The sequence below is a fragment of the Paroedura picta genome, chromosome 11 (assembly GCF_049243985.1).
Source record: "Paroedura picta isolate Pp20150507F chromosome 11, Ppicta_v3.0, whole genome shotgun sequence".
NCBI lineage: Eukaryota > Metazoa > Chordata > Lepidosauria > Squamata > Gekkonidae > Paroedura > Paroedura picta.
Window position 1 is genome coordinate 12,672,367 of NC_135379.1, and position 133,068 is coordinate 12,805,434.

At 41.9% G+C, this 133,068-nt stretch overlaps 1 protein-coding gene and 1 long non-coding RNA gene across 5 annotated transcripts; one reads left to right on the forward strand and one right to left on the reverse strand.

The window, feature by feature from the left end:
* Positions 1-2,120: 2,120 nt before the first annotated feature.
* ZEB1 (zinc finger E-box binding homeobox 1) lies at positions 2,121-83,479 on the reverse strand. 4 transcript variants are annotated; one of them, XM_077303398.1, is made up of 9 exons: positions 83,460-83,479; positions 27,171-27,371; positions 23,457-23,519; positions 21,098-21,259; positions 19,000-19,202; positions 13,636-13,741; positions 9,863-11,673; positions 7,071-7,251; positions 2,121-4,689 (listed from the first exon to the last, which is right to left on the reverse strand). In XM_077303398.1, the coding sequence occupies exons 5-9, from the start codon at positions 19,027-19,029 to the stop codon at positions 4,136-4,138; spliced, it is 2,682 nt and encodes an 893-aa protein (XP_077159513.1). In that variant the 5' UTR covers positions 19,030-19,202; positions 21,098-21,259; positions 23,457-23,519; positions 27,171-27,371; positions 83,460-83,479; the 3' UTR covers positions 2,121-4,135. The 4 variants fall into 4 exon arrangements, with proteins under 4 accessions (XP_077159513.1, XP_077159509.1, XP_077159512.1 ...); XM_077303394.1 differs by lacking the exon at positions 83,460-83,479 and adding an exon at positions 83,260-83,383; XM_077303397.1 differs by lacking the exon at positions 83,460-83,479 and adding an exon at positions 83,110-83,133.
* Positions 83,480-83,734: 255 nt separating this feature from the next.
* LOC143820491 (uncharacterized) lies at positions 83,735-88,206 on the forward strand. Its single transcript, XR_013225369.1, has 2 exons — positions 83,735-85,864; positions 86,835-88,206. It is a non-coding gene; the product is annotated as an uncharacterized LOC143820491 (long non-coding RNA).
* The last annotated feature ends 44,862 nt before the right edge of the window (positions 88,207-133,068 follow it).

The following is a 133,068-nucleotide window of genomic DNA, read 5'->3' on the forward strand; positions in this document are numbered from 1 at the left end:
TGAGTCGGACCGTGAGCTTCATTTTGTAACTGGAAAACCACGCTACAAGGTCTGTGGGGAAACACTTTATCATTATGGAAGGGAAAATTTACCTCAGAGTGGGAGAAGTGCGTAGAGGATCACCACACCAACAGCACAATCCTAAATGGAGTTGCACCCTTCTTAGTCCATTGAAATGAATGGGCTTAGAACGGGGTAGCTTTGCTTAGGATGCCACTGCCAGTCAGAGTAAAAAATACTGACCTTAACAGACATTAGGCCTGATTTAGTATAAGGAAGCTTCATGTCTTCATGTATGTATTACACCACCTTAAGCTCTTTGTGGGCATAGTGGGATTAAAATGTAATATTGTCATTTGCATTCTTATATTCACTTCCCATTTCTAAAGCCATTTCTTCATATAAAACTGGCAAAATATCATTAAATTATTGGGCCATAATTTTATAAATAAAAACTCAATGGAAGAGACTCTAAAATGCTCTGGGAACATGAGAAATATAATGAAGTTTTTAAAGGTACCAATTTACTTTTGAACGAAGGAAGTTAAGCTATTTATGTTGTGATTAAAGTGTTTAAAGCCAGTTTACCCCCGTTCTCTGCTTAAATACTCATTCCCAGCTTATCTCTAAAGAAAAAGTGTTTACTTTTTACTTCAATTAAGTATATTAGTTAAGCAGCCACTTATTCATAGCGCAAGGGGCGCATGTATAACGTGTAATCATCAAAAGCAATTCTCTTCTATAAGAACAGCATGCTTTGTATGTTTAATGGCAGGCAAAATGGCATGAAATGAGGCAGAGGACAAGGAATGTCACGTTCATGTCAAAATGCTTTCAGTGGTCAGAAAGGTAGAGCTGAACCACACGGAAATACAGGCGCAGTGTATGATCATTTTTAGAAAATGTTCTACCTTGTATTTTTGTATAGAAGGGACGTAAATTCCCTTTCCAAAATTCAACAGTCTTTGTAACATGATGCTGAAACAGGTAAACTAACAGAGCTGCTGCGTTTATACGGCTATCTCAGCAAGATCTTATCGCGTCATTCCCGTCAATCCAAAACCCCACCAGAAGCAGATGTGTGGTCGCTACTTTAGCTGCTGACCTTGTAAACACCCACTAAACCACTAAAATAATCAATATGTCTGCATGCAACATATGCTTGTTTTAACAGACTTGCCTCCCCCCCCTCCCCTAAAAAAACCTTGAACTGGGCCAGTCTGAGGCTTCACACAGATGCGATGGTTTCGATAGACTTGGAAACAGCCCTCGAGGTCTATCACTAATTGTGGAACATGCTTTTTTTGCCCTGCCATGGCTTCCAGTCAAATCCGTTTTGCAGGATTCCCTAGCGTTCAAGTTATTTCACGGATATCTGAAGCAAGAAGCACAATCAGTACCGTTGCTGTGGATGAATCTAGATTTGGCACGTATATGTTCAAAGCATTTATTTAATGGACTCCATGAGGCAGGAACTGAGAAAGCCCGAGAAGCCAAAACTGAACTAGGTGGACCACTAAGTGTTCTGGCTAAATATAAGGTAGCTTCTGGCCTTCACACACATGAATAATACCTCCGGTGAGCAATGCATTTCCCCTGACCATAGTGGGATGCGATTGTAGAACTGTTGTGAAATTTTGCCATGATATGAAAAGATAACAGTAGAGATACATTTCAGAAGAAAATCGAGTGACGGTTGCTGGAGCAAAATCTGCTATGGAACAAGTAGAAGACCCTGGTTGAGGAAAGTGCCATCAAGTTGCAGCTGACTTGTGGAATCCTATTGGGTTTTCTAGACAAAAGATGAACGTGTGTGGTTTTTCTATTGCCTGCATATGCACAGCAACCCTGGACTTCCTCTGTGGACTTGCGTTCAAGTAATAACCAGGGCCTTAGCGTCTGAGATTTGACAAGACCAGGCGAACTGGGACTCTCCAGGTCAGAAGTAGAATTGTGGCCCCCTCCCCACATACATTTCTACAGTTATCAAACTACCAGTGAAGAAATCTGGGCTAGGAAAACCTCTCCTGTTGCTAGACAGAAACAAGTGCCTGTACATAGCTCCAATTTTCCCCCATAGAAATCGTTTCCTTACGTTGTAACTCAATAATGACAGTAAATCAGGCTTGTTGACGCTTTTTATTGTGAGATGGGGGGTCTGGTAGAAAACTAGAAAATGACCAGGATGTAACAAGGAACTTAAAAAAAAAAAAGAAGTTTCAGATTTGTAACTCACATACATGAATACAGGAACAAATTGGCACAGAAATGTTAAACGTTGTTCCCAACACTGTTTAGAACATTATTCTAGCTTGGCTTACTAAGGAAATGAGTGTTTTATGGTTAGACTAATCTCTTAATAAAACTGCAGAGCATCATGCTATTAGTCAGACAGTGAATTTCAAAATTTAAGAGCTTTATATTAAAAACTGGGAAAAGGTAAAATGAACTGATTGCAATTGTAAAATTGATACATTCCCATTTTAATTCTTCTCTTCTACAGTCCAAGGCAAGTATAAATGTTAACGTAACACTGTTAAATCAAATCTCAATACAAGAGAACCAATTGCATCTCTACTTTAAATCTTATCAACTTTCCAAATTTTCATACTAAAATATATTATTGTATTAATACAAACTACAGTATTATACACTACACTGTGTAATAAATAAAGAAATATAAAAATAAGACACATAAATATAAAAGTTTTCTAAAACTAAAAAGGTACATATGTCAGTAAGAAGGGAATAATACTGCCGGGTTTGAAAACATACAGTACAAAATGCTGCACAGAGCTATGAACTAAAAGAAATAAAAATAATACTGATAGGTTAAAATCAGCTAACATTGTCAATAAATGGGGTCCAGAATAACTAACATTTGGAAACATTTATGAGCCCAGTAACATATCATGTATGTGTCTGAAAATGACTGAAATCAATAAAATTAGATAAGAAATTTCCCTCCCTAATTTACTGTAGAGAAATCTCCCCACGTAATTAAAAAAATACTGAAGAATTACATTATGAAATGTACCAGTGCTTTTTCACTTATTTGATGGCTGAGTGTCCCCCCCCACCCCATGATTTAGTTTACAGAGGTTTAATACAAATCAACAAATGCTAGTTATTGTAGGCCACATATTGGAGAAAGGCTGGTCAGAGCCTTTAAAATACTGAGAAATGGCACTTACAGCACACAAGGTCTTGCATAAGGCCAAAGGAGATACAAAGCTTCATGTCATATTCCTTCATATTGTTTTTTTTTAAAACTACATATTCCAGACACAATTACAAACACTGATTTTGACAACTTAGCTGTCCTTACCAGTATTAACATTGTTAGTCCCTGCAATCAGAACTCCACCACAATCTTTTCAAACTACGTTTTTTTTTTTCAACCACATGAGTAAGAAACTTCAGTTCTTCTATCAGCTGCTTCCTTAAGGCTAACAATACACTTTAAATGAGAACATGTTCTACTAACAACATCTAAATGTCATAAACTGCTACCTTCTCTAAGCTGAATTTACAAAGGTAGTCAAGCACTGTTTGGAACTGCATCATACCTTTCTGCTTAAAGGAATTCTGTAGTGCAGAAGTTCTCACATTTTAAAAAATATAATAAAAATACTGAAGCGGAATTAGCAGAATTGTTTTCACTGCTAACTTTTTTTTTTAAGGAACATAAATCTCTCCCAATAGTACAGCTGAACAACAACAACAAAAAAAGAAACCAAACAAAGAACAAATTAACCAACAAAAAGAATGAAAAATTAATACTGATAAAAACGAACTGATGTCCAACATATATCAAATAAAACATGTTTCCTACAACATGTTAAATCTTTGCTTTCAGAGTCACCATATCTCTTCTAACCTGTTTCATGTCAAACTTGTTCCTAAACTTTGAAAACTGTGTGAAAAATTACTATGTTTGAGGTTCAGGCACACCTGGATATATATATTTTTATATTTTGCTTTTTCTTTTTTTCATTTTTGTTACACAGTAGTGAACAGGAATCACAGTGCCCAGGCTACTGTGCTTCCATGAAAAGCATGTAGAGTATAGAACAACCTTCATTACCAGCTGAGATTTCTTTCTTTTGTTATACAAAACTCCGTTATCAGTTTGTTAAGCTTTATATGCATCTTCATCCGACACCCGCTCTGTTTTCGGTATAACTTCCTGTTTCACGCAGCTTTCTTCACTTACAGCTTCTTCACCCTTCCTGCTACTTTCAGTTTTTCCTTCCTCTCCCCCTTCCTCCTCCTCCTCCTCCTCCTCTTGTAATTCACCACATTCTTTTTCTTCTGATGGCTCCTCCGTCTCTTTGTCTTCCTCTTCCTCATCCTCTTTTTCACTGTCTTCCTCCTCTTCCCTTGTCAAGCTCTCTCTCTCATCTGAGTCGAGCGGGGAGGGAGAGGCCCCGGCCCCTGTGGGGTCACTGCTGAGGTGCTCTTGTGCCATCTCTTCCTGTTCTGTGCCATCTCGCTCTTCAGCTTCCCTTTTGCAATACGAGTAGCGGTGATTCATGTGCTGGGAGTAAGACCCCGAATGTGAAAAACGCTTGCCACATTTGTCACATTGATAGGGCTTTTCTCCAGAGTGCAGTCGCATGTGTTCGATCAAATGATGTTTGTGTTTAAACGCCTTTTTGCAGATGCCACACTCGTGCGGTCTTTTACCTGAAAAAGAAAATACAACTTCAAAATGTTAGCAGCTACAGGAACCTGAGGTTTGGCTGGGATGACTTTGACCTGCGGCACACAACATTTGTGCTTCCCCAACTCCAACAGCAGCTCCAAAATGCCCCCCTGAACCGTTTCTCCCAAGAACAGAATTTCAAGAGGCTTCTGGGACTGTGGCAGGAGGAGGTGAGAGATGTTCACCATGGATGACTATCATTCCTTCTGTGGAAATGCTACATTAGATCCAAGCTCATGGTGAGTAATGCTTGGGATCAGAGGACGCAGATTGTTGTTTTATATGGCTTCAACAATTACGTGTTAGTTTTAAATTGTTGTATGCTGCCCTGAGACAGCTGGGCTAAGTGGGGTGGTTTGATAAAGTCATCATCAGCAACAACAACAACAATAGTGTTTCCACTAGCTGGACTGGAATCTATTCACTGAATTTACATGCAGAGGTCCTGGGGGTTCACGAAAGAAATCCTGCTGCACAACCCTGTCATTTCTTAACTTGTGCCGCTGCTTTGTTTTGTTTTTAACCAGAAGGGCAAATTATTACCCCAAAGAAATGAAAACAGCCTGGAAAACATTTTGCCTGAACAGGTTACCATTTATAGGAAGGAGTGGTTCCTTCCTGCTGTTGCTTCTCACAACAGAGTGTAGGGTACGGACAACAGAATGTGAGCAGCATTTAGCAGAGGGAGAACCTGCAGTGGCCTCCTGCAGGTTTAGACTTTGTACAAGGTTTCTGTTGGGAGGTCCGTACTAATACTGACTAGTATGTTGACTCATATGTTGTAGAGGGGGAGCATGCTTCTGTGGCTAATGGCACTCTGGATATCCCTCTGGGCATATGACAGATTAGGTTGGGACACTGTTTTTTGAGGGTTGGGGTTTTGTTTTGTTTCTTGGCAGTGTTCTGGATTGTGCGGAAGGGCCTATGCATGCATGTTTTTACGAACATATGGCTCAAGGACCCTGATCTGGATGGCCCAGGTTAGCTTGATCTTGTCAGATCTTGGAAGCTAAGCAGGGATGGCCCTGACTAGTATTTGAATGGGAGACCAACAAGGAAGTCCAGGCTTGCTAAACAGAGGTAGGCAATGGCAAGCCACCTCTGAACATCTTATGCCTTGAAAACTCTATGGCAGGGGTAGTCAAACTGCGGCTCTCCAGATGTCCATGGACTACAATTCCCAGGAGCTCCTGGGAATTGTAGTCCATGGACATATGGAGGGCTGCAGCTTGACTACCCTTGCTCTATGGGGTTGCCATAAATTAGCTGTGACTTGATGGCACTTTACATACATACACAGAAATCATGGCAGACATTGGACTCAAAGCCATAGATTGGACTGAGGTGAGATGCAGCTCCCCACTATGCATGGCTATCAAGTTACAGCTAACCCCTTAGGGTTTTCAGACCAAGAGACTAACAGAGGTGGTTTGCCATTGCCTGCCTCTGTGTAGTGAACCTGGTATTACCTAGTGATCACCCATCCAAATACTAACTAGGGTCAACTCTGCTTAGCCTTTGAGATCTGACAAGGCTAGGCAACCCAGGTCAAAGCAAGGACAATAGCGTACAATGTTTTAGAGAAGGGAAATCAAAGGTATTAACTGGGCAAGGAGCCTAATTCTGAAAACATGAAGCTGTTGCCCAATTCATAAAAAGAACTAATGGCAGTAAGTTATTGCTAGTTCCCTTCAGTGAAAAACCTAGAAACTGTTGGGTTAAGAGATGACTCAGGTGCACCTGCTATTGTTTGAATCCTAAAAGAACCATCACCTGTTGAAATTAACTCTGGTATAGTTAACTGATGCTGGGAAATCAATCATAAACACCATGGCCAAATTAGTTATGATGGTGGCAGACATGTTTGATTTTTATGTACCTGTCCTATTTAAGGACAAAGCAAGGATAGCGTAGGATCTAATTTTTATAACAGAAGGCAATAGGAGCTGAATTTGCGTCTCTGTCTTACTCCATTATGCTGGTTATGGTATTTCCCCCTCTTGCCTGGCTCCTTGCTTATACCCTTTCATGAATGAAGAAGATACATGAACAACTAGTATGGCTGTTCTTCTCTCCTCTAGCTTGGCCCATAACATTTGTCATAATTAAAATCAATGAACTGGATGTTAGATTGCTGATCAATGTCCACATCATCTAGATGTGTAAGTCATGCTCATGTGCTACATGACTGGTATCCACTTCTGCATAACTGTGAACATTTACTGAGCTGGCTAGTAGTCCCTTTCGATGTGAATGTGGGAGGCACATCCTCAACTGGGGCCAACAGTTGTAACAAATGTGAGTATGAACAGGTCTAGGCCAAAGCAATACCCTTCAGTCATTTACCTTATTGCTCACATACCTGTGTGTTCATATTTATGTCTTAAGAGTGAGCTACTCTTCTGGAATATTTTATCACACAAATCACAAGCATACATTCCATTTTCTGTCTTTCTCATCTTCTTCTTCGGTGGTGTGGAATCAGAATCATTCTGATCTTCCACATTTGATACCCCTTCTGAGCTAGTGTCTTGTCTTTCGTCCTAAGAAATTAAGGAACAAAATTCTTAGAACTGTTAAAATGCAACATATGCAACAGGGGGACACTTGAGACAGGCCATGTTATAGTTACTGTACTTGATTAATGCACCCACCATTTGTGCAGTGACATCTCTTTCTTTATGAACCTGCCATTCTAACTTGGCTAATAACTGGAAAATCAGAACAGTAGTAGATACATGGGGCCTATAAATAAGTCTCAAGAATGGAAAGGAAAAGACATTCTAAAGGAAGAACCAGACCAAACATTTCATAGGGACACCAATTATAGACTGAAAAGCTTTATAAAGACACTTGGGCCATGTATTTATCAAAATTGTTTTAAAGGCTTTTAGCAGGATATGGTTCATTATTTCACTACTTTGGTAAATGAAAATACCCGAAAACAACAACTCATTTTCCAAAACTCTGCAGTACTAGAATGGTTGTGTTGTTTAAAAATGGCTTTTCTCCTCTTTCCTATATCTACATATGTTTCTAATGTATTTATTGTTGATAATAATAATAATATCATCAGCCATTGATAATTTGTTCTAGTAAAACCAGATTACATTTCGATTCAGATCAGCAATACAATAAAATGACACAGAGAATAAGAATACATTAGAATGGGTGGGAGGCAATATACGTTATCTTCATATAAAGTATTCAACCTTCAATAGATAATGAAATAAAATATAGGCTCATATACTTTGAGGCAACATTGTCACGAGAGGCGGGGTATAAATTCAAGAATAAATAAATAAATAAATAAATAAATAAAGATAGATAGATAGATAGATAGATAGATAGATAGATAGATAGATAGATAGATAGATAGATAGATAGATAGTAAAATCTGGCCCCCAGACAGGGTTCAAAAGATGGCTGGTCGAATGGAGTTATCCAAGCTAGAAAAATTCAACCTGTGGTTTTCATAGGCATAGAACAGTTAAGAAACCGCCATGAAATGCTGAGTCTGAGGAACTGTTTATACGATGAAACCACTGAGGATGAAAGCCACTTTGAAAACGGGGTATAGAAAAAAAAGATGTGTTTATCCGGAACACATTTTGGCTTATGTTTGCATGTTACAGGTATGCAGATAATATCTATTGAATATTAATTATTGAAGTTATTCATTTCGTTCAATAAATGTGAACAATTACGAACAAAAATAGATTACACCTTTTTGATAGCCAACCGGTCAATTTTTTCTACTCCAGACAGGGTTGGCAGAGGATCCACATATGAAAAAAAGCCTCGTGATAGAATATCTAGCCACAGGCTGCAGCGTAACAGACCCCAACATGGGAAGGCCACTCTTTTACTGCCAAGTAGTCTCCTAGGTAGACACACTGCAGCTGGAATTGACAGTTCTCCCCTTGATGTTCTTACTTGAGTTGCCTGAACACTCTAAGATGGCAGCTGTCTCCTCGTGAGGTTTTGGCCATGCCATAGAGATTAGCCTTTGCTGGCAGCTGTGTTGGTGAAGCCCCTGCTGGAAGGGCCTCTTACCAAGGTGCCTGAGAACAGGTGTTATTTAATTACTAGGCCACATCCCATGATATCACGTATGCATTTTTTTCAATGGCGCTCTTTTCCTCAAGTTTCCCACCCACTTGCTCTTTGTTGAAGTCATCATGTCAGGCATAGTAGCGTGACATCACTGAAGCCCATACACAAGATCTCACAGGTCAGCCAAGTGGATCAAATGGTTCTACAGCCAAATGAGAGGAAAGGCAGTAGAGGGCAAAGGAGGAGGAAGAAAATGACACCAGAAGAAACAGTACTAGTCAGGGGGGTGAACTGGCACTAAACCAACTTTTAGTCAATGTGAACGTCTGGTAGAACAGTCTTCTCTTTGGCATTGTGTTCAGGTAGAATGTATTATTTAAAAGCAGAGTTTTGAAAGCAAAGACTAAAGAAGAAAAGAGCTGTTTTTTTATACCCCACTTTTTACTGCCTGAAGGCAGCTTACAATCACCTTTCTCTCTCCACAACAGACACTCTGTGAAGTAGGTGTGGGTGAGAGAGCTCTAAGAGAACCGTGACTAGCCCAAAGTCACCTAGCTGGCTGCATGTGCAGGAGTGGGGATTCAAGCCCAGTTCTCCAGATGAGAGGCTGCCGTTCTTAGTGCTACACCATGCTTACTTGGCCATAATCTCACACCATAATCATGGAGACTGCGAAGAAATCTCAAACATGCCTAACATTTTCTTTAGACCATTTAAGGAAGGAATCCAAAATGTAAACAAAAAACACCCCCCACCCCATTATGAAAGCTCTGAAAATCCAGGCAATGCAAGGGAATCCCATTGAAGGTTAGCAAGTGAAATAACAATCTCAGCGTCTTGCTATATTCTATGTATAGTCAAGAGACTAAATCATAAAGTATATGTCTAAATGGTTGGTAGCAGATTGAGTGAAATGCCCACCCCTTTTATTATACTCAATGTTAAGTAGGTCGCAATAATCATCCAAGCAGTGCCATTCAAAAATAATCTAACATTAGCAACACCATGTTTCCCCCACTTTGACAGGTAGAGTCTTTAGTTTGAAATCTGCCACATCATCTTATGTTTTTGCATAGAAATACATATAACCTTAGATACCTGACTTCCATTGGGCTGCACCTGCTGTTTTGGTGTTTCTTGAACGGTAGAGTTGACGGTGGTGGAATAAGTATAAGCTACCTGTGGTATAAGAATGGTCTGCTTATTGGCAGCGAGAGCTCTTAAGCACGGAACACTGTTCTGGTCGGCAATAGCAACAATGGTAGGTAACTGGGCAGTAACTGTAGGTATAGCGATATTTATGGGATTGGCACTTGGTGGGATTACATTTACAACTGGTTCAGAGTCTGTAATACTGCTGTCCTTTTGCGGTTCTTTTTTTGCACAAGTTAAGTTCAAAGGTTCTTCTTGGACAGAATAAACACTGTTCTGGTAAACACTAGTTATAGTAGATCGTTCCAAGGACTCTCCGTGTTGCTTTGGTAGTGAAAGGTCAAGAGGTTCTATTTGTGGCTCTTCCTGGACACCCTCATTAGGGTACGCAAGACCCTGTGAATTTCTAGATGAAGAGAGGTTAAGAGGCGATGGGGATGGCGTGTTATTCCGCGAATCGTTCCGAGTAGATCCGGCGGATACAGTCTGTGGTTTTTCTGGTTTGGGAGGGAGTTGAGAGTCTGATGGGATGTCCTGCTGCTCTTTTGCATTTGTAAGTCCCGTAGGGGCTTCATTATCAACAGAATTTTTTAATTTGTCAGGCTCAGGGGAAGATGGTCCTGAGGATGGGACAGAAATTTGGCCAGCTTGCATTTTTTCAAACCACTTTTTGACGACGTCCAATGGCAAGTTTACTGAATCAGCAATTTTGGAGAGCTCTCCTGAGCTTGGTTGTGCATTTAATGCATAATAGGCTTTTAGGAGGGATAAAAGATTCTTTAAAGGAGGTTGACCGGGTGATAGGTTGGCCTCCCCTGCTTCTGATGAACCAGAGGATTCGGACTTTTCAGCTTCTGTGCCACTGAGCTGAGGTGGCTGAGAGACATTTTTCACATCATAGTGCTTTGATTCTTGAAGTGCATTAAGATCTCCCGGGCAGTCATCACGAAGAAGGCAAGTGCTATCATTGGTCTCTCCTTCAAAGCTTTTTTCTTTCTCAGACTTCACTCTGAGATCTTCGGGTAACTTTTCAGATTTGCAGCTGTTTGCTGGGGCAGAATTCTCTTTTTTCAGGTTCTGTGGAACCACCTGAAGTTGGCTAGGCTGCTCCAGACTGTAGTTGATGATAATTTTGGTTGTCCCGTCTTGATCAACCAAAGGAAGACTGATAGCTGAAATGAGGGAATGTCCAGCTTGTTGAATGGATGCAGTATTGATTGTTTCTTGTTCTTTGGATGTAAGACTGGTGTGACTGTTCTCCAATACTTGCCTTATAACATTGCCATCCACCGCAACTTTGAGTACATTTTGAATGTCACTTAAATTGATACTTATTGGAGACACCAGACCGACGGTTGGCAAAACAACAGCTTGCACCACACCCTGAGGAGAACTGGTTGCCTGTAATTGGCTACCAGCAGTAAAAACCCCATTTTGCAAAGGGGCTGAACAATTGATTCCTGAAGCAACCACTATGGGCTTAAACTCATAATCCACAGGTTCAGTTTTAATTTGGTTTACAGGAAGTTGTTCTTGTAAGGGCTTGTTTTCTATTTTCTGCCGTACTTGTGGTCTTGCTGGGCTACCTGGTGACGCAGAAAGGGACGGGGAAGAGCACTGAGATGTCTTGATCCCTGATCGTGCTCGGCCATTCACAGGCACCAAACCAATGCATTTTTTGCTGCTTATATGGGAGCTGTAGGAACCAGAATGGGAAAAACGTTTCTTGCAGTTTGGGCACTCATATGGCTTCTCTCCTATGGGGGAAGAAAAGATAGAGCATTATAATATAGACAATGAAATAAAGGCATGTTATTTACAGCCACGATCCTCAAGCTTTTCAAATGTGAAAGCCTTATGGTCAAGGCCAAAAATAACATCCACCATGGAAGCTGGCCTCACTGCTAGGGCAGGAGGGAGAAGAGATGGAAGATCAGCTCTTGCCAAACCCCTCCCATCTGGGATTTAGTTGGGGGTATGAACTGTAATTTTAAAGTTTTAACCTTTGCATATGTTTTAATGCTGATCATTGCAAGGGCGGGATATAAATATTTTGTTGTTGTTATTGTTATAATAGCATCAAATGGGCCTCCCCCAGGCAACCCCCCCCCCCAGGAATGCCCTCTGACAGGCACATTGGAAAACTGCTGGGATGTTGGGATTTGAATGTGCCGAGATTTTAATACTCTGTCTTGTTTATTGGCTTAAGGTTTTAATACTTAAGTTTTATTATTATGTATTGTCCAGCACCCTGAGCTGTATGGGAGGTATATAAATAAAAATAAATAAATGAATAATAAAATACATGTAGACCATTATCCAGGCCTGGTTCCAGGTTTTGGGGTTCCCCTCCCGCCATGAATGCCTCCTTCATGTTTGTGTTCTTCCACTGTCTACTTACAAACCGTCCCACTGCTTTATGGTCACAGCTGCCTGCAGCCCTTTTTGCAATGCCACTGGCCACTGCTTGCAGCAGGGAGCATAGTGGATTGCTAGCAAGTGGGTGTGCAGGGGACATCGGCAACAGTGGGTCCTTCCAAAGTTTCTGGGCTCAGGCAGCTGCTTCACCTCAGTGCATGCTGACACTGCCTCTGCCATTGTACTACTCTTGCATGCAATTTTGCAATAAAAGTCTTGGAATGAAGCATTACAATGAATACAGACCAGTGAAAGTGAGTGACCTAACCTCCACAGGGACACAAGCAGTTCACTGCACACTCTCTTTAAGCATATTGCAAGGGGACATTTACTGGGTTGTGTCTAATGTTCACCACAAAATCAGGATTCCTTGCAAGTGCCCAAAACAGGTATTTGCGTTCTGGAATTGTTGGGGTTATCGAATCAGTGTTTGTGTTTAGAGTTCTTCCTTGGGAAAGGGTTTTTAAAAAAAATCAATTTCAAAACAAGGATACCAGTATGAACGGCGAAGTACAACAGGCATTTTTAAATTATAATAAAACAAAATCAGAAATGTTCAGAAGTAACATTGTATCTTTGGCTAAAGAAACAATGCATTGCTACCCCACCCTAAACTCTGATATAGATCAGGAATATAGATATAGATCAGGAATGTTTTATGTATTGTTGTTTGTTCTTATGTAAACCGCCCTGAGCCCCCGGGGAGGGCGGTATATAAATATAATAAATAAGAGTAAGAATAAGGAATAGATCAGGGGGGTCTGTGGGCATTCCAGAAGGAGTCCACAGCCTTTCCCCTCCTTCGTTAATGGAGTCAGCCACAAACTAGGGAACTGGCTGCTTCCATTGCTCCCCCCCCCCTCCTGAGCATGACTAATCTTGTGGTTTCTGTGCTGGGGAAAGGGTAGAGCCTGCATGCCTACTCCCCCCTTAAAATGCCTCCTGTCTCTCCCCCCCTCATGCTCTTTGAGTTTGTCTATTAAAGCAGGTCGTGATGTCATTTCCAGGGTCGTCAAGGAAGCGTTGTCAGCTGGCATTACTTCCAGTGCTCCTCAAAGCCTGAAAGATTATTTCAGGGGCTCCTCCATGGTCAAAAGATTGAAAAAGGCTGGTCTAGACGGCATGATAACTTCTTGGCTCGCACATTCAAACTATCTATATGGCATTCCTTTGCTCTTCAGTCAAAACATAAGATACAATTTATACTACAGGACTATTAGTAGGTGCAGTTTTTACACTACAAAAGGTAGAGAAAGAGTAGACAATATTCTGCTCTGGCATGAAAGATATGGAATATTTACCACTGTGAATTCGTAGATGTTCCTTTAAATGATGCTTATATTTGAAAGCTTTCCCACATTCAGTGCACTTAAATTTTCGGTTACCACTTGATTGAGTCACATGTCTCTGTAAGAGAAAACACGACCATCATTCAGAAAAGAGAAAACAAGTATCATGGAACTTGAGTACGTGTGGAATAATACATGAATCTCTTATTTGCAGCAGAAAACTGAGAAATTCAAAGTTTTATAGAGTTAAAAGAATCAACAGATGATTGAAGAAATTGTTTGTGAAAAATAAGCTAGTAAGAAAAAACAGATGAACAGACAAGTTAGGAGTAACAAAAATCATTTTGCCCTTTATCAAAATTTTGGGTAGAGGTAGTGTTGCCATTTTAGATGCCTAAGAAAGTCAGGCAAAGCATTCCTTTATTTTCTTTGTAAAAGACATCCAAAGAATCTGGGATATGAGACAAAGAAACATTAAAGCCTATTTAAATTTTAATCATTTGACTTGATTTTTTTCCTGTTTACATGCTTCCAGCTCTTACTGTTGGCCTTGAATTCCTTTATGTAACGACATCGCAGGACTGCTCTAGGGAAGATGGTCCAGTAACAAACACACTCAGTCGTAAATCAATCTCCAAATAAATATACAATTGTATGTTAAGAAGTTAGTAGAGCTTGCAAATAACTAATAATCATCATTAATGGTTACACAGAAGCCACAATTCATACTAACAAATGGCATCTCATTTTTAAATGTCTGCAATAGGATTTTGCCCCTAGGATGTATGTTGATTTCTGGGAAAGATTAACTTAAAAGCACAGGTGGGGGGCTGGATCAAAAGATGCTTTCACCAACAGCAGACTCTTCCCCTAGTGGAAAAGACATGTTCAACTCAACATATTTAGAAGAGATGTTTTAAGCAAGAAAAAAGTCATGTTTTTACCTTCCCAAGGAATTATTTTTCTCTAACACTTTATTAAACACAGACTTAATTGGATTTAACAAAGTTCATGGTTACATAAGAGTTTAGATTCCAGAAATCCTTGCTCATCTTGAGCAATGCTTTTTTACTTTGGTGCTCGCTGAAATGTTTTGATACAAGTCAATGAATTTAGTTCAAAACTCTCTGGAGCTCTAGCAAACACCAGTGAAGGTTGTGAGCCCCCAGTCCCATACATGGTGGCCCGTGGGTGACCTGAGTTCTGCCTATCTGACAAAAATTGCTCGACGCATGTCTTTCTTTTCATTTTGTGCCCCTATAACAGGATACTCATATGTATAAGCCTACTCCCCTGAAAATATGGCAGTCATGGAATACTATACAAACAAGCCCTGCCCAATTCTAATCGAACACTGGGTTTCAGAATCAATCCAAGGGCATCCAAAGCTCGGGGCAATATCACCAACAACTAGACTACTGTGACAAGTACTATATGCAATTGCCTTTGAAGATGAGTTGGAAATGATGTCTGACAAATTGAGATCCATGAAAACAGAGATTTGTCTGTGATGGGAAAGAGCACAACTTTGCAAGCTTTCCCTTTGTTCCTCATTCCTCCTTTCTTGTATGGAGCACAACTAAAAGCTTTTGGCTTTGGGAAACTGAAGCAAGCTTCAATTTACTATAAAGTACAGCCCACTGTTCTCATTGACCGTTTACGCACTGGAGGTTTCATGCCAGGCTGTAGGCTGGAATTTTAGTTGTGGCAGGTTGCCCCGCCTCTTCCTGCACCACATGGGGGGTCATTTGGCCTGGTGCACCTCATCCGCCCCCTATTTGTGCTCCTGCACAGGAGCTGGGGCAGTGAAGTTCCCAGTGCGTAAACGGTCATGGAGATGCAAGGCAGATCACATCATGCAAAACAATGTAATCAAATAGTGTAAGGCACCCAATGAACAACAGAATAGGAATGAGTTTACAAAACTTAGAAAAGCAATGCATAAAGAAAATAGTATCAGGCATGACAATTCAGAAAAAATGTATCCACAGAAGTAGAACACAGTGCAGGAAGACCAGGATAAAACATACAGTAAACCCTAAGAGTTTACTCTTAGTTTACATACACTAAACCCTAAGGTGAGCTCTACCAATGGTCCATCTAGTCCAGCTTCCGGTCTCACAAGATAGCCAACAAGTTCTTCTGGAGGTCCATCAACGGGGCGTTCCATTTTAAAATTATGTAATCCATCTTGCGTCTGACTAAGGAAGGTGTACTATAAATGGAATAAATAAATCTTGGTTGTTTTCCCTACAGGAGACCAATGCAGCCGCCCCTTTGGAATTATTTCCTGCACCCAATATACTCCAGGTTTTATAGTACCAAGTTATAAATCTACTGCCTATGTTGTGAGGAGATAGTATGCTGGATTTGGATCGAGGGTACCTAGATTCAACAGAGGCATGCAGTTTTTGGGTGCAATCCAAACAACAATGACACAATCCACTTATATGCGTATCCCACTGATTTCCATTGGAATGCACCCACCAAATAAACTTGGCAGCTTTTTTATCATCTAGCCACAGTTCCCAGGATGCAAGGTGTGAAAAGTAGAGATTATACTTCATGTGGTGAAGACTGGTGAGTTCAAAATTAAAAAGTTGACTCTACACTTTAAAGAGTTATATAAAGAATTAAAAAGCAACAAAAAGCCTGACACAAAATTTAAGATTTGTAGTTCCAAAGCACTGTTATTCTTGCACATTTCCCACTGCAGCCCTAAACGAGTACCCCTGAGAACTGAAATATTGAAATGCAGCATAATTATTAGCTGTATGGTGATGTCTAACCAATCCACAAGATCTGTCCCATGCTGTGTACAGCTTGCACATTGGCTGCATGCCAGAGTATTTCTGAGGTGTGGTATCTGCTCAGACAACCTGAAATCAGTTCACCAGTGATGATAGTGGAGACATACATGTATCTCCTGCTGCTCTTTAACTCATGTGTCTCTTTTCTCATTGAAATAATACCACAAAATCCCCCTTTTCTCTCCCATTGTTTGGAATCAGGACAGGAACAACTTCCTCTATAATGACCATAATCAATGTTTACAATTCAACAATTTTTTGCATGGATATACTGCCCAGAAATGAGGAACAGAATGTGAACTTAAGATCTTGCGTTTATTTATGGCATTGGACTCTGGCCAAACCACAGCCATACAACCAATACGAAATGACTCTGTGTAACCACAAATTGCTAATAAAGGTTATTGTAACAGTATAAAACTGTCTCACTGTCACAGCATAGGGAAAGTTTAGCTTTCATCTTCTTGGTGTCTGTTTGATTTTTAGTTACTCAGTTAGCAATGTTGTTCTGCTTTTACACAAAGGATTTTCCCTATTTCAGCCACCCAACTTGTGTGGTTTTTCTTCTTTATGTTTCCACCCAACGTCATCTTGCACCCATGCCCCAACTGTGGGCAGGGTTTCGTTTTGTTTTTCGTGAAACGAATGCTGTTTTATAAAACAAGGCCAGCAAAATCCCCCAAACTTCCCTGCCATGTTGCGGTTGTTGCCATTTTTTTTAACATGTCCAGAAGCGAGGGGCCAACTTTCAGTTTCAATGAAAAGGAATGCCTCCTTTATTTTTGCCTCCTCCACACTGCTGTATGCACTTATTTGTTTGTTTTTTGAGCATTAAGTAACATCGCAGTGCTGTGGTCCTCAGACATATTTCCATGTTTTGGGAAGGGATGGATATCACAGAAGTTTGTAAGCAATACCACACTGGGACCAATTTTGGAGAGGGGCAGTTTAGAAATTCACAAAGAAACAAACAAACAAACACTCGTCTTACTGAGACAGGAGGATTGGGTGGGTCGAGGATGCCTGGCTTACTGCTATTAACATAACCAAAGAAAACACCCACATTTGCTGCTGTGCTTGGACTAACTAACTAGAAATGCAAAGAGATTCCTTGACAGCCAGAGAGGAGGAAATCTGCTTGCCTAGAAAGGGAGTGGGGTTTGGACCCAGCCTAGAATACAAAGAGATTCTTTGACACAGAAGGAGAAGGGAATTTGCTTACCAAGTGCTGAAATGTATTTATTTATTGTATGGCATGTGTGTTATGTAGCCAGGAGATCCTAAGATTGTCTGGCAGCCAGGCAGGAGATGTTTAGAGGTGGTTTGCCATTGCCTGTCCCTGAGTCATGACCCTTGTGTTCCTTGGAGGTCGCCCATCCAAGTGCTAGCCATGGCCGACTCTTCTTAGCTTTTGAGATCTGATGAGATTGGATTTGCCTGGACTACCCAGGTTGGAAAACTGAAATGCTGCTGTAACCTAGTGATGAACTAATTCAGTGGGGATTTACTGGCCCCACTGCCTTGCCCAATGAGTGAGGAACTCACTTATTAATTCATTAGAACATGAGAGGAGATAATTCAACTGCCTTTCCCAGGGCAGTAATGTTACACAAATGAAGGGAGGAATTTGTTCATTAAAGGAGGTAAGCAGGGAGAGTAAGGCAGAAAATTTCAAATACTGCCATATTCCTTAGCTGTGCTCATCAAACCCTGAGGTCTGAAATAAACAACCCAACTTTGAGCTATTCTCAAGCAACAGAATGCATGCATTCCAAAATATAGAGAAGAAAAGTTGGGCAGAGAATTATAACAGTGAGCTAGGATTGCCAACTCTGGGTTTGGAAATACCTGGAGATTTTGGGAGTGGAGCCTGAGTGGGGCAGGGTTTGAGGAAGGGGGTGGGGTCTTCAATGGCACAGAGCCCACCTTCCAAAGTGACCATTTTCTCCATGTGAACTGATCTCTGTTGCCTGGTGAAGAGTTGTAATCCCAGGTGATCTCCTGTCACTACCTGGAGGTTGAGACCCCTACTTTGGCCTGACCTGGGGCAGGAGGGGAGGATCCAATGTGTATCTGGTATGAAAGGGAAAACAAGGCAAATAATTGTGGGAGAGCTGATAACTCTGCTGCATATGGAATTGCAGTTAAGCATACAGATTTCCGAACATTGTACCACCTGCATGAACACGACTTATTCCCTTTTCATATGGAAGCAGCCTTGCTCATCCCACGGCATGCCATAGAAAAGTAACATGTTGAAATATTTTGCATCCTTGCTCAAAAGATTGCACCACTGTTTTATTTCATAATTTATTAATTAAAATATGTCCCATCTTTTGGTTTAATAAAATCTCCTAAGCAGTCAGCATCGATAACAAGTTGACAAAACTATTAATAAACATCTTGGTACAAAGCGCAAGAAGCTTCAATAACAGCAATTATTACAACAGCATAACTTAGTCAATGAAACTTAACAAATTTGAGTATAAATTAGGTTTAAAACGGAAACCCAACACAACAACTAGTAACTCTTGAATGGTCCAACAGAGATTCATGATACACTTACTTGATCTCTTCCTGATTTATGTGATGTCATATGGCGTTCAAGTTGTGTTCTGTATGCAAATGTGTAACTGCATAAGGAGCAACTAAAGTTATCTTCATTTTTTTCATGGCGATATTTAATGTGTTCTTTCAGAGAGGTAAAGCGTTTGTATCCTCTATCACAATAAGGACATGTAAGCAGCTGGGAAAATGCATCCGGCGTGCCTGAATAAGAATGAGAAAAGATTTTCTTCTTTATCTGATTTTTAAAGCACATGGTATAAACATCAATATAGCAAGGATGTAAGTTGATTCGTTAAAGGTAAAGGTAAATGTATCCCCTGTGCAAGCACCAAGTCATGTCTGACCCTTGGGGTGACGCCCTCTAGCATTTTCATGGCAGACTCAATACGGGGTGGTTTGCCAGTGCCTTCCCGTCATTACCGTTTACCCCCCAGCAAGCTGGGTACTCATTTTACCGACCTCAGAAGGATGGAAGGCTGAGTCAACCTTGAGTCGGCTGCTGGGATTGAACTCCCAGCCTCATGGGCAGAGCTTTCAGACTGCATGTCTGTTGCCTTACCACTCTGCGCCACAAGAGGCTCTTAAGTTGACTCTCTAGCGTGTATTAAATTTGGGTATGGGTCCCGGAGTTCTGAATTTCGTAGGATATTCATATTACTGGGTGATTTCATCCAGTAAGGGGTACTGCTTTACCTGGCCTACATTTAGAGGCCCAGATCTCGTCTGTTGAATGTTGTGCTTTTGATCAGGTTTAGGTGATACAGGAGCTATGACCAATCCTCAAAAGTATAATATGGCTATAGTGATCCATGTTCTGACGGCATCCAGTTTAGATTACTGTAATGTACTTTATGTGGAGCTGCTTTTGGAAACTTCAGCTCTTTCAAAATGCTGCAGACAGGCTATTGTCTGGGACAGGATACAGGGAATCATATTGCTCCAGTGGTCTGCACTGACTTCCCATTTATTTTTGCACACAATTCAAAGTGCTAGTTCTTACCTCAAAAGCTTTCAATGGCTGGCGGCCAAGGTACACAAAGGACCCCCTCCTCCCATACTGTCCAGCCTTCTAGCTAAGATCCATCTCACAAACCTTGCTCTCTGTAGCCTCCACCTTTAGAGGTAAGGTGGGTAGCAACCAGGGAGAGGGCTTTTTCAGTAATGGCAATCTTGCTTGTGGAATGCCCATACCTTTGAGACTTACTTGGTGCATAAATGCACTCGTTTAGGCACCAGATTACTCAGATATTTAATTAAGGGGTTGACCTGCTTATACTATTCTAGTCTGGAAACTTATTTTAAGCTGCCTCTGATCTGTTTTCTCCCCAATACTCAATTTTAATCAATACCGTTAATGATTTGTTTTAATCATTCGTTTTGTAAGCCCCCTTGGGCAGGATCCTTAAGAGGCAGCATAAACATTTTCTAAATAAGTAACATACATTGAAAGGGAAAGATTTTCCACCCTCCCCTACTCTGTAATACTGCAGTTACTGAGAATAAATTAGAGAAAAATCAGTATCTCAGTGAAGTTGACAGTCAAGATTCCCACCACAGTAAACCAGAGCTTAGATAACTAGCCAGACTGTTAAGCCATCATATTATTTTTTCAGTTAAACCAATAAAGCTTAAGGCAAAGCTATGGTATAGAATGTCTGGACGTATGTAAAGGCACATTTAAACATAAACATATCCTTGAACTAGACTGGGAAAGGTCTGGAAAGGTTGAAGACCACAGTTCTAAAACATATGGCTACTCACGCCAACCACAGTTGCTCTGGTAAGGATGGGATGGAATTCAGTCTAGGGTCAACTGCTCTTGAAGATTTATTTATATTGTAATCGTACTTAAGAGACAGATGAAACAATTTTTTTGAGATGAATCACTATACATTACACAAAGGTTTACAATATAAAGAGCAGAAGACAAATTGGTGTGAAATAAACAGAACATTCTAACACAAAGATCTTACACTAGAAAGCCAAGATCACAACATGTTCAAATTTAATAATTTTTAAAGCAATAGGAAACAATTTGTGACATTTGTTTTCAATTAACGGTGCCACAAATGAAGGAAAACGGAAGCAACAGTTACCATTTTCATCTTGACCGCTGGCCTCTGGTGTGCCTTGCCTCTGGTCCTCCTCAGGTGCTTCGGGGTAGATAACTGCTGTATCTTCTTGCTGCAGAAATTCTTCAACATTTGGGTCATGATTTTGTTCATTTTCTGCATCAGAATCACATTCATCTTCTTTTACTAGAAGTAAAACACAATTTGTAAAATGTTACGTTTTTTAACAACAAATTTTAGGTTTGCAGATGCATGCTGAAGATGTCTGCATCCCATGTGTCTTGGATGTCTTTGTGAAAGCCACAAACCTGACATGAACTTGGCTTTAATTTTTAAGGGAAACAATGCCATGATTCTAGCCTTCGTGGCTACAGAGGAGGTTGAAATCATGAGGCAAAAAATGAAGAACGCTCTTTGCAGAGATCCTCACCAGCTCTACAAGGCTACCTAACTGGATCACAAACAGACACACATCATTCCCTGACTATGTATTATTATTTAATTCTCCTGTTATGTTATCTTCACCAAAGTACTATAGCCAAAATAAATTATGTAAAACACTAAAATGTATATAATGGCTGCATGTGAAGTTTCTCCGACCCAAAACAATTCCCTGCCCAGACTATACAGGGTTTGCCAGCATTCTACTGCTGATACAGTCACCCTGAGCAATTTGAATTAAGCATAGGCACCAGACAAACATTTGGTATTTTCCAAATAAAGATTTCAGAGCAGGCATAATTATCGGTATTCTGGATTATCCAGGCCTATAGTACTAGTTCAGGAACTGGATTTTTTTCCAGGTTTCCAAAATTATTTGGGTTAGGGTTAACAACTAATGATCTGCAAATAAACCGTGCTGTCTTTCCTCCTGTTTTCCCAAATATAAATGCAGGCAAAATATATGCAAGAAAAATTTCTGTGTATTTCTAATTTGACAGTTTATATAACATTACTTGTCCAATCAAAACAACTCTGAAGGTGTATATTACTTTTCACTTGTATTCCCTTTCTCCCACCATCCATTTAAATCAGTACTGAGCTCAAAAAGAACATTTCCTTAACAAAAACCAATAACCTGCCAGCCACTGGCTTCTGCAGTTTGAAGGCTTGTAAAATCACAGGCTCTCTGGACACGCAGCAGCATATGCCAGAATCCAACAGAATGATTCACAGTTGGTTAAGTCCATATGGGGATTTCCGACCAATCGTCCCTTTTGCAGCTCCTTACACCCTCCCCTTCCCTGTAACAAACCTCTGCCTCCCCTAAGACTCTTTCCTCCAAGTTTCAGATAATCAATGTACACTGCTTTAGGTCACCATCGGAGAAACAGGCAAGGAAGGAAGGAAGGGAGGGAGTGAGGGAGGGAAGGAGGGAGGGAGGGAGGGAGGAAGGAAGGAAGGAAGGAAGGAAGGAAGGAAGGAAGGAAGGAAGGAAGGAAGGAAGGAAGGAAGGAAGGAAGGAAGGAAGGAAGGAAAATCTGCTTAGCAATGATGGCCATATCAGCAATAGATCATAATTCAAAGTGACACAATGGAATTATCTGTTACATTTTAAATCACAATTTGTACAAGAACCACCACACCTTTCTGCATTCTCAGGTGAGGTTTACAACATGTATCTGCTTCATTGGACATTAAGTGGATTGCAGAGTCTGGGAGTGATCCTAGGGAGGCCCAGGTGACCAAGGTTACCCACGAGGCATTTTACTATCTTTGCTAGGCTTGACAGTTAGCACCTTACCAGTCAGCATCTGATTTTGCCCCTGTGATCCATTGCAGCAGAGACCTCCAGACTAGGCTACTGTAACTTGCTCTGTGCAGGACTGCCCTTGAGATTGATCTGGAAATTTTAACTGGTCCAGAATGCAGCAGTGCAGGTCTTTATGGGGCCCAAATGGAAAAGACACATTCAACCTGTGCTCTCCCAGCTGTACTGGTATCCGATTGAATACTGGATCAAGACCAAGGTATTGATTTTGACCTTTAAAGTATTACATTAGTCTGGCTAACTTGGTCAACTTCAGCTGTGTCCCATCATAATGCCCTGCTTGGCTCTATTCAATAGGCCAGAAATAAATTGTTCATTCACTGTCTGTGCTCCGTGAACCAAAAAGCAGCTTAGTGCTTGCAGAGGCAATGCAGTCTGGGAAATGGAGTGCTTTGGATGGTTTATTAGCATCGCCTCAAAATTGCTCTAAAGGGAGCTCTCTTGAATAGTAGCATTTGTATAACCAAGTCCCAAATGTAGCGCAGATACCAAAGGAAATCAAAAGTGGGAAAGACTTAATGATATCTTACTTCGGTAATGCAGAGTTTTCTAAACCTCGCAAAAACGCCAAGTATCATGAAAAACAAACCGAGGCATTTGATGACAAGTTACCTGCACATCCAGGTTCATCTGCTTGAGCTTCAGGCCCCAGGATTTCTTTTACTTCTTTACTCGCTAAATGATATGACAGAAGAGAGAGAGGATTAATGTTTTACATAAGCCAGAATCGCTCTAATTTACTCAAAGCAACATCTTTATCCTCTTGATGGCTGAGGAAACTGTTCCCCTCAGACAACAGAGAAAACTCTGCAAAGATCATGATTATTAAAGCAAACTGAATTTCCCAGAAAAGGGGGGGGGAATGTTGCAAATGGGGACTTTGTAACATGTGAACTGGCCCTCAGTTATGCCAAAGAGAGTTCCTATAAGATTTAGTTAGTCAGAAATGACTACATAATATTGGCGCTGAGCTAAAACAGACACGTGGAACCAGCAGTAAGACCCCTCCCCCTCGGTCACAGCCATTTCTGCTTGCAAAAGCATGCAGGGTGGGAGAGAGGCAATGGCATGCTGCATGTGGCCTCAGCATCCCTCATCCTCATTCTGAAGGTGAGTTCTGGTTACGCACTGAACACGAGAGAGGATAAGGCAGATGTCCCAAACCTTTTTAAACTTGCGGGACACTGGTTGGTGAGTGCAGCTACAAAATGCTGCACACTACTGTGGTGGCATGCCAAAGCAACATAAAAAAAAATAATAACTGCACAGCCAATCAAGGCAACAGTGGCCAATCAGAAGGCTTTCTGAACAAAACCCACCCGGACCTCCCCACTTCCCACTTAGTGGGTCTCAAAAAGGTGCTAGTGAGCACCAGGGCCTGCCATGGATACCGTGGCAGGGTTTCCTCCAATCCGCCTCATGTGTAACATTTTGTCTAATCAAACCCCAAGTCTTTACACAACAGGCATTGCTGAGAGGGTACTCCAATTGCCAAGTGTACACACTGTGGGTGAGATTTCTCTATGGTGGAACCACTGGTAGTCTGGAAGGTACCCTTAAGTAGCAGCTTTCTGAAAAGCCCATAAAATGGGCCTTTTTTGTGGGGCTGTATTAATACGTAAGTTTCTTTAATGTTTAAAATGTCTGTCTCTGTTAGGGACTGCTGATCACAGTTGCCTGCACTGATATGGCTAGAGATACATTTTTACACAAGCAAAACTTTTAGTAACATTTTTGCAGTTATTACCACCTACAAATAAACTTGTTGATATTAAAAGGTGATGGGTGAGACCATAAACGGTGATGGGTGGGACCATACGAGTGATCCATGTGAGCTCTTGTGGACTGGACATCACCAATGGCTACGGCAAAGGCAGGCTGCTTCCACAGCCAGAGAATCCACCTGGTGTGAATATTTTAAAATGATTCACAGCCAAGTTTTGAAAACTATTAGCGAATTTTATTTAATTAATTAATTAATTAATATTTATATTTATATACCGCTCTCCCCTGAAGGCTCACGGTAGTTTACAGGGAACAGGAAACAGGTACAGATAATATAAGGAAACACATGTGACAACAGCAATAACAATACAGCAATAATAACTTCAACATGATAACAGCAGTAATAATAAGATAGAACTGCAAAGGAGCCTCAGCTCAACTCTTACTGGGACCCAGTGCGTTAGGCAGATTAGTGGCGGTCATAATAGGAGGCGGGGGGGGGGCCCGAGGGCCAATTGGAAGCGATGGTCCAGGTCAACCTCAGCCAAATGCCTGGTGGAGGAGCTCCCTTTTGCAGGCCCTGTGGAACTGTTTGGGTTCCATCATTTAAGGAAGACTATGGAGAAACCCTCAGGATTTCAGCTGATGCTATCTGAAAGTTTTCCCTTTAAAAAATTCACAGAATGCTACTGAAAACAGTCCTGACTTCAAAAAATATGTCTGGTAACTAAATTCTACCCATGTACAAATGTAAAGATTGCACTGGAAGCTGTGAAATGATCCTCTACCTCATTTAAAGAATTCTGTCTTCTTTGTTGGAAGATGATGTGATCATCCTATTCACAATTTTATTAACATCATTATTTTTGAGTGTTTAAATATGCCTAATTCACATGCAATCAAATCTGGAGCAGTCCAGATAAATCAGGTGACCATTCCTTGGTGAGAGATTTAAATTACTTTATTACTTAGAAAACAAATATGTATCCCCCCTCCAAATAACTGCTCATGTTACCTGATGCTGCCTAATACTGAATCAAACCATTAATCTAGCAAGGTCAGTATTGTCTACTTTGACCAGCAGCAGCTCTCTGGGGCTCCGGGGGTGATCTTTCACAACTACTACTTGATCATTTCAACTGGAGATGCCAGAAACTGAATTTCAGCCATTCTGTGTGTAAAACAGATGTTCTGTTGTTGAGCCATATCCTCTCTATTCTCTTGCAGGCACTTAAAAAAAACAGCTTTAAAAGAAAAAAAAATCAGCCACAAGAGTAAAAATGCTATCCTTTAATCCAGCTGATATATTATTAAGACTTGGTGAAGTTGTCACACAGCTGTACAACAACAGGCTGTGGATTTTCTCTGGTCCCAGCTAATCCGGGAAATGTCAACTGCAAGGTGCTGCATTATTTTTTTTTTTAGTCTCTTAAGAATAAATGTTAAAAAAACAAACCAACCACAAAGTATTTTATACAACCCAGACCACACGCCACCCCCTCCCCTCCACAGGGTGAGAAAGGACACGAGAAAGCAGAGGACGCAAGGCAAAGTTGCGTGGTCCGGGCAGTACTTCACAAAAATATCAGAATTCTGGGGAGGCATTGCTTTTTATGAATGCGAGAGCTGGCTGTTAGATCATGCTGCAAGTCTCCCAGTTTAGCCAATAAGGGTGACAGATTAGTTTAAACGGGCAACATATGTCCTGGCTGTCTCTTTGTGTTATCATCACCAGAAACATTTGGCTTCGTAATGAAGGGTTGTGAATGCTTCCCCTTGTTACAGTGAGAGCATGAACATAATTTAAAACTGCTCATCTCCTTTGCTATAACAGGTGAGAGCATTAAGGTGAGGAGACCTAAGGAATTTATGGGATTCAGCATTGGATTTAATACTGCTGAAGCAAGCAGCCCGAGAACAGCTGAATTGTCTCTGTAGACACGCTATAAAAGAGAGCTAAAGAGTCTTACGGAAAAGTTAACTTCCTCGGTAAAATTTCATACTTGGTCCTTTTAAGAGCTGGAGCATAGTTAGTCTTCATTACTCTTTTTAGTGCCAACCAGAATCTCATCGTGTATGAAATAAAACAGCTCTTGATATTTAGGTAAACCCCAATTTCAGCGACACTGGACACAAGTACACGGCAGATTTGTATGAGTTCAGATTCTCTAGACATGGAAAACAGGCAGGTTTTAAAAAGCCTTGTTATGATTTTTTCAACAGGTTTCTTTTTAGGAAATGCCCTTCCATCACTGAATTACATCTGCCAGATAAAGACAGACTGCGTAAATGGAGCAGAAAACAGTGAGCGGGCATTGTGGAGGGATACCATCATAACCAATGCCATGGTGCTGGTATATGGTATGGTTACCATTGGTACAAACAACCCTTTTGTTAGTGGAACACCATCAGTGCCAAGGAGACCAGGTGGCATTAAGGACATGGCAGGGGACAAGCAGGGATTGGTCAGAATCCAAATATGGCAGCTCATTGGCCTAAGCTACCCCCTTCATCTTTAAATGCAGCATGCAAAGAGTAGTTTTAGCGCAACCCAACGTTTTAACCTGTTCTTAGGCGGATACACTGTTTTGTGACACGTACTTTCATCTTCCCAGCAACTGTTTGCACTTCCTTCTCTTTCGCTGCTTTCTGGTAATACTGTATGGTCTTTTGGCAAGTCGTCATCTGGCACGCTGTCACCGCAATCCGCTGCATCTGTTACACTCTCCTCTTCTACGATGTGCAATTTGTCTTCATCATCTGAGTCTGAATTGGTTTCTACAATGTTGTTGTAATTGGTGACTGTACAGAAACAAAAAGAAAAGGTCACTGTAAGGATGCCGTTCAGCCGCTGTCTATTTCCAACACTAGGAGAGGCGCTGAAACCTTGCCCAGTGACCTCAAAGTCAACTCCTTAATGACAGGCATGCGCATCAGGAGGCAGTAGTTATCGGCTGCGTGAGGCAGCCACTTTGCCTGGGTTCAGAGGCACCTCCTTTATTGTTATTTCAGGTATTACCAGCCTCATGCTGCATTTCGTGGTATGATCCAGGAACAACTGCTAGTCTTTGCCTTCTGATTATTCTGGAAGTATTATTCAGGGTACCTGTTCAAAGAGGTGGTCACTTCTCTTTTTAGCACTATTCAGAACTGCAGACTAGGAAATGACCCACAGTCAGTGATCCAGCCTGTCCCTTCAAGCAGCAAACGGAGATGCCATTTGCACGTTTAAGAGGGGGAAAGTTGCATTCTCTCCCACCCATCCGTACTGAATAAACAAATGGGACCAAATGCTTGCTAGGAAAAATTCCAACCTCATAAGCAGCAGCAGATGCTCAAGCATTCTTATCTATTTTTGAGACAGCATTCACATTTCATAGGATAAGGACACAAACTCACAAAACTTGTGGAAAATTAAGGCATGCTGGTGGTGCAAACACAGCTTGGGACTAAAGGCTGCCTCTAGTGGAGCCTAGGGATGGCCCTGAACTGGAAAATTCTGGCTTGGTTCGGGGTCTTTCCGGACCAAACCCCTAAACTGAAAGCTCCAAACTGAACCCCTAAACTAAAAGCCCTGAAATGAACAGGCTGGCTCAGGCTGGTCTGTTTTGCTTCCCACTGCCCCGCTCAGAACCGGGCCAAATCCATTATGAATTTTGGCTTGTGAGTAGTTTGTGCCCATCCCTAGCTGAGATTTGCTAACCAAGGTTTCTTTTATTCTGCGGTTCTCGGTATGCTTATTATGCTGGTCCATCACTGTAATAAATAATTGCTTGCTTGCTTGACTGGGAGTATTAAGCAGTCAATGAAATATCACATTTCACAGCATCTCCTACCATATTCTAGTTCTAGATATGTAATAAACATGTAGAATTCACATGCAGAATTAACAGGCGGATTCTAAGATCTATAGCTGGGAATGTGGCAGGATGGCAGCAGGTGTTAGTAACATGGAAGAAATGTCTCTGTGTGGTACAGAAGCATTCCGCAGCATGGCTTCCAAGAAGAGCTTTGGAAATTGCCATCTTTTCTTCCATCCCTATGCCAACAGCACATCTGCATTGACAGAAAGGGCTACAGTGAGATCAAAAGACTATGTTTTTTTTGAGGACAAATGGTATAGAACTAGAGCCAGCTTGGTGCGTGGACGTCGAACCTGGTGAGCTGGGTTTGATTCCACACTCCCCCACATGCAGCCAGCTTGGTGGCTTACCACAGCACTGATAAAGCTGCTCTGACAGAGCAGTAATATCAGGGCTCTCTCAGCCTCATCTCCCTCATAGGGTGGGTGTCTGTTGTGGGGAGAGGAAAGGGAAGGCAATTGCAAGCCGCTTTGAAACCCCTTCAGGTAGAGAAAAGCAGCATATAAGAACCCACTCGTCTTCTAGAGGCCTCTTCATATCTCATCGAATGGGGCTTAACTGTTAAAGCCTATCCTAAAGTCTTCAAACAATCAAGTTGCTGTCGCATACTAATAAAGTACCTTTTAAATTATTTGTGGCACATTTCTTTAGTGTCTTCCCCCCAGTCCATAAAGCATAAATAATAAGTTTGACATTCACTCTATTACTCCAGTTTGATTTATTATGAAAATGATAGGCTTATATTATAATGGCCCAACTGGTATAATGCCAGTTCTGATCCATCAAGCAAATACAGCTGTGACTCTATCGCACACTCACCTTTCTAAACATTTATCAAGGGTTTGTTGAAACAGCTAGACAGTAAAACTGCAGGGAGTCTGGATGGGTAGCTGTTTGTCAAGCCGGAGGCTACCCTACCCCAAAAATTTTTACGGGTTTTCTCTCTTGTCTCTCTTTGAAATATAACAGCAGTACTTTTGATTTGTAGGAAATTAACTTCTCCTTCAATACATGATATCACAGCAGTCTATGAAGTCACTCTGGACAGTTATTTAAAATTCTATTAATCACTATTGCGTCAATATAACTCCAACACAAAAAAGACTAATACAAATGATCCAACATTACACAATAAAACAGCACAAAAACAATAAAAGTAAACGAACTGAAGGAGATCACATGGCATGAGACTGAAATTCCACCATAGAGAGCAGCAGAGGAGAACATAACATAACATAAAAGCAACATCAAAAAAGCAGAATACTAACAAGGGATCAATAAATGAAAACCCTAAAAATGAGGCTGAAAATGGACAGAACTTAAACCCCCTCCTCTAAAGGTTTCTGCCCAATGCAGAAAAAAAAGGAGTAGAGCCACAATGCGAGGACATCCCTCATGGCTAGGAGAGGGAGGGCAAAGGAAATGCTGACGACTGGCTGCAGCCACAACCTCCCCCGTCAGGATTTGAGTTGGGGGCATAAATTATAATGTCTAAATTTTAACTTTTGTATTTTTTTTGTTGTTACCCTCCCTGAGCGTTGGAAGGTTGGGGTACAAATAAAATTATTGTTGCTGTTGTTGTTATTCCATAGAAGAAGTGTCACCACTGAAAAGTCTCTGTTCATGGCTAGCACACAGAAGGTGCAAGCACACCAAGCAGGTCCCGAAAAGCATACCTCAACTCAATGGGCAAGATGATACAAGAGAAGAGGATTATTCAGGCCTTGTCAATTAAGAACTGACATTCTGAATTATTCCCAAGGGGGGGGGGGAACAAAAACTGGCAGCCAGTATAGCCTTCAGAACTAATGTAATGTGTTATGTATAATCTGAATGAGTCAATAATCTGGTAGATGCATTTTGTACTACATTATAACTCTCCAACCTGGATGTGATCAGAACACAGATAACCGTTGCCAAAACTTCTTTTAAATGGCAAAAAGTCACCACTGCAGCAAAAGCACCGCAGGCGAAATCTGGGCCTTCAAACACAGACATGGATCTTGTATTTTCCAAGGGTCCCTGTTTTCTGTTACCTCTCTCTATGAAATAACCCTATTTTTGGTCTTGGCAAAACCCGATTAAAACGTTTGTCACTGTGGGTAACTAGATCTGAGAATTCAACAGCTTCCTCCCCATGGTCTGTAGAAATTTAATCACCAAACAGGGTGCAAATGTATTCTGAATCTATCCTTGCACGTGTTTCCTTATTTTTGTCTAAGAAATGTGGGAGAGTTGGATTCCAGCCTAACAGCTGATGCCCATTTGTTTGCATTTTTTCAACAGGAATAGTCTCAGAGATTTCTCTTTGTGCTAGGCCCACAGGAAATAATAGATGTTTCCATTTATCAAAAATGTTATCAAAATCTATTTCCCTTTTCCCTGAATTTTTCTATGCCAGACTGCATAATGTGGAATCCCCATGAAGAAACAGAAGTCCCCTTCCCTCCTTCCCTTGAAAAGCATATTGAGAGGAGCAGACATTTGAAATATAAAAAACTAAAGCTAATACACTGGGACTGATACATCCATTGAGCTATCTACTTATGACCTTAAGATACTTGTAGATCTAAAAATGCTAGCCAAAGCATGCTTGGGTGCCACTGGTCCATATTGCAAGTGACACCTGTATGAAAATACTTTATATCATTTTAAAGATATAAAATATAGTTATATATACTAAGATAACTGCAGCTTTATATAAACTTTTCTAACATAGGGTACTTGTAGAATAAAGATTGAGTGGCATCTTTAAGACTAATAAAATTGGATTCTGGATATAAGCTTTCCTGTGCATGCATATTTCACAAAAGCTTAAACCCAGACTTTGTTGGTCCTAAATGTGCTACTGGACTCCGACTTTGTTCTGTTATTTCAAACCAACATGACTACCCTCTTGAGCATATATGGTACCTGTGTAGGTGATATTCTTGTCTTATTAAATATTTTTAGTGTGCCATGACTGTATCCATACACTTTGTAGCGAGTGGGCTCAGAAGGGTACAACTCACTTTAAAATACCATTGTATACTAGGTTTGATTTGCAAGAACTGTTTTACATAGACAATTTCCCAAAACATGAGCAGCTGCACCTCCTGTTACATGTGCACCCATGACCATGAGAGGAAAAATCAGAGTAACCTGATGAACTGTAGCCAGCAATAATTTCCGTAATACGCAGCAATATTTTGTCATTTAAATGTCTATCCTTATATGTATATATGTAGGTGAGGCTGAGAGAGCCCTGATATTACTGCTCGGCCAGAACAGCTCTATCAGTGCCATGGCGAGCCCAAGGTCACCCAGCTGGCTGCCTGTAGGGGAGCACGGAATCAAACACGGCTCGCCAGATTAGAAGTCCGCACTCCTAACCACTCCACTGAGTGGTTATCACTGATGCTCTACAAGATTTGAGTTCTGACAAAACAATTGCACAAATATTAAACCAAAGAGGGTTGAACAGAATTCTGATTAGCTGGTTTCCACAACGGCACAAAGAAGCCCTGAGATTCAGAATGGTTTTGTAATATTCTTAAATTGATGCGGCACAAAAACTGATTGGATAAGGACATGAACATCCATGAACTACTTTTAAAAGGAAAAAGGGAGAGTAGGCTAGACAGCTCTTTAAGCAAAGGAACGGGAAAGCCTGATGGCAGAACCAATGTTTGATTTGTCAATATGCGCGTCTCTTGTAACATTTCTGAAGGCCAGAAAAGTTAGATTCACGCTGCTTAAGAATTTCTTTTGAACTCTGTTTTGAATTCCAACTGCGCTTACCCTTAAAATGTCATATTCCTAACAGTTATGATGGCTGATGCACACCTCTTTATGAAATCCAAACCTGCTGAAGTCTAATAAATGGGCACATTTTAAGTCTTCCTGTTGCTGAATGGGCACATTTTCAGTCTTCCTTTTTTCCTATAGTTTTCTAAGTCATCCAACATAGCCTTGCAGCATTACAGAATGGAACCACACTGGTTTTATGTTCTATAAGCTAAGGCTAATAGTATAATGTTGATGCCAGCATGAACTACTGATTAAGCTTCTGGTGCTCTGCTCTCTCCTTTGTGGTGCTCATCAACTTATCAGGTATAGAGGCACTAGGATACCAAGGTGGCAAGTACAATATCCAAAATAGACTTCTGTAGAGCAGTGGTCCCAACTTTTTTATCACCGGGGACCGGTCAATGCTTGACAAATTTACTGAGGCCCGGGGGAGGGGGGCTAGTCTCTTGCTGAGGGGTGTCGCCGCTGCTTGAGCCCCTGCTCCACTTCTTTCCCGCTGGTGCCCCTGACTTCCCGCCACTCTCAAAGGTGAGACGGTGGCAGAGTGGCAGGGCAGCCCCTGAGGCAGCAGCCGGGGAGGAGGAGGAGCTGCGGCCCAGTACCGACTGATCCACGGACCGGTATCAGTCCCCGGACCAGGGGCTGGGGACCACTGCTGTAGAGAGTCTTGAATCTTCTATTATTTCTTTATTCTTTATTGTACAAAGCAGTCCCAACGTGTTTCACCCACGGGCTTTGTCAAGGGACATTAAATTATTAGTCTTTCAGACAAACTTCATATAAGTAAATATATGTCTCTTAGACAGAGTATAAGGTCATTATAACAGCAGTTACTCCTAGCTTCTGGCGTTCCAGAAGATTCAAGGCTCTACAGAAGTCTATTTTGGATATTGCATTTGCCACCTTGGTATCCCAGTGCCTCAATACTTTATTTGTATTTGATCTATTCATTGGGTCCTACCCCTCTTAATTTATCATTTTTGCATCCATTTATCAGGACATCTCATTGAGGCAAGTTGATTTGGGCAGGATGCAGCTTGGTGAGTTCAGTTTGTTAACAGAAACAAAGTTTTTTTGGGGGGGGAGGTGGGGAGGAAAGAAAGTACATAGTTCTGCAGTACATTTGTCTCCGCCAGGATCTGGATTACTGCCCTAAAAATTAATTTGAGTGGAATTTCCTTAACATCAGCAGCTGTGGGAAGAGTCTAATGTCCAAAACAGCTTTGATATTTTCTTGAGCACCAAGGCTACAAGTAAACCATGCATATGCAAAGGGGAAACGTTAATTCTTTGGCGATGTTTAAGTTGCAAACTCTGGATAATTTACCGAAAATCAACTTGTTAAAAGGAAGGGACAATTTATTTTGTAATATTTTTTCTGCCAGGTCTTAGGGTTAATGGATTTTCACGGAAATTCCATACATTTAAATCCATTAGTAGGTTAGCTTCAGCTCTCAACAGCATTCTTTACAGAAATGACCTGGAACCAACCTTTCATCAGTATTATAGTAGTAATATGTATACATAGTTTATTTAACTTCTTACCGAAAGACTCATGCAGTAGATTGCTTCATCTGAACCTTTTAAGAGCCATCCGCAGTGGAGCACCTACAAGGATAAAGTGCTCTTTAGCAATCTCCATGTGGCTGTTTTGTTAAAATCAGCACTGAAATGATTGTGCTGTGAAGACGTTTGCTTTTGTTGAGAAAGGGGAAAAAAAAGAAACTTGCAACCAGTTTGTGTCAGGAAGAAAACTATCAAAATCTTACTATGCATTATGTCAGTGGCACTGAACACATGGTCCTAAAAGAAGCAATCCAATGCAAGCAGCTTTTTGAAAATGGAATATGGACAAGGCCTCTTGCACTATGAGAATATTATCTACCTTGTACCCAACTTCCAAGGAGGGCCCAAGGTCAGCCATGACTAATATACCCCCCCTCACAACAAAGCTTTATAGCAGGGGTAGTCAACCTGTGGTCCTCCAGATGTTCATGGACTACAATTCCCGTGAGCCCCTGCCAGCATTTGTAGTCCATGAGCATTTGCTGGTAGGGGCTCATGGGAATTGTAGTCCATGAACATCTGGAGGACCACAGGTTGACTACCCCTGCTTTATAGCATTACCCTATTTTCAAAGTTTCTTGAACCACTTGTTATTGTCTATAATCATACTCCGAGGTAGATTTGAGAAATAGTCATCAGACCAAGGTTACCCAAGTTAATTTCATGCTCATGAGTAGGGATTTAAAATTGGGTCTCCTCACTAAGACAAAAAAAAGTAGTTCTTATACCACATTATTTAGCAACCATTTAAAAGAACAAAGTTTGAATCGAGGGGCACCTTTAAGACCAAAAAAGTTTTGGAAGAAGTGTACATGCACATGAAAGCTTATTTATACCATAAATAAACTTTGTTGTATTTAAAGATGCCAGTTGACGAAAACTTTGTTCTGCTGCTTCAGACTAACATGGCTACCCACCAGAACACATAAAGAGCTTACCATTTATACAAATGTGGATATGTATGGTACATTCATATAACTTTTGAAGGAATTTTAGTTTTTGTTGGAAATCTTTTTTTTGGGGGGGGGGCTAATTTTAGTTTCTAAAACAAATTGGTCCTTGAACATTGCTCAATAAATTATGTCCAAGCCAGCAGTAAGACACACTCCAGTGTCTAAAGAAAGATTCTCTAAGAATAAAATGATTAGTGTCCCTTCAAGCTGAGCAAAATGGAAACGTGTAGAGTCCCAGTTCTAATTTACAGTAGTAACACCTTAAAATGAGGTATGAAAGTATGATGGATATAGTTAGAGAATAATTTTTAATGACATTCATTTTGCATGTCATTTAGCAGATGTTCCATCTTATTCTGGACATTTGTCTTTTATGGCCATAATAACTAGAACATTTTGGAAGTAAGCTGTAAGCTTATAAGGAATCACAGCAATAGGGGGGAAAAGATACTCTTGGACCCCACCCCCACATATTCCTCTCTGAATATTGTAAAATCTTTAGTGAATAATATGATTTCTACTCTGTCTTTATTTTCTTTCCCAGGCTTCTGGGATATATTCAGTCTTCACAAAACCACTAGTATTTTTTCTCATTGAACGAATTTTTGCATTGTAAATATTCAGAATAGTCCTGAAGACTAGCAGCTGTCTATATACACTTCCTCAAACTGCAAGCCATATTTCTACATCATTACAGCCACCCACAACCTTACAGAGATGGCCTATTTTTTTCATGGGAAAACCCTGAATAGTACTGGCATATGAGAGGAGATGGGAAGTATTAGGACTTATTTATGCAGTCAACCAAAACCAAGTGGCAAACCTTTGGAAGATAGTGCTTCCTTAGGTGGAAAAATAAAATAAACTTAGAAAGTATATTAGTATTATTATTTACAAAATTTATATTCCATGAACAATTTAAAGGATAAAACACCCCTGCCCAAATATACATAATTAAAACTGTTTAAAAGGCCTAAAAACAGAGTTAAAACATATAAAATAATTAAAATACACACAACCCAAAAAACATTGATTAGGAAGGGGCAATCATTGAGTCTTCATCTGTTTCACTTGCTGGTGGAAGACAACAACAGAAAGGGAAAGACCAGTCTCCTTGGGGCGGGAGTTCCAGAGTTTGCGCCCAGTCCCTGCCTGATCATGGAAGGTGGGGACACCTGAGGGAGGGTCTCTGAAAATGACCGTAATGGTGGGACAGTTTCATAAGTGATTACCTGTTCTTTCAGGTATGTTGGTCCCAATCATATAGGGCTTTGAAGGCCAAGACCAGTACCTTGAATTGTGTCTAAAAACAAACTGGAAGTCAATGTAAGGCCAAGCCTGGAATGATATAGCCCCGATAATATGGTTCCTATTAGATTTTTCAGTACAACCTCAGAACATAGAAGTGTGTAACTTTGGCTAGGATTGGTCTGTTGACTTAGCCTTCCCCTTTGATCCCCCCCCTCAAAGTGGAACAAGGCCCAACAAAAATAATCAGGCCCAATAAAGAATTTAATATGTCTTTCTCCCCACATTCAATCCCACAAGCTGATTAAAAAGCTGAAATTACCAGATCACATAATGGCAATGGGCTTGAAGTTCAAACAAAGCCCTGGGGGGTTCCAGTGAAATATACATGTTTATCCTCCCCCCATGACTTGGCTACACATAAGGTGGGGTTGTCAGGTCCTCCCTAACAACCAGCATGAGCACATTTCAACTCTTCCTGCAATATCTACTTGACATAACTGTAATACTGGTATGGGCATTTTATTGTTAATTTTGAAAAGGCGTGGGGTAGGATTGAAGAAGTCACATTTCCTCAACGCCTAATTTTTACACATGTTAAATGCTAGATCAGCCGTTTAACAAATTTTAAAAATATATTAAAAATTAACTCAATTTGGGAAACTATTCCAGGGTCATCAAGAAACCCCAGGGTTTTATGAACCCCTGGTTGAAAAAGCCTGTAGTAGATAGTTCAGTAGTTCAGCTAGGTATCTGCATTCTGCTTGAGGCTTGCCTAGCACCCATTTTACTGCTTCACTTAGGTCAGGCCAAAGCATTTCTTTTGAACCAGGCTTTTAATTGAGGATTTTTTTCTTTTACAGTTGTATCATGGTTTGCTTTTAGCCTAAGGACTATTTTATGGATTTTTTAAAGACGGATCAATGTTTGTTTTGTATCGTTTTATGCCCCACGTTGTTTTTAATATTGATAATTAATCTTGCTGCTTTTACAATATAGTTTTTACTTCTGATGTTCACCTTTACAAATAGTTTCATATTGGAGGGTGGGGAAGATCAGCTGATCAGCAGGTTTTCTAATCTCTAAATGCTCTGGTCACTCATATTATTGTATATCACATCACAAATACATATTAGAATGATGACCAGATTCCAATTTAATCAATTATTTGTATCTGTTCTGAAGACATGTATTTTATATTCTTGTTTCATCAAAAGCTCTTTGAAGAAAGAGTACAACAGTCAGAAGATCCACTACTTAGAGGTGTTTAGACCTTGGAAAATAATTAAAGAAGACACTGAAGTCACTGGACAAGGAAAGTCAGAAAAGTTATATGAGTTCCAGTAAGGAGAAGCACTTTTATTTGCAGAACTTCTGTTTAGAAATATACTTGATGTGAATAATAAAATAGGTTTCTTTTTTTCTACCAGAACTCACCCCCTTTTATTTTAAAAACAAACAAAAAAGAATGAGAAATATGTTACTTTGGAATGCATCTTCCAGTGTAAAGATGACTATTTCCCCCTCCATTTCAACTGACGTCCATATAAAAGATATATTCCTATTTTGAGTTTTGTCATTTTATATGTCACCTCTGGAAATAACCTGTATGAAATTGTGACTTCCGCAGCTGCTACAGAAAATTGTCAATTTTCACACACCCAGGAAGCATCTGGGAGCAAACTGGGAAAATCTACAACCTACTACTCTTCTGAATAAAAATACTGCAAAAGAGCTAAAACATTCAAAAACATATATAACAACAGCTATTCATATAGTGGTCATATACACAAACTGGAGTGTTGTAAAATGACCTAGACAGAGTCAAATTAAAACTTCCCTTCCCAAAATTATGGGTTTTTTCAACTGAGATTGGTTATTGCCACAGAGGAACAGTATTGTCTCTAATTCTAGCAGGTTTTTCATAAAGTCCAGCAGATATACCTGCATTGAAACACTTAAGATAATGCTCCCTTTCTTTAAGGGTTGTTGGGAGGATCATTACATATAGTCTGATCAACAGCTACAACTGGCTGATAGTGTGGAAAAGGAGGTGGTGAAGTTATTTTGAGTAGGCTATGCTCTCTGAGCATCAAACTCTGAAAACAATCCCCATGGAGATAGAACTCACTTTTAACATCTCAAATTTACCCAAGTAAGGGAAAGGAAACTGAATGACAAACTTTCCTAAACTCTTTCAATAACAGCAGTAAGCTTGGTGTAATAATTTTTACATAACAGAAATGCTTGGAGCTTTGAAAATGGGACTGTTTAACAGCTGATATTTTTTTCTTTTCTGCCAAGTCAGAACTAGATAAGAGAATGGCTCACCGATTCAAGTCAAATCCAGAGGAAAAGAATTGCGGAAAAGGCGAAAAATAAAGATATTAATCAAAAAGATGTGTCAGATGTAACAGCCCATATTTACTTTCCAAAAAAGGAACAAGGGTGTGGCCAAAATGGGCTCTGGAATTTAAATCACCCGCTTTCATCAGTGGCTCAACCTTATAATTGATCAGTGGCGTGGCTGTTAGTGAACTAGTCCAAACACAGTTGTGCTGAACTCAGATAGCTAAAGTGATGGGGATGTCAATAGTTGTACTTCTGGGTGCAATTATGCACCAGGAGGTACTGTGGACACAGTGACCGCGAAGGCGAAGATTTACAGGAGCAGAAACTGTGTCTCTTCCTGGAACCATATCACAATAGACACTCCCTTCGTAAATAACAAGGACCAGCTATCGTCCCTATGACAGAATTCTGACCAAGGCTGTTAGTGCCACAGTTGCTAACGCAAGGTAAAAGCTATACTTAAACTATTATGATGAGATTTAAACAAATTTTAAAAACTGAAAATAAAAAAATGTTTACTTTAAGCACTGTGCAAATAAGTACTTTGTGATGACAAGGACCAGTTAATTACGTCAATTTGGATGTGAGAGCTAGCCATGTAAACATTAGCATTTCAAAATAAATCTGTTTTGATGCCAAGAGATTGGCTAGACATTTGAGTTTCTGATTAAATATATCTGAGGGTAAGCTTCAGGATTTACAGAGACCTAATCAAGCAGTTGTTAAGGACACAGTTATTCTAATTATGCAGAACACAGCACCATTAGCACTCAAGTAAAAACTAACAATGAAATGCACATAACATTAGCACCCAAGTACAAACTAAAAATGAAATGTACATAGCATCAAAGATATTAGCAACCTGCTAACTCAGAATTAAATTCTGCCTCCTCTGAATACATAATCTGCTACACGTGCATCAAAATGTAGATATCATCCTAGAATAAATGAGGTAAGACTGAGCAGCATAAATGTTCTAGCTGCAGCCTACCAAACAAGGCCCTGTCATTGTCCAATCACCTATTATTCACACCTCTTTAATCACTGCTATGGAGTCAATTATAAATAGCCTCATACATTTTTAAATAAGGTCAATCTGAAACGAAACAAAGAGTAAATATCCCAGAAAATAAGCAGTTCACATTCTAATACAGGAAAATCCAGCATTTCAAATGAGCAGCAGAAAATCTTTTAGTGCTGAGTTTGTAATAATAACTAGACAAACTATTTGCAGCCATGGCCTTTATCTATTATTACAGATGAATCCGGATATTCCAAATAATAGGCAGTATTGATTGGATGCAATATAGCAAGTGCACCTCAGAACCCTGGGGCATGAATACCACTTGCACAAAACAAATAACTAATATGATGAGTGTCAGCTCCACTTCTGAATTATGGGTAAATAAAATCTCTCAGTTGAAAGCTTCTATCCTACTTTGAGAAGTTATACAGAATGGCAGATCTTTTCATTTTGACCCATGTTAAATCTTTTAGAGCTGTAACTGAAGAACTCCCCACCACCCTCAATATGTTTACAGGGACCGATTATGCACGGGGAGGGAAATCTGGGGTGGCGGCAGCACAGCGCCCCGGAAGGCCCATGGTAAGGGAACGCGGAATCTTCCGGTTCCCTGGGATGCTGCGAGTGCCAGCGGGGACTAGGTTGGGCCGGCGCCGTGCATAATCGGCAGACACCGCACTCCCGTCAGCTCTGCGGAGCCGTGAAGCTGGCTGGGACACCCCCACCCCCACTGTGGTGGGAGAATGGCATGCTGCTCCCCTGCCATCGTGTGGTGGGGTCCCCATGCCCCCTGCTGCCAACGCCAGGCATCACATTGAGCTTTTCAGCCCTGGCATTGTGTGCAAGCTACGCCGGGGCAGTCCGCATATGCCAGGGGAGTCCGCATATGCCGCATATGCCAGGGGAGTCCGCATATGCCGCATGCTGCCCTGATGCAATGCCCAGCATGGCTGCTGTCATGTATAATTTAGCAAAACTAAATTTGAAGAATAACTTTGGAGAAAAGTTGACACTTTTATCCTGCATTAAAAACAAAAACCAAACAGCACTTGAGGCTGTGCTGTCAATACTTTGCCAGTAGGGAACAATGTGATAAAGAAATAGCATGCTGATATCAAGGCATGAAAGTGGAAAAAAACAAGTGGTTTCATTCATTCTTTATCAACATTTAACAAAACAATTTTTAATGAATAATATAATGGGCCTGCACACAGAGAAATGCCAAACCATGACTGTGAAATCTGAACTAAGAAATTATCAATATGAGTTCAATAGAAGATGATGTAGAATTCTAGATTTAAGAAATGGAAATACCAAGCATCAGAAATGAGAACAAAATGAATTCAAGAAGAATAGCTGACTGATAATAAGTGCACTGTCAAAATGAGAGGCTTGAAAGAATGGTGTGAATTTAGTGGAATCCTTGAGCATTTATTTTTGTTTGAAATATTTATAATTGAGTGCCTTTCTCACTGAGACTCACGGCAAATAATACAATACAAATCCATACAATCGGTAGGATGATACATCTAATAAGCAATACAATGGCAGAGGTTTGAAACAAAGAAAATGTAAGTATTACTGTAGTTTGTTAAACAATGAGAAACATGGCATTATTGTTAAAAGTTATCACAACAGTATGGTCAGATATTTACATATTCATAGGTATAGATCGAATAATTCAGAAATAGGAAAGTGGTTTGAAACTCATTAAAAGTGGTAATGTGAAACCTCAAAGAATAATGTGAACTGTGTAGGAAACCTTGAATGTTCAAAAGTACTGTGTTCCATTATGAGGAAAAACTCATTTGGATAAATATTAGAGGAATGGATGAAACCATATAATTTGAAAAGATGACAGAACAAAAAGACATAATACTACAGCAGACAAATAGATGATTTACCAGGTCAGGTAATCTATTAATAGACTTCTTTCCATGTTAGAATTCGTAGCAAGAATTTTAAAAGACAGTATATCTGTAAACTCAAAGTTTGGCTCTGACTGAAAGTTTATCAAGCAAATTAAGACACAGGAACAAATGTGTTTGATTTAATTCTTAATATATGCATCTCAACAGAAATCTTCTTAGGCCAATAGTTTACATTGTGTGAATAGTAGCACCACTGTGAGATATTCCAGCCCTGCTTGGGTTCAGTTCTGGTGCTGACCAAGTTGTGTCCCATTAGGGACCAGAAATGGTTGGTGCTGGAGGCATGCCAGGTACAAAGAAGCAAAGTTCTGCCCTAAGCCCTTCAGCCCACCACTGCCAGTGTAATGTTATGGCTGCAGAAACGAAACACTCACATTTAATTAATCTCCTCCTAGAGGTCCTAAAGATGACAGACAAAGCTTCTGCAAGCTCTTCAGAAATTTCTTTTAGCACTCTTGAGTATACACCTTATTTATTTATTAGATTTTTATTCCGCCCTCCCATATGGCTCATGGTGGTTTACATACAACATTGTGGGGTAATATATGGAACAACCTTGCCTACTACCATCCCTAATACATCCCTAGGTGTTTCCATAATCTATAAAATATTGAGACAAAATAGGCACTGAGCCATTCCACTTTCTCTTTGTCTTCTATCAGAGTCTCTCCATCCTCACCCAAATGCCTTTTGCATCATTTACCTTACGCTTGCTCCTCACATATCTGAAGCAGCTTTGCTTGTTACAGTGGGCTTCCCTGGCTAGTCCCAGCTAAACACCAGCATTGGTCTCTGATGGCTGACCTACAATGCCTTGTAACCTGCAGATATTCTTTAGAGGTCTGTCCTTCCCTCCATTACTTGAACATTTTTCTTCCCTAGATCAAGCTGAAGTTCTCTGTCCATCCAAAAAGGCTTCTTGGATCCATGTTTCAATCTTGCTGGAATAGTTGTGGTTTGAGCATGCAACAGCAGTAGACTAGAGTGGTGTTTCATCACTCAACCCATATACTATTCCCTATCAATCAACCCATGCTTTCAACCTGTCTACCATAGAAATCTAAAGATAGAGGTATCTGCGAGGTGGTACATGCAATAGCTCAGGAAAATGTATTAGGATTTTCTCTCCCTACCTCTGCTCTAAACTGAGAACTGCATTAAACACCAGGCATCAATCATAGATCTCCTATGTAAGAGGTAGTTTGGATTCAAGAGACTTTTGTTTCTCAGTGATTTGAATTCCAAGTTCTTGAAGCAATTATGAATGCAGGAAGCCAAGGACAAGGAATAAAAGGAACGAAAAAGGAGAATGATTACTTAAGTCCTCCCCTGTGTCACATTCTGACATTTCAATTTTTCTTTGTCTCTCTTTCAACAAGTTTACCTTATTTCTTGCTCCTACAGAGTTTTTAGAAAAGATTTCACTTTGAATGGAAAATAATCTGAACAATGGCCATGAACAAGTACCGAAACCATGGAGCCTCAGTCCTATACAGTCCTATTTCTTTGAACCAATGTTCAATTCAACAGGACTGGCTTCCCAAGTAAGTGGTGGTAGCAAAACTACCTGCCTACCCACAGTGACCCCAATTCCATGTCCAGATGATGCCCCCCACAACAGAATCCTTGGCCACTCTGGCCTGGAAGAAATTTGCCTCCCAACCTGAAAGTGGTGATCAGCATTTCCCTGGGCATGCAAAAGAGGACCATAAGGGTCAAACACCGATGCAATCCCTTCTGCCATCCACTCACAATCTGCCTAAGTTCACAGAATCAGTACTTCTGTCAAACAGTTATCTAGTCTCTGCTCAAAAGCTTCCAAAGGAGAACTCGTCACCATCTCCCGAATGTTTAGCTGAAAATTCTTTTGAATTAATTTCAACCCACTGGTTCTGGTCTGACCCCCTGGGGCAACAGAAAACAACTATGCGCCATCCTCTATATGACATGTTTTCAAGTACTTAAAGATGACTATCATATCACCTCTTAGTTGTCTTCTCTCAAGGCTAAACAGACTCCCTCAACTTTTTCTCATACAACTTGGGTCTCCAAACCCCCTCACCATCTTCATTGCCATCCTCTGGACACACTCCAGTTTGTCTACATCCTTATTCAACTGTGGTGTCCAAAACTCAAACACAATACTCTAAGTGAGGTCTAACCAGAACTGAGTAAAGCGGTGCCATCATCTCTTGACACTATACTTCTTTTAAAACTCAAAATCCCATTTGCCTTTTTAGCCACTAAGTCACACGTCTGACTCATGTCTAGTGTCTGGTCCACTAAGATCCCTAGATCCCTTTCACTCATACTACTGCAAAGCATATATTTGATTTTTCCTACCTAAATGCTGTTTACATCTATCACTATTGAAATTTACTTTAGCCCCATTTTCCAGCCTATCAAGATCATCTTGTATCCTGATTTTGTCTGCTGATGGGTTTGCTAGTCCTTTCAGTTTAGTGTCATCTGAAAATGTAATAAGCCTCTCCTTTATTCCTTCACCCAAATCATTTATAAATATGTTGAAAAACACAGGGCCCAGGATAGATCCCTGAGGCACTCCACTTGTCACCCCTCTTCAAGAGGATGATGAACCATTAACCACCCTTTGGGTGTGATCTGTCAACCAGTTATCAATCCACCAAACAGCCATAGGATCCATACTGCATCACCAACTTGTCAACAAGAATGTCATGTGAAACCTTATCAAAAGTTTTACTGAAATTGAGATAAACTATGTCCACAAAATTCCCTGATCCAGCAAGTTAGCAGTTACTACCTGAATTGGGTCTGAAGGTAAAGCAGCAGAACTGGAGGGCAATCCAAATTCAAGCAAAGCAGTAGATGGATAGACAATTCAGCCTGAGGTTGAAGTAAAAAGGTGACACTATCAGAAACCTAGTTCCTACATTTGGATGAGGCACGGCAAGAGTTAACACTACAAGCAGCAGATAGTAGCTACTGATTTCTTGCTACCTAATGCAATCCAAATTAATTTGATGCTTTCTTGACGCAAGACTTGATACATGTCACACAATTTTAGTGGTATTTCAAGAGCTATCTATAAGCACCTAACCTGTCATTGGAATCCATTGGTAATGAGGTAGAGGAGAAAGAAAAACCTGCATTTGATTGGTGTCCATGGACCATCTCTGTGGTAGCAACTGTCCTCCTCCATCCAACTGCCTAGACCTTCTACCCACTAAAAAATGAACCTGATGTAACATGCATAAGTAGAGGATAAGATTTCAGTTTTGCTCATGACATTTGGTTAAAGGAAATATGTAATGACATTTAACAATTAGACTCATGACATGTGACCTATTCCATTGAAGGCTGGAAGCAAGCCTCTTAACTGCACAATCCTCATATGTAACTTTCTCAATACATCAGAAATGTAATATATTTCCATGTGTTTTTGTATACATTTAGCTACATATGTGCTTATTTAGTTTTCATATAGGGAAGTATAATACATTTCAAAATATCACAACACTGCCCGCGGCGCCGCGGGCACCACGGACTAAATAATTCAGTAAGGGGTTCTGGGGCGGAATGTGTCCGGGATGAGGAAGGGTCCAGATTGGACCCTTTCTCTGGACAGACAATCGGAGGGACCAATCGGTAGGCGCAAAGCGCCTGTGGATTGGTCCCTCTGATTCCCAGCCCCAGGAACTGCAAGCTGTTGCTCCTTCGCAGAGCGCGGCTGCCGTGGCTCCCTGCCCGGCGGCCTGACGCAGCGAGAGGCGCAAAGCGCCTCTTGCCACATCAGGCCACCGCCCAAGTGAGCCGCCAACGAAAGACCGCCGCCCAGGGGAGGCACCGCCACCCGAGGGAGCCCCTGCCGACAGCCCGCCACCACGCAGCAACCAAGAGAGAGTAAGTGCCTAACACCCGCTGTATTACTCATACAGCGGGCTTGATTACTAGTAGATACATAAAAGAAATAATTGACAGGAAACATTCCTCACAGCAGGAATATATAAAAACAGAAATAATTTCATGGAAGATTAAAGCCAAAGTGATTTAATATACCATATTCCATCAATTGCTTAAGTTTGTTATTCAAGCATATTAAAAACAACAGAAGTGTTACCTGGATGTTATAGAACCTGCAGTGCAGGAGTGGTCCATTTTTAATGTCTACCTGACGAAACATAGACTTGCAAGGCTTACACCACAATTGTACCAGGTTGTTTGCTCCTGCCTAGGTCAATTTTAATATGTACACTGTGCTTTCATATGAATTTTGCCCTATCTCTATATAGAACTGATGCGTTAATGTAGGAACACTTTGGATTTGAAATTGCACCTGCATTTGCAATTGCATTCACTCTCTCCCTCTCAAGAGGCAAGCCATAACAATTACTTTGTCTTGACCTGCCTTAGATATGCTGTTTCTCACAGGCAGGCCCACCTTTCTCCTGGCACAGGGTATTCAAGTGACAGAAACAAAATGTTTTTGGACATTCTAACATTTCTGCCATGCAGGGAAAACTGCATCTCTAAAAATGATTTTAGCACAACCATATGCCATGCAAAGATGTATCTGCACAGATACCTTGATGCTACGTATCAGAAATGACAGGAAGCTGTCAAGGTCAGACAAGGTGTTGGATGAAAATGCAGGTAGATATAGTGAAAACTAGTTAGACTAAATTGTAATTTCAATAAACCACACTCATAATATAAAGGTTTTAGAAGAGATCCTGGGTCAACTGTATCTAGTGAAAACCTTTTTGTAAGCCTGCCTGGTGAATAAGATGACTATTGAGAGAAATACCACCCATCACCCATTATTTATAACACCTTCCTTCACTATGTGAAGCTCTGTCTGCCCTACAGCAAGTCTGCAGGTTGGTTATTTATCAAAAACATCTCTAATCTGTACAGAGCTCCTTGTTACCAAGTGTACTATAACAAGAGCCAATTCTTTAGCATTGTGGGTCTTCTCATTCCACAATGGGGCAGATACCAAAGAACCCAGTTCATTTCACAAAACCAAATCCAGATTTAGGGAAAGAATTGCTCTTCTATATTGTAAATGATCATACGTTATTCCTGCTAATTACAGGATGTGGCCTTCAGAGCAAAATTATGACTACTTTTTGAGCTCTGGATGCCTGCAAGTTGTTGATCTTAATTATACCAGGCAGTACATTACAGGCCTCTTTAGGTTCAGGTTATGGCTTGGAAAATCTTTTAAATATAGGCTTTCAGGATAAATGCAGCATCCTTGGGTGCATCAGAAAGGAGAGATTAGCAACAGCACCAGTAGATCACTGGGAATTCCATGTGTTGGTTCAGAAGTGAAAGTAACATGGCCATAGCATCAAGTGAACCAGAAGCAGACTCCCCCTAGAGTAAATGGGTAGCCGTGTTGGTCTGAAGTAGCACTCTGAGGAAGAGTGCTTGCACTCGAAAGCTCACACCTTGAATAAATCTTTATTGGTCTTAAAGGTGCTACTGGACTCTGATTTTATTCCCCTAGAGCAGTTTGGGATATCCATTTCTAGATATTTGCGGGGTGCAGGATCAGAGTAATTTGACTTTAAGCTTTTGTCTAGGCCACAAGCATAAATATTCCTGTGGATTTCTGAAACAGAGTTATAACAGACTGAAGGAATTGCTGCCAAGATTCTTTGCTGCCACCTTACTCACTTCTTAGCTACCTTCACTTAAACTTGCAAATGCAAGATAGAGTGCTCCGTCAGACTACTTACATGCTTGGCTACCCAAGACTCACTCAGTGGAGTCAAGTAATCCTACTTGGTGCTTCTGCATCCTTGATAGCAAATGCAAATGAGAGAGTCCACCATCTACGCTGTTTTTCTCTGCAAACTATTCTGCATTTGTGAACAGACCATTCAAAAGTCATCATTAACTATACCCTCGTCCAGTTCACTTTTATGCAATACCCACACTATAGTTTGTTTGTTTTTTTAAAAACTCACCTCTGATGAATTAGCTAAACCAGATGAAATCCACCTACTAAAAAAAACCAACAACACTCATCTGAAAACGGGTGTCTTCATTCATAACTAAGGAAAATTAAATATTGACGTAAAAAAAATTACCAATGGGACATACAGACCTCCTTTTCCAAACACACATTGTCTGTAGGTGGGAAGAAGTCTAAGCAGAAGGAAATATAGACGGAAAATAAAAAGCACAGGATGTATTAATATAGGCCTGGAAGGCATAGACGGCAAGGATACTTATGTCAACAGACTGAGGAAGACCCAGTGGGATCTGAGTCAAGGAGGAGGAAGTCTAGCCAAGTAACCACAATTTAGGGGAAAACCAGGCAAGATGGTGGGTGAGAAGTTCTGGATAAGGACCATGATGCAGGAAGTTTAATCTTTCCTCTCCCAAAGATAATTTATTCCAATAATCCTGCCCCAAGCTGCTATTTGTAACGACCCTGCACAGGGACTGTTACTGCATCTGTACTATTATCATCATCCCACATGACACTGCCATCAGCAACTATTTTTGCAAGTCAGACAGACAGAGTCTGAACCTGCTCCAAGGCCACTTGTAGTTCCTACACGTGGGTACTAAAATCATCAAATGCAATGGCCTTAAATCAAAGGGTTGTGATCTGGACTCTGAACGCAGGAAACCTGGCAAGTGCCCGCCTTCTAAGTTGCTAGGCAGCTTGCAACCACTTGAGATAGATTCAAAGAACACCCAAGTGTAGCAGATAGGGACAGAGAGAAAAACAGCAAGAACCCCCCTAGTTTATGCATAAACTGTACATGAGTGGGGAAAAACCCAAAATAAAATGCTGGTGAGCAGCACAAACTATTGAATTATAGCTCCATTTTTCAGGCAGTTAAGCTCACTTAGCTTGAATTTCACTAAGCCGTTTCAAGAATGTCCACAACTAACCTGTTGGCATGCCTACAAAGAGGACATCAGATAAAGGAATCCAAGTTCTAAAAACAGTTCAGCTCTAAAGTAGTTGTACATGTTAAATCAACTGGTCCCTGAATACCAATTAGGAAAATGTTCTCTCTTTTGCATGTACCAGTGTTCAAACACTTCGGAGATGGTACAATTAAATCTAGACAATAACAGATTTCAGACTAGAAGCACTTTTGAACTGCCAAGGATGTGCAGAATCCACAGGATACTAAAGAAGCATTTCCCTCAAATGTTTCACTCCCATCTCAGAACTTGTTCAGTCCCAAAGGAAGCAGAGCTCCTAGGTATCCTAAGGGGATAAAAATATGGGTATGTGTCCCTTACTTTCCCAAGCTTCAAGACATTCCAGGGGTTGAGCTTTACCTTTGGAAGAGAAAACTCTGGAGTCATAGGGTGGTTTTTTAGTAGTTGCTTTATTTACAACATTTTACAACTTTGGTCCAGAAATTGCAACTGGTTCAGAATGCAGCCAGAGTCCTCATGAGAACACCGTGGAGGGCTCGTATTTGGCCGACCCTGAGGCAACTGCACTGGCTTCGGTTTCAGGTGCTGTTATTAACCCCTCAAGGCCCTGTTGGAGCTGACCCAGTTGTGCAGGGCCTGCAAAATAAGAGCTCTTCTGCCAGGCATTTGGTTGGGGGTCAAGGAACTCCTGCAATACTAACATCTAAAACATCATTGGGCTCCCCCCTACAAGAATATTATTATTATTATTATTATTATTATTATTATTATTATTATTATTATTATTATTATTATGTTTATTTCCCGCCACTCCCTTGCGGCTCGTGGCGGGTAACAGCATCCCAGAATCCCCATTAAAACCCTATTAAAACAATAATGACATTACCAATATTACCGGAGGAGGTCCTAATGATGTTTTACTTCGGGTCCGAATCCCGAGTCCCCGGGGGGGCATAGATCTATATTATCAGCCCCGGCCTCAACCATAAACCTCAACCATATCCCTCATCTGGAAACCAACATCCAAAAATTAGATCCAGAATTGACTAGAACTATTTCAACAACACCCAAGAAAAATATACGTCATCAGTTGATTTTATTGTTTAATAGTTTTTAATGATATATTAAACATGAAGGTTTTTTAAAATTGTTTTATGAACTAACTAGATGGCAAGCCCATCCCTAAGGACAGGCTTGGAAGGGCCCCCCTCGCTCTGAGCACATCCAGCAGTCCAGGGAGGGCACGGATGTGCTCGGGGGGGGGGTGCTTGGAAGTGTTCCCCATCCCCTTCCCCCCCCCGTTCCCAGGCCCTGCAAAGCGCACCTGCCACCTCAAAGAGGCAGCAGGCACGCTCCGCGGGGCCTGGGGAGCGTTCACCGGCCCCCTTATTCTCGCGGATTTTCCCGTGTTCACAGGCCCTGTGGAGCACACCTCGAAGAGGCGGCAGGCATGCACAGCAGGGCCTGGGGAGTGTCTGTCGGGCCCTTCCCCCTCCCCCCGCCAGATACGGATTTTACCTTGTCCCCAGGCTCCATGGAGCGCAGCTGCAGCCGGTTCAAGCCACCTCGAAATGGAGGCAGTCAATGGGCCAATTGGCAGGCGTGCCTCTGTTGTGAGCCCATAGCCAAGGGGCCAATTGGAAGGCGCGCGAGTGGCCCCTTGGCCCTGGAGTGACAACAGAGGGGACAATCGGAAGGCACTTTGTGCCTCCTGACTGGCCCCTCTGTTGCCGGTCCTAGGCTAAGGGGCCAATCGGAAGGCACAAACTGTGTGCCTTCCGATTGGCCCCTCAGGATTCTGTATCCCGGACACCCTGCCCCCCGTAGCGACTTATATAGTGTATAGATTGCTGTTTTATTGATCTGTTGTAAACAGCTCTGAGCTGGCTATGCCAGGAGGGGAGGTGAATAAATCACATAAATAAATAAATAGTGAAGAAATCGAGGCATACTTATAGAGCAGCAGATCCACTATCCCACATTAGATGCCAGCAAAGAGAGATTAAGGGGGTAAATAGATGTTCAAGATGGTTCTACGTTCCTCTCCTCAAGCATTATAACAGCCCTCTTTTCATTCTTCTCCAAGTTCTGATGGGTTGCTTGGCTAGAGCCATGAAAATCTGTAGGGGTCCTATTAACTCTTGCAATATTACTATTCCTTTTGCCACAGGATACAGGTAGATCTACAACTATCAGTGGCCAAACTCATCACTCTCCTACCCCTTCTCAAGAGCTAATCTCCTGGACTAGGAATTTCAAGGCCTTGCTTCCCTAAAAAAGAAGAACAAATTAATTTTTAACAAAAACTCAAAACTATACGAGACCATGAATCATATCGTCATGGCATCTCACCTTCACTATAAACATATTTTGCTTTGACTCAGTGATTCCCATTCACAATTGTAATTCAGTCCTACATTAACACAAAAACACCATGTCCACATCTTGACTGTACATCACTGTCCTATTTTCCAGTATATCTCTTGAAAACATGAGGATGCACTGCCCAAGTGTTCCAACTCCTTTCTTGCAGTTCATGTCAGAATTTGGCGTAAAAGGATTTGATTGAACAATCTGCACTTAACAGAACCATAGAAGTGATTTTTTTTTTGATCCACAGAAGCTGCATAGGAAAACTGTCTTCACCCAGAACAGCAGCATTTCAGTTCAGGCTTGGTGAAGAAGCTACAAGCAATCTGGCCTGGAGGTCAGCTGCTTTATGATACTGCACTATTAGAAGGAATTGCTCAGCTGCTTTATACTTCAAGCCTCCCTGCCCCCCCCCCCCATTCTTTATGGGTCTCCAACTTGCAAATGTAAGGAATACAAAGATGCTCACAGAGTCATGTGTAAGGATTAGTGAACCTCCCCCATTGCCTTAATGCTTCATGGATTTACTTTGCCCTGCATTCCATTCTTCCTGAACTCCAGTTTAAATCAGGAGAACTTTAAAATTAATCCTCTAACTGGAGCATATAAATTTGCCACAGGTTTTAGCTCCGTCTATTTGTGTCTCCCAACCCAAAACTGTCAAAACATGTGTTCTATTGATTTTTAAAAAAAACCCCTGTTGTGGGTTTATTCACCCACCTGTAAACACTGCAAACAAAAGAATATGCATACCGGTGAAAAACATGTATGTAAGAATTTGAAAGCTGCACGCAAAACTTGGAAATAACAAACAGAACAGAAGATTTCAGGAGAGTCTCTAGTCTTGTGCAATGTTCACTGTAGAACTAGGCATGAAGTTCGTTGTGGGAGTTTATTTAACAGTTAAAATGCTGCTCTGAGGTTCTTGGAACAGAGCTGGAAACAAAGGAGCCAAACTGGTTAAGATTTGCACACATCAAAGCTCCTAAGTCATTTGAAAAATGAGCCACAAAAAGATCCACTTCTGAAATTTTGTACACCAATTATGCACAGACTGTGCAATAATCCATCTGAAGCTACCATAGGGAAAATTCCGACAAGACAACAAAATATCAGAGCCCTCCAGTGGCCGAAATATCAACATGTGTTCACAGCTTCGTAATTTATCAGAACTATGGTAGGAAAATAGCTGGGAATGTCTATCAAAAGCATATTTATGTGGTATATCAACTAATCCTAATTAGTATATATCTTGGAAAGCTGTTCCCATGTTTTAATAAGGAAAAATGCATTTGAATGAACAGACCAGTAAATAAAGCCTAAGAAATTGCTGGGGGAGTTTAACACAATCCTTTCAATATTGTGCAGCTGATCTACTTTTATTTTGGTAAACGAAACTCTGTACAGTTAATTTCATTCCGCCAAGATTTTACTGCTCACTCTGAAACTGCGGGCATGCTAATTTTACACCAAGTTCTGGAACTGCAACTATGTGCATCGTTAGAAGTAATTCTTCCTTTAATTAAAATAATTACATTATTACATTTATTCAATCTGGAATACAGAGATTATGTTTTTTCTTGGTCAGTTCAACATGCTCTTGGACGGGCCCCTGGCATTCTTTATTTTTCACTCATTTACTTTTAGTAATTTTTCTTTATGGCACTAGTTGTCCGAAGGGCGCAATCCAGACTACTGTCAAAGAATTTCATTAGCAGCTAAAGCCATTACTACCACAACTAACCAAACAAAAAAAGCATTCTGATTTTCTGGAATGCTTTACAAAACCTAGACTGCACCAACGCTGAACAGTTTTCAGACTGATTAAAAGATTTAGCAAATGCTCACTCTACATTAAAGAGGAAGTTTGGTATTGTAGGTTGCCCTCCCTTTTGGCTCAGGGTGGTTTACATTACAATTCATTCAGTACAACAGTGGTCCCCAACTTTTTTATCACCGGGGACTGGTCAATGCTTGACAATTTTACTGAGGCCCGGGGGGGGGGGGTAGTCTTTTGCCAAGGGACGTCACCACCGCCGCCTGAGCTCCTGCTCTGCTTGCTTTCCCACCAGTACCCCTGATTTCCCGCGCCTGCTGGGGGGCGCTGCCAGTAGCAGCTGCGCAGTGCTACTCTGAGGGGGAGCCCCAGCCATGGCAGCCACTGGAAAGCATCCAAGGTGAGCTGGCGGCAGAGTAGCAGGGCAGCCCCCGAGGCAGCAGCCGGGGAGGAGGACGTGGAGGAGCTGCGGCCTGGTCCCAACTGATCCCCGGACTGGTCTCAGTCCCCGGACTGGGGGTTGGGGACCACTGCAGTACAGTACAGTAAACATCCAATATAGAACTTATTTAACAGTGAAACTTCTTTCAACAGTCTAATAACAATGATTCAATAACAATAACAATAGTGTGGTATAACAACTCAATAACAACAGTTTGCTCTGACTGAACTGAGGTCTGGCTTTCTGTTAGTGCAGCTTATGGTGTTTCTGGTTGATGGTAGTGGCTTATTCACTCATCTTGGCCAAATGCCTGGTGGAAGAGCTCCTTTTTGCAGGCCCTGCGTAATTGTTTTAGGTCTGGCAGGGCCCTGATGTTCTCTGGGAGCTCATTCCACCAGGTGGGGGCCAAGAATGAGAAAGCTCTGGCTCTGGTCATTGACAAACAAGCTTCTGGGGGCCAGGGATCATCAGTTTATTGGTGTTAGAAGAGCCTAAAGCTCTTTGGGGGGCCTAGGTGGAGAGGCTTATTACTTATTCTATTTCTTTATAGCCAAGAAACCTTTTCTTGGAGATGCCATAAAACTTGGAAAAAGCAAGGAGCCGATAAAACACAAAATCTATTCCTTTCTCCAAAACCTTGTTACATACAGGTTAATGTCAACGTTGTCTAAATATACAATTGCTCCTATGTACTAGATCAGGGGTAGTCAACCTGTGGTCCTCCAGATGTTCATGGACTACAATTCCAATGAGCCTCTGCCAGCAAATGCTGGCAGGGGCTAATGGGAATTGTAGTCCATGAACATCTGGAGGACCACAGGTTGACTACCCCTGTACTAGATGTATCATCAGAACTCCAAAGCAACATCTTGTACTATACTTAAGTGGGCAGTATTTAAATGACAACTTTTCACAACACCACAGCTGTAATAGCAGGCTTGATAACTTGCCTTTAAAGATAAAAACAAACAGCATTAGTTGAAAAGTGGGCTATACAACCTTCAAAAAAACTGGTTTAGGAGAAGTTGGGCCTGAAGTTTCTTCCTAAATCAACACTTCTGAGGAGAACATCTGGTTTCAGACAATATATCATTGCAGTCTATATAATGTAGTACAGTTTACTACTACAGTTTACAGTAGTACAGTTTGCTACTAAAACTGAGTATGATGGCCATAGGAAATAGATTTAAGATTAGATGGTTATTGCACCTAATCATCTGTGGTTATCAAGAATCATACTAGAACAAACAAGCAGAGAAATTGCAACTGATTAAGGTGCAAGCAACTAACAGGCAGGTGTGAGCAGCTAAACAAAAAATGTACATATTTTCTGATAAGGAATAATAAACAGGCAGGTGTGAGCAGCTAAACAAAAAAAGTACATATTTTCTGATAAGGAATAATGTTGCTTTTCCAAAAGTAGGTGCGTTTAATACTGTCAAATGGGAGTTTACTTCTAGCAAAGTCCAGAAAATTTATAGGCTGTCTCCAGTAAAGCATGCAAATAAGTTTAATTAGTCTTTAAAAGGCCTTACAAAGTCAAGGTTCACACACATAGCAATCAAAGTGTTCACTCAAGCTCTATTCAACAGGAAACGAAGCAGAAACTCTTCCAGACCTCTAGTGAAGATAAACTGCAAACACTCTTCATGTTTTTGAGTAATCTATTGACCTTTGTTAAAGATACAAGCCCAATTTAGGTTTTCAAATTAGCATTCAGTTATAATTTACCATCTTGACTCTGAATTAGAAATATTCATTTAGCCCCTTGTAAACTTTTAAAAAAGAAATATACTGAAGAGCTACATGTGCAGCATCACTAATTGAATATGTCCTCAGTGTACATAAATAGCAACTATTTTATTATTTAAGGTGTACATAAATAGCCACTATTTTATTATTTAAGAAGATGACAGGTGCTTTAAGAGCCTTTATACGTTAATCTTAAATAATGAAACTACTACTTTTTGAGAATCTTTTTGTCACACAGGTGTAGACTTCATTTTTCCTGTAGTCCAGGGACACTATTTTTTTTTCTTACTTTAAAGAAATGTACTTGACAGTGCTAGGTACAAACAGTTTCAGCTAGAAAAAATGCCATCATTTCTTCAAAATAACATTATCTTGTACATATAAGCTACACTCTTACTATGGCTGCACGGGTCGGTATAAACAATATTTAAAATATTTATATGCCTTTTCCCAGACTCAAGGCTATTAATAATACAACATTAAGCAACAACACTACAAAATATAATTAGAATAATGCAGACTGAAAACAGCCAAATCTGCCCAAGCAGTATGCCCTCCTCCAAATACCGTCTGAACAAGTACCGTCTTACATACCTTGCTATGTGAAGCCAGTCAACTCCCCACCAATTCTGGTAGGCCATTCCAGAGGACTAGATCTACCACAGAGAAATCCTATGACCTAGCTGTTGCTGTAAAATGCTAAGAGAGTGCACTATGAAGAGAAGGCTCTCTAAGGAATGTAAGTAACTGTCCCACAGAAGTATACCAGAAGATGTGGCTTGATAAGTCTTAGAGCCCTAGGCTGTGAATGCTCTGGTGTAATATTTTGCTAGAATTGTTGGCAAAATGCTTTCATTTAAGTTATGTGTTTCGTTTAGGTATGTGTTGAGATAAATTTGCACCATAAAGATACTCTTATTTCGCTTAGAACTTTACCCACAATTATGATAAAAATCTTCAAGGCATATATTAAGTTACCTAATCTGAGGAACCAGACTCACAAATCATGTGAATTGCTGCACAGGAAGGCTGCCTTTTAATTACTGTCGTTAATATAATGCTATAAAGATAACAAAAGGTCAGCTTTCAAATGCGGAGAAAAATACCAAAAGCATGCTTTAAACCTGGTTCTAAACGAAGCAACTCACACTGAAGTGTGACAATTGTTGTGCACCTCTGTATGAGATAATCTGCACTCCTGTGAACAAATGTAAGATGACTCCGTGTTGCTTAGAGCAAACATCAACTTTCAAGCACGAATAAGGAAGGAAAAAAGTGCTGACTGGCTGGAGCAGTGCTACCAAGGCTCTCTAAGCCCCACCTACCTCACAGGGTTGTTGTTGGGAGAGAAAGGGAAGGCAATTGTAAGCAGCTTTGAGACTCCTTTGGGTAGTGAAAAGCAGGGTATAAATGCCAACTCCTTTTCCTCAGAGCGCTTTCACAGGGCAATCCTATGCAAAGTCACTCCAGTCTAAGTCTAGTGATTTCAATTGGCTCCGGGTGGAGCAATTCCTTAGACTGGTCTGCTAATCAACCAGCTATTTGACTAAAATGTTGTAGTCCAAGAATAAATGCAAATTCAAATTAATTAATCAGTAAGTGCGGGAAAGAACTGTGTAAATTGCCTTTCCCCATCTAAGATGTACATGATCTAATACAGGAGTTCCAACATGGTGCCCATGTATCTGCTGAACCATTTCTTAGTAGCACTACAGTATTCTTCAAGCCATTCGTGTATGAAAAATGAACTGGCATTTTTAACTTTCTGACCTCCGAAGGCAGTTTCTGGCTTGAGGCCCCTCAATCATCATGAATAATTATATTGCTCAGTTTTACCTTAGATTTGCTTTTACTGTACACATGCCCTTCAGTAGCACCAACATATGAGAATCCCTACTCATTTGTCGTGGTATTACATTTCCTCTTAAGATCTAAATGCTGCTCTCAAACAGTGATATACAGAAAGTATAGGTCAAATAATTTCATTTAGTTATATGGAACACAGTTTTAGGAGCCTTAGTACTTTAGAATGGCTGTCAAAGCCCGATTTAAAATGGAAATCAGATCTGCTAAAGTTAGCTTTTAAGTTATGGCTGTCTTGATTTTCTTACTTTCCAGGTTATGGAAAGAAAGATAAACATAGGAAAACTTATCAAAATGATGAACAGAATGTTAATTATTGGGGTGGGGGGGGGTCCATCTAGTGAACAACCTCCTTTAGAAGGATATATGGGGCCATTCCATGGTTATTTCTATTCCTTCCCCTTTCCCAACATATCTTGCTATATTACCTCTCTTTGCAGTTGTGGCTGAAGACAACAGGGCCCCCAACTTTAACATTCAGGTTGTAGTTCTATCTGTAATCATGCTGGTTCCACTAGCATGGTTTATTAAACAGCTATCTACCCAGCCTCCATGCAATGATTGTGATATCCCCTCCCACCAGAGAGTCTTGCTAATTGTTTCTTCATTATCGGACTGCACAACATTTGATTTGCAAGTGATTGCATGAACCAAATCCACTGGAATCCAAATGCTAGTGGTGGGATCTGTATGGAAGAGAGTGATTGATGGGAGCAGGAGAATGTGCTCTGAATCACATGAGCTGAAACTGTCTTCAGAAGCTTTCCAACAAGACTACTGTGACGGATGACAGTAACAACAGCCTACACGTTGTGGGAAGGAAGACTCTCAGACCCAAAATACATGTCCCAGTAGAGGACCACTAACACAGGGGTAGTCAACCTGTGGCCCTCCAGATATTCATGGACTACAATTCCCATGAGCCCCTGACAGCATTTGCTGGCAGGGGCTCATGGGAATTGTAGTCCATGAACATCTGGAGGGCCACCGGTTGACTATCCTCCACTAACAGATACAGAGGTGGTCAAGTGCTGCCTAGATCTATTAATTTTTGAAGTGTGCTGTCTTCCCTGGTTTACAGATGCAGGATATACTACAGAGACTGAAGAGGCTTATCAGACTTACTGAATTCTTCTTGCTCATCCATATAAAAATGAAGCATAATGTCAGATACAACTATAAGCTTCTCACACATGACTGCAAGGCTTTAGGAAGGAAGGTGATGGATCTTTGGATTTAAGCAGTGGTTTTGTTAATTCTTCCTGTAAAAGGTAAAGGTCTATGAAGAATATGTTAGGTGAATGCACATAATGTCAACTACAGTTTCTAGAACCATAGTCTGACTTTCCTTATTAAAGCATTTCTGGCAAGAAATGGTCAGCACCTCACTAGAACTAGGAGGAAATGTCTTAGGTCAGGGGTAGTCAACTTGTGGTCCTCCAGATGTCAATGGACTACAATTCCCATGAGCCCCTGCCAGCATTTGCTTGCAGGGGCCCATGGGAATTGTAGTCCATGGACATCTGGAGGACCAGTGAACCTGATAAAGAGCGCTTTAATCTGAATCCTGTGAGAGGAAGACAAATGAATCTGAGTGCAAACTAATCATTTTCATACATAGTATATGTTAAAATAACCAATTAATTGTTGTCATTATGGAATAATGAAAGCAATACTCAGCAGTAGGAAAAACTCTTAGTAATAATTAACACCAAAGTAATCATATCATAGGCAAAACAAAGTTTGAGTCTAGTGGCACCTTTAAGATCAACAAAGTTTAATTATGGATATAAGCTTTCATGTGAATGTACACTTCATGTGCATGCACATGAAAGCTCATATCCAGAACTATTCTTTGTTGGTGCCACTAAAACTCTTATCTTATATTGTTTCAGACCTAATCTGTATCCACCTAGCCATATCATAAGTACTTTTACACCAGAGAAGATTCCTAGGTTTGGGAAACTGATTGGTCAAATAGTCAATTGACTATTAAGAATAAGATACTGTTTGGATCAAACCAGTGCCTGTCTAGTGCGGCACCTTACACTCCACAATGGCAACTCACATGCCCCAGAAGGGATGCAAACCAGAACATGGAGGCTGAAGCACCCCCATTGTCAACCACCTGCCTATTGGACTATAGTCAAATATTTCTTGAAGCCAGTCGTGAGCCTGAAGTGCTTACCTTCCTTGATTATGATGTCGTTTGTTAAGAAGTGAGAGTTGGTTGCCTGCCTTCTTACCCCTTCAGCAGCACAGGGGCCAAACTAACAGACTGCAAAACTTCTGTTACTGCCTCATGCTGTAGCTGCAGGCACCTCCAAACGGGGGGAAAAAGAACACAATCAGGGCCAAAAGACTATTCCAATATCATTTTAAAAGTTTATGTCATCCTTTCAATGTTAGCTCGTTTTTCTTTGTAATTAGCATAAGAATTAAATCTGTTCAAGATTAAAGTAATTTTGTTCTAATAAAAGCCTTTGCCTTGTCAAAAATACCCAACCCTATAGTTTTATTATATATGATGCTCAAATATTCCAGTAGCAAAGATTCCAAAACTTGAATGCATTATATAAAAATGCATACAAATATTAAAAGACTGAAATTCATATCGTTTACAATTAAAATAAAATCAAAATCAAACTAAAACATCTGTCTTTTGTCTGGTCTCTCCAATTTTGCTGTTAGCTACCTTTCATGCAATCACCTTTTGAGCCTTTCATATCACAATTTAAGAGGCTGGTTTAAGGATTAAGTATTAAGGCTTTATCCTAGATGATGCTCTCTGCACTATTTTGAATTATACGTCACACTGAATGCAATGACACAAAAGTAATGCATACATGGATCAAATAAATATTAATTGTATGCAGGCTCCTTCTTTGTATTTCAAATCTTATTCCATACAGTCTTTAAAAAAGTTGGCTAGGTGGCTGTGTATTTCCTGCAACTGTCATGTTTGTACCAGAATTTCCAATTATTATACTGTTTTTTATTATGTCGACAGGCAGCAGAAAAACATAAACAAGAAGCCAGTTTATTGGGGGGAAATGAACACCAATTAAACAATTTTAATTTACAGAAGACTGCCATCTGTCAAATGGCCTTCAGGCTCAGCTCTGCAAATGAAGATCCACCTAATCTGCCAATCTTCTGCTCCTATCAACTAACTAGGTCTTGCTTATGTCGAGTCTTACCATGCCTGTTCAATTCCATTAACTTTTTTTGCTGTACTTTGCATGCATATGCACCATGTGTCAAGTGTTGTTTCATACAGCTCTGTAAAAATGACAAAAGATGTCAGAATAACCCTTAGAAGGTTCTTTCCATAACTAATATTAGAGAGTGACATTGCTGTCTTCAGGAAAAAAACAGCTGCACACACAATATGTAAACTCAGACTATAACACCTAGGAAGACTAGATGTACCTCTTGTTTTCTAGTTTTATATTGTAAAGCACATATAATGAAAGAATACCATAAAGTACTACGCTTACAGTGCCATCCTAAGCAGAGTTACATCCTTCTAGATCAACTGAAGTCAGTTAGCCCAGAACGGTATAACTCTGTTTAGGATGGCACCATAAAAGACTTGCTTCTTAGCCAACTGTTAAGACTCTCTCTACTTATCACTGGCCACTAAAACCTAGAGACACACTCCTGTCATTGCCTCAAGCTTGGGTTTACTCAGACTGTCATAAGAAAGCCTATATCTCCAAAATCCTGGAAATATCCCCATAATGTAAAGGTTTGGAATTATAACCTGACCGTAACCTCATCCCAGTTTCGCACACTTTTATTAAAGCTATGATGACAAAAGCATTGTAGCGTGTTTTGTTGCGGTACTATGACAATAACAACAAAACCTGAAATGATGATCCTACCCTTAAAGTCTTCCTAATTTCTCATAATTTCATTGCCACTTTTGAAAACTTCATTTATCCACAGCCACTGAATGGCATAAAGTTGAGGTTGCACAAAAGTATGCAGTAGCAAGAACTTCATGCACATTTATTTTGACGTCACAAGTCAAAGCATTCTGATGTGAAATGATAAATAAGATTTGTACTTCCACTAAGCACTGTGGAAAATAATAAGAATCCAAATGAACCTTCTAGGCACCACAGTGACCTGGGGCCTGGAATTTGTCCAACTGTAGACTACTGTGTTACCCTTAGGTGCTGATTATAGGAAACACACACACTCTTCACCAACAAAATTTTATATAGGAGGCAATGGTTCATTACTTAATAACAAATTCTAAAAGGTACAGAAAGAAAGTATTGTGGATATTTGAGGACAATGCACAAGTATTTAAGAAATACTTCTAAATCATGTTAAATATAGCTGGCCGTTATTTTCTAAATCTGGTCTATGATTTTAGCAGCTTTTGTAGGAAAATGGCACTCTTTGCCTTCCTTCCCTTCCATGGCATTAAGTCAATATATCAATACTTGTCCATTGATTCTTAAATATTATGCACCTGAAATATATAATGCACGAAGTGGAAAGGAATGGATATTTCATCACAGAGTATTCACTGAGAACATCATCAGTGCAATGCTATTCCAAGCTAGACAAGGATTTTGGATTGTATTAACTCTTACGCACTCCCATAGAGATAGATGATCGTGGAATAGTGTCCAGTGGAAGCTGATTGTGAAAATTAAGCTAAAAAGAGAAAAGTCATAAATAATTTTAGAACAGCATAGAGGAATTGATGGACTGTCACCACTTCCTTCATAGGCTCAAGACTGGCAAATACAAGCAATCCAATAAGCCTACTGCCTTACAAGGAGAAACAAAAGCTCAGGTTTCTTAATAAATAACTTGAAAAAGAGTATGCATTTTCTCACACAAGTTTTTAAGAAATCAATTTCTTTGCCAGCTGGATTTGGGATCAAAAATGGCTATAGCTGGGTTTGCCTAAATATACCCAAATGCTCAATTAATCCAAGAATACAACCAAATTCTCCATGAATCCAAGAACGGCACTGTGTATTTGAGGGCTTATATTTAGTTGAACTGTGCTTCTCAGTGTGCCAAGGAGTACTGAATGCTGCGGCTTTTAAAAATGACCAGCTATGAGCTGTTCATTCATCTGGGATTCATTTGGAGAAAATGACCTTCAAAGACTACTTTAACGCTTCCTCACGCATTAGTGTTACTCACTGAGGAATGGAGCTATACAGACATACTGTAGGAACTCATCTGTTCCACTTAATATTTCTGGTAAGGCCTTGGAGGAGGAATGTGTCTCATGGCTTAAGTACCACTCAGCGCGGCTGTCCCGCCCCTGAATGCCTCCTCCTCCAACCAGCTTGCCTATCTGTCCAGCAGCCAGCCAATCAGTGGCCAGCCAATCCACCCCCCCCCGACCACCCTCCTCCTTCCACATCCCTCTGAGGCTTGGAGGCTGCAGATCCCTGCCACATGAGGGTTGCCCCTGCCGGTGAGTTCCACAACAGCTGCCAGCAGCCTTTGTGAATCCCGGAGGGAGGGGGAAGCTGTCCGCAGAGTTCTTCCACTCCACCCCCCTAATCTAGTGCCTGTTATATTCCTGAATGCAACAGGTTTGGCCCCTAGTATTAGCCGTAAGTACAAAAGATAGCTACATAGGGCCAATTAGTATTGAACTAAACTGCCAAGAAATTCAAATATCTGTTTACAGTGGAATTAAAGCTTCTGTTGCATTGTAGATAAACTACCCTACTCAAACGACTCAGTTATTTTGTGAATGAGCCTGGGTTAAAGACTGGTTCATGCAAAGCCTTTTATGGCCAACAAATGAAAGCTTTATCAAGGAGCCATAGGTTTGTCATTGTACTCAAGTAATGAATTATATTTTGTGTTTCTTTCTACAACCCAAGACTCCAAATTCTTGTTTAATCTTCAACTGTGGGGAATAGCACAAACCAGAGTCTGTAGCTCAGCACAAGAAAAAAACTAGTTTCTCATTTGAGTCTTTCATGATTTCATGGTTGCAGAAGGAAGGGGAGATTGTGTGGGGAAAATCACCTAGTTCTAGAGACTCTAAATGATGTCAATGGCAAGATGATCACTGTCAGCACAATTTGGACAGAAAACTGAGCTGCTACAGACAGTGGCTGATACACAAACACAGCTGCTTAGTATAAGTAGATGCAGTACAGTTCTATGGTACCAGAAACAAATCAAAATGAGATGAGAAACAAGGCAAACAGAAAGGGATCCCAGCAAAGAAGTATAAATTTGAAGAGGCGGCTGTTCCATGCATTCACACAATCATGCTTGTATGCAGGAGTGCAACAACTAGTACTGATTTTTCACTTTTAGAATGACAGGAAAACCAGTCACCAAAGCGGGATGTAGACAAAAAAACTTGCTGATACAATGCAATGTCACTGTGGTTGGGTCAATGGACATGGCACTGCACAAGCTTATAAAAAGGCACAGGTTGCTGCTAGAGAGAGTTCACATAAAATGCTCTATATATGGGTAAGGAGAAGAAGCCAGGGCTAGCTCCCATTCATTCATTCATTCCTCGCCTCTCCCCGGAGGCCCGCATGAGTTACACACAAATAAACCCCCAAGTAAAACCATACAATAAAACTTATAAAACATGTCATACATAAATCCCCAGATTTGGTAAAAAAACTCAGTTCATATCTACTCTACCCCTTGGTAACCCACTAATGAGGGGGAGGGAAGACAGAGGCTGCCAGATGGACTTTGCTATTGCCGCTGTAAGGGGAGGGCAGATCTTCCATGCGGCCCAGCCTCACCCCACGACCCGGCAGAAGAGCTCCGTTTTGCAGGCCCTGAAGAACGCTGAAAGCTCCCGCAAGGCCAGCAGCTCCTCCGGGAGCTCATTCCACCAGGTTGGGGCCAGGACCAAAAAGGTCCTGGTCCTGGTTGAGGCCAGGCGCGCTTCTCTGGGGCACTGTATGACACAACCCGGTGTTCCAATGTATTGGAAAAACAGTGTTTTCTACAGCATGTTTAAAGTAACTGCACATTAACCCACACAGTGCTACGAATAACTGTTATTTAAGATTCAGATTATATGGCATTTCTTAGATAACATTATACCTACATAAAAGCTTCAGGTCAGTCCCATTAGCATTTGTACAGTTTTAAAATGAACCACTGGCTATTAATTTATAACCAATCACTGTATTTCCTGCATATGCTATGCTCTAATGTATTTGACAGATTTTTTTGCGTGGGAGAGTATGTTCTTGTACACAGTACCGTAAGTACTGCTTCTATTTCAGAACAAAGGAAGTTCTAAGGAAAAATCTAACTGTAAAGGTAACTAGGCCCTTTGTCCCTGTATTCTCAATTCTTTGTTGAACACTTGAATGCCAGCACAGAACCAAACAACTGCACTTTACACTAGCAATCAGTAGTACATGTATAAAGTCTGTGCTATCCCCCCCCAAGCTGTTGAACATGTAAATTCTAATTTCTACAACATCTGTTGCTTAGGGGAACCCACCACATGTGCTTATTTCAGATATTTTCTCCATCTGATGCTGTTGTTATTACACAGTATACACAGATCAAAATAACCACCAAGCAAACATAACTAACAGCCTGCTTGGTGAACCATGTGCACACACACACACAGTTCACAGGACGTTCCTAAAAATGTGTAAGAATACTAGCAGTCTTTCTAAATTTGGTATGCATTTTCAAGCTGCTAAAGAACACCTGCCGCATCTTTTATAAACCACCCCAATACTGCAAGAGAAATGTGGGATTACTACGAACTGACCCCATGCTTTGTTCTTTCCCTCCTGGGCACACCGAGTGAAAAGATTTAAACACACATCTGATTTGACAAGCATTCAGGCTCACAAAGAATGTGGTGAAAGTGAAATCATATTCAGTGTACTTGCAAGCTCCTGTGTCAAAGGTTGTTAGTTTTTCAGCTGCCAACTAAAGTTTGATACAGGACTGTCAGAACTCTATACATTACAACTGTGACCTGGCTAATAATAGTTTACAGCACTTTCTAGGTCAAACATTTAGATGTCATTACCCAAGCATCAATAAAGACATTATGTTTTAAAATCGAGGTCTACAGAAACATTTTTATCAATTAAAATGAAGAGTCTGGATTGAACTATTCCAGGTTTCCTAAACCAATGACAAAATGATGAAAAAGCATGAAAAGTGTAAGATGCTCATTCATATAGCGAGCTGTATACAAACAAGCCTTCTAAAAAAAAAGAATATATTAGCCATGATGATCATTTGGCTGGCTACAAATCTCCAGATATAGGAGGAAGCCATGAAACTTGCTGAGGGAAACAAGCATAGTAAGAAACACAAACACTCATCTAGTGAAAGAGGCAACGCTTACAACATTAGCAAATTGCAAGATTTTTCTCCTTTAAAAAAAACATTATATCCTGTGCCTTCCATAAGATCAGTGTCACAAAAATAATTTAAAGTACACCATTAAAAAAGAACTAGCAAAAAATAACAGCAAACCACCACCACAGCTCATGCTCACCAGAATAAATAAAATCTGCTGATTAAAGCACCTCCCTCCCCGAACTGTATGCCTTCTGAGAGTTTCAGCACTTCCTATAAAAGATGGGGGGCTGGGGGAGAAGAGACAGCAACTGCAAAAGCCTAGGCCCTTACATGTGACATGTGGATTTGTCTAAACAAACAAGCTCTGCTAGGCCGTAAGATGGCACTTGGGTTCATGCCACAAGTGATCCTCTAAGAAAATAGGTCCCAGATCATGAAAGGCTAAGAACTAGCCCTCTAAATTGAGCACAAAAGGAAACCTGCACCCAGTCAAGTCAGTTCAAAATCCAGTGTTTTATGTACATGGCTAACCACTCCACTTAAAATGCAGGCTATTGCTATCCGTACTAAATGAAGCTTCCAACTGCCCCATGTATAAAGCACTGCAGTAATCCAATCTCAAGGTTACAGAAGCATGTATCAGCATAGCCAGGTCAGCTGAGTCAATAAGGGAGGATGAGGACAACTTTCCAGATGAGTACAGATGGTAAAAAAAAAAATTCTTGGCAACAATTCTAGCCTAATGATCTAATGAAAGGGATGAGTCTAATACTCCCAACTTCTTCATCTATTTTAAAGAGCATAACCTGGGATAATTGAACTTTACGTAAAACAGGCAGGTCAGTTCCTCCAATGACATTCATTTTCCCAATGAGCATCACTTCTCTGTTGTCTGGATTCCATCTCAGCCCTCATCCAGATACTGGTTTAAGAACAGCATACACACACACACATGCATAAAGGGAGGGAAAGATATACTTGGTGTCATTTGCATACACCACCCTGCATCACTCTGAAGTTTCAGATGATCTTGTTTAATAGCCTAAGAATGATATTAAGGAAAATTGAAAACAACACCTAACCAGCTTGGTGTAGTGGTCAGGAGTGTGGACTTCTAATCTGGTGGGCCAGGTTTGATTCTGCGCTCCCCCATATGCAACCAGCTGGGTGACCTTGGGCTCACCACAGCACTGATAAAGCTGTTCAGACCGGGCAGTAGTATCAGGGCTCTCCCAGCCTCACCTACCTCACAGATGTTGTGAGGAGAGGAAAGGGAAGGTGAATGTAAGCTGCTTTGAGACTCCTTCTGGTAGAAAAAAGTGGCATATAAGAACCAACTCTTCTTCTTCTAACACAGAGACATCCCACAGGTTTGCTCTCAAGTCAATATTTCAGCCTTTCTGAAGCCAGAGGGTTACACCTGAGGGCCCCAAGTTACACTCTAAGTTAGGGGTGGCCAAACTGTGGCTCTCCAGGTGTCCATGGACTACAATTCCCTTGAGTCCCTGCAAACTGGCAGGGGCTCATGGCAATTGTAGTACATGTACACCTGGAGAGCTGCAGTTTGGCCACCCCTGCATCTAAGTGATTCAGTAGAATAGAATGATTAACCATTTCAAAGGCTACTGACAAAGCAATCAACATAGCGCAGAACTTTCCTATCCATCTGTAAGCATAGATTATATACCAGTACCATGAAGACTGTCTGTGCTCTAACCAAGCCTAAAGCCTAACTAAAATAGGTCAAGGGAAGATGTAGCATTCAATGATGCCTGAATTTGCTCTGCCACCACATGCACTATCAACCTGCCCCCAAAGGGAAAATTAGACATCGATTTACTATTTGCCAGGTCATAAAAGGTAGCTTTTCTCAAACTTATTAGTGTCCTCTTTCAAAGCTTCTGGAAAAACATCTTCAGCCACAGTCTGGGTAATAATATTGGCTGAATTTCCTGATAAGATTTAACTAGCCAGGAGGGGCAGGATTCAACTTCTGTGTGGTGGGCTTCACAACCGCTAAGTACCCTTTCCATGGCAAAGGTGAACAGTCCAAAACAATCCAGCCCTGTGCTGCTGACATCTCTACTAATGAAACTGTTAACCGCATGCAAGTGAGATCAGATAAGAGCCATTTTATCAGGAAAGAATATTGCAAGTGGGCTGATGACTGAAGATCTGTTAGTGGGTCAAGCCCAGGGGCCTAAATCCAACACTCCATTTTAAAAGCTCCCCTAATTAAGACACTGCTGACAGAATAGTACTGAAGAAAAAACAAATAATGGTCTGGCTATAACAGTCTCAATTCAGTCTCCTGAACCAGATCTCTAGGAACCTGCTTGGTGCAGAAAAGATCTAGATCATGATATCTCTTATGTCCTGGACTTGGTATGAATGGTAAAGTCCTCGTAAGTCTAGTGGGAACAAAATCCTTTATACCAAATAGGTGAGATCTGAGAAGTAGGTTAATATCTAAAATGACAGTTTCATTCAACGTTTAAAATGCTTTATTATCTCTATGCAGCTCATCCTTGCTATTTAAGTTCACAATAAAATTGTTTCTGAAGATATTACTAATTGAGAGCCAGTGCAGTTAAGATAAGCATACTCTAATCTGAAGAACCAGGTGTGATCTCCTCCTCCTCCTCCAACTGGGTGAGCTTTGCCTAGTCACAGTTCTCTTCGAAATGTTCTCAGAGCAGTTCTCTTTGGGTGTCTGTTGTGGAGAAAGGTGCTTGCAAACTGCTTTGGAATTTCTCTGGGTTGTGAAAAGTGGGGAATTAAAAAAAAACATCTCTTCTAACTGGTGGCTTTGCAACAAATGGTGCCTTTATGCCATACACAGAAACCAAGTTTAGTTGAAATAGACTCCCAAACAGGGGTTGTTGTATCTTGTCAAGAAATGTTTTAGATCTGGAAAAAAAAAGCCATCGAGTTAACTGAAAAAACTCTCCCAATGTAATTCATCCCAAAGCTGCACATGAGCAGAAATTTCTGCATCCAGTTCAGTGCAAGATGCATAACTGAAACTGTGCCCAAAACTGAAGTGAAACCCTCTACCAAACTGAAGCTGAACATGCTAATCAGAGCTCTGAGATCAGGTCATCAGGCTTGATGAATTGGCATTCCTTAATTCCAGCTTAGTAATTCAGACTGGAGTTGCTTTCAGGGTTGCTTCCACATGAGGACAGAAGAACATGTCCCCAACATTATATTTATACATACCACCCTCCCCTGAGGCTCAGGACAGTTCACATGGAACATAAATACATGGAACTGTTTCCATGGAAATACATGGAAACAACAGCAAATGGTGCAGGAACAGGTGTCCATAGTGTTTATCCCCCTCAATTGTTGCAATAATCAATGCTCTCCCATAGCCCTGAAACTTCCTCTTTGCTTTCCTAGCTATACTACAATGCTGTGAATTGGCAGTAAAGTGGAAAACACGTTAAAGCCCTTTAAAGCAGTGGTCCCCAACCTTTTTATCACTGAGGACCGGTCAACGCTTGACAATTTTACTGAGGCCCGGGGGGGGGGTAGTCTTTTGCCGAGGGATGTCGCCACCGCCTGAGCCCCTGCTCCATTTGCTTTCCCGCCAGTGCCCCTGACTTCCCATCGCCCACTGGGGGGCACTGCCAGCAGCAGCTGCGCAGTGCCACACCAAGGGGGAGCCCCAGCCATGGCAGCTGCTGGAGAGCACCAAAGGTGAGCTGGTCGCAGTGGCAGGGCAGCCTCCGAGGCAGCATCCAGGGAGGAGGACAAGGCAGCATCCAGGGAGGAGCCGCGGCCCAGTACCGCCTAATCCATGGACCGGTCACCGGACTGGGGGTTGGGGACCACTGCTTTAAAGGACTAAAACATTGCTGGGGCAAGTGGCCTCACACCATTTTGAAAGTAGAGCTAAACTCCATCATAGTGATGGAGGAAATGTTTACACGGACATTCCCATTCAGCTACTCTAAAGTTTCCCTTTTAATCTGAAGAACATGATTCATGCTCTGAATTAGTGTGATGTTATGTGATAGTTCCTTCCTGCTTTCCATGCAAAAATCTCTGCATATGAACAGTCAAACAGACTGCAATTGGTACGAATTCTTGGTTCAGTTTTTCAGTTAAGCCTACCTTACAGGTCAGTGGATAGAACTTCAGGGCTCAACTACTCCTAGCATAGAACCTAACTTTGGAATAACCAGCTAATTTAAAATACAAGCCTTTCCTTCACCCACATTTCTCCTATCATGCCTGTCTCCCTTCTCATTTCTTATGCTTACTAAGGCTTGCCATGATATCAGTTGTGGCAAATTATGCTTAGCTTTTGCCTTCCAAATCAGCACCGGGTACCTTCTTCAAACCACACTGTCAGATTTTATGCTTACTGTTTGCCCAATTTGGATGTCATGGCAAACTATAGCTGGTGCTAAACAAGAAGCTGAGCATGAAAAGAGCCGAGGGAGACAGATGAAGAAAGTATTCAAGTCTGCTGCTTATTCACAGTCCTCCAATCACTCCTGGAAGTATCATCTGAACTGAATTAAAAAATGTCAGAAGTTAGCTCTTTAAAAATGCCTCCCAGGGGCACGGGGGTAATAAAGGCATTTGGCTGACCTTTCAATGGAGGTATATTTTCACTTAAGATGTAGTGTCTTTGATCTTGTATGGAGTTTTAAGAGGTCAAGAATAGTTAGTAGGGGGTGTACAGCATTTTCTGGTCAGTTTACTCTTTGAAGTGCTTAATTTGCATCAGTATGCTAATAGTCTTATAGCTGCTAGTCTATTTTAAAATACTAACATAATGGATTTCTGACACTAATTTTAGCAGACTAATTCACAAAACAAACAAGAACTATGCATGCTGCAGGAGATGCGTGAATGGGCTGGACCTAAATTGGATAGTGACACTACAGGAAGATGGGTTTTACACCTACTTATTGTACTGCTTCTCTAATCCAGGCCCTGCCCCAGCAGCAACCAGCCTGCAAGCAGGTTGAAGATAGGTGCCCATGTTCTGCTTGCAACCCTCTTGCAAATGTGAGCTATCTGGAGGGCAGTTTATTATTAGATAGATTAGATTTATAGACTGCAAACAGGCTCCACGTGGTTCACAACACAATTAAAACATTCATAATTAAATTTTAAACATCCTGCTATTGAAAAAATCCCAATCCAAGCCCCCTCCCATCTGGCACACCCACCACCCCAACCATCTTCCATCTGGCCTACCTACTGGCATATATGCCTACTGACCAGGCATATATACCCAGAGAGGGAGTCTGTGGTCCTTTCCCCAATTCCCCAAACCATGGTCTTACAAATTTCAGCATTGGTTTTATGTAGTTTGTGCTATCTTTGTGCACTTTGATTTTAGACAGAAGTGATGTGCTACCGAGAGGCATAAAAAACCTCATGAGAAACACTGCAGTCATTCTACAGAGAGTTTTATATTTATTTTCAGCCCTACTACACTGCAGGAGCATTCAGTGTTCCACGGGGCCTGCAAGTTTTTCTGCCAGGTCCATGGCTCAGGCCAGTGCGGAGAGAAAATCTGTTGCCCCCACCCCACCAAAGGAAGATACTCCACCACATTTTTGCTCCATCAGCGGTGGCCAGCAGATTCTGCCCTGTTGCCCTGGTGGGGTTGATGGGGGTGGGGGTTGTTTTTGCTGCCATGCTTGCCATTGGAATTTGTAATTTTAACTGGGTTTTTAAGGGGAATTATTGTATTGTGGAACCTGCCACGAGTCGGCTTGCCAGGAGTGGTGGGGAATAAATTTAATAATATAGCACCTTTTAACAGTTTCCTGTTTCTTTCTATGCAAATTACAGATTTAGCTTCATGACTAATCACCAAGAAAAAATTCAGTCCTTCCATTGTCCTTAATGAGGATATGAATGTTGCCTCTTCACTGTATACCAAGTGGCCAATATTCCCCAGCTTTTTTGCCCACTATGTATGTACCAAAAAACTGCCACCTACTCTAGCTGGGGCAGAATAAGAGGGAAGGCACTTTGAAGATTTGAATTCAGATACAATCCAGCTGCATTGTATTTCTCATTGCACTGCATATCTTTTTTGTTGTTCCAACTAGACAAACAGTAGTGACTGGATCAGGAGAGGGACCTTCAATCCATTTTCCATGAAAATATGGGCACACGAGCACTCATCCTTTTGTGAACTTTGACCTTTTTGTAATAAACTAAAATATCACCAAAAGGAACTTCTTGTTCACCTCAGCCCTAATTTAAAATACATTCTTAAAGTACACTGCTCTCGGGGTTTTTTTTTTAAACTTAGCTGATACTGGCCATGACTGCCTGTCTTATTACATGGAAGAATATGAGAAGTTAATGGGATGTTTAAGCTTCTGTCTAGGCAACTGAAAGTACCCTTCCTTAGCTACCATCTTCTGTTACAAGCCCAAACACTGAGCAGCTGTTCTGCTGACTGCATGTTAGCCCCAAAGAGGAAGAATACAAACAATCTTTCAACAAACACTCAGAGGTGACATATACTCCAAATTCTCTGTTTGCTGTTGCAATTCTTCACTGAAGAGTTGATGATTTTAGAGCAGTAGTCCCCAACCTTTTTATCACTGGGGACTGGTCAATGCTTGACAATTTTACTGAGACCCGGGGGGGGGGTAGTCTTTTGCTGAGGGATGTCACTGCTGCCGCCTGAGCCCCTGCTCCACTTGCTTTCCTGCTGGCGCCCCTGACTTCCTGCTGCCCACTGGGGGGCGCTGCCAGCAGCAGCTGCACAGTGCCACGCTGAGAGGGAGCCCCAGCCATAGCGGCCGCTGGAGAGCACCAAAGGTGAGCCAGTGGCAGGGCAGCCCCCGAGGCAGCAGCTGGGGAGGAGAACGAGGAGGAGCCGTGGCCTGGTACCGACTGATCCATGGATCGATACCAGTCCCCAGACCGGGGGTTGGGGAACACTGGTTTAGAGTCCTCTTTGCTAAAACAAAGCCATCTCTGTTGAAGATCATTAGTGCAATTACAATCTTCTTTGGAAATGCACCACACCTTATGAGCATTTGGAGAATCAACAGGGAATAGAAATGGTGAAAAAGCAGAGGAGGAAGATATCATGGCCATCTTTCCAGCCCATTCATTTTGTTTCTAGAAGCCATGCCTCTCAGGTCATGCACTTTCCAGTGTACCAGTTCAAAACACCATCAAATCAATCTGATTTGCCATCACTGTAATCCACAATGGTATATTCTGAGTTTCTATTTCTTGGCAGTCTTACAATTCTCTCCCCACCTGCCTGAAGCTGCTATTTGCAATGGTTCAAAAGCATGTTACTAACCCAACAAAGGTTTTTTTTTGGGGGGGGGAACTAGTTCGCAGTTGGACACTAACAGATTTTAAGGAAGTAGCTGTCTACTGTCTTCAGTTCTCAGCATCACCTGCAGTACATATTGGTAGCAAGAGAAGAGGGGGAAAAACATTTATTCATGTATTTCTAGTCTTTCATACAAAGCAGTTTGCTAATCAGAAAACATCACTAACATTTTTATACTGCTAGGACTTGGTTTGTATAAGTCCAAGGAATACTTCATCCAGAATAATTGTATACATATCCAAAAAAAAATTACACAAAGAAATAATTGGAGAACACAGAAGATATAAAGTTGAAACATTCAAGAATCTCTGCACCATATTTTCTGCCTTTTTAAAGCCATGGAAGTACAGAACACAACTTTTACAAAAAAAGTTATCTTTATTTCCAGGGTGACAAATGTTAGCAATTGCATTGGAATGATCCTTCTAAGTTTGTTCAAATACATATCCCATCTTTCAAAAGACATACAATTAAAAAACAAAATAAAATGTGAACACCCATTGATTGATATAATTTATACTGTGTCTTTCTCTTCAGAGGGGAGTCAAAGTAGCTTACATTGTTCTCCTAGCCTCCATTTTATCCTCACAATCCTGCAAGGTAGTTTAGGCTGACACCGTGACTGTCCTGAGGTCCCTAAACAAGCTGCCATGGCACGGGGGGATTTGAACCTGGATCTCCTCCAGATCACTTAAAAAACCCCAGACATTCAATCTGACTTCCAACCCTCTGGGAAGACCAAATCATAGCAATCATTAAATACGCTTGGCACACAAGGAGCAACACACAGAATATGGATCCCAGGTCAAAATATGACAGAACTACCTTCAACCTTAAGCCAGAAGCAAAATGAAAGCCAATGAAGCACGCCCAATACCAGCTTAGAGTAGGGAAACTGAAAATTCTGAATGGCCAAACATCCACACAGGAAAGTCAGCCATACAATCTCTGAAATTCATGATGGCACTGGAATGGGTGTGAAAGGCCATAGAGACAAACATTTTCATAATCTGCTGTATGTAAACTGACATGGGTTAATTTAGGAATCTAGGCTGCCATGAAAGAAATGTTGGAATTCAATGCACAGAATTATCAAGTCAAATTGTCTCTTGTCTGGGCCAGTAATAAGAGAACTTAAGCAGTTTCTTCTATGTCAGTAGGTGTAGAACAGTCTTATTAAGATTGGTCAGATGGAAATCTTTATTTGGCAACCAAACCCCATAACAAGGGGACCTAATCATTTGCTCTTGCTTGGATTCCCAGTCTCCTGCTTTGCGAACAGGTGTCAAAATGTAGCAGCTTATTGAGCATCTTCTTGTAATGTTTTATAGACACTGCTGTCACAATGACTTTGACAATGTCTTCAAGGTAGACACCATTTTCTTTCTATTAAGTTCAGAAAACAGGTATTTCAAGACTCAATTTTAAGTCTACATCGTAGATCTCTGAAGTCACAGAGAAGCACCTGCTCTACTGGATCACTTAGAGACCATCTTTTCTATTTGTATCCTGTACTTTCTTCAAGAATACTCTTTGTTTTGAGGTTGTTAACTATATCAGCCTAAACATGACACAAAAGATTGTTTAACTAGAGTCAACGTTGAGTCTTGATCTTATTTTATCCATTTAATTATTCAATCTATTCTACCTAAATAATACTTTTGAATATGAGGAATTCCCAAGCCCTCTCTTTTGAACTTGTCCTGGGCTTCACGAAAATTTATCCTAGGTCTCTTACAGAGCCCACCTTTAGATGGAACAAACAAAGTAAAAATCTAAAATAAATAATCACTTTATTTAATGTCAAACAAAAGAGCCTTGGTTTTAGCAAAGTTAATATTTAACAATCTTAATTTTGTAACCAGAAATATTTCCAAATTCTTCTATCATATCCTCTATATCTTGCTGGAATTCTTAATATTAGTTTAAAGTATTGCAATAACATCAGCATATACATTTCGTTTGTAGCAATACTAATTTATGGTTATTCTCTTTATATGAGGCGTTTGACGTATTAAACTTGCAAAGGTTCTAATATACTGAATAATACTGAATAATAAAGCTGATAGAGAGCACTCTTGTTTTACTCCTCTATTAAACTGTTGGGAGAACTCTGTATGTACACACTCCCTATGTATTTGGTAGTATATTATACCAGCTGAGTTTATAAAGTTTTCACCAAAGTCAAAGTGATTAATGCATTAAATTAAATTGCTAAGTTCTACCCAATCAAAAGCCTTTTTGGCATCTCAGAACAAAAAAAAGGCAGACTTTCCATATATTTGAAATTAATTGTCTAGGTGGCATTAGTCCATTATTTTCTTAAGAGAAATATTTTATAATCACAATTCAATAATGCAACTGGCCTATAAGAAGCAGCTAAGGTTTGGTTTTTCCCGGTTTTGGAGAAAACTATCAATTTCCCCTCCCTCTAGTTTTGCCATAACATTCCCACCCTTTTAATTTCATTAATCATATTCAATAAAGGTATATCTATAGTTTTATTAAATAATTTATAATACTCAGCTATCAAGCCATAGAAACCTGGGACTTTATTCTTTTGTTGTTATTATTTATTACATTTGTACACCGCCCTCCCACAAACAGTTCAGAGCAGTGATAAATAAAATAAGATGTACAGCATAGTAAAAGTAAAAAATTATTCTCATTAAAATTTAACAAAAACATTACTAAGCATATTGAAAACGTTTCAACACTCATCTGATCCTGGTAGACTTTGATTCTGCCCAGTTGATCTCCTATGGGCATTTCAGCTGGGGACGCATTTTGGTGGGGGCCCAGTAGACGTTTGATGCAAGAGTTCCGTTTTCTAGGCCCTGCAGAACTGTACAAACCCCAACAGGGCCTGGACCTCCTCTGAGAACTCATTCCACCAAGTAGGGGCCAGGACACGGATCTCTTTGACTGCAATATATCAGCATTTAGCCTTTGTCAGTCTTCAACAATCAATCCTGAAAGACTGACCTTTAAGAAATTTTAAAAATCTGTCATATGGATTTTGTAAGCTATAAATTCTTTCAATATATCTTCTTGTTGCGAGGCAAAAGTTCCATTTTGTTTTTAAATAACTAATATAATTTCTTCAGCTTGTTTCGTTTTAAGCCAGGCAACCAGTAACTTTCCTGGTTTCCCATCTAACTCAAAATGTTTTTGTTTAAAATATATTAGGTTCTTTTGAATTTTTTCCAAGTCTAAATTCAGCAATTTATATTTTTCCTCTTTCAGAGCACTACTAACACCTGCCATCTAGCAATTTACTTGTTTGACAAGCTTATATGTAGAATTCAAAATATACAAAGCCTAATTGTTACCTTACTTAAAAATTATTTATTACTACTCTGGAGAACAAATCCACCAGTAAGTTATTGTTTCAATTACCAAGGGGAGACCAAATGAAGGGTAACATATTTTGACTGGATCCCACAGTTTGTCATGTGTCAGCCAGGTTTCAGCAATGTTGATGCAGACTCAGAGGAGAAAGGAGGTGTAATGGTTAGAGCAGCAATTACTAATCTGGTGAGCTGGGTTCGATTCCCCACTCCTCCACAAGCTGCCAGCTGGGTGACCTTGGGCTAATCACAATCCTGATAGTGATGTTCTAACAGAAGTCTTGTTGGAGCTCCCTCAGCCTCTCCTACCTCACCGGGGGGAAGGGGGCTGTTGTGAGGAGAGGAAGGGAAAAGAATTGAAAACCACACTGAAAGCCAACTCTTCTTTTTCCATCTTGTCTTTGTGCTCAAATATATTTTATACTAGTGTGCTTATACATCCACTAGGTAGACAATGGCTGCAACCATTATCCAGAAGAGTCACTTGCCAGGTGATACATTTGAAAATTCACAGGATAACATTCCAAGCATACCTTAAACAAGCAAAAATAAGCTAGAGTCACTGGTGTACTCCAAAGGCAGCGGTATTCCCAAGCTCTACCCTACCTACTATCCCACTCCAATTTCCAGTCTGCCCCTCCAACAACATAGTTGTAAACCCATTTCTGAATGTACAAAATGGCAACTGAACTGTAAGTCAGCATACCCTGAAGACAACTGCTGTACGTGGAGAGATATGCTCTGTCCAGCAGTATCTTGTCATGCACATTTATACATGGAAGGACCTCTGTGATAACTCCACAGAAAACAGTGCACAAACAGCAAAGGGAAAGAACAAAAATTGTTACAGCAGCCATCATATAACATCTGGTGGCAGTTCCTATTGTGTCAATGTGTGTGTGTTTGTGTGTGTAAGAACAATGTCACACACACAGGTAAGCACAGAACAAAGATTCCTTGCTTCAGGCTGTTAACGCTAGTATTTATTCTGCTTTCTCATACTTACTTTGTGCAATGCTGTGGCAACCCCCCCCCCCCAACATTCACTACCAGTAGGTACCTATAAGAGGGTTTAGGACAGGTTTGCACATGTGCTGGCATATTAACCCCTTACCGCAAGTAGGGGACACAAGCCTCAAAGCCGTAGTCTCATTGCTAGCAATGGACAAACAAGGTGGCATTTGTGGTGGCATTTATTGCACTGCTCCGTGAAGCAATCCCAGAAGACAGTATAGACACAGTGGTAGGGCATGACTGGCAGGTGCGGGGTATCAGAGAGATGCAGTTTAAGCATAGCTGGATGAACAGAAGCAGATAGTGGTAAGGAAAGCTTCCCAGTACAGCAGGAGAATAATGAATGCAAAATTAGTATGTGGGGCAGCCAATCATTTGAAAACTTTCAGCAAGAGTGACCATCCCTGGTGGTTGGATGCGATAATGGAGAACATCAACTGGGAATATAACATTCAAACTGGGAATCCTAGGCACACTAACTTTACTTGACTGTACTATGCCTTTCTTTACCATCTGTCCTTCTTCTGGCATATATGGCTGTTGTCAACATCACAACTGCTTAAGAATGCCTGACGTTTTAGCAGTTGCCCATTCTTTGGCCACAATCCTGATAGAAGACCATTTGCACTTCATCATTGCCCACTCCCTCTCTAGACCTGAACCCTTGAGAAACAAAGGCAGAGTATTGTATCAGAGCTGCCTCTACTGAGCACAGACTTGAGGCCGTGATGGTCTATGTTTCTTTCTCCGTACGCCCTCCTGGCATAAGGGTACACAGTTGAAGGAAGGGATTCAAACCCACATGTGTATAACTGCATGGTGGGCATTCATTTCAGAGCTCCTCCCACTCACACTGTCAAGCGCACAGGAAACTCACAACAAAACTTATTCAAAAGAAAAATAGTTTTATTGATTAGCACTACACGCAATGGACTGAAAAGTCAAATCTGACTAGAAGCCAGATTTGCCTCAGCTTATCAATACATTTCTCCCGCCCAAAACTTGACAGTTCCCAAGGGGGGGAGGTGAGTGAGAAAAGACATATGTGAAACCAAAACAGGATTCCAAACTCCCATCCTTGAAAGAGGTAACAAACAGCCCTTTCTGCCCATAACAAGATAAGGTTAACATAACATCACTATTCTATTTTATTGCTTACAAACTACAAGGCCGGGACTAGCAGGCGCCGGGCCCCATCTAGTAATATAACTGACATGGAGGAACTCAGGCTAATTTATGACAGAGATTCTACAATCCTGACACACACCATGGACCTGCATACAGTGAAAAAAGCAGTGTTCCCTTCCTCGTTGCGTTCTCGTGTGGGCAGTGGTTGGCTGATGTCAGGAAAGCATGGCTGCATTAGAATGCACAAGGCCTGCTTCCATTTCCAACTATCACAGGGGTAATGCCAGCTTGTAGAGTGGCTGTTGTGGTCTCTACATCTATGCTTTGTTTTGCCTTCTCTCTTCTGCCAAGTAATCACAAGATACTGGCTAAAAGTGCTGGCATGGTGCTGGGGTTTTAGGATGAGGCTGTGAGTCATGTACCATAAAAAGTATGCACATAGAAATCCTACCTGGATATTTGATAGTATCATTAAGTAATTTACAGCTACTGCACCTAGGTGGCAGGGTGTGCCCACAAAACCACCAGGTAAACAGAAATTAAGGAAGCAGTACTTGCAAGGTACTGCACTGATGATGTAACATTTCCTGATATTCAAAGCCTGCCCCTTGTTTCTCTCTTCTCTCCAGCTGTGACTGGAAATCAAACAAACATCTATGCCTTTACAGGTAATGTTTCTGTAACTGTTTGAACTTACAGGAAGAGACTGAACTTCCAGAAAAATCTAAATATGTAACAGTGGGATGGATTACAATTTCATGTCATAGTATTACAGAATACAGCATGCACCTATACTTCCTAGAATATCTGCAGGGCTACAGACATTAGCACATTATAATTTAAAATTAAACATCCCTTTAATTTCTACAATAATAAAATACAGACCCAAATAAAACAAAATCTAGCCCATGGTTATAAACTGCTGCACCTTAAGGAACTTTAGGTATCTTAGCTTGTGTAAGGGGGGGGGGGAGGAGTATCCCAGAAGCTGAAAGTAGAAACACATAACGCTGCAGTTATGTGCAGGGGCCAAATTCACACAAAAAAGGATGAAGCACAGCTCCCCTTACAATGGAAGAGATCTATATATCACAGATAATCTGTACAGGTAACAAGGCCAAAAGAACTTGCCAGGTCTAGTCAGTGAATATGTGGCATGAATCACTGAACATATATAATTTCCTCTAGCATAGAACAGTACTACACTAGGATTTTGCAAAAGGAAGGTCAATAACTTGGAAACAATGTGCTCTGAGGTACTACACAAAACAGGAAGGAAAATGTCTGTTTGGCCCCAAGAAAATCTGACGAAGGGAAGTTGTAGTCTGCCTCTGAAAAGAGGTTAGGAAGAAAAAGAAATAATACATTGTCTCACATACATCTCGTTCTCCTTTTTTTTGGGGGGGGGAGGGAGTATAAGACAGGAGGAATGAGAAAGGAAGACAAAAATGCAGTCCCCTTATTCAAGAAAGCATTAGCAAAATTTAGCCCTACTACTTCTGCGCAGGCCAGATTTATGATCATACCAGAACTTGTCTACAATGCACATGCACAAAATTAATGCACATTGACATAGTACAAGAACCTGCAATGATAGCTTTTCTGTTAACTATTGCACCACCCTGAAGACTCCCCAGAAAACACCAATGCTATTGCAAGTCCTGAGGCAATATAATGGCTAAAATCAAAGTCTGGATGAAATCTCACCTCAAAAGTTAATTCATTATGTGTCCCCATCATTTGCTTGACCAGTCTTAGAGGCCTGATGCAGAGATCAGTGATCACATAAGAATTTTGCTTGGAACAATCTGTGAGTGGTATGCAGTCTTGAGTTTGGTATTTGTTACCATGATTGGTCAAAATGAAAATGCAGAACATAATATTCCACATTAGGTGAACAAAAATGGTAATTTTCAGGAATTTAACAGAAAACAGAGAGGCCTAACTGAATATTCTTTTCAACTAAGAAACAGGAAAGTTTATTTACTTTAGTCTTGATGTTTTGCTATATTGCTTGGATTAATCTGTGAGGAAAAGAAGAAATTCTGTTCGTATTTTGCACAAACATCCTACCCCAAGTGCCATTTCAATGTGGCATTTTAATATTATAGCTCATTTAAGGTTGGGATCACTCAGTGGTAAGAGTTACCTTAGCTTTTGTTGTAGGATGGATTAGATCAAATTTTAGTTGCAACTCTATAGACCTACACAGTTACTAAGATTTCTCCATAACTATGAAATACATGTACAATAATTAAATACTATGTTATTGAATTATTGTCAACTGCGGTGATTTCTTAGGCCTACTGCTGATACTTCAAAGCAATGGTATTTGAGAAAAGATTTGCCGAATGGACTTAATCTAATAGACAGGAAGTGCCAGCCACTGCTGCTGCAGGTTCCTCTGTGACAATACAGAAACATTTTTATTACCAGCTTGTAGCAAGACATTACCTGCAGGTTTAAAATGGCACATATTTCCAACTATAGGTATGCCAACATACTAAGAAAGTACACCTTTATACTATGGGAGGGGGTAAGGAAAAGGAAGGGTGGGAAAGGAGAGAGAAGGTAGCAGCAGTAATAGTTTACAAACATTAATGCAGATACACCTCTACTGAAGTGCTTAATATTAAGCAGTCTTTCATTTTACATTTTTCTACAGTTCATTCTATTCTATCAGCATCCATCCATACTCAAAATAATTTCATGAAGCCACACTTCTGTGAATCAGTTTCTCTAATCTGTCCTCCTTAATGCTGAGGACAGAAAAATTATTGTAGAGGATTAGCAGACATGGAGCTTATCTCCGAAAGGCAAGAGAACAGCAGCACCTTTATGGCGGAGATTTGCTACAGAAATCATTTCTATTGCCTATTTGTGGCCAAGGTTTAAGGGTTAACTTTCCCTAGCAATTCTGATCAGTAAACATTTGCAAGTCAAACAGGAACCCACTGCTGAGAAATCTCTATCATCCAGGATCTATTATCTAGCCTAGCCAGCGATGGTTATTCTTAATTTGTTTATAAAAGGCTATATTTTCAGCAGAATTACCCAGTATCTAATCAAAGGCTTTACGTTAGAACCTGAGAACAGGTGCGATGATCTGTACCAAAAATGATGACAAATGAGAAGGTACCTGGAATGGCATTGTATCCCACACACCTTTTGTTTTCTGCGAGTCATGCATGCTGCAGACAAAACAATCTGTGCTAAACAGCCTCAAATATGTTTTTTCCTAATATTAAGCACAAAGGAAAAACACTTGACAGCAAGCATGGTAAATAAATCCCTCCCTTGAGAATGAAAGCAGCAGACAGGAGAGGGCTGACATGCATGCTGGAGAAACCTCACACACCATTTTTTCTTCTACCTGCACAAGTTGCCATTTGCTGCAGCCGTCAGAATCCCTTTTTCCCCCCGCTGGTTTCAACAACTAGGTATTCGGGCACTGTCTCAAGGCATCTGTTGATATGCTTTAGAAGTATGGCATTCCAGTTAAGAGAATCTTTAAGAGAAAATCCATTTTCTTTCCTGTTCAGGTAAACATGTTTACAGCTCCTTCCCAGAGACTGGGTGGTTCAGACTCACATGTCATACACATGTCGTCAGCAACAAGAAAAGCCCCCTTCCTCTATCATTAACATTTTAAATAAGGTAAAGGAGAGAACAGCACTTTCTTAACTTACCTTTAATAAAGCCTCAATACCACACACACACACACACAAACATGTGGCTGAGAACAGGAAATTAACATTGCAATATTCCGCATATATCCAGCTAAAAATAAATCCACCTCTACAGAGCCGTGAACTATTAGGGCAGGCCCACCAGATCCAACTTTGTCAGGCAGCTAAAAGGCCAGTGTTTATATGGGAAATTCACACATTGTGACGCCCCCCCTGGGAAACCGTAACTCCTATTCAGAGATATTAAAACTCGTTCCAAACGTCATGATTTCAACCCACCACGAAACCCTTTCCTATCCATAACCATGCACAGGCAGGAAATGCCACATGAAAAACTAAAAAAACAACAACAACAAAACTGCCAAGGAAGGTTACAAAACCGCCCAGTTCACATCCTATGAAGTCATGGGGAGGCCAAGATCTTCCCTGTTATTTTCCAGAAGACGGAGTAAAAAAAATAAATCCCACAACACCAAAGTTCTGAGCATTTATTCCCCCACCTTCCAACGGCTTTCCAACTAATTTTAAAGTAATCAAGAGGAACCAGAAAAGGCAGAAAAAGAACAGAGAGTCGTTAAATCAGAAAAAGTAAGCGTCATTCCTTATATAGGCTGTAGCGGTTGCTCAGAGCCAGCAATGAAAGGGAAGGGAAGAGGGGGGCGCCGCGGCCAAACCGTTACCACCCATGATTATTATACAAACAGGTACCTCGAAATCGAAGAGGGTCAGAGAGGGAGAAACTTGGCCGATCCCCGATCCCCTCCCCAGCCCAGGCGAGAAAGAAATCTTCCTTACCCCCATCGTGTTGCTAGAGGAGGTGGGGTGGAGGGGCAGAATATGTGGTGCGTGTGTGTTTTAAAACACTTCCAACACTTCTGCCAAGATCGGGAGGGTGGCGGGGGGGGGGGCGCGAGGGTGGGAGGAGAAACAATATGTTCAATGGCCACAGAGATAAATCAACATGCACTGCAGGCACTAAAAGAGGCGGAGGCGAAAGTAGCGAAGGGGGGGGGAGAGAAGGAGGAGGCATCCAGAGGAGAGAGAAAAGCAGAGAAGGGAGAGGAGGAAGGGGACCCGGGGGGGAGGAGGGAAGTCCCTTTCAAGGCGATCTCAGGGGTGCGCATGTGGTGCGTTTCCCGTGCAAAAAGAGAGAAAGAAAAGAAATCAATACACACTGCAGCAAGCAACAGTGCTTGGCTCGGCTCCTTCTCCCCCCTCCCCTAAACCCGCCACACTCCGGAGCCCGAGTCCCATCCCGACCCCCTCTACGTTTGGTGCGTGTCTGGCAACCAGGTAGCGGAGCAGCTGCACGCAGCCGACCCAAAAAACTCCGTCTCGCCCACCCGCGACCACGCACCCCACCCCACCCCACCCCACCCTCCCCCGACGACGGGGCAGAACAGCGGGCAGCCACCCGACGGGGACTTTCCCCACTGGGAAGGGAGGAGGGCAGGGGGGGCAGGGGGGACCCCTCGGGAGAAGTTTGGGGAGCAGAGCGAGGGGGCGCCCCGCTTTTCAAAAAAAAAAAGAAGAAGAAGAAGCCCCAGGCCCGCAAGCGAGACCCGCCTGGGCGCAGGTAATAAGTTTGCAAGTTGGAGCCGGCGAGGTGAAGGGGTCGCAGAAGGAGCCCCCCCACCCACCCCCCGGCCCTGCCTCTCCTGGCCATGAGGCGAGGTTGGGGGTGAGAGAGAGAGAGAGAGAGAGAGAGAGAGAGGGGAGCGACCCCTTGTCCTCCCTCCCTCCCGCGAAGGCAGCGGCGGGGCAAAGTGGCGGCGGCGGCGGCGTGTAACGGTCCCCGGGCTGAGCGAGGCGGCACCGCTAGGCGGAGGCGGGCGGCTCCAGGTAGCGGGTCTAACGGTGCAGGGCGGCCGGGGCATTACTTTCTACTTCTCGCCGCTCTTCTTCTTCTTCGTCGTCGTTGTCGTCGTCGTGCCCCCCCCTGTCGCCCTCCCCCCCCTTCCTCAGGGCTCGGGCCGGCCCCTGAGGCAGCCCCGGCGGCGCGCGGGCCGCTGCCCGGCGGGCTCACTGACCGTTATTGCGCCTCGGGTTCGCCTGCTTCCTGCGCTTACACCTGGGGCCATCCGCCATGATCCTCTCGCTGGTGTCTAAAGGCTCCAGTCACCTCCTCCCCCCTCCCTCTCCCTCCCTCCCTTCCCCCCTCCCCCTCGCCGCCGCCGCTCTCTCGCTCGCTCGCTCGCTCGCTCGCGCTCCCCCCCACCCCCGCCCGGACCTGGTTTACGACACTGGGTGGTTTGGGCAGGCGGCTGCTTCTCCTTTTTCGCCCCCCCTCCCTCCTCCACTTTTTTACATCACCTTCCTACACCTAGTGCTCGGCCGCCGGAACCTTGTTGCCAGGGGAGACGGCCGCTTTACGGCAGCGGCGTTTGAACCGGCAGGAGGGAAAAGTTTCCCTCCGCTTGGCGCCCCTCAGGTAGAAGGCAGCGCGCGGGGCTTAAGGAGGGGGGGGGCGGTGGAGGAGCGCTCGCGCGTGGGGGGGGGGGAGGAGGAGGGAGGGGGCGCTTTCCCTGGATTCCGAGCGGAGTCGCGCGCGGCAACGGCCGGTTTATAGCGGCGCGCGCGCGCCCTGGCCTGAGGGGGCAGCGGCCCGAGACACGTTTCCGTTATTTGGGGCTGGCTTAACCGCGCGCTTCCCCGCAGGAAGAAAGGTTAAGGGAGGCTCGTTGCGGTCCTAGATGGACTCTGCCGGCCACAGAACAGATCCCGAGTCCAGCGGCCCCAACCGAGCTTTGTTCAAGGTATAGGTGCTTTCGTGTGCGCACAACACTCCCTCAGATGCAATGACAGTTTTATGAGGATTTCAGATATAAAGCCCGTTTCCTCTATAATGTCAGTTTCGTGACATTGCATTGGAGGAAGTGTGCAGGCACAAGTCCTGGACCCTGGAATAAAACTTGGTTGGTCTTTCAAGGTGCTCCTGGACCTCTGGATTAGTTCTGCTGCGAACCCAAATATACAAATAAGAATTGCAATTTGGGATAGAGGAAGGAATTGGCTTTTCTCTCTTTTATATCTATCATCTATCTATCATCCTTCATCATCTTCCGCCTTTATGCCAGTTAGGAAATTGGTTTGATTTAAAAATGCGTTTTTGGTTGTCTTTTAAGGTCGCACCGCACACCTGTTTTATTTTCTTGGAAAGATGAGCATCGTTATGCGCATTGGAAAGCATTGAGGTGTGGTGTGACCTGTGCTCCCTGAATGGAGAAGGAATTGTGGGTTAGGGCTTTTTCTGCCTCCCTCTTTTCCCGCGAAGGCTGATGCTTCTAAAAAGCCGGTAAGCAGGATAGGAAGGCTCTAGCCTTCTAGCAGCTGGTGTTTGGTGGCATATTGCTTCTAAATGTGGAAGTTCCATTTGTTCATGAACAGATAGTAATTGAGGCGCTGTTGGAAGGCATGTATTAACAAAAGATGCTGGTTTATATTCTCTTTAATCTGTGATTACCTATTGACTGTGTATTCAAAGTGTTGCCAACAGACTATGCTTGTATACATCTGTGCTGAAATAGTCTAAAAATGCTCTTGGGCTATTTTGGGTTTTTGGATGATGACTGATAGCAAGTGGAGTGTCAACTCCTTTGCAGGAATCAGGAGCAGAAAATCATTTAGAAACAGGCATGCTTTGCCCTGCAGAGGGGAATCCTGCATATTAATTTGAGCCACAAGGGGAGAAAGCAGAGCCAGCAAGTCTGATTCATTACAAGTCTTCACTTTGGAAAATGAAATTTAAAGTCTACACTTGAGCAAATTAATATTTATTTAGAGCATGTGTCTATATCATTAGTACCACTAATTTAATGCACTGAGTTCTTAACGATATTTTATTGGTCAGTTGTCCGCATATTATTGACCAGTAAACTTACCAGTCCCACCCTAAATATTTGATGTCATAGAATTACACCCCTCAAACATCATTAGGGAATGAAGTGGTATCATATACAAACTAATAGGCTATGTTGAACCTACCTCCATAGTCTAAGATTGCATTTTCCACTTTAGTCTTCCAGTGGTCAAAATCATACACTGTTAAATGCCCATAGAAGTGCTGGAGTTTTATAGGCTCAGAATATTAAGAACCCCCAGAGGCAACCTATAACAAAGATTATTCTACAGTGGGCTTTGGGAAAAGCCAGGAGGTCCAAAGAAACAATGTAATTTTAACTTCCTTTCTCTGATTTCCAGTGGCCACAGGAATGCCTTTGATGATTGGGATTCCAGAGTCTAAAGATAAATGAATAATGAACTTGATGGTAAGAAATATGCTAAATGGAATGTGGCTAAGTCAATTCTTTTACAGGAGCAGTGTAACTACGCCGGATAAAGGGACCAGCTATCACCTTCACTCCTGCTGTGGTTTAAAAAAAGAATGTTGGACTGAATTTGTTTATTTATTTTATTCATACCGCACGTTTCTCTCCTATGGGCACTCAAAGCAACATTGTCCTCTACTATATCATCACAACAACCCTGTGAGGTGGATTATGTGAAGAGTATGTGCCTTTCCCAGCAAGTTCCCATGGCAGAGACGATATTGGAACCTGGGTCTCTGAGATCCTAGTGTGACATTCTAGCCACTACACTTAATGGACCTTGGTCTGATCCTGCAAGTCAATTCTTGTATCCTTCCATAGAATCTAAGAGGAGACTAAAGCTCATCTTTTCAAAAGGGTACTGACGGAAGAATTCTGTTGCTTAGAAAGCTGTGCATAGGGGTGTCATTCCTTGTCCAGATCTGTAATGCATCTTCACCTTCTTGTCTAAATATTACCTCCGCCTCCTCCATGGATTAGTGATGGATTTACTTGTCATGCTCTTAAAAGTCTAGATGTTGGGTGATTTGCATACCCAGTGGAGACAATCACCTTATAGGACTTTTTAAAATGTCTTGGCGGAGGAGTCCAGCACATTAGGAACTTGTTAGCATTTATTGGTCTTCTGACTTTCGTATTTAGAAAGGATGGCTTCAAGAGAAGTTATGCTACTAAAAAAGGAACATTTAAGCTACAAAAGTGAGATTTTGGACCATCAAAGTCGGACTCTTTTAGGGCTTATTCTCAAATTCTGCTTTTACGAGCATGGGATTAGTGTAAGATTTAATGGACTGGATTGGGGGAGGATTTGCTTTTCTTTAGATTGAATTTTTGTAAGCATTCGGCTTTTCTGAACTGAGGCTTCGCTTCTATACTCAATATAAACATATATCTCCTGCTTAAGGAATCTTGAGATTGAAGGGGGGGGGGGATGGCAAAAGGCTATCAGGCCCCTGTCCATTCACAAACATCAAAGGAGGAATCTGCAGTGTACAAATAGGTGTTCTCAGGAGTACAGACCTGTGAATAGATACTAATTTTGAGAAGGCAATTTTTCACCTTTTAAATTTGCCAGCAAGGCTATAGTATATGAAGTTAAGCATCCGTATCTGTAGAAATATATAAAGGACAGCCCATCATACAGATTCTCAAATAGTGGACATCACTGACTAAGTTACCACGCATCTGGGAAACAATATTTTATCAATGTTATTCAAAGAACTAGCTGCTCCATTTCAATGGTCTTGGGTATGTGCCCTTAATGCTCTTTAATACAGTTTGGTGATTCAAGCCCATGAACAAGTAAAAGGCGATGGGATGCAAAGGAAAAGTATACGCCAGAGCACTGGAAATCTTTAAATTTTGGAATTCAAGGAAGTAAAATTCATTGGACTGGAACTGTGATGTTTATCAGATACCACTTTTTGGAAGACTGACTGCTGTGGGCCAGAAGGCCATGAGGTTTCCCCATTCTGCAATTTGCACATCCTCATTGAAATAATAAATTAGCGTTCGTCTGTGAGACAGATATGGAACTGGAGCTTTCACAGGTACGTTAGGAATGGATTGTGTAATATCAGCTTGGAAAATAAAGAGATAAGGCATCACCGTCTCTCCAAAACCATCAACAAGATCCCCGCCCTCTCCATTCTCACCCTAAGCTGGCTCCATGGTATACCTTGAATTTGTGCAAATGGAAACAAGAATTGAAATAGCTAGAGCGAGTTTGGCAGAAAAATTGTGACAAAGCTTCAAGAACATCTTATAATACACTAATGAAGGCTTATGTGAGGACAGCAAAGGCCACAAAGAGAAGTTTCTTTGCAGCCTCTATTGCCTCGGCTAGCTCACACCCAGCACAATTATTTAAAACAAACCAATCTTTGACGTCCTTATCTATAGGACCATCCGAAATTATACAACTGGATATAAGCTGTGAGGCTTTTGCAGGTTTTTTTTCAGAGAAAAAAAACACCGCAATTTATCTGTGGGTTTTAATACAGTTAAGGAAGTGAAGGTCCCTTATGACCCATTCCGCACACATATGATAATGCGCTTTCAATGTGCTGTGGCAGCTGGATTTTCCTGTGTGGAACAGGAAAACCTACTTCCAAAGTGCATTATCTATTGTGTGTAGAAGAGGTGTGGGCCTCATTTTGGACCTCTTCAGTCCCCTCTTCTTAGCCGATGTGGGCAGGGCTCTGTCACCTTTTTGGACTATCACAGGCCCCCTTGACCAGTGTCCCTCATGGCTGGTGAAAACTAGCAATAAGGAAATCCAGGCTCCTCTCCAGGGGATTATTAATCTGTCCCTAACATTAGGGACCTTCCCAGAGAGATTGAAGAAGGCTGTGGTTAGGCCACTTCTGGAAAAAAAAACAACCTGATGCTGGATCCATCCAACCTAGCCAGCTATCGCCCAGTTTTGCACTTACCATTTTGGGGTAAGGTAGTTAAATGCAGAACAGATGCAGAGTTTCCTTGAAGACAATCTATGGTAAAATATACAACATATCTTCAAGGAAATGTTTTATTGTTTAAGGATGGCTAGTTTTGTCGTAATGTAATCAGCTATGATGTGTATAATGATAATATGCTGTTGACGTGTTCAGTGTCTTCAATGCTATAAAGTTTAACTTGATAATCAAATATGCTGGTCAGTTTTTTGTAATGCTTCTGTCCAAATAATATTCTTTCTTTTGTTTGCTACAAAATTTGTCTACTAATTTTAGCTTTTGTTTTTTCCTGCCTCTCAGGTGGCTATAAAAAGATACACGTGCTAAGGTAGCACAGGGTCTGCCAGTTTGCAACTCTCTCTTAAAGTTTTGCAGTTTTGCTTTTAGAAAATAAAACATTCAGAGCCCATTGACATCAAAATGTACAAGTTGTTTAGGAATTTATTGTTTAGGATTGCAGTGTCATACTTTAAATACCATAACTATACCAAATCATGCAATTCTGTATCCTAACTAAATTTTAAGTGATGCCAATAAAGTAGGAAAATAAGTTTGTTTGATGGGAAAATAAGTACATGTTTCAGTTCTCCCTTTTCTGTTCCCCAGCACATCAAAAGCCCCCTTCCAAAATTAACATTTTTCTGCATGTCTCTGGAGGCCCCCACCATGTAAAGCTCCCACCTTGTCAACGGGAGGCTCCATTTCACTGTCTGGCTAGCAAAGATCTGGCCATTCAATTTATTTTATTAGTTAAAATATTTATATCCTACCATTCTTCATAGCTCAGTATGGCTTTGTTGTTGTTAGGTGCGAATTCGTGTCCGACCCATCGTGACCCCATGGACAATGATCCTCCAGGCCTTCCTGTCCTCTACCATTCCTTGAAGTCCATTTAAGTTTGTTACAAGTCATAATTAAAACATTACAATTTAAAACCAACAAATTAAAACACCAGATAAGTTAGCTATTAGAGGAAGTGATATCAGGATGTTTGTACTCATAAGGGCATGCTGTGGAACTGTCACAAGAGAAAGCTCAACCGTCACACCTAAAGTTAGAGGAAATAATACACTAGCAGTGTACAGTTTTTGAAGTCTACATTTACTACGTACAGAAGACAGGGAGCAAGCTGCCATGATTATAGGTTATAGTTGTAGATTACATAGTTTACTAGAATAGCAGAACAATAGTAGATTGGGTGAGAACTCAGCAACCTGTACTTTCATTGGGATAATCTGGGTGCTATTTGAGAAGAGTAACATTGGTCTGGAAGATGATTAAGTCTTTCATAGGTTGCATCAGTCCAATGAAAGGCTCAGTCAATCACTTTGAAGGCTGTTTCCTCCTTCAGCATTATTCCTGGGTAGGTAGCCTGACTGGGTTTATGTAGATGTTCAATACCAGCAGTGTGGTTTCCTTCTAGACGAACTCATGTTGGCCTCTTCTTTAAAACAACTAGTTCAAATAGACTATATAAATTCTGACATTTGGATGATAAACCAGATCTGGTCCATTGCTCCCTGAATTTGGTATCTCAGGTTCTCTTGTGGATCTTACCCATGGTTCTTGGGTAAGACCCTGAAAGGTTGTAGATCCCCAAAAAAGTCTTTAGGCCCTGGCATCTCTAGTTGGAAATAGGACAAATAGGGTTGTCCATCACTATTGAGAGAATAAAATTCAAGGGACAGCAATGGGACAAATATTACAGACAGAACCATGTGGAAGGGAACTGTAAGGGTATTGGCTTTCTCTGTTTGCCTTAATTGGAAGTGCTGGAATTCAGCCTCTTAGCAAAGACAGCTTCTCTTTCCAGTTCAGTTTGGCTCTTGCTAGTAGTTCACGATTTCCTTCTGATATAACTTGATGGTTACAATAAAGTTATCTCTTGGTTAAGAGCTCACTGCCGAGACTAAGGCAGCAGAAGCAAAGATAGATCTGGGGTGTATGGGGGGAAGGGGGACAGGGGGAATGGGACAGAAAGCTAGCCAGAGAGATCTGACGTTTAACTTGTTTTATTTTGAAGTCTGTTCTATATACATATATCATGGGGATAAATATTATGGTTTATTTCTGATTTTTAAAATGAATTAACCAATTAATTTAACATATGTATAGCCCATACTGTCAGCTTTTCAGCTGCCCAGACAGCTTTGAACATGGTTAAGTAGTAGCTCCACAGTGAGATAATTAAGTGTTACAAACAATATCAAAAAGCTTGACCAATCAAATATAGAAAGGGAACAAAACTACTTACATTTAATTTAACCCACCCTCTTGTTTTTTACTCACAATCATTAGTGCAGTAATAGTTTTTTAATTATTATTCAAGAGACACGCATGGCTTTTCAGTGTGTGTGGAAGGGGGCATCCACATATTTATTAACTTTTAGTCAAGCTGTTAACACAAAGGATAAATAGAGGAACTAATCTGGGTCAAAGATGCTGTGTTCCCTTGGAGAAACTGATAAGATCCTGGGTAGAAAGTTATCAAATATATATGAGGAATCTGAATAATATAATAGTGCTGTATAAATAAGGTAATCTTTCATATTAAGAAATGGTAAAGTTAATGAGGTAAATGTGAGATGATTTTACTTTTATGAAGAAGTAGTGTTGCCAAACATGTTGGTTTCTCAGCAATCTACTGATCTGTGGAACTGATAGCTCGTTAACAAGACAGTAGTTTTCTCGGTGAGGTCTCAAATTTATACGGTACAGAAGAATTCAAAATGTGCCATGTCAAACTTATTACTGGTCAGTTGGTGGTTGATTTAACAGCTTTTGTTAGCCTTTAGCTTAGAACCAGTGAGGTAAGAACATGAGACACAGTGAATTTTAATTGGTTGAAGTGTCTGGTAGGGGAAAATAAAAGGCCAGGCTCAACTTGGTCAAAGTATGTGATGACTCAAGAGTTGCTGCTTGTGGTAGAAAGCTGCTGGAGATGATGACAACAGCGGAAGTAATTTGCGATCTGGTAATTCAGAAGAAGAGCTTGGGCAAGGGAAGCCTGAGAAAGCACACTAAAGAAGATGCAGAGTTTTTTAGGTGCAGCGTATTGGTGTTCATATCAGGAACAGTTAGGTGTTGGGAGCCCTGGGCCCCTTTATGATGTTCTGCTTAAGAGTTTGAAATATTAAGTGGAATTCTTGCACAAGCAGAGCATGGATACCTTTAAAGTCATTAAATCTGAGTCTGCCACTCTTTAACCAATACACCACACTGGATCGCAAGATTGAACGGGGGGAGAAGGCCCAGCACCTAAAAAGACCACGGTGTAGATGTCCACACTAGTTCCTGTTGCCTTCCTGGGTACAACAGGCTTTGCTTCTAGTAAAAATAATGAAAACAAAGCACTAAGACTAATATGAACGGAATTCATATTTAAAATGAGAGTTTCAAGTTCACCAATCATAACCACTCAAAAGCTTTTCATAACCATTACAATGACTAGAGCCGTCAGGGAGTGGCAGGCGATAAATCAGATAAATACATTTTTTCCACCCCCTCCCTTTAACATTGACTTGACAATGGCAATGTATTGTGTCATTTGTACTGTTTTTATCAGGTTTTATATTTTGTACTGTCTTTAGATGCCTCAAGGTCCATTCAGGGTAGAGAGTGAGATATAAATTTGATAAATAAATGAAACTTTCAATAAACATATCTTTTATTAAGGGCTTGGGTTAATGAAGAGACTTTCTTGGCCAGACGACACACATTCCTATAGAATAAGAATGATAAATAGGTACCAACATAGAATTAATTTTCATTATGTATTTGGACAATAAAGATGTTGACATGCATATTTGTTACTTCAATAACAGTGCATAGCTAATGCGAGACATGTCAGTAATTAACAGTCTAGTTCTAAAATATAGTCATTGGCTTCCTTCTTCAGCCCCGATATAGTTCCTGTTACTGTGGGGACAGATGGTATTCTTCATAGTGTGTGGCTTATTTTGGAAGCTGTAATTATGTATTAAGTTAGTTAGCAATAATTAAGTGACATGTCCTTGATATGAAAGATCTTGGGTATTCATGGAACTTGACTGCTGATAAAACGAGCTTTGTGTATGAATTGTGGCAATTTGGAACTGGTTGCATGACACCTAATCTAGCATGGAGTGCAATATGATTGGAAATAGGTAATGCTACTCTGCACCACAAATGTGTGTCCCTGACTTCAGTACAGTGTATGTGTTATTAGCAAATTAAATGGAAGCCACAGCCCAGTTGTTCTTTTAATTTTCACATTAATCTTATGTCAGAATTTCTGTGCAACTCAGCAGACCCACAAATGGAAGTAGCTATTTTCCTTTTTAGAACTTCCAGCATGCAGGATTATATGTGCCCATTCTTCTATGGGATTTTATATATAATTTATTATTATAAATATATATGATATACCATCTTGACAGCAATTTAAAACAATTATCTCTCAAATAAGTACACAAAGTTGCTCCCATTTTCCACCATGCATAGTCCCCACTTAACTGTATAACATTTCATGTTGTAATTGGACAATAAAATGTGTTAGGATTAAGTCTTATCTCTGCATTTGAAATATTAAGGTAAAGGTAAAGGTATCCCCTGTGCAAGCACCGAGTCATGTCTGACCCTTGGGGTGACGCCCTCTAGCGTTTTCATGGCAGACTCAATACGGGGTGGTTTGCCAGTGCCTTCCCCAGTCATGACCGTTTACCCCCCAGCAAGCTGGGTACTCATTTTACCGACCTCGGAAGGATGGAAGGCTGAGTCAACCTTGAGCCGGCTGCTGGGATTGAACTCCCAGCCTTATGGGCAAAGCTTTCAGACGGCTGCCTTACCACTCTGCGCCACAAGAGGCTCTATTTGAAATATTAGAAACAGTCAAAATTAGTTATTGTTTAGTCTTGATTAGCCCACAAAATGGTTGTGATTAAATTATTCTGTGGGATTGTTCAACTAGTAATGTAAAGTAACTGCTTTGTAAGGTATGAATTTCATCCATCTGTGTTTGGATACTTGGTGTGTGTGTGTTGGGGGGAAGCTTCTTAACTTTTTTTTTAGGTTTACTTAATTGAAAGGAAGTTCTACATGATTTCTTAGTTCATGTACATCACCCCGAGACGATCTGGTCAAAAGGGGACGGGTATATTAATCGAGATATAAATAAATATAAATAACCCTCTCCTATTCATGTTTAAGCAATTATTAGTCATATGAAACTTCAACCTTTAGACTCCGTGATCTGTCTAGCATTCTGCCACGTTTCCAGTTTGATTCATATATCTGATTTAATTAGCTCTTGCCCATGGAAATGTGTGCCACAATAAACCGGCTAGTATTTCATGTATCACAGTTGGTTCAAGGACCAAAATAATTATTATCTCCCTTTTCACTCCTATGCTTTGCTTGAGTTTTTTTTTCTTCACATTCCTGCAGAAATTAATTCTGGTAATGCCCCATACCTCCCTTTAAGACTTCCAATAGCAATTACTATCACCTGTGCTAAACAATATCAAATTATATAATATACTTGAAATATTTTTTTAGTTCAAAGCTGTGAGATTGTAAATGTAAGTGCATAAAACCTGTTCAATAGTAAATATTTGTTCTTTGTGTTGTGATTTCCAATGCCTTGTTATCAAACACTTATTCTTCCCCCCACCGCATATGGTATATTTCTGTTGCCTTCTGCAGTGTGCATGCAGCTTCTGGCATAGCTTTTAAAAATGACATAGCCCTTTTTGCTTTCTCAGAATATTGTGCTACTGCTCATTTGGCTTTCATTTGGTGCTTAGTCTCTTAGTTACAGTCTCTATACAGCTGGTTAGCTTGGCTTTCCAGTTTTTTTATATTATTTAATTCAACACTTTTTCTCCTTTTTATGGTTTTTATTGCAGGGATGTGCATAGATGTCATCTGTTGCATCCTTTTTCTGTCTTCTGCAAACTACTCTCAATTTGCTTAGCATTATATATACTTAAGTCAGGCTTTCTCAGCCAGGGTTTTGTGAAACCTTGGGGTTTTTTGATGGCACTGGAAGGGTTTCCTGAATGGGTGGGAGTTAATAAATTTTAAAATATATTTTAAAAAATTGTTAAACATTTATTGGGTGATATGGCCATATGTGGTCATGTCAGCCTGCCCTCTCCCCAAAAGTTAAGATGGGGGTGGGAAGGGGAGGGTCCCCAGGTGGGTGTGTATACAGCTATGCTTCCCAACCATATTCTGCACAATCACCCCACTTCCGGAACTTCTCAAAGCCTGTATCATGCAGCACACATTTTTAAAAATAAACAGAAATGCCCTAGGCTTTTCCGCCATGTTGCACAGCATTGGAGAGCCACCTGGGGCATTTCTGTTTATTTTCTGGAATGCAGTACTGGGGTGGGGGGGCTGGGCCAGGACAGCCCCATTTTCCCTTCCCAATGGCCCCAGCCTGACATAGGCCCTGATGAGGTCTCCCTTGCTGTAAGCCAACCAATGTCATCCTGAGGACAATGGAAGCCTTTGCAAGAAATATACATAGCTCTGCTTACAAAGCAAGGATGCACAGCACATACAAGGACACCTTCCAGTTCCTTGATAAGAAGAAACTATCACACTAAGTCCAGTGTTTCATTCTGTGAACAATGCTCCAGCAGCATCACAGGACCATCATTCAGTGTATCGGCAAATAACTCTATTCTTCCCTGTTGCTGTCATAACAACAGCCAACAGGGCAGAAGGGAGAAATTTTTCAACTCAGAATATAATTAAACCAGAGAACAAGTCTTGAATCCTAAAGTTTGCCTTGGTTAAGTTAGAAAAAGCTGTTGAGGTTCATAATCTGAACAAAGTGATTATGAATTTTGGTGACTTGGCAATTGGGAAGTGTTGCATTCATGCCTTTATTTTTTCCTGCCAAGAAAAGCCTGTATGCTCCATAATATACAAGCAACTATTAACCTCCCAAAGTATACTAAATTATTTGCAATGCAGAACAACATGCTGGTGCCCCAGCCACCCCCCCCCCCCCCCGCAACGATCTGAATCCAAGCAAACCTTCCTATAGGTTTATGTTAGAAGTTATAAAAGTTATTGTTGTGTTATAAACTACTGTAAACCTGTTGTTAACTTGGAACCCACTGTTACAATTAGTGTAATTATGTATACCCCCCACACACATTTTATGTAAACCGCCCTGAGCCTCATGGGCGGCCGGTATAGTAGAAATATAATAAACATAATTAAAATAAAATAAGGGATTATCAAAAATATTATTTTTTTCAAGGAGTTTCAACAATATTGAAAAGTGGAGGTCCTTTTTTTGTTTTGTTTTTGGATACTGACAGAATCAAGGATTGACGCGTTCCGGCTTAGCTCTTAGTAAATTGGTTTGAGCACCTACACTTCAAACAGGCTCCCAAATACATTACTAGTCAGCTCATGTGATAAAACATTTTTATAGCTTGTTAGTTTATTACAAAGAAGGAGATAGACACCTACTTTATAATACTGCTGTGCATGTTAGCAAAAGCAGTGGGGAAGGCCAAGGGCACAGGGCACAACATTTTTGCATTTCTGTATCCTTCGATAAAGCCTTTTTCCAAGGCGTTCAAGGTAGACTAAACAAGGGACTATCAAAACAGTAGGTTTGCTTCTTCAGGATTTGAACCTGCAAATGCTTAAATTCGAAATCTCTGAAGATGTTCTGATTAATAAACAAAGCCCAATGTGAAATATTATCTTCTTTCATCTGAATCAATAAATAGAGAAGTCATGAGAAAAAGACATTTCCCCTTCAGGGAGCCTTTTCTTCTTAACGTTGATTCAGATTGTTAGTACTTACACTTATCTTCATTTCTTTCAACTTCCTTGTTGATCTTTTCCCCACTCATGTCTGGTGATCTCTGTATGCCACTACAGGCTTGCAGTGTACGTGTTCCTTTCATATATATATATGCTTTGACTGCCTTGTATGGGATTATCAGCTGCTAAAAGAAACATTCTAAATAGAAATAGGTTTAATTGTTATGTCAGCCTTTGAAAAACTGAAAGAATTTCGGATGTCCTGTGAATACATGACTGAAATTTTGTTAAAGAATATAAGGATAGTCATCATTTTTTGAAAGAAAGGAAAAGCACTCAAACTGTTGGTGGGAAAATGAACCCTCTAAGAGAGACGGCTTTAACTGGATGTGTTTTGGATGAATTAGGCCAGGGGTAGTCAACCTGTGGTCCTCCAGATGTTCATGGACTACAATTCCCATGAGCCCCTGCCAGCATTTGCATTTGCTGGCAGGGGCTCATGGGAATTGTAGTCCATGAACATCTGAAGGACCACAGGTTGACTACCCCTGATTTAGGGAATGTGCTTTCTGGAGGTCCTCCCAATAAATATGCTGCAAATGATGGCAGATGCTCTTAGTCTCCCCACCCCCAATTCAAAAGAAGCAGGAAGTGGTAGGTGCTGGCTACCAACATCGTGGGTGACTGTTCTTGCCAATGAGTAGTGGAAGCTATGCTAGGATATGAAGGGAATAAACACCAGCTATCCACTGTTCCTTTCTTGGGGGAGTGGTAAATGCTCTGCTCTGTTAGTGTCTACACCAGGGATTTCCAACCAGGAGTCCGTGGAGCCCCCCAGTTCTAAAGAGGAGAGAGTCTCCATGCTCTCCTGGATCCCCCTGGAGTGCTCAGACCTTGGCGGCTTTTGGCCATAGCCAACCCTGGCACCAGTTTCAGACCACAAAATAACTTGTAATCCTCAACGAAGTCTTGCATATTAGTGTTGTTAATGTAAGGGAGTTAGCTCTGAAGATCCCTGATCTGATGTGGTTAGAGACTGCCTTTGGAGACCTGGATTTCTGGAAACCAAAGGAGTCAGAGAAGAGTAAAGAGTAAGTGTGCTGGAGCGTTTGGGGACAACAGTGGAACAAAAGCCTCTCAGCACTGTGAACGGTTTAAGAAACCCTCATTAGCTGAAGTACAAGAAGTCTGTGCATGTACTGATTTTACCTCAGAGTTATCAAGAAGAAGAAGAAGAAGAAGAAGAAGAAGAAGAAGAAGAAGAAGAATGCCACTTTTCTCTCCCTGCAGGAGGCTCAAAGCAGCTTATAGTCGCCTTCCCTTTCCTCTCCCCACAACAGACACCCTGTGAGGTGGGTGAGGTTGAGAGAGCCCTGATATTCCTGCTTGGTCAGAGCAGTTTTCTCCGTGCTGTAGCGAGCCCAAGGTCACCCAGCTGGCTGCATGTGGGGGAGCGCAGATTCGAACCCAGCTCGCTAGATTAGAAGTCCGCACTCCTAACCACTTCACCAAGCTGGCTCCCAATATCGAGTTACCTCAGGGATTTTACCCTGGATTTCACCTTGCTTTCCCCTTCTGTTGAATAAAATACTTTATTAATTTGGAATGTAAAAACTTCTCGAGTGCCATTTAAGTTATATAAGTAAAGGGGGCTCCAATTCCTTCCCTCAGGTTCCTGGGCTGAGCAAACAGACCAAATATTATACTGTGATAGGGTGTGACAGCCAGAATTCTTCAGGAAACGAAAAAACAGATAACTAAGGTGGCTCAGTCACAGAAGGGAAAGGAAAAACCATGGGGAAATCTTGCCTCTGAGGGAGGACCGTGGCTGGTCCATCACAGGATTATATCACCCCACCATAATTATCCACACTCAGATCTCTGGAATGCCTGTTTAAGGGCTTGGTTCTCCACATGATAGGATGCCATATGAAAAAGGTTACAGAAAAGAACTGGAAAGCGTAGAAATTCTAAAAAGCAGCCATAAAAATGTTACATAATTCATGGCCCAAAGCTAAAAAGTTATAGTGAAGAAAAAGCAGGGACAACCGGCTTGCATACTTGATAATGCTCCAGCAGGATGCAAACCAAGGTCTGAGAAATTATGGTACATCATGAAGAAAACATACTGCCCTGCACCAAGGCATTCTATGTGAATACAAAGGTTTCATTGCTTTTAAAGGCTTATTCCTTTAGGCATGGTTCACTTCTTACTTAAATGTGGCTCCAAAATATGTCCCCATATGCACTTCAAAACTCTTATAAAATAAAATCCGTCTAGCCAAAAGCCAGTCTTGTCTCCTGATATGTGCATCCAAAAGCTTTCTGGAAATGTTTCCCCCCCTCTCTCTAATACATCCTTTCCTCACTGCTAAGGATGAGGAATTTTGCTCAGAATGATATGATCCATTCTCCATGGCTGTTACAGAAGCGTTGAAAAAATTTAAACCCCCAAGAAGTTAAAATACAGGGAAACTGCTGACATTTCCCTCATTTCAGATAAACATATTCAGATTCCATCTGTCTTCCTTGGCAACCCAGAGTTACTGAAGGCCAATTCATACTTTTACACAGAAAGCACAATCTGATGTGTATATCATCTGAAGGGGGAAACTCTGAGATGAGAAGCAGAGACGCTTGTGATCATGTAGTGCAGGGGTAGTCAACCTGTGTCCTCCAGATGTTCGTGGACTACAATTCCCATGAGTCCCTGCCAGTGTTTTCTGGCAGGGGCTCATGGGAATTGTAGTCCATGGACATCTGGAGGACCACAGGTTGTCTACCCCTGTGGACACAAATCAAGGAGGTGCAGCCAATCTTGGCTGCCTGGTGCATGGCCACTTTGTGTCCCTCTCACTGCTGTTGGATAATGCACTTTAGAAGTAGATTTTCCTGTTCCACACAGGAAGATCCAGCTGCAAAAGCACATTGGAATTACATTATCCAGCGTGTGCTTTGGCTGATCCTGCATTGAGCAGGGGGTTGGACTAGATGGCCTGTCTGGCCCTTTCCAACTCTATGATTCTATGATTCATAATAGGCCCAGCATGCTGAAGGATATTATTTGAAAAAATATCTAGAAGTTCTTATTCTAACTATGCTAAATATGCATCTCTGATGCTCTTCTAGGATATTCTTCATATGCTTTTGAATCATGCACACTACAGAGCTTGCATTTTCCAATATATTCAAGAGGGCAGGTTGCAGGTTTCCTTACTCTCATGTGTGCTGCTTTGCTTGGGACGCAGCTGCCTCTGCTTGTTCAGTTCCCCCATGGAGAAAGGGCTCCTGAGAAGTGTCTTCTCCAACTACGGCCAAATCTTTCAGTGCTTGGAAGAAAGGGGTAGAACCACAATACATTTGCAAGGATGGGCTGTCTTCACATCCTGCTGACTTTGTGTTTCCATTATGGCTCCCTTCTTCCATCCGGCTCCTAGAAAATCTGTCTGGCTCCTACATTTTGCCGTTATTTTTGCACAAAAAATGTTGTTGTTCTTTCATAACAATATTTTTAGCCTGTCACGAAAAAAATGCAAAGCCTCCTAGAAGTCAAATCATGCAACGGGAAACTGTATAATAAACACTTTTACGACCCAGCTTGCTTTCTCAAGTTCTCAGTGATCCCAATGCTAATGCTCTTTTGAGCTCATTCTGAGGACATTGTACTGTAAATATTTTGACGCACTATGTATTAATTTGACATTGGCCAACACAAGAAAGCTTGAGAAACTCAGGGCAGGAATTAATACCCTTTCTGAAAGCAATTCTGCCACTGTTTTCCAGACAGATATTTCATGGGGTGAGTTATTAAGTTTTCTCATCCCTCAAATATTGCCACAATCCAAAACAATTCTTTGACTGATTGTAATGGGGGAGGGATATTTGACTCCATTTGCAGAGGAGTCCCCATGACTTTTGAATTTTTTATTTACGTGTTTAGAAGAAATTCACACAGATTTGATTCTGGCAGCATACACAGTAAAACAAAATCAAAACGTAAAGAAGTTATTAACAAAAAACCCATCTTAACAATTCAGGAAGAACACAAAAACAACATAAAACAGCTTTATGCAAGCCTCATAAAACAGTCCTCAGGTTGGAAGCAGGTCCTGATAGTGACTGAATAATGGGGAACATTTTGGCCTGGCACCGAAAAAAGAGTAGAAGTGAATTTCTTGTAAGAAACTGGTTCTGTAACACACCCAATGAACTATCAATGGGCTGTTAAATATTCTGACATAGGGGAAGGTTTGATTATCCCTGCATCTATAACACACAGTATCTGAAGAAGCGAGCAGTGACTTATGAAAGTTCACACCCTGCCACAAATTTTGTTAATGAGCTTAGAACAATATAATTCTCCTAAGAATGGCAGTGTTCGTTGCCTCACTCAGCCTCAGTTTCCCAATCTGCAACTTGAAGATAATAGTACCAGGACGATACTGATATACCTTGTGGGTCCTGTTGTAACAATGACTGTTGTGACATAAATAAGGCGCTTGGAACAGTAGATGTGACATGCACATGTTAAAGATTATTATTATTCATAATAGATGAAGATGAAGTTATGGTGGTGAAAGTCATACATAGTCTGGCCCAATCAGCTTAGGAGTTGTCTGGAGAACAAGCAGTGGTTCTGAAGTCAAATCTTAAAGCCTACAGCATTGTTCCCCTGGCCCCAGATGTCAACAAGATGCCCCTAAAAGCCAGGTCTGCGAACCAACCCAGATATGCACCTGAAGTCCCTTCCCTTTTCCTGGTAAAGAAACTAGGTCAGGAGATTAACTCGAAACATTTACCTTTTTTGCATGCAGAGACCAGAAATCCTCTCACTTTACAATGTTCCTTTCAACAAGTGAAGTTTTCCAACATAAATGGAAAGGAAGGCATCTGAGAACAAGGAATGCTGATCCTAGCAAACTTGAACCAAGACCAGGAGAAAAATAAACATTTCTGCTGCAGTATCAAGACTATTTCGTGTGTATTTAAATAAGGATTTAGGATGCATTCCACTTCCCAACGAAGGCTCTGGCACAAGGCCAATTATTAAAATCATCTCCCCAGAGTACTGATGGTGATTTGAGAACTAGTTGACACCCTTGGCTCCCTCATCCAACCATGTGCACATGCAGCAGCCAGGCTTACATGATCATGCCCGTCAATCAGTAATCATGACACAAGCCAGATGTTTGTGAAGAAGGGGAAGCAAGTGCAGGGCTGGATCTAGTAACCTGATCTAATCAGTGCCACCCTGCAAAGGGTGAAGATCTATCTATAGTAGCTTCTAACTGTGCCTTCTTGGTTGTGGCCCTCACCTTACGGAATGGCGTGCCTGAGGTCAAGAAGGGCCCCCCTCTTCTGGAATTACACAAACTGTCAAACACAATTGCTCAGAAAAGCATTTTTTAGAAAGGTAGTAGGGCTATAGTAAAGAAATGCCCAGTGGCAACATCGGGAATGAGTGGGTGTTAAGGACCAGACAATGGTTCATTATGGTTTAAATGTTTCTTTATGATTAGTATGATCTTGAAATTTTAATTGCACTGTCTATTTAATAATGATGTACACCTCCTTGAGACATCTGGGAGGGCAGTATATAAATTTAATAAATCAATCAAGTGTATATTTCTTATATACAGTGTATACTTATTTCTTATATACAGTGTATATTTCTTATATGCATTTTATTTCATACTGAATTGTTGCTACCTTTATAATTCCATTTTCTCTAGGTGGGACCTGGGGATCTCCCAGAATTCCAGTATGGGTTACAGAGATCATTTCCCCTGGAGAAAATGGATGCCTTGGAGGGTAGACTCTGTGGCATTGTACCCCTATGAAGTCCCTGTATTCTGCAAGCTCCATCCCCAAATCTCTAGGAGTTTCCCAACATGAATCTGGCAACCCTTCTCCCCGCCCACCCCCTGCCAGTGGCCAAGGGGGGCCTGGCAAACTCATTTTCCGCATTGCTTGACATATTACACCTGATACATTTTGGGGCATTGTTTCTAGTTTTTATAACCCTGCTCCTGTTGCTATTTCATTGCCGTGTTTTTCACTGTCTCCTTGAGTCTTAATGAGAAAGGTAGGCTATAAATCAGGGGTAGTCAAACTGTGGCCCTCCAGATGTCCATGGACTACAATTCCCAGGAGCCCCTGCCAGCATTCGCTCCTGGGAATTGTAGTCCATGGCCACCTGGAGGGCCACAGTTTGACTACCCCTGCTATAAATAAAGCAAATGAATACATAAATATTCTGGATCACCTGATGCGGGCTGTGCTGGCACAATTCCCGCGACTGTAACCAGCTGGGGTGTTGCAGATGTCTTTATGACACAGTCAATAAAGGTACAGTTCAGGAAGCTGGAGGAGCGGGGTCATGTCCCCACTCTGCCATGAAGCTCAACTAAGCAACAATAAGCCCATCACTTTCTCTGAACTTTGCCTACCCCCAAATTGTTGTGGAGATAAAATGAAGATGGGGGAAACCTCTCAGATCCCTGGAGGAAAGGCGGGATAAAAAAATGTGCTAAATGTAGAGAAATTTGGATTTCTCATTGTATCCTCTCACCCAGGCAGAAATTCAGGTACAGGAACAGGAAGTGCAGCATCTCCAGACTGGGGTCTAAGGCTTAAATGGTTATCTCAGATTCAGAATAAATAATAATTTCCTTTTGCTACACAAAACAACGGGTGGCTGTTGAAGGCGAGCCATGGAGCATTTGGCAGCTGGCAGTGACCTCCGTCAACAGTTCCCTTTCTCTGGCCATGACTCCTTTCCTTAGCTGCAGAAGAGTTTATGAGGTTCCTTAGATTCCTCAGATGACATGCAGGCAAATCCAGCAGCGGAGAACAGCTGCAAACCAGGCAGCAAATCCAGGAGCGGAAAGCTGATTAGCATTAAGGGAAGCATTAAGAACAGAGCGGGAACTCAACAAAAATGCTCTCCCATTAATATTACTCTCTTTAAAGCGAAAACGAAAAGCTGTTTCCCTCCGTTCTATCAGAAAATGCATTCAGCTTGGAGTTTTAAGATGCTCCAGCACTTTTCATGGCTGATGGAACTGGGAAATACATCCGTCTGATGAAAGCAGCCTGGCACTTGCTTTATTATATTGCAACTCCTGCGGTTTTTGAAAAGGGACTGAAAATTTTCAGTTACCATCTAGAGTCATATCTGACAATCAGTCAACAGTTTATTTTCTAGTCTGGTAGTTTTAAAGCCAAGATGGCCAGTTCCTTAGCGAGAGGGCAGCGCACCTCCTTGCACAATGCGTGTTATTTATTTCTATTTCTTAAATGTTATTTGCAGTTATATTATACTTGACCGCAGTACCTACCAGTGTACATATAAATAGGGTTGTCAGCTCCGGGTGGGGGTTTTGGGGGGCGGAGCCTGAGGGAGGCTGGGCTTGAAGAGGGGAGTGGGGTACCGTGCTGTAGGATCCACCTTCCAAAGTGGCCATTTTCTCTAGGAGAACAGAGCTCTGTCATATAGACATTAGTTGCAATAACAAGAGATCTGCTGGATGTCAGCAACCCTAATGATAAAATAAATATGTACCTGCCCACAACAACTGACTAACCCATATCAAAATGGGGGGGGGGAGATGAAGGGATGAAGGTGGCTGGAATGAAGACCATGCATGTTAATTTTTTTCCCCTCAAACTCAAAATTTCAACATGATTCCCTGCTGCGGTATAGTGGTCGACAGCAGTGGCTTCTAATCTGGAGAGCCAGGTTTCATTTCCTGCTCCCCCACATGCAGCCAGCTGAGGGACCTTGAGCTCATCACAGCCTTGATAGTGCTGTTCTGACCAAGCAGTTCTCACAGAGCTCTCTCAACCTCAACTGCATCACTGGGTGTCTGTTGTGGGGAGAGGAAGAGAAGGCAATTGTAAGGCGCTTTGAGATTCCTGCAGTGAAAAGCAAGGTATAAAAACCCACTCTTCTTCTTCTAAAATACATTAATTAACTGTTGAGAGCGGAACATCTCTGAAGGCTAAGGGGAGTCAAGTAGATTTAAAAACGGAAGCCAGGTGAACAATGCAATGTTTGCTTGCCGGCAGAGAGGTATTGAGGAAGGCTGTTCCAAAAACAGCAGGTAGCAAGAGAGTCACAGCCAGGCTTAACACAAGACTAGGCCATACAAATGACAAAAGTCAGGTGACGGAAAAGCTCTGAGTGGACCAGGTCAAATCGAAAGTGAGAATCGCACCACCAATAGCCCCTGAGGTAAAAACAGAAAGCTTAAATAGAAGCCGTGAGGAAGGGGACTTGAGAGCCAGATAAAAAGTCCAGAGAAAGGCATACCCTGATGACATCCAGAGGGGAAGCTAGCCCTAAATGGGGGAGAGGCAGCCAAGAAACCCAATAATAATGATTAATAATGATAATAATAAACCAGCAAGTGCTTCTGAGGCACCTTGGATATGTTTATTGTAGCCTAAGCTTTATCAGATGCCTGAAGTGCTACAGATAAGGAGGCTGAAGCCAATGCACTGCAAAAACAGTTGTGTGATAAGACTACCACATCCCTCAATCTTGCTATAGCACACTGACTTATCCAAAATTCTGCTCTTGAGGGTGAGGGCACCCTCAGCGACAGGGTGGGTGGGTGGGGGGTCTGTAGTGGGAGGGAGGAATGTGCAAAAAATCCTCCCTCTTCATCAACGGATGTGCCGTTCCAACAATGTGTCATTACCTCAGCAGGACCTCTCTGTGGATCTAGTCCACATGCCTGCAGATCAAAAATATTTGCAAACGTGGGGCCAAACGGCCAACCCACCCCCCTCCAAAAAGCACTCTAAGGACAGTGTTGGGTTTGACATGTTACTGTCAAATATATACAAGACAAACTAAGGAATCCATTCACAACAGCAGTGGGACTGTGGAACTTAAGGAACAAAGTTAGAGTCCAGGTGCACCTTTAAGAACCTTTTATTCCAGGTATACACTTTCGTGTGCAAGCATGCTTTTTCAGAGACAGTGAAACAGAAACAGTGGAAATGAAAGAGAAAGAGCCATTTGTGCACGCCTTTCCCCCTATGTACCCATGTAGATATCTCTAGTAATTGCAAAATATACTTTGTGCATTGCACAAAAGTTAAGACCCCGGAAGGGAAAGCTTATGCCGCAATAAACACAATACTCTGCTGTACGATCACAAATGGTGGACAACGTAAATCGTATAAGCAGCTCAATTTGGAACGGAGACCAAAGGTTTAAGATTTAAAAAAACAAAAAGCTGAAAACAGCGTTGAAGATTGAATTCACACTTTTCTGCTTAGGAATGTACAAATATTAGCAACATTAAAAAGTCACAAGATCTGGCCATGGGATCCCTCTGGGAAAAGGAAAGGGTATGGCGAAAAGCAGTGGGTTCTATTCACTGATATCTGATACCTGCATTCTGCATTCACTCATGATTTCACCCCGTGCACGATCCCTGGCTCATCCTCTTTATAGCAGACATGTACATGTGTGAACTGCAGAGGAAGATGCATGCATTTCATTTGGGAAATGTTATCTGCCTTTTCCAGGCACCCATTATGTCTGACTTCTGCCTGTCCAGGTCGCTGCTAACTTGCTGAACAGATAACCACGAAGACCCACCCTTTGCCGCAGCTGAGTCTGCCTCATGCCATTCATCAAGCCTCTTGGTGCCACCTGTCCAGTACTGTTGCAGTTTATGTTTTTGGTGCCCTAAGAAAGGTCTACGACCAAACTCCTTTCCCCTCCATCACGCAGCACACTGAAACAGCAAAATTGTTCCAGCTTCAATACCATTCACGTCCTATTTTTGTAAGTCTCGCCGGTGTTTACAGAGCTATACATAAAAGAAAATGGAAAAGAGCAGACGTTGACACGAGGCTTATACAAATCTCCCATGGCGGCCTGCCTTTTCTATCTGTGTGTCTACCCACCTTCAATATCAACAGGGTTACTTTGGAATTTTGTTATGAAGCTCAGGCTTAAACAAAAAAAAAAAAAAAAAAGGAGGGGGGGGGCCTTCCAGAGAAGCTAGAAATATTTAAATACTTAAGGCTTTCAGTCTGTGATTCAGAGATTTATTTATAAGACTGCTGATTTTGGGACATCAAACATATACATTCAAACTGCAGGCATGAGTCACGTTTGTGGGAGGTAATTACAACCAGAAAGTACATCTAACTTTTGTAAGTTTCTCTTTAAAATGTCCACTTAAGAGCGGCCTGCTCTAAAAATAGCACGCTTTGTTATGGGTTCCGTAAAACTCAGCTGTACTCCGTGGTGTGGTTTTATATACATAATCTATGGGGGGTTTGAATCTGTGGCTGAGGGCATGTTTAGGCTTCATGGACAATCAGTCCTGGGTCATTTCTCAAGCTCAGGCACACAAATGCCACCGCTGTTGTGATTACGACAAGGCCATTAATGGTGCCCCAGTGGCCACTTAGAGCCTCTTGTGGCGCAGAGTGGTAAGGCAGCCGTCTGAAAGCTCTGCCCATGAGGCTGGGAGTTCAATCCCAGCAGCCGGCTCAAGGTTGACTCAGCCTTCCATCCTTCTGAGGTCGGTAAAATGAGTACCCAGCTTGCTGGGGGATAAAACGGTAATGACTGGGGAAGGCACTGGCAAACCACCCCGTATTGAGTCTGCCATGAAAACGCTAGAGGGCGTCACCCCAAGGGTCAGACATGACCCGGTGCTTGCACAGGGGATACCTTTACCTTTACCTTTTATAGGAAGTTGCGGGCAATTGGGGTTTCACAGTTGGTCTGTTCTTCCCAACTTTCATTGCAATTTGCCCATTATAGAAAGTGACTCAAAAAAGCCATATCTCGATTCCCAAGGCTATCCAAATCTTCTCTGCAGAATGGCTGAGTGTCAATATCGAAACATCTTTATATTTGAAGACTTGTAGTATAATCTTAAGAGCCTCTTGTGGCGCAGAGTGGTAAGGCAGCAGACATGCAGTCTGAAAGCTTTGCCCATGAGGCTTGGGAGTTCAATCCCAGCAGCCGGCTCAAGGTTGACTCAGCCTTCCATCCTTCCGAGGTCAGTAAAATGAGTACCCAGCTTGCTGAGGGGTAAATGGTAATGACTGGGGAAGGCACTGGCAAACCACCCCGTATTGAGTCTGCCAAAAAAATGCTGGAGGGCGTCACCCCAAGGGTCAGACATGACTTGGTGCTTGCACAGTGGATACCTTTACCTTTAGTATAATGTAGTGGTGTCCCTGGTGCTGAGACAAAGCAGAAGAAAAGGAGGAGGGAGGCTATTTTCCCCCCAAGCCCCACCACGGCTCTAATTTGATCACATCGGACCCACCCTGCCTGTAAATATTTCCAAGTCCGGCCTTAATCTGACCTAATCTACACTGCACTTTCCTATTTACTGTGTATTGTTTTTTTTTCTAATTTCACTGTTTCCCCCCTTAAGTTTGATTATTGGTTGCAGTGCTCACCCTCTGGCTACTCGTTGGTGTTTGCTGCCCTGATGGAATGCTCCTTTGGTTCTAGACCCTCAGTTGTAGAGGTCTCTATGTGACACAGCTGCTCAGGTTCTCTGCCCTCCCGCAGGGGCTGAGGTCAGACCCCTGGAGGGCATCCACAAGGTAATATGTGGAGTTAATGGAAGCCACTGAGCAGCCAGTGGGGCACATTTGGCCTGGGATCAACGGTGTGGGGTGAGGGTGTGGCTAACCATCTCAGCAACCTTTGGTGGTGAGGAAGTGCAGCTGGGCTCTGCAGGTGGAGACTGGAATAAAGGGGTAGTTCCCCATTCTGGAGCAGGCTGTGGGGGAACAACGTCGAGGGTGGTCGGCCGTAGAGGTGAGAGGGACGGAGGCTACTGAGCATGTGCCCATGTGCTCTGGTGCTCTGGAAGTAACTGCTCTGGTGCCCATGTGCAGATGGTATCACTGTGCAACAATACAAGTGTAAGTTTTGATTTGGAGTGACTGTCTTGTACCCGACATGGAAGGGAGACCACAGCACAGCTTGGTGCAACCCTAACCCTAAAAGTGGCCCAGGGAAGTGCCCTTTTTGCACCCACTCTCCCTCTCTGTCTTGTCCTCTGATGGGTCTCCATCAAAAGATGGACAGTTTCCTAAAACTGCTGAGCTCCAGGGATCAGAGGCAAACGTTCCTATTCAAGTAGACCCAAAGCTGGGCAGACTGTCCTATAGCAATGATTGCTGAGATTCAGGGCTTAGTGAATTGGAACCTTTCCTATCTGGGCCCAAACAGACTATCGTCTGCTCTCACTTCCCCATGTTTCCTGAAGCATGTTCAAGCCCTCAATGGGTCACTTCTGCCAGCCCCCCCTTTGGTTAATTTACAAGGTGATTCCCCTCCCCTGCATAACTAGGGAGTCCCTCAAGTATGCTGAGGCCTTACCTAGACTGTGGGTGGCCTGCTTGGGCTTGTTTCGTGATTGGCAGGACCACCCACATTACTGTAAAATGTACCCTGAAAAGGATGGAGATGACGATAGATTCCATTCATCTCTGTGGCTGCTACTTTTGTTTGGGATTACAAGAATAGCAACATGGTGCCGTTCTCTGATTAAATGAGTGGTAGGTATGAATCAGAACGAAAGGGAGCCTGGCACTGTACTTTGCCCACTTTGGTCAAAGAAATTAGTATCTGAGATGACACCTATTCATAAATACTACCATCATTTCCCCCTCACAAATCGGTTTCAGGAAGATCAGAGGCTAGCGTTACTGCAGTTGGCCCACCCTAGAAGAATTCCCACAAATGCCACAGAAATAATCTAATGACTTTTCATTAGGGTCATGTGGGGTGTTGTCATCCCACAGTATTGAGGTTGTTGGTTGTTGGGTTTTTTTTTAACCAACCCAAGGCTATTGCTGGAGAGATAAACAAGTTATTATTATTTTACTACTACAAAAGTCAAGTAGATCAGTGCACTTCTATGGGGCTATCATAAACAGGAAAGACCGAGTATATAGAGTGTGAGCAAAGTATTTTAGTTTCTTCATGTTTAGATGAAGAGTTGGGTTTTTTTACCCCCCTTTTTTTCTACAGTAAAAAGCCTCAAAGTGGTTTAAAATCGCCTCCCCTTCCTCTCCCCACAACAGTCATCTTGGGAAGTAGGTGGGGCTGAGAGTTTCCTAAGAGAAGGGTGACTGGGTCCATCATCTCCCTCAACTCTGCTGTTTCCGGCTTCTTGACTTCCCTCCTCCAATGATAGACTGTACCTAGTGTAGCTGATCATATGTCAGAAGACCCAGCCATTGCAGAAACTAAATAATGTCGATCAGGAATTCATGCCCACTGTCAGTAAGTTGCAGTTTCTGGATCATTTCATGACCTTTTGGTCCATGGAGCAAACACAACCGCCATAGCTTTGCTGCTCAAGTCTCTTCTAACCTCCGTCTCTTCTAATCCCAAACATAATTATACCTTTCAGATCTGTTGGAGTTAAAAAAAATAAGGTATTGTGTGCTACTGAGTTGCAGTCTCCTCACTGTGTCTTTGTGAAGTTCCATCTCATGAGGTTTTCTAGGCAAGAGATGAGTAGAGGGGATTGACCATTGCCTTTCTCTGCATAGAAGTCCTAGGTTTCCTTCAGTGGTCTCCCTTCCAAGTTTTTACCCCGCTTAGCTTCTGAGTTCTGATGAGATCCAGGCCTACCACCCATTGAAGTTAGAAGAGTATATCTTTGCTAACGAATAGACTGTAGGACTCTTTACTACTCTGCTTTATCCTGATCGGTATCTTTCAGCCGACTACCGCATAGCCCTCACAGGCTGGGATTGTCTCATTCTGCGCTCCCTACTGGACAATCCACATGTTTCTAGTGCAATTGCTCTTTGGAGTTAATCCTGCACCAACTCCCCATTATCCCTTTATCCATCTACACCCTATTTTTACTTTGTTTTTCAAATATTGCAACAGTTTTTTAAAAATCGTAAAGACCTTGCTCCAGTGCTTTGCCCTGGCCCTCCAAAAGGTATCCATACACAATTAATAGAAAACTTAAAGCGATGGCCAAAAGAACCCTACCTTTAATGGAGAAGGAAAAAGGAAAATGAAGGAAAACCTGACCGAAATCATCAGAACAATGTGGTTGATGTATGTCATAATGAATCAGCCATAACTCAGACAACGGAATCTGTGGCCGCATCACAGTACCTACATTTCTCCAAACAGAATGACATTAAAATTACTTTGAAGAATAACCTTGGCCAGGGGAGTCTACTGTGAAAGATATTTGGGAGTCAAATATTAAATGGCAAAGCTGTGTGCTTTAGTTAGACACTTCAGTGAGATATATGCCTTGCAAAAACAGCACCTCTTGTAATAACGAACGTTGAGGCAAGAGTTTGGCTATTTAAAACCTTGAAGCAGGATCCAAATTGCATATTTCTCGCTCTAGAACTCGATGTATTCGTTGCTGAAAGTGGCTGCAGTCCCAAGCTTGTTCCCTTCAGAGTGATTCACCTTCACAGTATGGATTCTCACAGGAACGGGGATTGAAAACAGATTACTAGGAGAGAAAAGCTCATCATGGTTTTGCCCATAAAAAGAGAAATTATCTTGAAACAATTGCAACCCATGCTGACAGTTTCCCATCCTAGGCTTTAGTCCATTGGAGCTCAAAATGGCCAGAGATTTTTAACAGCAGCTGTTTGTTTTAATATATATATATATATATATATATATATATACAGAGAAATTCCATCTCGGAGGGAAAATAGTCGAAAGCCAAATGAAGAAAATAAAAACAATTGGGAAAACTGTGAACTCGAGGAAGCAGGTTTTGTTACCCCACATTCTGAATCGTGAATTGACTAAAAGGAGTCTTGTATCCAGTGCAGGACATGGGGCCATTGGTTGGGAAGGAGACGGTGACAAAGGAACCAATAAGTGGTTGACGCTTTGCTGGAACTGATGTTTTATCTAACCATGTAGAGACTTTGTACAGCAGGACTACTCCACTCCACAGTGGGTCTTGAACTTGTAGCTCAAGGGGGGAGGGGGAGAAATATGAAGACAGAAGATCAGCCACACCAGACCATCGTTCTGAGTCGGTCAGTTGAAGTCAGTTGAGTCGGTCAGTAAAACCTTCTGGATCAGGATTTACTCAGTCATTCTTTTTCCCCTCTCCCTGCGGAACTGACTCTTTGGCATGGCGAAAACCAAGGCCCATGATTTATGAGAGAAGAAGAAGAGCTGCTGAAGCAGTTGGAAGATCTCAGAATTGACCTGTCCCACCTACAAGTGGCCAGGGTGTGTGGAGGAGCAGCCTTTAAGCTCCCCAAGATCCAGGTTGCATGCAAATCCATTGCCAGAGTGCTACAGTCATTGCCAGAGTGCTACAGACCCAGAAGGAAAACCTCATGAAGTTCTATAAGGCAAAGATGTAGAGGCCTCTAGACCTACAGTCCTAGAAGGCACATGCCATGGTGCGCAAGTCTGAAGATCAAAACAACAACAGTGAAAAGAGTGCCTGTACCCACCTTGGAAAATGCCATGAAAGCTTGACCTTCCAAGCCCATGGTTGCCCTGGTGGCTTCTCTTTTCCCATTAAAGGTGTTTTGTCTTTGGGGGGAGGATTTCCACAGTCATCTGAGCACTTAGCAGTACAATCTGAAACCCTGTCTTCAAACCATTTAGGCCAGGGATCCTCAACCTGTGGTCCTCCGGATGTTAATGGACTACAATTCCTATGAGCCCCTGCCAGCAAATACTCATGGGAATTGTAGTCCATGAACATCTGGAGGACCACAGGTTGAGGATCCCTGATTTAGGCAACTTGGCCTCATGCCAGCAAAACTCTGGGGTACACTTTTCAGGACGCTACAAAAAGGAGAAGATAACCTGACCCAAGTCAAGAACCCACCGCCCCAAACGGGTCAAAATAAGGAAAACGTGATCAAGCCTCTGTAGGGCAAAAGGTGTTGTAAAATTAAACATTAATATTTATTAAAATTAAAAACCCAAGGCTTAATATACAGCTTCATTGAAATCCAAGTGTACATTCATGCTAATGCTACCACTGACCACACATGTTTTGGCCTCACTGCCCTTATCAATGGTCAGGCATAAATAAATAAAGCCACATACATAAAATGCAGGAACAGATACATATATTAAATATACAGTCAACTCCTCTATGTACAGTGATATTATATGTTAAATATGTAGGACACTGAAGACCTTAATCGATTCTGTGGACCAGAAGGTTGCATTAGCATGATTGTACACTTGGATTGTAATGAGGCTATATTTTAAGCCTTGGGCTTTTAATTTTAATAAATATAAATATTTAATTTTACAACACATTTTACCCAACAGAGGCTTGAAACCATTTCCTTATTTTGACCCTTGGGGGGGGGGGATACACATTTCAGGACCATGCCATTGCAACCCGCAGGACAGCAGAGAAATAGGTGGTATGGGGGGTGGGGGGGGGGAATGAAAAATCACCTCCTCCCTTACCAAGCACTCAAGCTTTGAGACTACTTAGGATACTAACTAAGCCAGGCACAGCTCTGCCACATATTAGAGAAACCTCATCCAGGACAAATATAAAACAGGATACCACTCTCTGGTATCATGTTAGAACATACCTGGGAAGGATTTAGTGATGGGAACATCAGTCAGAGGGCACTTTGCACACACAGCCAAAGAATGGAACAAATATCGTTGTAGCACAGTTCTAACACTGCTTTGCTCAGAACCCTTAGAGGTATTCCACCTCTGGACATTAATACCATCCAGGAGCTGTCGGTTCAGGTGATATAGAAGTGGATCGTTTTAAGGGCAAAGAGTATTTTGGAAATTTAAGAGAACTCAACATCTACTGTTTTGCAGTTGTCCTTGTAGAAATCTGTGTGTAAGTTCCCACTTTCTCAAGAAATGCTATCTCTGAAATGTCTCTTTGAAGTTAGCACCAGGGTCCCACCCATTTCCTTTATGAAACCGGGGAAACCATGACAGCCATACCAATTGTCAGGACACTGATAATCTCACAGGCATCCTGTGCCACCTTATACAATTATATCATGCATATAATGGCAACAGCAGCATCATTTATAAAGGAGGGGTTATTCATACGATTTGGATTCGGCACAAATCGGTTTGCGCCGACTCTGAAGCAGTACAACTTGGGGGGGGGGGGTGTATACTTGCGTATTTGCAGTCTTGATGTTAAAAATACAAAGTGTCAAAGAAAGAAGAATCATACAATAGACTTACAATCTGCAGGGCATAAAGATTTACAACAAAGGGCCATTAAAATACAGTTCCTCCCTAAAATGGATCTAAAACTTCTACAAATTAGTGCCATTTCTTTCCTGATCTGATGTGATTTTAGCTCAACATTTCTTGGCTCCTAGTACATAGAGTGAAACGGTATAGGTTATGCAAGTGTCTATATCCACTTGAATTTAAGCAGGCTAAGATAACTGCAAGAAAGGTACATTGAGGCTTAGAGTAAAGAGGGTAGTATAAAATGTGATGCAGAAGATCTGCTAATTCTGGAGGCTCCGTAAATGCATAAATGCTGAGCATTTGAGCATGTCAACCAATTAACATGGCCGTTGGCATGATTTGAAAACAAATTGTCATAAAGATTAATCTGAGTTTATAAAATTTAATGTTGGACAGATAGGATGTTCTGTTTTTGTGCACTGGTTTGGAAGCTCCCTCAGTCTCCCTTCCCTGGCATTTAATAACCACAATGGGTAAAAGGTATTGCTTAAAAAAAAAAAGCCCAGAACCCTTTGGTAGCCTTTGATAAACTGCAGATTGAATCTGGTATCTGACTATCTAAATGCTTGCTCTGTTATGGAGTTATTTGTTTGCAGTTATGGAGACAAGATGTTTCTCTCCGCAGAGACATCCAAAAAAAAAAAAAAAACAGCTGGCAGGAGTCGAGGAATGAGAATATAAGTCTCAGTTGACAAAGTCCTAAAAGAATGTTCACAAGCATTCTTGGAAATCTTGCTCTTAAATAAAGAGATGGAGGAAGAAAACGATTTTGCCTTCATGGGGGAAAAAAACAGATGAATGAGCTGTATATTTCTCTACCTGGAAAACTTTATGGCAGGACACGGTGCTCGGAATAGGTACCTTGTAAATGTCTAGGATGGAGTTGTTTTTGCATTGGTCTGCAGAACAGTCATAATGAGATTGCCTAGCAATGGAGCCCCTGTCTTTGAGCGACTTCAGGTGCTATGAGGCACGGAGAGACATGGAAGCATCACCGTCTTATGTGGTGGCGTAAAGTCCCAGCCAACATAGCCACCCCATAGAGCAGGGGTAGTCAAACTGCGGCCCTCCAGATGTCCATGGACCACAATTCCCAGAAGCCCCTGCCAGCGAATGCTGGCAGGGGCTTCTGGGAATTGTAGTCCATGGACATCTGGAGGGCCGCAGTTTGACTACCCCTGCCATAGAGTTTACCAGCCAAGGGATGTTCAGAGGTGGTTTGCCATTGCCTGTCTCTGTGTAGCAACCCTAGATGTCCTTGGTGGTCTCCCATCCTAATACTAACCAGGACCAACTCTGCTTAGCTTCTGAGATTTGACATGGTTGTGCTAGTCTGGGCCATGCCAGTCAGGGCACAAGTATCTCACACTTCCATAATTCACTCAAGGGAACATTTGGGCATCCCACCACAGGGAAGCAAGACACTTGGGATGACCTACCAAATTTCGATACGATAACATTTATTGTATACAGCCAAAGGCCATTACAAAACATATTTAAAACGATATAGTACAAATACGAATAAATCCATATTTCTACCAAAATTGAGTACATAAAACATGGGCTACTGAGTTACAATAAAAAAACAAAGATGTATCAAGGTGGAGACTCCTATAAAAATGCTTTGGCTCGGATCTTTCTGGGGGCCAGAGTGAAAAGTGCCACCCTAGATGAAATATAGGGCTCGACATCTGATAACAGATAGGTGACTTTGTCAAAATCAGAAATGGGGTATGAGTTCGGTAAGAACTTGGCAAGGAATTTGCCCCTGGGTTCGGAGTACAGGGGACAAGCTGAAGCATACTGGGGCAGGTCCTCCACAAATGAATTTCCACATATACATAGGCGTTGGGCTGTCGGTATTTGGAGATATCGCCCAGAGAGACCTACCAAATATGAATAGCAATCTAGGTGGACCCTTAGTTGTATCTCTCAAGTGTGACTTCTGCAATTTTTCTGCAAAGGGAAAGTCTGCCTTTGGTCGAGATCCATGGCTGCCCTAGCTGACCTTCCCCTATTTGCATCCTTGGATAAGTTGCTAGCAGCACAATTCTAAATAGACTTGTACCCTTCTAAATCCAGCCGAGAAGGGTGCAATCTGTCAATGATTGGCCCTTGCTCTGTCTCAGCCTCTCCATTTTCAGTATGGGAATAACACTGGCCTGGCATGCAGGGTTACGAGACAGCACAGGAGAAGTACTTTGGATGCTCAAAAATGCAATACTCATGCCAAAGTATTAATTAAAACACAGTTATAATAGCCACATGTGACCAAACCTCATACAGGCAGAGGCCTATAGCCTTTACACAGCCAAAACTACATATGATACTGGGGATCCATAACTGGATTTTAAGTTTTAAAAAGTTGTGGATAGGAGGTATGACAAAATGGGGCTGTGGTTCTGGAGAAAGGGCTTAGCCCCCCCCCCTCCCCCATACATCAATTTCTCCAGCTGAAAATGGACTTTCTATGTTGTTTCTAAGACCAGGGACAGAAAAAAGACAGGTGCCATTCTGTCTGTCTTTTGTCCATTCCTGGTGTTTAGCGGAATCCCAGGTGATCAGTATATCCAACCGGTAAAATTACTCGGCTAGGGGGAGAGTTAACCCCCTAATTTCCAGGACCACAACCCTGAACTAGACAAAGGCTCCCAATAGCTAAAATACCATGTCACAGATCACCAGAATCAATGCCTGCAGCTGAAGTCTATGCAATTTCCTAAATCTGACGAGCAATATATTTCTTTGCAAGCAGATGCTAGAGGAAACGCTTAGCACATATTGTGAAAAGAACCGAGCAGTAAATATTTACAGCTGCTCAGTCTTAAACCATTTATAATACGAATCACGTTAAAATGTTTGGCTTTTTTTAGCAGAGGTTTTGGAATATTATCTGCATGTGAATGCAAACATTAAATATATCAGCCCTAGTTTTCTTGTTTTTCTTTGCATCGTAGATCAGATGAATAGGAACAGAAGGTGCACAGTTGAAGGACAGGAATCTGAATTAACCTCTTTGGTATGCTCAAGAGGACAGTCATAAGAGTGCTGTTAACAGTGTGCCTTCCAACGCACCCCAAGATCTTTCAGTAGTCCAGGGAGCCATGTGCATTCAGGCACAAATGCAGATATCTTGAGTGCTACGCCTGTGTCGTTACATTAAATTATTAAATGGCTAAGAGCAGATGTACTGGAGCACATAATAGGCTTGTATGCCTGATTCCTACATTGAAATGTGCAAGGAAACCCTTACAGGAAGGAGAGGATCTGTATTTGTATCAGCCTGTGTGTCTGGAACAGATCAGTGGTCTGGGATGTTTGACTCTACATGTTCAGAGATTAGCCTGTCCTCCTGTGACATGCCTGCTCCAACTCGGATGCAGGAAGCACACGGCAAGCTGCCAGCCAAGCAGTGCTCACCTGTCAGGTGTCTGTCAAGGTCCTCTCCCCAGTTTTTTGCAACTTAGGTGGGGATGCAGCACATCGGGTTCCATGCGCCACTAGAATTGCTGCTCAGGCAACCGAACCATAACCTGAGCAGGCATGTGACATTAGGGAGTCCATCCATGGTCATGTGCTGACATAACACTCCCAGATCCAGCATGGTGTAGTGGTTAAAAGTGGAGGCCTCTAATCTGGAGAACTGGGGTTGATTCCCCACTCTTACTCCACATGCAGCCAGCGGGATGATCTTGGGCCAGTTACAGCTTTCTCAGAGCTGTCTCAACCCTACCTACCTTACAGAGTGTCTGTTATGGAGTGCACACTTCACAGGCAGTCTTTAAGCAGCAGCTGGACAAATACTTTTCATGGATGCTTTAGGCTGATCCTGCATTGAGCAGCTGGTTGGATGAAATGGCCCCTTCCAACTCTTTGATCCCGTGAGTAGAATGGGAGGCGATTGTAAGCCCCTTTGAGACACATGAGGCCTGCTGGGTAACCCTGGGCCAGTCAGAGTTCTCTCAGAACTTTCAGCCCCACCTGCCTAACAGGGTATCTGTTGTGGGGAGAGGAAGGGTAAGTGATTGGAAGCAGCTATGGGATTCCTTTAAACCAGGGGTAGTCATACTGTGGCCCTCCAGATGTCCATGGACTACAATTCCCATGAGCCCCTGCCAGCAAATGCAGACATCTGGAGGGCTGCAGTTTGACTACCCCTGCTTTAGATAATAAAAAGCAGGGTACAAAAAACTCACAGCAGCTGGATCAACTGGAGCATCTCTGGAGACCAGAATGATTTCTGCCTGTAGCCCATGACTCTCTGGCCTCTGTAAAGAAGCATCTTTTCTATGAGGAAAGGTTAAAGAGTTTGGGACTCCTCAGTGTGGACAAAAAATGTGAGAAAAGGGAAAAATTATACAGGCTTCCAAAATTACTTGTAGAATAGAGAACTTCTATCCCTCTCCCATAATGGTACAACTCAGCAGTACCCAGTGATGGGCAACAGATTATGCATCAGCACAAATTAAGACTTTTTCTCCCTTGTTGCCCCATCTCATCAGATCTCAGAAGCGAAACACGGTCCTGTGTGTAAACTGCACGGAACTTTATTCCAATCCCAGGTCGATTCAGTCCCTGCCATCTACACAGAATGTGATTTCCGTTTTGATTTGGGGTGATTTAAATTTTCCTTCTGCAGCAAGAAGGATTGATCCGGAGTGACCCTACCTTTATTGTGCGATATCTTAGAGTGCTTTTAACCCACAATATTTAAAGGCTGTTTTGAATCTGGGCTCTCCTCTGTGGTAGAGAACCTCTGATTGGCCAAAGGTGGCCATGTGACAAGCTTGCTTTAAAGGAGAAGCCCCTAATTTCTCTCAACTTCTGTCGGTCTTGGATTTTTTCTCCCTTCTCTGTCTTTTTCGATCCTCTCCCCCCCCTCCAAGAAAATAAAGAGGCTCCCTGCTTGGCTCCCCCCTCCCTTCAAGAAAAGAAAGAAAGAGGCTTGGCTCCCTCCCCCCCCTTCTGAAATACCCTAACCACATGCAGAACACTTTCCTGTTTCAATTGGGGGGGTGAAGAGGAAGACCTGAGTTCAAAGCGATCTGAATTCAACAGGATTGACAATGGAATAAACAAAGTAAGTGCAGACTCTGCCCTGGTTAGCACTTGGATGGGAGAATACCGACCAAGTCCTGGTTCACTACATGTAACCAGTCAATGGCAAATCACCTCTCCAATCTCTTGCCTTGAAAACCCCATTAAGAGGTTGTCATAAATCAGTTTTGACTTGACAGCAGGCCGATCCGGCACTGAGACAGTTTGGGTGAATTTCACCCAGCATGTCTAAATCTTATATAAGAATCAGCTATTGGCGCAAGCATGGAGCTTTTCAATATTTCCATATTTAAGTTGGATCAAGCTTCCTGGCCTGGTTGTTCTTCCAAATTAATAACTCTGCTTTATTGAAAATGTGTAATTGCCAAGAACAGTTCAGGATAGCGTGATAGGCCAGAATCTCCTTATAATTTAAGTCATGTGACTTTCAACACCTGGCAAAATTGCCCCTGTTTTGTTACTACCTTCCAGCAGTTAGAAATACTTTTTCTGTGAACGATTCCTTATGGGGAAGTTGAGCCGGTAAAACATTTTATTCCTTTGGAGAATATGGTATCTGCTGGCTTTGGCTCCCATAACCCAACCGTCATTTAGCGACAAAACCTTTAAATATCAGGAAAAAATAATATGAATATTGCTTCTAGTCTCCTTGTACATGTTCTCGGGGTGTTTGTTAGTTTAGTGTCACAAAGAACATTAATATATATATTTAAAACTTGTCAGTCGAGATGCCATTTTGACTCTACCCTCTATGTTATTTCAGGGCTTCACAGATGAAATACAATGTTTACAAGATTTTGGGATTTGCACTTGCCCATGTAATATGTATGCATTTAGTTTACTCAAGGGATTGGGCTTCCACCATTCAGCCTTCCATAAATGGTTCCCAGTGGTGGCATAAGAGTCTTAAGGATCAAACTGGGGAAAGAAGGCGCACATTAATACTTTATATCAGGGGTAGTCAAACTGCGGCCCTCCAGATGTCCATGGACTACAATTCCCAGGAGCCCCTGCCAGCAAATGCTGGCAGGGGCTCCTGGGAATTGTAGTCCATGGACATCTGGAGGGCCGCAATTTGACTATCCCTGCTTTAGATAAACAAGATGGGTTTCTGTAAGATTTGCTCCCTTTTTTCCCTCAGTCACAAGAATATTCTTAAGGAGAGGAGCATATAAAAGAATTCTTATTGAAACATGATCCCCATCCAAAGCCACCTTTTGTTTAACACAGATTCATGTCAAGTTTGTCAGTTTGCAAATGAATGGACTGAAAGACAGACGTCCAGAGATTATAGGCATCAGTAGGCAACCAGAGCCTATAATTCATTTATCAAAACTGCGGACAATTTTTTTTAATTCAGAAGTCCCTTGGTCCCTTCAACCTATCTTCATAGGGCTTGGTCCCTTGGTCTTGTACATTAATGGTCTTGTAAAGGAAATATTAAGGAACAGATGTAACAGTATTCAGGGTCAAGGATAAAAGAAGATCTGTGTGATATCTCCACACAGCTCTTGAGCCTCAAATGGGTCCTGGTGGCTTGTAAAATGGGGTGTAAGTACTGACCTGAACCTATTCCGCATACATAGGATAATGCACTTTCAATGTGCTTTGGCAGCTGGATTTTCCTGTGCAGAGCAGGATAATCTACTTCTAAAGTGCATTGAAAATGCATTATCTATTGTGTGGCCCTGGTCCAGTTGCTGCCTACTGCAAATAAATAATCTACAGTTCCACGGGGCCTGCAAGACAGAGCTGTTCTGCCAGGCCAACGGTTGAAGCTTAAAATGGTGTCAAAGTCCTGACCTCCTTGTTCAAAATACCAGCCATTTTTACATCAGAACCTGAAGTCTAGACCCATATCAACTCTTGTGCTATAAGGAATGTGGTGGTTTGGAATTAATTAAGGGATCAATGATGGATTTCAATGTTATAATGTTGTGTCGGATTATTTTATTGTTTTAAATATGTTGTTACTTGGCCTGAGACCCCGGGGAAGGACGGTCTATAAATAAATTATTATTATTATTATATAAAAAGAGTTGCATTTCTTTGTAGCATGGAGCTAATCCCATTGTATTTTTCCGGATCTGCATACTGTGATGTGAGTCAGGAAAATGATGAAAACAGACCTGGGAATGTCAGAAGATGGGTGCACTTAAGGTCTGTAAAAACACAACTGTTTAAATTGACATCTCTTAGTGCGTAAATATCGAAAGTCGAATAGCCCTTTGCATATTATTTGCAAGGCTGCCCAGATCTATCCCAGAGAAAGCTTTAGCTGGAGCTTTTCCACCACCTTGAATTTTGTGTTCCACATGCCACCATTTCTTGCCATGCACACTCTGGAAGGTTCATCTAACAAAACAGTGCACGAAGGGTGGGGCAAGGGTACACAGGTGTAGGAAAGCTACTATTCTATAGCATACCTGTAGTGGAGGGAAACTGAGCAGTTTAAAGGCACAGTCTTCACATTTGCCCAAGACTGTCAGGAAATCAAAACCAATAACTTCAAGGCGGTAACCAAAATGATACACTCTGCTTACAGGCTGTTGACTCCCTGACTTTATAGTAAGAGTTCCAGGCAATGGGTAACATGACTTGGTTCAGGATATATCTTCCCGAACCACCCTTTGGCCTGGAAGCAAAGCCTCCTTCGGTTTTCATGTTGGATTCTTCAAGTCATCCCGGTTCGGCAGCCTGAAAATTCACCCACAAGCCTGTACTGAGAATGAATCCTCTGATGATTTATGAGAGCGGAATGCTTTGGTTTGTCATTTCAGAATTGTTAGGAGATAAACCATCTAGGATGCTCAAGCCTCTCAAGGACCACGTCAAGCAAAACAGAAATGCCCAATAGAAACCCTTGTAACAGGCAGGCCACAAAAGCCCTTCTAACGGGACAGGTCAGGTAGGAACAAACTGGGCTTGCTCACTCCTACCAAACATTTTATTATTTTGTCGTCAGTGACATCATCTACAAAGCCTCTCCATGCCCATCCCTCAGGACCCTTCCACATTGCTTTGTAGGACTAGTTACAGTTTTCCTAAAAGAAGCATAATTAGAAACCAGCCGCTACCAATTTCCCAAATCTTTATTTCTTCCTGATGCAACAGTGCAGTTTCCCTTTGCCCTACCAAACCAGAATTAATCAGTTTCCATAATATTTCTTGGAACATAGATGCTTCTTTTCCAAATAAGTTCCTTTGTGGGAGAACAGTCCAAGGACAAAGCTATTTTCTATACCAGAGCTCCTTAGAGAAACAGCAAAAACACCACGTGTGCGAAAGGTTTAGTCAGAAAAGGAAAAGTAACAAGGTACTGGCAGAACTGTAGTCTCTCCCTCTCTCTCTCTCCCATGAAAAATGAGTTTTCCAGGGAAATCTGGAGGAAGAAGAATACATGTGAGCCATCCCTGATCTCTGGGAATTGATTGGCATTCCGTTTTCATTAAAAGTAGCGCCACCTTCCACCTGCCTTGTAACCAGAGAGCACCACTGAAGCACTTCTTGTTCTTGTAGATTCCTCTCTGCTTCTGGACGTGCCAGGAATTTGACTTCAGACGCGAGCCAGCCTGGGTTAGATGTGGGAAATGGAAGAACTTTTGCAGCTGCTCCTGAGTCAGGGAACAAAGTTTTGAGTGTGTTGAGTCAGTTTAGTTGAATTACATTTCGGAAGAACAAAAACAAAGAGAAAGAAAGAGAACCTCACAAAGCTACTTGTTGAAAACAGGTTTGCGCACTAAATGGGCTCGTTTGTAGAAGTGCCGGTAATCAGAAAGGTCTGCGTGGCCTCGTCAAAATACGGCAAAAGCCAGGACATTCTTGAGCAAGACAAAACGGAGTATTCCCCTCCCAGCATTCTTGAGCCTTATTTTGCCACACATGCAGACAAAATTAAAAAGGGTTGAACTTGAATGTATGAGATGGGGCCAGGGTCGGATTCCATCGACCAATAACTGCAGGAAAGCGGAACATAAGCCAAGGCCGTTGACAGCTCTGAAATCCCATACAACACTTTCATGCATGGTGAAACTGATCCCAGATTGGAAGAACTTGCATGATGGCATGAGTTTATTTTAATGAGTGATTAAAATATGGAATCCACTGCTACAGGATGTGGTGATGCCATAGGAATAAAAAGCTTTCGAAGGGGATCAGATAGATTCCTAGAACATAGGTCTATGACATCCGCCCTGAGTGGGTGTTAAGCGCTGAGTGGCACTTATGCCATGAGACATGCTTCTCCTCCAAGGCCTTACCAGAAATATTAAGTAGAACAGATGTTCTTAATGACATGGTGTAAATATAGTCTAAGTTAGGATAAATCATTGGTTCAATATATGGACATTTATAGGGTAACAGCCAGGGCTCAGTGGTAGAGTATCTGTTTGGCATGCAGAAGGCCCCAGGTTCAATCCCTGGCATCTCCTATTAAAAAGACCAGGGAGTAGGTGAGATTCTGCCCTTAATGGACTCGTGGTCTGATTCAGTATAAAGCAGCTTCAGGTGTGTTCATATGTATTAAGTTTGGACAAATCAAATTCTGTCGATCTATGGGAAGCATCATGTAAAGGTGGATATATGTGGAGGTTTTATATATATATAAAACCCAGCACGGTATTCTATCTCGCTCCCTTCAAACAGGTCTGCAGTTCAGATTGGGTGTATGGATTCCTGGGAGGGAGGTTCAGGGTCCCTGTAGATGTTGTTAGTTCCAGTCGGCCTCAACCAAATGCCTGGTGGAAGACCTCTCTTTTGCGGCCCGGTGGAACTGTTTTAGTTCCGTCAGGGCGGAATCAGTTGTAAGGTAAAGGTAAAGGTATCCCCTGTGCAAGCACTGGGTCATGTCCGACCCTTGGGGTGACGCCCTCCAGCGTTTTCATGGCAGACTCAGTACGGGGTGGTTTGCCAGTGCCTTCCCCAGTCATTACCGTTTACCCCCCAGCAAGCTGGGTACTCATTTTACCAACCTCGGAAGGATGGAAGGCTGTGTCAACCTTGAGCTGGCTGCTTGGATTGAACTCCCAGCCTCATGGACAGACAGCTTCAGACAGCGTTTCTGCTGCCTTACCACTCTGCGCCACAAGAGGCTCACGGAATCAGTTGTACCACTGGTCTAATCCAGCAGGCCTCCTCTTACGTCCTTGTGTGTTTTCAAGGCGACAAGCAGCACGCTTAATTCCGTGTTGGGTTGTAGTTTAGGGCTTCCCGGCAACCACGTCCATATAATTTTGCTGCAAGCAGCAAAACGGTAAGACTAAAAATATGAAGTAAAAATAGGCCTGATTCTCAAAAGACTTCCTGTGCCTTATTATCAAGAAATATTTCGTATAGTTCCAGACAGACAAACTGCCCCTTCTTCGTCATTACTTTCACTGAGTGGTGGCAGATTGTTTCCCATAGTTTGCACTGCAGCTCTGTCAATAAAAGTGAAATGTATGCACTCTTCATAATTTAACAACCCGCGAGTGGTATAATTTAACTGCTTTCAGGTGAACAAAGGGAAGGATTTATCTCTTACAGAAACTCTTGTCGACAAAGAACATCCTTCTACCGTAGCACAACGCGTTCGCCAAGTGCTTGCGTGGAAAAAAAATATTAGTCCTCTAGGAAAGAATTCGGCCATTTATGCATTAGTGTTCTGTCAAACGTGCTGGAGTTTGGAGACTACCGATGCAATCCTAAACACCATTACATCCTTCTAAATCCATAGAGTAGCCCAAATAGCCCAGATTAGCCTGAGTTCACTGGAGCGTGGAAACAAAGCAGGGTTGACCATGATGAGGATTTGGACGGGGGTCTGCCAAGTAAGACCTGAGTTGCTATGCAGAGGAGGCAGCAGTAGTCCGCCTTTGATCATTCATTGCCTTGAAAACTTCACGGGGTTATTGAGAGCCAGCTTAGTGTAGTGGTTAGGAGCGCGGTTAGCTTCCCCGCTCCTCCTTCACAGGCTCGCCACTTGGGCTCGCTGATAAAGCTGTTCTGACCGAGCAGTAATATCAGGGCTCTCTCAGCCTCACCCACCTCACAGGGTGTCTGTTGTGGGGAGAGGAAAGGGAAGGCGACTGTAAGCCACTCTGAGACTCTCTTGGGTAGAGAAAAGCGGCCAGCTCTTCTTAAAACATATATTAGTCACCCTTCTTCTTTATGCAGCTGCAATGGGCTTGCAATATAGATAAAATACACAGACTACACACATAACACAGATAAAACCACAATTGAGGACTGCTAGTAATGTAATGTAGTCTTAAATTAGATTATCTCCCCATTGCCACCTGAACATCAAAAGTGAGGGGGCATAGGACACCTTGCTGAAGAGTTTGTTCCCTAATTGTGGGGCTGCCACTGAAAATTGTGTGCCCACCAAACAAGCTTCTTTGATTGACGGAAGTTTAGACTCCTTTGGGTAATAAAAAACAGGGTATAAAGTCCAATTTTCCTTCTTTTTGTTCATGTGTAGAAGTGCACAGTTGAAGCTTTTGAAGTACATTATATCACCTGGGTTTTATTCCAATCCCAAAGCAATTCAGTCCCTGCCATCTACACTGATTGCGATTTCCATTTTGATTTTGGGTGATTAAATTATGCAACAAGTAGGATTGGTGATCCTATCTTTCCCCTGCAATATCCTGGAGTGGATATAACCTTCGATATTTGAAAATCAGCATGAGTAAGCATGCAGCTGTCTGCTTTCCATGAAATAACACTGCTGAGCCTACAACGCTGTAGAAAAGCCCTGATTTACCAGGGCATCATTTCAAAGTCTTCCTCGTTCACAGGCTGCATGCCTTCCCTTAAAGGGGGAGTCCTAACTTCTCTCAGCAGAAGCTCCAGGACAGGACAGAATAATTTTTTTCCTCTGGGTAGTTGGCAATCCTCATCTTAATTTGGCTTTGGGAAAGACCTTTCTTGGATGCCCGTCAGAGTAGACTGTGATAGGCTAGATGGATCCGAGGCAGCTTCCTAAGCTCACATTTAACCCTCCAGATCAGAACATAATTGCATAGAGGCATGGGGAGGGGCTAGCAGCCACATGCTTGCTCCTCCTGCCCACAGGTTCCGTGAAGGCACAGGGCTGTCCTCTGTCCTCTGAGAAGTGCCTCTCCTGATTGATGTCACCATGGATGTGATCTGAACGGGTCTCTCTTGTGCCAGTGAAGGATTGCTCCCCACAGCATATTTTGGAGAGCCAGCATCATTTCATCCTGTCATCAAATGAATGCGCTATTAATATGTATTGATTGCTCACTTAGCAGTAATTGCATCTGCTTCATTTTTTTTTTTTTGAAAATGTAGATGTTGACATTCAGAACTTTTATTCGGAATGGGCCGTTGAGGGCAGAGTTTGCCAATCCGTAGCTCAGGTGATTAAAAAAAACCAAAAAACCCAAAACTGGATGGTTGCAAGCTCCATAAATGCTTTCCGCCAGAGAGCTGCAGTGAATCCTTTGTTTGTGCTGATGGTAGTGAACCGTTCCAGGTATCAAGGAGAGCCAAGATAAGCTTCATTCACATCCGCCTCCAGGTGGGATGAAGCGACTTCCACTTTGTGCAGTTCCGCACTCCTCTGCCATCAGGTGGGAACGAGAGCCCCAACTGGCCCAGCTTGCATGGCTTGGATTCAGCTCTGCGGGTCCCATCTGATTGTTCATCAGAGCAGCGACGATCAGGTTGGTAAGAGCCACAGAAAGAGGCAACCTCCCCCCTGAAGGGGCTATGCTATTCAGGCACATAGCACATTGGCACGGACTGCACCACAGGAGAAGAAGCTCTCAGGCGGGTAGAAGCAGGTCCAAACTGAACTAAACCGATTCCCATTTCAGTCAGTGCTGGAAACTAGTTTGTCGCCTCAGCGGGTCCTCCTGGCCACCAGTCTGTGAGGTAATTCAGATGACGACATGTCGAGAAACGGGATTCATGAAAGAACTCGCTTGAGGACCAATTTCTGGCACCACCTAAGGCTACCATACAGAATAACAGCTACTTCAGCTATCTTCAGCTACTTCGGATGCTTAGAGCAATAAAATGATACAGCATGGACAAATACACATACCCCTTCTCTATGGTATTAACCTCTTGAAGGTAGGACTGGAAGATCCTGGGTCCCTGCCATCCCGCCCTCTCAGGGAGCAGCTAATTTTGGACACAGATGGGCTGGCTGACCGGGACTCCACGGAGGGTGGGAATCAGGGAGGAGTGATTATGCTGCCATTATCGATAGTTATTATCATGCTTCGTCTGTATTTGGAGTTTTTAATTGTAATGCCGGGTTGACTTGTAACCCACCATGAGCCGGTACTGCCGAGAACGGCGGTATATAACTTTTCACACACACACACAAACACATACACTCACTCACTCACTATCTGACATATCTCTGTGTAACTACTGACAAGATAAAGATGAAGAAAGACTGAGATACCAGATGAAGAACAAAATAAATGATCGCAAACAGGTTCTCTGGGTGTCCATCAGAGGGCCATAGCTTTCAAAAAAATTATATTCCACTTTTCGCACTATGCAGGACCCAAAGCAGTTTATACACCTCTCCTCCACTGTGTCCTCCCACCAATAACCCTGAATGATAGGCTAGGCTGTAAATGAGTGGCTGGCCCAAAGTCACCCAGCAAACATTCATGGTTCAGGTTGCCAAACTCCAGGTGGGGCCTGGAGATATCTTGATAGAACAACTGGTCCCCAGATGACAGAGATGGTATCCCCCAGCTGAGCTCCTTGACCTCCCCAAACGTCACCCTCTCCAAGCTCCCCCCTCAAATCTCCATGTATTTTCCAGCCTTTAGTTGGCAACCCTGTCCATAGCACAAGGAGACCTTCAACCCAATTGTCCTGTGTCTTAGTCAGACACTTAGCCACTATGTCACATTGGCCCTGTCGAATTCCAGCTCCTTCTGATGAATTCTAGGGTTGAAATTTTAGAGGCAAACTTTTGTGCTGGAAAGAAGGCGAGGCCTGAAATATTCCTTGTTGCCACTCCCAACCAGAGAACTTTTGTTGCACCCTTTTGCTCAGCTTTGCTCCTGTCGCTCCTCTTCGTACCTGCCTTCCTGCTTGCTGGCTATGCTTGCTTGCCACTCTATGCCAAACAGTCAATCGGCGGTCAGTAAGACATGCCCCAGTCCGTGTAGCCAGCCAGATGTGACTGTATGGTCACACCAGAAAGCCTGAGTAGAAGTAGAGTGTAAGCTCTTGGCTTACCTATATAGGCACTAGTTCAAAACTCACCAAAGATGGGTCTTGAAGGACCACAAGGGACTATAGTTTGGGGGCGGGAGGCTGCCATTTTGCTGAGGCCCAACTAGTTCCCCTTTGAAAATGACTTGAGTTTCCATGGCTTTCACGCTAATGCCTTTTCCTAATACGTTTTACACAAGTCCAGAACCTCTGTCCCTTTTTGAAATTTAATAAAGACAGCCGTTATATTGTTTGCCATCAGAAGCTGGCCCGCTCAGGGCCTAACTCAGCAGAAATACATCCAGCTCCCAGTGAGGGCCAAGAACCTGGCTAAGAATGTAGGAATCTCGTCGTTTAAAAGCTTTCTCTGGCTTTATGGAAATTTCCAATTAGCAAAGAGCCATCTATTGTACGTTCTCTGAATAGCATACTAAGCTTTCCCGCCACCACCCAGGACTGAAGTGCATGAAAAAGATTCAACAAAATATTGAATGTTTTACCTATTATTCCGGCAAAGAGGATATGTTTTAATCGTTTCACAGCAGCATATTTTTATTTTAAAAAATTTGATTTCAGTTCGAGCAATTATAAAAGGAATATCAAGGATAGATTTCCCGTCTTCTATCTTGATAGCGCACCCTCTGGTGTTTCTTTTTTTCCTTTTCTTCCAGCAAACTTTTTCCCTTTGCAATTTTATAGAGAAACCTTTAACTGCCGTGCCCCCTGTGAAAGGCTTGCTTGGTGACTCTAATTTCACAAATGTTGAATGCAGAGATTGGATGGCACCAGGATGGCCTTTCCCTTCAAAGCAGAGAACTAGGCACTCTATTTATTTTTCTGATCCTGGAGATTTCTTTATTCCATGCGATGATCCCTTAACAGGCCGTTCATGTATACAACTAGACCTTGCTGAGTCGTCGTACCCCCCAACTTAGTCTTTTTTTAATCCCTCACAAATCTTCTATCCACAGATCAGTAAGCAAACCAGCACCAACAAAGCTGTTGTGCAAAGATCTCCTTAGGCAATCTTAAATGGCATTTGTGCAGGATGCAAAGAAATTAGTTTCCTCCTTCCATCCTTTTTGATGCCTATAAATTCCTTTAAGAATCTTTCAAGTCCCTGGACAGATTGGGCTGCTTCAGTGTAAGCAATATGGTGTATTCCAAACTTTAAGAGCAACTTAGTAATTGACCAAGTATTAAAAGAGGATAGGCTGATAAATGACCTTCCTTGAAAGTTTGCAGGGGGGGATTAGATAGGACACTGAACAGCAAGCTCCTGAAGCCCTCTCTAGCCCTCACCTGGAGGAGAAGTTTCTCACATTTTGGAGTTCTTTAGCAACACCTAATCCACAGCAAAAAGTGCCTTGGAAGGAGGGGTAGAACTTGTAGTAGGACGGCCAGGTGCCCTTTGAGGGTGGAGAGCCTCCTGTCCTCCAGGGGGCCTCACCTGCTGACACTCCATTGGCTAGTGACAGAAAGGAAAAAAAATCAAAAATCACCATCAGCAACAGTGTGATATCACTTCCTAGGTCTTCCCTGGAAGTGACATCATGTCTCATGAAGAATCACCAGAAACTGTGCAGTAAAACCATTGTTCAGTTTCCACCCTCCATGGGTTCGTTTAAACAAAGGTGTAAGTAGAAATAAACAAAAGATTTAGAGTGCAATCCAGATCAATGACAATCAACACATGCACTCTTGTAAATTCCAGATTAATTAATTTATTATTTATTTATTTAGATTTCTATACCACCCTTCCCTACAGCTCTGGGAGGTTTCTACAGTGGGTGGTGGATGTTCAATGCGTATTATTAAATGCGGTTTTAAGGTCGCTTATACATTTTACAGACAGTATTTAGGCTGATTATCTTATGACTATTATCCCTATTATTAATAACTTATATCAGTGCTGGCTGTAGACCTAAACTTCATCAACAAACAGGGACAATTCCCTGCTAAAGTCAACTTAATTGTGAAAATATCGCACTTTAAATAATCAAGTTGAAACTTTTTTTGCTGTAACCTTTTCCAGCTTTGAACTTCTTTTTTTAAAATTGCCTGTCTATTTATGGTTCTAAAAAGCCATTTATTCTAGGAAGAAAAGAAAGATGGCACTTGAAAGAAATGAAAAGAAATATAAAGATGACATTGGAAGCAGTCAGCAGTTTTCAGTTGTTCCAAAGCTATATAGCAGAACATAAATACACATTTCTAGAGGATTTCACGTTAGTCAGGAAATCGCTATACCAACGGCCGCATTACAGGATTTCCAGTCTCCTTGGAAACCTCCTCTGAACTCATCCCATCTGATTATCTAATTAGTTTGATTTGAAAAAGCGTGGTCAAATGGAAGCATCATTATGGCAACTTCAAACAGGTCTATAAAACTTCACGTGGGTGAAAGAGAAAAGAAAGGGAAAATTTGAGCATCAAGCTGGAAATAATGCTCTGAGTTTCGATGGAAAGTTTAACTCTGCACATTTGTTTAAGGATGCATCTATATCCCATTCCCATCCCTCACCCTGAAGACTTTTCGGGCAATTGACGAGCAAACAAAGATGCTATAGATCAGGGGTAGTCAACCTGTGGTCCTCCAGATGTCCATGGACTACAATTCCCATGAGCCCCTGCCAGCATTCATAAAGCTTTCATGGGGATCTGAACGGGGGTCTCTCCTCTTTGCTGGCAGGGGCTCATGGGAACTGTAGTTCACGGACATCTGGAGGACCACAGGTTGACAACCCCTGCTATAGATACTACAGATGAGATCCACATGTGCTAAACAGGCTCTTCTACTAGCACTTCCATCCACGATAGCCTTGACAACCCAAAGAGGCAGCAGAAGAGGAAGCATAATGCAGGACAATGGCTGATTAGTGTGCGGAGAACTGATCCATAGGATCCAATCTAATGCATTTTAAGAACCACCCAAAAGCTACAAAACCAAGCTAAAACAGCATAGGCATACTAAGGTCCAGTATTTACCAATTACCGGCAGTCAACTGGCAAGCCTACTTAGAATATCATCATGGTTCAAGGGGAGAGCCGTGGGGAAGAGGGAAAGAATGAAATGGATTGCAGATGACAGGATTCCACCCAATAGAAATTATAATCCAGCAGTTGAATGCAAATTGCAGGGCCAAAGTAGGCAGGAAATTGGGGGTGGAGCTGCTACAGCACTTCCCAGTTTATACCCCCCATTACCCCCCATTTGTACTTTCCCCCAAAGTTCTATCTGCCTGGCCTGCAGAAACTACTGACACCTGAATTGAGTTTGAATTTTTAAAAACAAAATATTGCTTGCCTAAAAAGGTGTTCCCAAGTAACCAAGGGAAGATTGTATTTTTAAAATATATATATATATATTGTAATTTTTGTATATATTTTGTATATATTTTGTATATATATATATTGTAAATAGAAGTGCTTATAAACACTGAAGATAGCAAACACTGTTTCCAAAGAGTGCTGTAGCCACACTCTGATCTTCCTCCCCCATAGCTGCAACTAACTACTTTCTTCATTTAAAAAAGGATGGGCAGCTCCACCTCCCACCCCACCCCACCCCCAATCTCCGGCCTACTTTGGCCTTGCAATTTGTATTTCAGATGCTGGATTATAACTTCTGTTGGGTGGAATCCTGTTATCTGCAAAAGGAACACAGACCTTTTTGCTTAGCTTTCCACTCTTGCATCCCTTTCATAAAGCAGATCCCTGAGACTGGGAATGACCAACTTCCATCAAGAGCCATGGAAATGGCAGAACAGCCATGGGGAAAGGAAGGCAATGAAATCACCCTTCCTTCCTTCCTTCCTTCCTTCCTTCCTTCCTTCCTTCCCTTAGCCCTGAGTCCTAGTCTCCTTTCTCCCTCCCTCCCTCTCCCTCCCTCCCTCCCTTTGGTTGGTTTTGGTGTTCATGAGGCAACAGATCCATAGAGCACCAGCACATTTTTAAAAAGCACACACCATTCCTATACATTATCACTGCATAGGTCAAAAGGAAATCAGGTACGTCTTACCAAAGCTCATATGTACCATACTAAATAAGAGCCCCACTGTGGGGTAGGGGGTTTGGAGTATCAGGCTAGAATCGGAGAGACCCCCGTTCAGATCCCCATGAAAGCTTTATCCGTGACCTTCATCTGGTCACCCTCTCTGCCTGCAGAGTAGCTGTTGTTGTTGAGGACGATGTTGTAAGTCGCTTTGGATCCCCACTGGGGAAAGGAGAAAGGTAGAAAAACCTCAACAAAATAAATAACAATATAAGCAACAGTTATCCTATTTTGCATAACGTTCCATGTTGTTCCACCCGACCAATTAGGATAGAGGGCATTTCATCCTTATGGGAAATTGGGCCCAGATTTTGGAAATCAGTTTATCAGGTCTTGTGCTGAGTACCTGAAATCAAAGTTTATGGAGCGCTCCCATGGATTTATGTTAAGCAGTGAATTTTCTTCAAAGGCCGCATTTTAAGAAAGGATAAATGGTTTCCGCATTCCTTTCTTAATAGGAAAAATCTTACATGAAGCTTCTAAAAACATTTCTGTACACAGAATGCCCTTGGAAAGAGTATTTAGTGATGCAGGGATACCTGGATTACTATGATAATTTTATAATTAGCTGGAAAAGTGGAATGCTTTGATCATATCTTTTTCTACATCGCGGAGCCCACTTTGAAGAAAGCGTGTCGCTGATCCTCGGCTTGTTTTTTATGATGGTATTATGTTCAGGGCACGGTGGAAGTTCGGAGCGAGAATGTATTTAAAGCCTCATGAACTGGAGGCAAGCTTCCGTGAACGCAGCGATTTTGCAAAAGCCAATCTTTTCCACCCCAGAAGCTGTGGTTGAGGGTTATGGAACAGAACTGGAGAAGATGTCCTACAGCCGGGGGGGGGGGGGGAATCAGCCCAAAATGCTCTTTCTTCATTCTTGTGGACCCTCTTCATTCAGCATGGATTCAACCCTCGGAAAACACGTTTAAAAGGGAAGTGAGAGGGGAATCTCAGGAAAGAAACTGACGTACAATAGGAGAAGGGATGTTTGCAGCAGGCAAGGAATTTGCAGGGAAGTTAAAATACATTACGTTGTACCCCTTGTTTTAGTTTTGCAGGCAGCCATGTGAGAAGCGTCTATAGCAGAGGTTCTCAACCTGTGGGTCGGGACCCCTTGGGGGTTGAATGACCCTTTCACAGGAGTCACAGCAGGGCAAGCGGCTTGGTTGGGGGGGGGGCACCATCCACACAACAGCCTTGTAAGGTAGATCAAGATAGAGAGTTCGTCTGTTTGGAGCACTGGAAAAGAGTGAGATCGGCACGGTGGGAGAAGAGGCAGAACTGAACTGAGAAACCCTGGGGGAAAAAAACAATTTATATACAAGCATGAACAAGGGATCTTCATGCCATTGGTCAGTTTCAGTTTAATTTCTGTGAAAGAACCCTTGCATAATTTTATGGTTGGGGGTCCCCACAACATGAGGAACTGCATTAAAGGGTCACGGCATTAGGAAGGTTGAGAGCCACTGGTCTATAGGGACCAGCCAGATGCATAGAGCACTGTCCAGTGGAATCTTTGGGTTAGCCAGGGCTGGATGGGGGGCCACATAGCTTTCGCTTTGACCAAATGTTGGACTGCTTTATTATCTAAGGAAATGAACAGGGGCCAGTGAGCAACATGTGGGAAAGTTAACTGGTGTAGTCAGGTTCATTGAGAGTTGCCAGCTCCAGGTTGGGGAATAACTGGAGATTTGGGGGGCTGGGTCTGAGGAAGGGAGGGTTTGGGGAAGGAAAGGACCTCAGCA

Bases quoted from the DNA above. Each gene is read 5' to 3' on its own strand.
- ZEB1 (XM_077303394.1), bottom strand. From the start codon at position 83,317: ATGGCGGATGGCCCCAGGTGTAAGCGCAGGAAGCAGGCGAACCCGAGG. The intron at 19,203-21,097 runs GTAACTGTTGCT...ATTCTTATTCAG, and splicing joins CAGCGGTCAAGATGAAAATG to GCACGCCGGATGCATTTTCC. The intron at 13,742-18,999 runs GTAAGTGTATCA...TTTCTCTTACAG, and splicing joins ATAAATCAGGAAGAGATCAA to AGACATGTGACTCAATCAAG.